Source organism: Apostichopus japonicus, chromosome 18 (assembly GCF_037975245.1).
Source record: "Apostichopus japonicus isolate 1M-3 chromosome 18, ASM3797524v1, whole genome shotgun sequence".
NCBI lineage: Eukaryota > Metazoa > Echinodermata > Holothuroidea > Aspidochirotida > Stichopodidae > Apostichopus > Apostichopus japonicus.
In genome coordinates, this window is record NC_092578.1 from 9,057,175 (window position 1) to 9,201,353 (window position 144,179).

Genomic DNA, 144,179 nt, shown 5'->3' on the forward strand with positions numbered 1-144,179 from the left:
ATACGACAAGTGTAATTCTGTTGGTCGTATTTTATCAAATTCCACGTTCAGTTTAGAGGTATCAAGGTTGTGTGGTGTGAAAATGAAATGAACTGGGCATATGTACATATACTTGTATAATAAAAATACAATTTGAAATCACTTTATTCCCCTCAATTGTTGAATTTTTCATCATATTTTTATCTTTGATGATAGAGTCAGTTGATATATTGTGACAATGACATGAGAATACTAACCATAGTTATGTAAATCAAATATTGAATATACAAGGCACGTTATATCATAAATGAATGACATACAAGGCATGTTGTAGCATAAATGTATAATATACAAGGTACGTTATAGCATAAATGTATGATATGCAAGGTACGTTATAGCATAAATGTATCATATACAAGGTACGTTATAGCATAAATGTATAATATGCAAGCTACGATATAGCATAAATGTGTAATATGCAAAGTACGTTATAGCATAAATGTATACTACGCAAGGTACGTTATAGCATAAATGTATAATATGCAAGGTGCGTTATAGCATAAATGTATAATATGCAAGGTGCGTTATAGCATAAATGTATACTACGCAAGGTATGTTATAGCATAAATGTATATTACGCAAGGTACCCGGTACGTTATAGCATAAATGTATCATATACAAGGTGCGTTATAGCATAAATGTATCATATACAAGGCACGTGATAGCATAAATGTATAATATGCAAGGTACGTTATAACATAAATGGTTAATATGCATGGTACGGTATGTTATAGCATAAATGAATACTACGCAAGGTATGTTATAGCATAAATGTATACTACGCAAGGTACGTTATAGCTTAAATGTGTTATATGCAAGGTGCGTTATAGCATAAATGTATAATATGAAAGGTACGTTTTAGCATAAATGTATAATATGCAAGGTACGTTGTTGCATAAATGTATAATATGCAAGGTACGTTATAGCATAAACGTATAATACGCAAGGTACGTCATAGCATAAATGTATAATATGCATGGTACGGTACGTTATAGCATAAATGTATACTACACAAGGTATGTTATAGCATAAATGTATACTACGCAAGGTACGTTATAACATAAATGTATAATATGCAAGGTACGTTAAATCATAAATGTATAATATGAAAGGTACGTTATAGCATAAATGTATAATATGCAAGGTACGTTGTAGCATAAATGTATAATATACAAGGCATAAATGTTTAATATACTAGGCACGTGATAGCATAAATGTGTAATATGCAAGGTACGTTATAGCATAAATGTATAATATGCAAGGTACGTTATAGCATAAATGTATAATATGTAAAGTACGTTATAGCATAAATGTATAATATGTAAGGTACGTTATAGCATAAATGTATAATATGCAAGGTACGTTATTGCATAAATGTATAATATGTAAGGTGCGTTATAGCATAAATGTATAATATACAAGGTACGTTAAAGCATAAATGCATAAATGCATAATATGTAAGGTACGTTATAGCATAAATGTATAATATACAAGGTACGTTAAAGCATAAATTTTTAATATACTAGGCACGTAATAGCATAAATGTATAATATACTAGGCACGTGATAGCATAAATGTGTATTATGCAAGGTACGTTATTGCATAAATGTATAATATACTAGGCACGTGATAGCATAAATGTGTAATATGCAAGGTACGTTATAGCATAAATGTATAATATGCAAGGTACGTTATAGCATAAATGTATAATATGTAAAGTACGTTATAGCATAAATGTATAATATGTAAGGTACGTTATAGCATAAATGTATAATATGCAAGGTACGTTATTGCATAAATGTATAATATGTAAGGTGCGTTATAGCATAAATGTATAATATACAAGGTACGTTAAAGCATAAATGCATAAATGCATAATATGTAAGGTACGTTATAGCATAAATGTATAATATACAAGGTACGTTAAAGCATAAATTTTTAATATACTAGGCACGTAATAGCATAAATGTATAATATACTAGGCACGTGATAGCATAAATGTGTATTATGCAAGGTACGTTATTGCATAAATGTATAATATGTAAGGTACGTTATAGCATAAATGTATAATATGTAAGGTACGTTATAGCATAAATGTATAATATGTAAGGTACGTTATAGCGTATATGTTAGTAACACGCAATGTATCCGAAGATCGTTCAGTCGATATGGTACGTACTAAGCATTTTGTTTTCCCGTTATTTTTTAAATGAAGATTCAGTTAATATATCAGAAGTAAAATTCTGAAGGATAAATTGCTAAAAATGAGAAAGTATTCAAACCGAACAGAAGATGGGCTGCGAGCCAGATCGGGCCCGGTGAATAGGACAATGTTTTCAACGCCTCCCCCTTCCTTTTAGCCTATTGTTTATTTTCTCTGAACTCTAAATGTTCACTTAGGTACCAATTTATAATGGAAATGCATGTATATTAACCTATTTCCGTTCCCATTAGTAGTAGTCCCTTACCTCACCCTCTCTCTCTCAGGTCTGCCGAACGTTACGTTACGAATGTGTGTACAGTCTATCTACCATGTCTTAACGCAGCTTTTTTAATAGACTGGTTAAACTTCAATATCACTAAGGAGGGGGGGGGGGCTGTTTTAAATAATAATACAGTGAAATTAAATAAAGCACATGACTATGATTTTATGATGAAAACTGACCTTTCGCCGTTAAGAATTCGTGGGTATAAAAGAAAACTTACCATCCTTATGCATGCCCTCTGCGTTGGTCCCGCTCATAACTGGCTTTTGGAACAGACCTTGTTGATTGGGGTCATGTTTGATAGCCTAGCACTGATGACGTCATTGATGTATGTATCATATTGCCACCTGTCTCTTGGTTCAGTATAAATGAAAACGATATCGACTAAACGCACTTTCCTTCTCACACAAACACACAAATGGTGTTTAAGAGTAAAATCACCATGGAGCAGCATCAAATGAATCTTGTTTAATTTTCAACTTAAAGCACGATGGAAAAATTAACATGAACAAACATATTTGAACAGAATTTTTTTTTGTGGAGGGTGGGGGGGGGGTCATAGAACGGAATCTCATTAGTGACCTGAGAATTACAAGCCATGAGCTCTACCTACTGAGATATCCAGCCCTTAATTGTTTGAGATCCTTTTATATCCTTTTCTTTGCTTGGGATGCAAATCAGAAACCATATTATACCCTCACTTCGAATACAGCGTCACCTTGGCCAGGTAAACAACCACGTCTACTCCTAAGGGGGCTTTATCACATCTCCGGAATATCATCATTTGGGTATCCCGCCCACCTCTTCCCTCCCAGAATATTACAAAAAATATATCGGTTTGACGGTTTGTGCGGTATAACCTAAACAGTTGAAAATTCTGCAAAAGTATTTAAAAAGTTACAAAACGTATAGCACTATTCTTTGTCTAAGCACTTCCCATTTTAACAAAATTCCCGTCCTTGACCCCTCCCCCAGGACGATTTAACATCTTACCCCCCCCCCCAAAAAAACAAAAAAAAAAGACAAAGTGGTGGTTCGTTTCCTGACCACGGATCTCACCTTCTTCTTAAAGTTAAAGTTGAAGGTTTACAGTCTTGTATGAGGCTAATGCCTCCTCACATGACTTTACAACTTAACCCCTGGTCATTGGTAACTTGTCACACCCACACACCAAAGTGTGCACAATTCAATCAATCTCTCCTGGGGCACCACAGTGCACCACAACCACGTGTCCCCCGTTTTCTCATCTTTACTATAATGATAAGTTATTGTTTCATCACATCACAAACCAATCATTCTCTTTATCCTCGACTATAAACCTAGTTATGAAGGAAAGTATGTCCTTGAGAATAGATGAAGTATGCGTATACTATGTGCAACGTGATGACAACAACACGGCACACCCAAGTAGGAAGTTAGTTTATTAGAACAATAAATCTAACGCATCATGGAGGTAAAATAGTCTTTACTTCCACGTTTTTACCTTCATGAACGCATACACTGAAATCGTTCATCGCATATTTTTCGCCGCCATTTTAGATGAAAGTTGCATTCAATCAAACGAAATGTTATCAGTTTACTATTAACAAAAGGCTCGTTTTGTTTATCAATAATCTATGTAGGCTATTGGATATGCACGTTTTACTCGTCGTTTATATCTATGGTAAGTTTACAATCGAGTTAATACAATAGAAGTTAGGACTCTGAGTGTCTGCTTCTGCTCCTTTTCATCAAATTTTAGACGAAGAACAACTGACGGCTGATAGGAAACTAATGCAATCAATCATGCTTCCAGATTTCTTCTCGCTAAAAAGTGAGAATAGTTTTCAGCGATACTTTTTCTTTGCTAAATGTGATATGATAAGTTCTTCCCTGAAGTGATTGGACCGGGTGGTTTATATAATACGGCTGTCTCAACCAGGGATAATTCTCAAATTTACTGTTTGTTGAAGTTATACCAGTGAGTGACCATTATTTAACTTTCTAGCATATATTTTGTAACAGCATAATAATGATCTTGAAGGGATCTATTCTCTCGCGGCATGAACAGACATTAGGCTAGGGTGGATTCAGGATTTAATACAGGAACGGTTAGGCTGTTGGGTGATTAAAACAGACTCTATTCATGTAGCATGACCAGGGCTTCCTCTCCCATTAGTTTTTTAGATTTCAAACGGTGTACTCTAAGCGCAATGTTGTGCTAATAAATACTTTTGAACTATTGTGTGAGGACAGTGGCGTAGGGAGGTACTTTTGAGTGGGGGAGGGGCCGAAGACTGATGGCCGGCCTGGGGGATGGGTCTAAGGGGAGGGGGTGTTTTTTGCATTTCCAGGTGGCCACAGATGCAATTTGGTGCAATATAGCACACTTCAACACCCACTCCATTTTGTAAACTTAATTTTGTATTTTCACCTTGCCTTAGACGCAATTTGGTGCTCCAAATGAGTGTTTTTCTCATTCGGAAATGAAAAAGGGGTTTTCTGACTTGCGAAGCGGGGGGGGGGGGGGGCGGAATGATATAACCGCCCTCCACATTTTTCACTGGGGGGCTGGCGCCCCCAGCCCCGGTTCCAACGCCCTTGTGTGAGGATGATAAAAATGGTGGGGTGTACACTTCCCCCTCCCCTTCCCCCTTCCCCCAGCTGTACCCGTGCTTGGTATGTATATTATGATGCATCATCTATACTAAGCTTAATGCACTTGTTCAGTGTTGTGTGAAAGCTAACATCTAATTGTTGCACGCAGTAAGTAATGAAAGTTACAGTGTCTGCTTGAGATACATACTTTCAGTACAATTTCAAAGTGCCCTCATATTTACCAATGGTTCTCAATTTAATGTTCGATAAGAGTCAGCGGAAACAATTGATTGGATCAAAGGCCAGACGGTATCAAACTCTCACTAGTCTATGATACCGGTACCAAGACTATACTTAGCAATGTTCAAATTATGCAGTTGGGTACTCGAGCCTATGTATAGGCTCGAGGCTACACATATCCAGTTTGTGCAAAATGGCGGGCCGACTTTTTTCACGTCCCGAGATTGAAATCTTTCGCATGGTTAAATGTAAACAAGACGATACAGTCCAGATATATTTTCAATACAACACAGACATATGCAATGGCAACATGCTATTTCAATGTTGTTACTAGCTCTGCATGAAACGTTTCGTTTTAATCACGTGCACTGGGAAAGAATGTTATAGATATATGGTTATCCAATTGACAAACTTACAAGTCCAGGTAATAGACTACAATCGATAGGGGATAATTGTGTCACAAGGCCCCAGTTTTCTAACTACTCTATTCTTTCTCTTAACAACATGTGTATATATATATATATTATTGAAATGTGCATACACCTTTCTTTATTCAATATTTTCGCAGGCCTCCTTATAGTTGACCACGAGCCCCGGGCTTTACACCCAAATAACCTTACCCCACCTTCCTCATCACACCTTATTATCAGCAGAAAACAATCTTCCGCCAGCAATTCAGGACGTCGAAGTGAAACGAGTTGTGGTTCAGATAACATCGACTTGTTGCAAGCTTGAAATCCCAAATGCCGGGGGTTACATGGACAACTGTAGATGTCAATTTAATGGTTTGTTCTCGATATATTCTGGAGCCTTTACAGGACTGAATTATACAATTCAGCGACAGGGACTTTTGATTTATATACCCACCTTCACCCCACCTCCCCCTCCCTTCGTCAGTGAATCAAATCCATTACAGTTAAGTATAGCCGTCGATGTTCGATATTTTCCTGTCGCTGTGAAATTACTACAAACCGGTATACCCGTAAGATAGTGTATGTATTATGTTAGTCTTATGATCGGATGCACATTACCCTTAAGATATTTATTCATGTCAAATGTCAAACTGATATCAAATTTAGACTTGATCAAGTATTAAACCATGTGTGAAAGAAAAATTACATCGGTGATATTTCCTAAAAGCTTGGAAAAAGATTTTCCTTGGTTTGTGGAAAGCTGTTCATGAAAATTAGCCTATCTTCATTACATCAACCATTAATAAAGGCTGGGTTTGATTTTCCTTGACTGTGGAGTGGGGAGGGCGGGCGGGGTGGTGGTGGTGGTGGGGGGGGGGGGTTGTTCATGACAGTTATCTCTGTAACATTGACCTATTATGATGGTTGGGTTGCGCCTCCTTCACGACCTGCTTAATTATATTATACATCATATTTTATTTGAGATAATGAAGGAAAAGATCAATTTAAATATTATTTTCAGTTTAATGAGGTCAGGAATGCTAAAGGAAATGTGTGGCAAAACGCAAACAAACCATCGATCGAACCTTTTAATCAAATTATTTGTTCAAAGGAATAATGTGCCGTGATTCAAGATGCTGGATTTGACACCATATACTGTCATATTGTGAAGAAGACAAACAGTCAATACAGAAAAAAAAAATAAATGACGAAATGTTGAACAGATATATCATGAAACTGCTAAACACTGAATTATGTATAGTTTTAATCTTGTCTTACAGACATCTGACTTTGGCGTCCCATAGAATGCACGGGGGGGGGGGGGAAGAGACTCATGAGAGGGAACACGAAATTGTCGTAAATCGAATTCAGCCCAGTTAGTATTTTTAAAATAGTTCTATACCTTAAGTTCCTATCGAAATGGCTTTGTAATTTTATACATTTTGTGTACAGTATTCCGACAGCGTGAATGACAGTGTACTTTATGCGAAAAATCAATACAACTGGTCTCTTAACCGATCGATGTAACAGCACGAGGTATTTTCAAAACGTTAACCTACTTTTTGGTTGGTTCTCGATTATCGGCTGTCCTCATTTCTTGGGTTAAATGATCTTTTCGTAGAAGCACTTGCATGTATATACAAACGCATAGTATTTAACTTCTTTTCCCTATTCCCCCCCCCCCCCCTTCTTCTGTCGAAGAACTAGACGCGTACATGTAGTTGGATAATTTTTGTGAGTGATGGGAATCAATAGTTGTGTATTTTAAACCATTTCAATATACCGCCATCGATTTCGTCTCTACGCAAACACCAACTTCATTAGAGGAAAAGAGTGCTCATTTATCGTTAATGAGCTTTACTTTAGGCTCATTAATTCGTTGTTGGTATAGTTATGGATTAGTTCATCATGTTGCAAACACTGCGGTCATGTTCGCATGGTTACAGTGTTATAATGTAAGGGTACTGGGGTTGAGAGTGGATAAGTTGTAATTGTTATAAGTCTCGATGTAAGGGGACTGGGGTTGAGAGTGGATAAATTGTTGTTATAAGTCTCGATGTAAGGGGACTTGGGGTTCAGAGTGGATCAAGCTGTATGGTTTTCGTGAACAGGTTCATCTTGGGTTACCTTTCCTAACTTAAAAGTTATGTGTTTCAAATTGACGACAAGTTTAAAAAAGATAAAAGAGAAAGATGGAGATCAAACTTACAATAAGAATAAAATAAAAGACGAATTTGACACGCGGAGTCAGTTCCTAAGGTCCTGTTTTCTGAATCTGGCTCCCTCCACCCCGTGCACCCCACCTCCTCATCCCAACTCCAAACCTATGTTTCATTATTTATATATATGTATAATCGAAAATATGATAAATTGCTAACATTGCTATTCAAGTATGTATACAAGGGTTTTGTGGGCGGGACCCTTGCTGACCGCCATGATATAGGTTGGACATTTCCAAACTCTGAGAAGATAAAGAATCTTCTGATATAGTTTATTTAAACTAGCAGGAAATTGAGACATGATGTCAATTTAACCATTTCCCCCACTCAAGAACCCCCCCCTCCACCACCCCACACCACCTCCGCTCTCCAATAAGAAAATAGAAAATGTATTTGAATTGGTTTAATTTAAAAATGTAAATCCATGATTTTCTTCGTTGGGTATTGCCGTTCTTAGCTTCACGTATTAAAATAATGAATATTAGGGCCTACATACATTCATATGCACCAATATTATTATCCCAGTTCGTCTATAGTAACACTGTTACTATATAATAATTGAGCCAACTTGAACCAATAAAAAACGACAGTTTCCGGTGCTTTTTTGTTCGATTTTTGGCAAATATACTAAGATCTATACTCATTTTTTATCTTGAATTTGTTTTTGGCAAAAACAAAGTACTTCTATCGTATCATATCAATGACGATACTTTATAAGCCATCGTGATTTCTGTAAGAATTGTCTGACATGAGAAAATGCTTATTGATGACCTATAATAATACATATTAAATATTGTTTAAGTGGGTGGGCATCGAGAAATAGGAACTTGAAACCAAGTCATGGGCACTTTGTGGAAACTAAATCCACCACAACAATGACTAAACACTTAGGCGTACACGGAAGATGGCAATTAAGAGAGGTAAGACAATGACGGAGAAACAAGCGCATTCATCATAAAAACGCGGAAAGCAGGCTTAGTCAAGGTTATAGTGGCTCAATTAATTGAATTATATAGCTGATATCTGCAGGTCGTATTATATCATGCTCATTTTTGAAGGGAATATTAGGGCTAAACCTCTTAACGTGCCTGAAAACATATATACGATAATAATTTAGTCGAGTCCGTCGAATCGTGTGTGATTAAATTATTCACAAGTTTTTCAAATGAATCAAGAACACAACAAATTTATTGTGGGACAAACATATTTGTTTACATGAATAACCGGTTGTTATATAGGCCGTGCATAACTCGCTAATTAGCCGTATTCAAATTTTTGTAACCGCTTAGAGGCTTTCTTATAGTTCGAAGTATAAACAGGCTTAGTCCTATGTGTAATCATTGTAGTTTTAGTCAGTAGCACACATTCGTTGAACAGGAAAACCAACTTTTACGTATATGCAAAATATCACAATATGACAACAAACACCAACAGAACAGTATTTATGCCTGCACTAACTATTGCCTTTGTATAGGGAGTACTCGTAGAAAGTCTATATAAGGCACTTGTATAGAATACAAGACCGACTTCCCAACGGAAGTGGGCGCATAAACCGATTAACATGAGTCATTTGACCATAAGGATACCGTGCATCATTCATTGCAGTAATATTCATGACGTACGTATACTTGGTTGTTTACCACGCAGTGCGAGGAATTATTTTCATGGTCCCGGAGAGTCCTGCCAGTGACCAATCTGCCTCGATTTAGTATAACCTCTGTCAGGACTAAAACTCCAATTGGTGCTTGCTTTTTAGAACATCGCAGTAGATTGGAGGGGAAAGGGATTTGACGATTAAGAATGCTATAGGCGAGTGAGAGGGGTGGGGTCAGGGGGGGGGGTTAGGAAGCTCCAAAAAGTGGGCGGGGGGCACAACATCAGAGGGGCACTTTCTCATTCCACAACCACCACTCTTTATGCTATAAAACGATACACACCGGCCATATCACTTAAATATATATGATGTGTATAGTATGCTATCAATACTATTTATTGAGATTGTTTATTGTTAACCGTGCTACGAAAAGATATGGGATGCCATTTTAAAAATAGCATGTACAGACTTAAAATAAATAATTAAATTTAAATATTAAAATTAACAAAGGCTTAAGATATCCAAAAGACAGTTCATCATCAAAGGAGCACATTTTATTTGCTAGTAGGGCACATTTGCTATTCTGGAAAAAAATTGGGGGGGGGGGGCACGTGCCCCAGTGCCCCCGGCTCCTATCCGCTGGGTGGGGTATAGTGGTAGAAAAATCGTCCATCGACGATTGTTTTTGTGAGCAAAGAAAAACAATTGTAAACTTGTAATTACCGACTTTGAAGGATGCTAACAGGATTTCCATTCCCATGCATGCACCCGTCCCTTTTAAAGGCAATTGGTAATTTACGACATTTTTCTTCTTCGGATAGGATTTCAAGCGGGTTTCTTTAAATGAACTAACTCAAATTATTTCTTCTTGTAAGCCAATAGCGGATCGAAGGGAGAGAGAATTGAGTGCTTGATACCGGAAAATCCATCTGTAATAAAGTCCCATCGCATCCTATCCCCTTCCCCTTCCCTTGGACCTTACTTAACTTAAATTTTCTTACGAACGAAATTTCTTGTTCCCTATTCCTCAGAGATAAACATAAAAGAAAATATAAAGGAAAGTTCCGCGTAATACCGAAGTTGGATGAAACCGGAACAATGAATGGGCCACTTTCCCGAAATCCAGACGTCACGCGAGGGTGTTGTTTATATCACAAATCAGCTGCTGGGCTGGTCTAGCCAGGCATATACACACCATTAGCGAAGGATCGGAGAGCGCCAAGCTAGATACCAATCTACCCACCCTGACATGCAGTAGTAGTACGCGTAAGGACGTTCGAACAGGCCGGATCGCTGTTCATACAAGTCATTGGTTTGCGAAATTATCGATTCGTGCGGAGTACATTCGGATTTATGTGACTGAATAAACAGTGTTTTCGGTTTTGCTCTCATAAACTGAAAGTGTCTCTGGGTGAAACTATCCTTACACTTATACTAGAAGTGAGACTTAGTTGTAACTTACAGGTGGCTTGCAGAAGTATTCTAGATTGCCGTTATCCGTAACCGTTCATTGTGAAGCCTATCCTTGCATTAATAACTAACTTATAGTGAGCCCTAGAAAAGTAGTATTGCGAGTGCAAGGCCTAGGGATAGTGCCTTTAATTAGGAGGGACACAGACTGGATGTATTTAAATTTTTTAACTGAATGTTACCGTTAGTGTCAGCAGTAGAAGACACGGCATCAATAAGAGTGTGTGGAGACCCTTGATTATTATATACTGTTTAGAGCCCAGCAAAGCTTAAAACTTGCCCACAATTTAACGTGCATGTTGGGATAGGCCTAATACAAATTACAAGTCAGAATCATTCTTTGTATATTTTTAGCAATATCAACCAGAGATGGGGAGAATGCCAAAGAATCTTGGTTGTCCACTGTGTGGAAGCTTAACAGTTAAATCTCCAAATGAACAGTCCAAATCTTCCATGTCTAAGATACCATTTACTTCCAGTCACAGAATGCAGAATTCCCTACGGATCTTGATAGTAATATTTGTGTTTCTTATCGGAATATGTAATGGATGTAATTTAGACACAACGGAACCTATACGTTACAAGGGAGACGATGGGGATTACTTTGGTTACACAGTATTGCAGTATGAAAACTCTCTCAGCAGTACATAGTAAGTCTGATAAAAATGTTCTTTTTGTTTATATTTAAAATAAAATAATTTGTAGTACTTATTTTCATTGGGTACTTTAGCTTGTCATAGATAATTACCCATGACATGAACTTCATGTTCTTATCTGATGTCTTAAGGGCTGATAGGCCTAGGCCTACAGTACAGTAGATCTCTAATTTACAGTTTACAGCAAGAGACTACAGACGTGAAGATGATTATTGTCCCCATTGAAATAAAGACCAACCGAGTGATGGAACTATGCTAACAACAAGTACAGTACCCTTCTGTGTGATGACAGTTTCACATTTCTGTTGCACTGGTTTACCACCAAAATTACAACAAATTTATCAAAAATATTATCTTCCAGAATTTGTTTTTTTTCTTAAAGCTGCAGGATGACTGATAAGCTACTGTTTCAGGATACTGGAACAATAATCCTTCAAGTTAAATTAAGCTCAGCCTTAAACAGAAATAACTGTACAGTAGTTCAATAGTAATTACATGTGAAAACATGCACATTTTATTGCACAGCACTTGGTATAATATTCAAGCTACTGTACATGTGAGGTTCTGTTAACCCTACAAAGTTAAAGGCTTACTTAACCTTTCCGCCACGTTTAGTTTCCGCTATATACAGTAGCAAAAGAAAAGTTCTAATCAACTTTTGTTTTTCTGGTAAGTATATTGTAAGCTGGTGATTGGTGGTATGAACATGCAAACTCAAACTTTAGAAGAAAGGAAGGACTACATCATTAAATACCTTTTTGTCTAATATTCACTATGTGCTCTCAAAATTTCATAGTACAACTTGCACATTCTGTATGAAGCTACTGTACATAGGATACCCAGAAAAATGAATTCCCTCGTGGTTGCAGAATTTGTGCTGTAGGCTTGTGGTCGGTTCATCAAATGATATGCGATATTTAAATTGATGAGTGAATTATTTACTGACATATCGCTCAGCATCAAAAATAGGTTATAAATTATGCCTTGTAGACGCACATTTATCTCTTAATGCAAGTCAAGATAAATAGAGAGTCCATGTTTCAGTTAAAACCAACTTACTGTATGCTTTAAGTATATCCCAGTGATGTTTGTATTCGATTCATTAAGTATACACTGCCCTTGAGATAACTACATATAAAATATTTTAATCGTGAATATATATCGATATATTATTTTGAATGCATAAAAAAGGAATTCAAATTACTGAAATATGAATATGAAATTATGTTTGGAATTAAAATATTCAAAGTTGAAATCATACAAGTAAATGTCTGAAGTTTTGGATGTCAAAGACAGTGCTCAGGCCTTTGGAGTAAAATAGTCTTCTTGAGGTTGAGACCAAAACAAATTTTGTGGAAGCCCTGAGTGTTAAGTTATGTGGTAACAAACACATTGTGTGGTACATTCAACATTTAACCACAGCAGCTGTGGTGTAACCAGCACTTCCCCTACTGCAATTTTAGTCAGTGTTCAAATGTTATTGATGATTGTGATACTGTATATTTGGAGGTGACGTACTTCCCACAAAAAAGGATGTGAAGAATATATTATGGAATACTTGGTGTAACCCTATACAGTACAGTGCAACAGGAATTCCCATAATGCCATTACTCATGAACCAACAATAAGAAAGCATAATGAATTGTTCAACAGAGTCAAAATGAGAGTTAAAATGAGTCAAATAGGCAGTATGGCAGTTGATAAAATTAAGTACAGTTTGTATAAATGACTGAATCAGCAGTAGTAAATTTGTTATTGCCAACTTTTCATTGTAGTGTACATTAATGTACTATTTGGCAGTAACTGTAAAGTTTGATAACTTTAAAAGTACTGTATATGACCTTGACAGTAAAAAGTTTTCTGTTAGTATATATTTTTTCCAAATTCAAACTTTCATGATTTTAGAAACTGTACCAAAGAGGTCCAATACAGGTAGGTATGTACCTGTATGTATGCATAAAGGAAGCATTAACATATTCACATATATACTGTATACATTAAAACTGTGAAGTATTTACAGTACTTCTAGTATATGAAGTGCAGTCTTCTCCACATGTGAAGAAGTTTTTTAGAACATGACATACAGTACAGTTTTGTTGGTAGACTCAACTGTACAGTACATAAGTACTGTGGACATTGTACCCATGCAGTTCCTCTATAGCTCTTTACCACAGTTAACACATGTAGAATAAAGCTACTGCACTGTAGAAAAGCATACAAATTGGTGGAATACTTTACAACTGATGGATAAACTCTGTACCTTTCAGTGGATAAAATTCTAAATATTGTGTATGACATGTTGTGTATATACTTAGAATTCTAATTTCCCTGAAAACCTTTATTCAGTACCCAGTCACATATTGTTGTACTAAATTGCTTCTTGAAATAGAAATGGGTACTTTCCAGATTGTCAGTGTTGTTGCACCACCCATATTGTCGTAGGCATACTGTACATGTGCAGTAGGTACACATTGCCATAAATCACTGTTGACATTAGCACCTTACTGTACCTGATATTTTGGGAGGCTACCATAAATATACCATTCCAAAAGAGAAAAGTTGACCTTAGATGGTATGATAACCCCCTACTGTATGTAGTGGTATAGCACTGTTAAGTTAATTCTCCCATACCCTCCAGTGTTAGATGTATTCCACTCATGGGAACAGGGAATTGGTAAACTGGAGGTCTATAGAGTCACTCCAAGATTAATGTACTGTATGTCGTCCAGTTACAGAGTTATTGACAATTCATAATCATGGACGTTATTTAAATATATATGAATCTAGGAGACTGACTTCGGTCAGCTTGCGGCTTTGATAAGCCAATTTAATGATGGCTTCTTCGTGAGTTCCTGCTTGCAGGAGGATCTCAAATACATATCTTAGTTTTGTTTATTTGGTTTATCACTTCATGTATACATAAACACATAGATTCAATAATATAATATAACAAGTACCAAAATTATATACATGAGGTGAAAGGATCTTGTACTAAATGATGTTTAGCAAAATGCTGAAGTGGAAAACCTGCTAGGAACATACATGTTCAATCTTTTTCTTGTATCTACATGGAACCATATATACTTTCAGAATTTTATGGGCAAAGAAGATCAAGCAAAGGAATTGACAGGTCCGTCTGAACAGTAAGTACTGTACTTATACAGCACCGACCTGTAAGATTGAAATGATGCCGAAAGTCACAGAATTGTTACTGACATATAGTAGGAAGAATTGTGCTGTAGGGTACAGGAAAAACTCAGTAAAGTACTGGATATACACCACAGTAGTAGTACATTTGTCTGTAATGTACATACAGTCCCAACTGTACAGAGAAGAGGGCACTATACTGCAGGGATTCTACTGTATATAGTAATTTATATGTTATCACAAATGTTGCCAAATGCTAAGGAGAAAGTGCAAATAAAGTTTGTTTTGTACACAGTTACCATGTTGTGTTTTATAATATATTTATGTAAATACTGTAGTTAGATACAGTTGAGAGCCTTCAAAACACTTGAATTATTCTCTGTAATGCAGTGCATTAAATCTGGTATATACTGTACTGTACACTGTACAGTACATTGTGTCATAGTGTTGAAGACCTACTGTACTTTACTGTACATACTGTGAGGCGCTACCACCTAGTTTCCAATGATTTTCCAAATTCAGTCAAGCTAAAGACACACAGTTGTGTACAGTATTGTGAAGGTCAGATACAGTAGTCTGACTTCTAAATGCATTATGTTGGTCAATTACCATCGTACAGTACAGGGGGGTACTTAATAAAATAATAATGGGGTGTAACAGTACAATCCACCAATTTTTTTAATCTGATTAGCAAGTTAGTAGTCTCTAAAAGTTTGGGAATTCAAGATTTCATGAAGTTCTGTACAGAACCTGGACATACTATTTAGTGTGCAGTTGAGGTGTGCAGGCCCTACCAGGCATTACTGCCATTACATCAATAATTTTGCAGATATTAGTATTAATTAACTCATAATTGTAGATGGTTTCATGAGGAGTTGGTGTCATACCAAAGTTGTCCAATCTTTGCTAGTTTGAAATATACTTCTTTCAGATGCTGTAGTACTGTATATACTGTACTGTAAATATGATTTTAGAGAATTTACCGTGCACTGTTTTCAGCATTAACTTAGCTCACTCTCTCATCTCTCTCTCAACTACATCTGTAAATTAACTATCTATGTACTGTACCTCACCTACAGTACGGTACATACAGCCCTCCATTCCTACTTCTGGGTCACAGCCCACACTCTCCGAATTCACCATTCAAAAGTGAAACTACTGTACTGTATGTATACTGTACGAGAATTTTCCATAGAATTTTTGTTTTGTTCTTCAACTTCAAGTTAAGTTAGAATTTAAGTATATAATTTCCTATTCCTGCACTTGAACACACGTACTTCAGGTGCACACATGTACACTTCATACTTTCCTTTGTAAGTTTAACTCTGAAGTACTGTACTGATTTACCAATCAGTCAAATAATATGTAAATGGTAGAATATCTCCCTGCCTATGGAGCATGGAATAATAATTCATTGCAAAAATACTGTAGCTCTGCAAGATGAATGATCCTTGTTTTACTCAATGATATCATAGAATGGACAGTATCGGCTGCATACATGCATTTATTTTGTCTGGTCACATCAGTCACATTTTCAAATCTTTGACAGTCTGTGACATCTACTTTTTCACCATATTTCATTCCTGAATCATGGAAATTATCATTTTCAGTTCATACTGCTATAAACAGTAGTTGTGGAACCTCTGGCAGGCTTTTTGTGTTCCATAGTTAACAAACTATAGTTTTTTTCACATAAATGTATTTGGACACTGGACAGTGTGTTACTGTGTGTGTTTCAAAATTGAAGAAATGTGATTAGTTCATTATGTTTGATAAAGATAGGAATTTTATATTGCAACACCACTGTAAAATACTGCATTTCTGATGGTACTGTACTGTGCTGTACAGTACATGTTAGCACCAACTTTAGTCTCTCATTCCAAATATAATAAAAGAATTAAATGTATCTTGTTTGTAATTTGGTACATTATGTAGGACACCCTGTAACATGCAACATTGTAAATTTTGGCTCACTGTTTGTTCATTTACATGTATGTTGTAATTGATCGAATAATGTAAACCAATCGTTAAAAGCCAGAACAATCAGTGAGTATTTTGAATTTATTCCAAATTGTATATTTCACCTCCCCATTCATGGAAGCCATTTTCTTTTAAGCAAATTCAATTTCAAGGATATAATTCTTTGTGTGAATTTCAATCTATGGATGTAACTAAATTCTAATATGATGCATGTGTATGCTGTTATATTGACAAGTTGTGAACCTTACCATATACCTGCCATACTTCTTAAACTTTGTCCCTGAACTTCCGGAAGGGAATTTTTTTGTTGCAAATCATGCCGTTTATTTCCATTGTTGTACCAGCATTTAATACTGCAAGGCATCGTAGACCTACATCTCTTTCAGCTACACAGTATACACTGGATGCACACAACAGTATTATACACAGTATGTTACTGTTCATTAAGGTTCGAAATTGCAGTACTAATATATATGCTACACTGATTGTCGTCTGGACAGCAAAATTTGTTGTATATAAATTACATAGTGTCCAGTTTGCTCAATTTTCCCATTTTCTCTTCCTCTCTTATAAATGCTATCGACCACAAAGCTAGAGGATGACAATATGTCAACCTCATTCCTTTCTTCTGCAAAGTGGAGCGAAGATTGCAATTGACCTAAATATCCAACCACTACTAGATTCTATTAACATTAACATGCATTAGCTTGGAAGTGTGAGTCTCAACAGTTACTGCAGGAAGCATGTGTTCATTGGTCGGTGACACCTCTGCGATGACAATTGAATCTCATAAATTGTTGATTTCCTGTTGTTTCCTGGAATATAATTGAGTGGGCTTTAATAGGACAGCTCTATGCTGTAATAACTTTGTCAAGGAAATAAGGATGGCATAGCTGCCAGCCTGCCAGGATTAAATGGCTGGCTGATATGATGTGGACTGTTAATTTGAAAATTATTGTATCTGGTTGACAGTTGTTAAGTAGTATCTTGTATAATTATTAAACAGTTGATCACAATACTGACTTGGCCAATTAAGGTTTTGTATTGTTTATCAAATTTAAATGTGAATCCAGGGAAGGAACATTGGGTTCAATTGAACATTGGGTTAATTGTATCTTACTGTACAGTACTTGTACCTTTCCTACTGTATCATACTGTAGTGTACTGTATTGTACATATGACAAAGAAAGGAAGAAGGAAAGAAGAATTTAAAAGATTTATCAGCTAAATATATCAGAAATTAGTTGCATGTTAAACGTCCAGAGATTGGCCTCGATTAACTATGGCACAATTCATAGCCTACAATATAACTAACACACAAAACGTTTTTCTCTTGTTTTTCCCTGGACTTTTGAGGATTCTGCCTTTTAAAATGAATTCATCCATAAATCACAGACTCTGTTGTACAGCACTGTACTACAGAGTCTGTGTGTTCGATCTTTTCCATAATCAGTGTTCAAAGGCCAGTTCAATTTTCAGAGGAGTACTGTCAACTTTACATAGGTTTGATACAATTCTCGTTGTTAACCAATGTACTAGGTACTAATGATACCATTACAGTACCTGAAGTTACATTGTGTGGATATGTATGCAGTTGTATATGTTCATCGATGCCTGTAAACATTTGAAATTATTATGAACAGCAGGCTCTAACATGATTATTACATTATTGTTACAAGTTCAATATCTATAGGGACATAGAACATGTACAGTACTTTATCAAGTGCTGTAGGTACAGTGGATGACCCATAGTATGTGTACCCTTCAATGAACTGTACTAGTAAGGTTAAAGGTCTACAGTACTGTAGAAGTATGATAAGTACAGTACAGTAAGTATTGAACGAACATCATTATAAATTCAATTTTATACTGCAGTTGCTTTACTGATCCCCAGTGCTACTTAATAAGTTAATATACATTTCATGTGGATACTGTACATATCAGGGTTTCCCCTGGTGTTCATTGTGTGAGGTGGCCTCCTCTCTGTGTTTTTTTGGTGACCTCCTTGCAAAGATATTAAGTACCAACATTACAGCCTCACTCTTTTAGAGAAGGAAGACACAATGCAACGATGTAATCCAACTTTTTTAACCGATGTATGCCATCATCTGACATTGAAAAATAGGCTGTGAACCTAAATTATAGCAACAAATAAAAGTTCTTTTGCCCTAGATTTAAAATAGCATTTTTTTCTAATTTATCATTAGGATGATAGATATTAGCATGTTTAACAAACTTTTCCAGGTGACCATACCCCCCCACCCCACCCCAGGTATGCTCATGCCCTTCAGTGTCACAACCAGTTACCGCCTCTCGTACGAGAAATCCCAGCCGGGACACCCTGCATAGTACATACATACTGTACATACAGTACATAGTTACACAGACTACAGTAGTTAATATGAGGTCATTATAGCAATTAATACAATTAAAGGCCACTAGCAAACAATTTTTATATTGCATGAAAGTACGATAACCCAGGCTATCACATAGCGTACCATTTGATTGTCTTACTGTATCTTTAAAATGATTGAATCTCAACGGTTGTAAGCACTTCTTCAAGCTTCATTGATGGTGTATTTCAAATGCTGAGCTTAGAAGCTCCAAAGAAGAAATCATCCATGAAATTCAGGGATAGTATTGATTTCAGTGTTTATGAGCAGCCAAGTAATTACGAGTATGATGCTTACGGTGCAGTATATAGTTCATCAGTATCAGTAGTAGCATTGATGTTAGAAGATAAAATTTTCAAATGACATGATCTGAACAACTAGGTTATAATGAATTGTACTCTGCCTTTATTGCTTTCATTTAGTACTATGTAAGTTGTTAATAATGTGTGCGAAGCTCTCCCACCGGTTAATAGCTCTCCCACCGGTTAATAGTGACCTGCTTCTAACCATGCATATGAGGTCTTCTTCCTAGTGAGGAAATGTTTGAAATTAATATTCCATTTATAGATTGCTACGTGTGCAATTAATTATTATAGTTGATGAATTGATTTCAACAAGCACTTAATTGTTTCTTTTGAGAAGCCTATAAGGCCGTACAAATACTTGGTCGAACATACAGCACAGGTGGTACACGTACGGCATACTAACTGTAATTAGTTGTGTGTTTGCACATGAAATATATGAATGAATGAGGATTATGTGAGGAAACTATTGTATCCTCTACAGTAACATTAGAAATGAAAGTTCCCAAACTACAGTACATTGTACAATGAACACTAACCACTTTTCCCCAAGATTAACACAGGGCAAATCAGCTTCAAATGGAGTTTGTCCGGCCATCAACTACATACTGAATAGTAGTCCTCACAGGTTCATCAAATTCAAATTGCAAATTGGAACTAAATACTCCCAAATATTCTGTACTGTAGGTAAAATGATAAATTGTTATCACCCTCAATCACTGTGAAGATAATACTGAAAAAAAAAAAACCCCAAAAAACTGTACTGTAATTCATCCCAAGGGGGAGTGAGGGTGATCTTGTCAACAAACAAACATCTCGTTCTACCACCCAAAGGGCTTGGAACCGTTTTTCCTTTTTTGCACGGAAAATTATCTGTTTGAATCTTATGCAACTGATTGGTGTTATCTGAAGAATGGTTTCAAGTACATTTACATATTGCATACATCTATGTTCATGGTTTCATGTACATTATGAACTGTATGTACATGGTTTCAAGTACATTTACATACTGTATGTACATGGTTTCATGTACATTATGAACTGTATGTACATGGTTTCAAGTACATTTACATACTGTATGTACATGGTTTCAAGTACATTTACATACTGTATGTACATGGTTTCAAGTACATTTACATACTGTATGTATTGGTTTCAAGTACATTTACATACTGTATGTACATGGTTTCATGTACATTATGAACTGTACATGGTTTCAAGTACATTTACATACTGTATGTTGGTTTCAAGTACATTTACATACTGTATGTACATGGTTTCAAGTACATTTACATACTGTATGTTGGTTTCAAGTACATTTACATACTGTATGTATTGGTTTCAAGTACATTTACATACTGTATGTACATGGTTTCATGTACATTATGAACTGTACATGGTTTCAAGTACATTTACATACTGTATGTTGGTTTCAAGTACATTTACATACTGTATGTATTGGTTTCAAGTACATTTACATACTGTATGTACATGGTTTCATGTACATTATGAACTGTATATGGTTTCAAGTACATTTACATACCGTGTACATGGTTTCAAGTACATTTTATTTTTCTCTTCCCCTCAAATCTTGATGGTTTGTCACGGGTGACAGTTACCCAGGTACTAAACTGTACAGTACATCAAGTCTGATTCCACATACAGTATACGTAGAATACAGAACATTTTGCACTGGTAAAGAATATACTGTACCGTACAGTACAGTATATAAGTATACATCTACTGTAACTAGTACACTTAACAGTAAATGTGAAATATAGCACCTTTGTAAACTTAGCTGGCCCTCCATGGGTCCACCCCCTCCTTGGCCTCACATTTGCTCCAGGAAGACATTCTAGGCCCAGCATGAATGTGTCTGGTTCTGAATCATCGGATGTTTATTTTTGTCATGTCTTGATGTTTTCATTGCTAAGAGCAGACATTGTGAAATGTCAATGAGCTGTTGACTATAAAGTAGATCCTTGAGATCGCGGTTCAGTAGTGCAGTGCAGAGGCACCATTAGTGAATGTACTGTGCTTTACATACTACTGTACAGTACCGTATGGCTTTTTGAAAGGTTGAAGGTTTACTAAAAAACATTTTGTCAGGATACTTTTAAACTTTGTAAGGTCAAATCTCACCGCAGTATACAGTAATTGAAAAAGCAACCAATAACTTGACGTTTCTGATGCAGCAAATTCAAAGTCTCAACAGAATAATAATCCTCACATACCATTCACACTCAGTAGTACTGTTCCGAATTAAGCTACAGTAGGCGGAAATGTAATTTTGTGGGGTTGATAACGTAACCATAAATTTGGAACAGTCTGCCTTTTATTTTCTTTGTCAGCCTGTCAAATGAAACCCACCTCCTGAAACCTTGCAACCGATAAGATCAGTTACGAGCTACAAATCATGTTTTTTGCTGTGTTGCTGTTGTCACAGCAGCGACTACCAACGAGTACTGTAGTATGGGTTTCCATCTCTATCTTGTAGATTTCAATCAATGGCTGACTTCATCTCCCAAAACCAAGAATTGCTACGCAGCTTTTGATCGTAGAGTTTACCCCAGAGGCTATTCTCCTTTCAGACATCGTGTCCTTTCATCTTGTTTTCTTCTTCTTTATATTTTTTTTTTATGCATGCAGCAAGAAAAGAGGGGCCTCAATATTATCTAGTCATTCTATATTTTCTTCTTTTTTTGTTGAGAGGATTTTTTCAGCAGTAGCTGTTGCATTTTGCATGAAGGAGATTGGTAGGGTATAATTTTGGTAATAGTAACCTTCTTGCCCTTTTTTTCTCTTCTTGCTCTTGTTCTTATTCTTGTTCTTCTCTATTTTTTAAATATTTATTTCAGGGAGGATGAAAGTTAGAACTAAGGCGATATATATGGTTGGAGCGTATTTTATTTCTTCTTTTTCCTGTACATGTTTCATCCATCCCTTTAGAATGAAATCTTGAACAGCAGTTAGGTGTATACAGTACAGTACATAAATAAAGTAGTGTATTGACCGGAAAATTTAAATGCAGTGCTGTCCAGATCTCAAAACAAATGGGAGATTGTGTCCTCCGGGTGAGTGGGAGAGCCTACAGTATACAGTTAAACTGTGCAGGAGCCTACTGTACCTCGTTCCACAGTTTTTGGTTCCGATGTTTTGCATCCATCAGAATAGATGCACTAAAGTTAGGGTAAGTGTGTGTGTGTGTATATATTCGAAACCCTAGCTTGTAAACACGGTATCTCAAGATAGTTTCTCAGTTTTTTTTGTGTTTCTCAAGGAAACTCATATGTCTGAATATATATCAGTAAGTAATATTCCAAATGTTCCAAGAACTTCAGAATTGACACCCAGTAACAGTACAACTATAGTACAATGTACTTTGAAATCATACGGTGTACCTAATTTAAACACAAGTGCCTTTTTATGCCCCACATAGATAGACACCATTCCCATTTTCAGCGGTAAATGTCTGGAAAGTGATACTTACTGCTGGTTTACTCTTAATTGTGACGAACAAATAAATGGTTTCAAATAAGTGGTCTAAAGCCAACCTCGCTCTCTACAAACTGCAAAGTGCGACCATGTTTTTCTCGCAGTGCAGTAAAAAGAATCATGTAGAAAAAGTGACTTGACACTCTAGCTCGGGTGAAAGACCTCAACAACAGAGAAAGTGCAGACTGCAGGTAGACCTTTACTGGTAATACATAGCTGGGTAATTTGGGGGCACTGTTGAGTGTTTACTGTAAAGTTCTGTAAACCTTTTTGTGATCATTGCAGCAATTAATGTAACTACATCTATTGTAATGTTTTCAATTCAAGGCTTTCTTTCCAATGAACGAAGGGTGTGTTCATTATATATTGTAAATGACTCATGCAGCTATGCTATTTGCATTGTGCAAGTAACACTGCTTGACATTCTCACAGTAGGGGAGGCACTGACCTATGGGTCAAATTTTGGGAAATAACTTTTCCTATAAATAGTATCAATGCACTGTGTACTGTACTATGCAAAATTATACTGTACAGTAGCCATGTATCATCAGTTTCCATGTAATATTTCATTCTGAAAGCAAACAACCCATAATTTAATTTTAATTTGTGTTAATTTTGACTTGATTGGGTACAGTATGTATCAAACCTAAATTAAAACAAGGAAATATATGTATAAATGGACGTTTAAAGAAAAAAAGACTTTTACAGTAGCTCTGAAATTGTTGTTTGGTTTGAAATCTGCTGAGCATTCTTTAAAACAAATACTGTACCTACTATTAATTACCCAATGTTGTCACAAAGTTTGTACACAAAATTTGATTGAGGTGAGAGTCGAGTACAATATTGACTTTGCCTCTCCTCTCTGACGGTGTCTGTCTTCCATCTACAGCCCCTACTTCTCCTAATCATCGTGGAATTTTCATACTAAAGGCTCTTCACTTGTGGTAAAACACATCGCTTAAGTATCATACTGTACAGTAGCCGTAAATTTGTAACCCAGAAAGGAAAATTACACCAGTGAGTAACTTACTACCCACCTCCTACATATCGTGGGATATACAAACAATCAGCTGAAAGTTAGATATTTACTTTGCTCCTCGCTAACCTGTCACCCCACAACCACCCTGGTTCTACAGTGCCTAGATATTTACATGTACATGTTACTGTTGTACCTACCTGTATTTCCATGCTCTTTTATCTCTGTTTATAGTACTCATATTGAAGCATCTCTCAAAAGTAATTTTCAATTTCAGAATACAGTACATGTATGAGAGAAGAGTGGAATACAATAACTACACCAACAGATACCATATCCACCAAGATGACCCACGTCACATGAAGCACCTCACATGACCCACCTCACACGACCCACCTCACACGACTCACCTCACATGATCCACCTCACATGATCCAGCTTACATGACCCACCTCACATGACCGACCTCACACGTGACACAACCCACCTCACACGACTCACCTCACATGATCCACCTCCCACAATCCAGCTTACATGACCCACCTCACAAGACCCACATCACATAATCCATCCTCACATGACCCACCTCACGTGACCCACCTCACATGACCACCTCACATGATCCATTCTCACATGACCCACCTCACATGATCCAACTCACATGACCCACCTCACATGACCCACCTCACATGATCCATCCCACATGACCCAACTCACATGACCCAACTCACATGAAGTACCTCACATGACCCACCTCACATGACCCATCCTCACATGACCCATCCTCACATAACCTTTCAATCTCCTTCTGGGATACACAGTAAACAAAATATATCTCTTTTCAGGCAATAAAATATATATTTATTGCCTGAAATTCAATAACTGGATACTGTATACATGTACTGGTATTGGTTACATGTCTGTGAACTTACAGTGCTCTATGTTCATACATGTATGTTCTCTTTGAAAGTCTATTCACTATACAGTACAGTAGGAGTTGTCTGGAAGGGTTCTGTATAATTAATTGTAAGGAGATATACTACTGTACTACAGTACACAGTACATGATTTGTAAATTGGGTCAAGTATTCACTACTTCTGTGGTTTTTGTTCAAGTCTAACAAACGCTGACATATACAGTATGTTAATTTTAAAGACATTTGATGGTACTGTAATTGTATGGGACGATCCATTAGTAAGTACGGTAACTGATGAGTCATTGTAAGGACCAACTTGATTTGAGAATTCAAGGAAAATATCCATGAATGTTGTACAGTGTACTGTAGATGGAAGTTAGAGCTGTGGATTTAGAATTAAGAGGATTCAGTGAGGATCAATTAACCCACAAGTGGATTTCAAATGGGAGCCCCCTGCAGTGCTCAAAATGTCTATGATTTCTACTGCTACTCCATACCGACCTGTCTTGAGTAGATCTGCTTCATATAGCAACAGTGCAGTACTACTGTACATGAGTACAGTACTGCACAGTACTATAACTGTACATATATATATTAAAGTAGTGGGGGTTGACCTTAAAGTAGTCTAACATGCAGCAGGGGGGTGGGGGACAGAGCTAAAATGACATTACCAATTTATAAACTGCCAGGTGCAGTAAATGGGAAAAATTCAGTGTACAGTAATAGTAGAATAAAGAGAGTGAGTATTTTTTCTTGGTGTAAGTACAGTACATTGTATTAAAGACGTACAGTCCTTCCTAATCTACAGTACTCTACATGCACTGACACTACAGTACCAGCATGTCTAAACTACACAGTAAAGTGCTCAGTATAATAATTTGGATTCCACAGTACTCTCCTTTGCCTTGTTTTTTTGTCTTGTCAAAATGTCCGTTATTTTCATAGTTTTAGAACTGCCAAGCCTAGATCTTGGAGTTAATTCATGGTTATGTGGGACAGAAGATTTTGCCTGAAGTACAATTCTTAATTCTTATTTTAACAAATAATACTATTGTAACAGTAAATTTGAAAACATTCCTTTTTTTCTGTGCATTCAAGGATCAATTGGGGTTATAAAGCATCGAATGTTCTACGCACAACTCCATGTATGTTACAGTAAAGGTGTATGCAAATTGATGTTACATTTCACAGTACAGCTATGTACATACAACTGGAAGTCATGCCATAGCACAATTAACAAGTGTCTGAATCAATGTTGACGATATTGGTACCCCAGCTTCCAGCCAACTTTAGAAATTTCCTTCCCCGAGTGTCATCGTGGTAATGACTTTACAAAACCTCAGGGATTAAAACATCTACTTTCTGATAATTTCCCAATGGATGATGAAGTTGAAGTTTAATATGATGAATTTGTTCCCCATGATAGTCAACAGACTACACTGTACAGACATGGTAGTAATTAGGGATAGGCTTCCAGTGGCCAGAATTTAGAGATCGTGTACTGTATACAGCTGTATGTGCTGTACGGTAGTGTTCTCTTACTGTATAGAAACGTACTACTGATGTACAGGTACATGGACTTACAGTATGTTGTGGTTTTGGTATGTTTTTCTGCTTTTGAACAAATGATCAAATGAATTATTAGTCCATTTCATTGGTAAGTCTGTAGAATATGAAGGGAATCACTGATTTGCATAATTTGTTTCTGTTGATGACTTTGTCACCCCACTTTCGTGAATTACAGTAAGTATCATAGTCTTTCATGTGCAATTGGCCCTTTGACCTCAGCAGTCAGCACCTTTAATAAAACTTTGTCTTGCAGTCTTTAATACAAGTTTGTCCTCTTTCTTTAAACACTATTTAAGTCTAGTGCTCTTAAAACTTTCTTGTACTGTCTGACATCACAGGTAATTGCACAATACGCCTTTTCCAGTGATGAATAGAAGAACATAAAAGTTGTTATTTTATACAGTATCTACGAGGGATTTACTGTACAAGCCATGAACTTGGTCCAAGCGAAATCTTCTAGCATAGATTGTTTTCTGAATGTTTAAATTTGCATACATATACTGAAGACAGTGTTCCGTATGTGTATATTGTTGAAATCTCTAATATACATACATACTGGATATGTCAACAAACCGCCTGTTTACGTCCAGTTATCGCTGCAAACTGTAGGCGTGAAACTTCAAGTTACAACATGCTCTAAGTTAGGTATACTATATATTATGTACATTCTGTAAATATATCTATATCTATATATATACTGTTTATTTATCATATTATATATCTTTATTATTGTGCCTGCATAATCATAATAGCTCACTCAATTGACATTACTGTATATAAATGAGCAATCTTTGCTCAGAATATATCAAATCTGTCAACATATTTGACATTTTGAGTGTCTTAATTACAGTCAATGCACAACTTTGCTTATACTAATTATCATACTGCAATGTACAACTTGAATTATGTACATTTTATGATGTTGTGCTGATTGTACATCTAATGTGGTCTGTAGGGAATTAATGGATGCGCTCACGTACAGTAGATCTGTGATTTATCCTGTTTATGGATGTTTAATGTGCAGAATCTGCAATAATCTGCCAAAGTGTACAAATTTGTGAAAGGGTAAGATATAAATTTATAACATTTAAATAGTGGAAGGATAATACAATGGCCAAAAACAAAAACAGGGAAGAGTGATCTCTGACCATCCGTACATTGAAAGAGGAAACAAAACTTTGATCAATTACAGAACTTCATTAACTGTGTGAATTTTCAAAGACATTGTCACAACTATAATATAATACAATGATAAACATTATGATATACTGTATAATAGGGTAAATTCCCGATGTATAACTGTGCAATGCAATGATTAGTGGAAACTCTAACATACTATACATAGTGAGCATACAATCTTTATTAGTACTGATTTCTCGATCCAGCTGCTGAATTATACTCCCAATTGAATTCTATAAAATCCTGTGACCTGTAAAGGTTTTATTTTCTGTTTTATTGCCACCTTTGTTCAATTCCAGGGAAGATAGGTACAGAGCTTACAGTAGATACTGTACTGTACAGTGACTTGTGATTGAATACTGTACTGTAGCTATGGCAATAAACTGCTGACCTCCTAGGGAAAAAATATAATGAGCTGATTGCATTCAAATCATCTGCAATAAAGGCCTTATACATGTATTTAGTATAATTGGCTTATGTACAGTGTCATATTCTTGGCTGCTATATTTAGTTATTTTGTCAATGGAGTGTATTTGCCAAGTCTGAGCCTCAAAGGCAGGTGTATATAGCATGCCTCAAGTCAGCTATTTATTTACATAGCAAAGCAGTTTGTGCCACACTAATAAATAAAAATATGAAGGTGTTAAATTTGGCAATGACAAAATTCTTTTTGGAAATGAAATTTTGTTCAAATTAGTTAGCTAGTGATTTAGTGTACCTGCAAGTTTAAGCTATTAGTATGAGATAATCCTGTATTGTACAAGTGTACAGTACAGTACATGCTTGAGTAGCCTACTGCAACAGTACAGTGCTGTACAAAGCTCAGCTGCGCAGTGTTAAAGAAAGGTGTGGGGCAAGTAATGTGTATGTACTGTATATAGGTCAATACAGTAATATTAATACTTTAGTAGTCATACCAGCAGTAGTCGTACCAGCAAGTGCTGTAAATTAAGGTTATAGAAATCAGTGTTTGGTGTAAATTTGCTCATTATGATTGCATTTTTGTTTACAGGACTGTTGATTTGTGTGCAGTGTGAAGAACTGTACTAGACTAAGTACAGTAGACTACTGTACCTATATGCTCTGCACTCAAATACAGTACTGTATTACAGTATTAAACATGTACGCCCACATAGTACTGTATATAGTAAGGAACAAGTACCCCATGAACACAATGGACCCACCCCCCTTGTTCGTATACAGTAAGAAACAAGTACCCCATGAACACAATGGACCCACCCCCCTTGTTCCTAGAGGCTCAGTCTCATTTCTGTTGATTTATCTGTGAATGCATGCACTCATGTGTGCAGGCAACTGTGTTCTTTGATTTGTATTCATGTACTTCAGAATTGCAAATATTTGCCATGCAACTGGGGTCAATTACTTTATTATAGATCATATAAGAGATATACTGTATGGCATTCATTGTACACTGTCTTTTACATGGAAGTTGTTAAAATGCGTAGCGTTCTTCCTGAATGGTAGATTCGGAAGGATTAAGTGGACGGTGCCCAGAGAGCGGGGGGGGGGGGGCGCTGTGCTAAATCATTCCAATGTGTAGTTTGGTAGATGTGGAAGTGCAGATGTAGAGTGGTGGGAGACAGGTAAGTATCATCGATTGCATATCCCCAAACCAGTAAGTTTTGGGCATATATATGGCATTCATTGGTACACTGTCATTTACTGTAGATGGAAGTGATTTTAAATATTCACATAGAGTATAGCAGATCACACTACACATGCATTTATACACAAAACTAACATTGTTGGATATCCTAGAACTTCTAGTGAATATTTCAAAGATTTACTTCACTACTTTCTTTATACAGCCAGTGTCTGAGGCTGTCTCCATTCTCCATATAGACATATATACATTAAAAGCCCTCGCATTTGGTAACATTTTCAGTACTGTGCCCGCTATTTCCTCCTTCTGGTACATCCAACACTTTTTTCCTCCTTTTGAATCTTCCTCTCAGGAGTAACAGTGTAATCTACAGGTCATATTTTTCTGTGTGCATTTAAGGACTGTACAGAACAGCATTTGCTTCAATGGTGATCACTTTTGAACTGATATTTATCCAAAACAATATTGTCTTCACAAATTACTTTTCACCAAATATGAAGTTGAAGCAAACAAGTGTGTACAGTTCTTAATGACCATACATGTTAACAATGTTTACAGTATACTGTAGTAAAACAATACAGTATTCACCCTGAGAAGTGCTTCTGAGCAAACAGTAATAAAATTAAAAGAGTCCACTTGTTTCTTCATATCTATTTCTGTCACATGCTTCCTCCAAAGTTACAAACCGGCACTCAATTTCCACAATGATATTTTATGTCTGCAAAACACCTAGCTTCTGAAGACAGCATTTTCCTTTGCCTATATAGTTAGCATGGTTTCTATTCAATTATGACCTTGTTTGATTGAAAATTAAGTTTGTGTCAATGAAAGGAGACCAGAAGCTAGGTTGATAGAGTATATAGTTACAGGGATAGATATTGTTTAACATCCTGACGTCAAGAATGTATACTTGTGCTCAGTCAAAGTGGGTGAAATGAGAGTGCACATGAACAGATGATGACATCAACTGTCCAGAGCAAAACTGTCACTTATGGTAAAGGAAGCTAATAGATTTCTCCTGTATATTTAGATATATTTACTGTACACTGTATATATATAACTAGAATGGGAGCAGGGAAGATTTACTTCGCTCCTCGCTTACCTGTCTCCTCACAACCTTAGTACCTGTTCTATACCGTGCCTATAATGTCCATGGTAACCCTCTAACACCGTGCACCCTCCATGACCGGCTCCCCGGTCATTGTCCCTCCTCATTCTACCATCATGCATGCCTACTGTACACGCATTTCTTCGAACGGATTTAGTCCTTACAGTAGCAGAAGTTTCGGGAGTTTTTTCTTCCATTGGATTCTGGATGCCCTAGACGTCCTTTCTATTTTCAATTGTAAATTATCACAGTATGTGTAGGCCTACTCAAACCAGCAACTTTGGGGAATGGTAGAAGCCAACAGATTGAAAAAGTGGGATGATTAAACCTGAAGTGAGTCACAATGTATACAAACGTTATCAGTTTGTAGATCAGGGAGGTAGAATAGCTGCTTTAGAACCAAAAAGACATGTACTGTACTGTGTGGAACTTCAATACTTCGGTCTTGTTTATATCCAGAACCATTCAATGCAGAATTTAATACCTTTACAGCAGATTCAACAACATCACAGGCACAGCCAGAATGTTGCAACCAACCCCAGGTTACAGACTGTACATTTGCAGGTACTTGGAAGTAGTGTTCAGATAGGATTTCATTATCATTTCCAAGTTATCCATAATTTATCCAGTAGTATATAAAGACACAATGGGTATACCATATCCTGTGTGTAACTCATAGAGGCTAAATTTTGAAAAAATGCAGGAAGTCTTCGAGTATCAATTTATATTGAATAGGGAAACGACCTGATTCATTGTCTGCGAGCTACAGTATACTTACAGGGTACAGTAGTATTCACTTTGTTTTCAAGACTCATATCTTGTATACTGTATGTACTGTACAACTTACCAAAGATACACTACATTCTGTATACAGTTATGTATAGTGCATGCGTGTCAAGATCTCAAAGATGTTATAACCTTTAGAGTTAACATTATAACTGTACAGTACAGTACTGAACAATGTACTGTACGGTACGGTGTCATCGTAGATTGTAATCTCGTTTATTTGCACTAAGTGTTCACACACCTTGCATTCATACTCTGAACGTTTGTAACAATATGTGTACTTCCAATCTTATCATACTGTAGGTACATTAACAATCGCAGCTTGATGTGGAGAGACGTTAAAAGGAGGAGATGAGTTATTCCTACTGTATAAAAAGAAATGAAACAGTTAGTAAATTGATGCTTTAAGTAAATGATGCTTCACAAAGACTTTTGGGCCTCTGCCTCATACTCCTCTTCCCATCCCACTCCTCATCCACTTCTCCTCATCTCCCTTCTAGCTTCCCCTCCCTACTCCCTCTTCTACCTCCCCTTCCTTTTCCCCCTCTTCTTCCTCCCGTTCCTTTTCCCCCTACTTTACCCCCCCCCCCATGGTAACAATTACAGTTGGTATTCACGATAAATTAAAGCACACTGTCCTTTAAACACATTTCTTGGTAACGTACTACTGTACAGTAGTACAGTACAGTAGATCTGCAACGACCGTGAGCTCATTCTTTTGATCACATGCACTGGGATCTGTGCATATATAGAATTTACTTTGCTCCTCGCTTACCTGTCTCCCCACAACCTTAGCACTCTCGTTCTACCATGCCTAGAATGAACTGGTAACCCTTTAACACTGTGCGCCCTCTATGACTGACACCTCCGGTCAATGCCCATTCCACCACCCAAAGTTCCTACATTGTTCTATTTTTGTGTGGATTATTTTTCGACTTAATTGATTGGTACGGTTCCTTGGGATTTCATAATTTTTTTTTTAGCTGGGTCTCAATTGGTATTAAAGAAGCAGTTTTGTGTTTGTTCAAATCTTTACATCAAACCTTACAAGGATGTACGTACAGTATCATACAGGATACAATTGCAATTTAAAAACATATATAAGTGTAAATATGACACCATCTTACATCTTCCATGTCTATAATAATAATCTTCATATCAACATCAACTCACGCTTAATGAAGCAAATTGACTCAAAACTTCAAAATGTTTGGGTCCTGCTTTCTTGTCTGACAGGAGGAAACTTGACTATAATCAAGAGCTTTACTGTAATGAACAGCATTTGTTATACTACATGCAAAATAGTATCAAGATAACCATTAAAATCAACCTAAAACTAATAAGCTTACTAAGTATTGTTACTGACATATACACTACACCTTACAGTAGCTGTACTGTTACTGGTGCTTTGTTTAAATTGGGATGGCATATACAGTATGTACAGTATATTGTGGATGTTTTGAAATTCTTATGTTTGCATATATTTCGTCACATCCATTCTTATTCATGTGACACAAAGGATAGTGAAACTCCACGACTTCATTACTCCACATACAGTACTATATGTCTGTTCGTTGGTTCGTTCCAACGCTAGTGCACACTGTAGGCATTACAAAGTTAAAATTAACACCGTATCACAGTTATTTCAAAAACACAACCTTGCCGATCAACGATAACCTTGCATGCTCTCTAAGAAATCTTACATTAAATGCAAAAGTCAGCCATGCAGTATCCTATCAAAATATATATCGCTATACAAGCAAGGTGATATTCAATTGACAGTTTCGGTTGTTCCCATTTTCTTCCAATTTAAAATGAGGTGTCCCCTCCTCCTCCTGATGAAATGCAGTACTAGATGGTGCCTGAGGGTATACATACAGTATAGCACTTGTCACAAATTAAGTGCTTAATGGATCTCGGAAATAGAGCAAAACTTGGTGCAGAAGAAAGAAAACACATACAGTACAGGTAGTACTGTAAATTAAAATTCCAGGGTAGAGTGAATGAGATGGGCATACAGCGTATGTAAATGTACAGTACAGTATGCAGGTCTATGCAGTAGGTAAACAAGGCCTACACTCTATTGAACACATCTCTGCATATAGTGACACATGGAAGGTACAGTAGCTGTGAGAGGTTTTGCTGGTGGTTGATGAGGCATTTGGGTGGTTTCGCTGACAATACAGTACTGCATTGTCTTCAATATCTGCACATGTACAGGTATGTGTGTATGCAGTAGGTTGTAGTGCATCTCAATCTCCAAACCTAACTCTTTCATCAGGATAAACAGTACCGCATAGAATGTGTCGTTGTCAATAGCAACCATTGGGAAGGATAAGACTGAGGGTAATCGCTTGACATTACTGTAGGTCTTATAAATCCCATTATTTATTTGACAGTGCCTGGTTAAATGGTCAAAGGTCAAATCTTGGAAATATGCTCATTTTAGGAGATACACGGGGCAAAGCAAGTAAAGTTTGTCAATATTTTGATATATATGATAGAGCTCTTTTGTGCTTTATAGAGGAAACCAACTCCTGCTTCAATAGGACACCCAGATCTCAAGTTATGAGGGGCCAAAGGTTGGTTTTGATACCTTTCTAGCAATAACATAATTATGTGTGTACATTGTAGCACATTGAGTGCACATCATCAAGTGGAACATAAACTATCAGTCATCCAAGGTCATTCAAGGTTGCTTATGTGCAAAAAACTGCCAACTTATGCTAAATTTTGCAACAATTTCTAGTCATGAAGTCTGACATGGCTGGTATATTAGGACAAGTTGTGAATGAAGTAGGGGCACTTTTCCAAAATAACTGTGATGTGATCCAAGGTCACCAAAGGTCATTTATGGGTCAAAATGTGTATTTTTTACTCAATAACTTGTGAAACTACCACTGACAGGGTTCGACATGGTTGATATTTTGGGACTACAGTAGTTGTGAATGGGGTAAGGGATCATTTCCAAACATAACGGTAATATGATCCAAGGTCAACAAAGGTCAATTACAGTAGGGGTCAAAAACTAGTATTTTTGCAATAACTTGAGAACCGAATGTCCATCAAGGTTGGGAGTTATGCTATTGTAATCCAAAATAGTCAACCTGCATTTGGGTGACCTTTGACCTCCAGTGCCATGATATGTAACAATCGAAATTGTGGATACCTCTAACACTTGGTGTGTGGATTCATAACATTGAGTACAAGACAGGGCTCTAGTTTTTGATGGAGGTGTGTATAGCCACGTACAGTAGACTGACCAGGTGTTATCATGCCATAGTGTTATTGTAACAGCTAGTTCTGGTTATACTAACAAGCAGAAGTCTAGTGCATTGAAGTCATCGAAACCTCAATGCATTTTGCAATCTGGTTTTATAGCCATTTTGAGAATAGTTGAGAAATAGATCTGCAGTACAGTAGTTGTTCTGCTGCGCACAGTACTGTACAGTAGGTACTGTAAAGGTACTGTACAACCGAATTTAATTTAATTTGGTTCTGAAAACTGACGGGCAGACCTGACATGATTTCATATACATTTGTAATGAATAACATGGAAGATTGACTTTTTCCCTTTCTCACATCTAAATTATGAATGGTGAATTGGGTATTTTATAAAGCACAGTCAGCATCTTGTTAAGTATAGTACAGTAGTTTAACTTTGCTTACAAATACATACTGTACATGTAGGTTAATACACAGACTATACTATCCTACTGTAAAGTAGAAGTAGTATTAGTAGTAGTACTGTTGCTGTAGGCTGCTATCTACTCTACAGTAAGTACAGTGTGTTTAAAACTTGTAGTTGCAGTTCAGTGGAAATATCATTTCTACTGTAACTCTGCCTGACAACAGATTATTTTTGGCTAGTCCGTGAAATAGCCAACAGGCGAGAGTACTTGTACAAGTCATGTTTATGCATTTATTTTGAGACAGTAATTAACTATATACTCTGCATGTCTTCAAAACGTGAATGAACGAAAGATGCCTCCGTGTTTCTTCTTTCCATCTACACAATCTGGCTGACCTTGGTCGATCGATCTTTCTTGCGGCATTTTGTGGCTAAAGATAGAGAGAGAAAATTATGTGGGTGAAAAGGGAAAGAAAAAAATGCAAAAAAAACTACTTTGACAAGAAGTCAATGTCTTAAAATGAAAAATCATAAAGGCAGTGCCCTTAAATGGCGTCCAGAATTACGATGCAGTTGTCCTCAATGACAGAATGAGCAAAATCAGTTAAGGACAAACTTGTATTCACAAAAGGTTACAATGGTACAAGGTTATAAATGCTGTTGGTCGCTTGAAGAGAGACAGCTCGTCTGCGTGAGCGCGTATGTTCTTATGCTTGCCAGAGAAGATGAAGTAACAGACTTCTTTATCGTGTTTTCATTTGGAAATCTGTAACTTTCGTTTGCCCGCCCTCTGCACGATAGACCTACAAGTTTGTACCACTCGTTTCCCAAAAATCCTTGGGTTTCTCATCAGTGTACTGTACGTTCTGAGATGGGCAAAGATGTCAAACCTTTTTTCATTATTTTAAACGGACTACCAACCATGAAGAGAAGATTAGTTCTGAAGATGTATAGGGTTGCACAAGAAGATGCAAAGCTTCCAATACTCTGGGTCTTATCTCTGGAACAAGTTACCAGATCACATTCGAACATGCTATAAACTTTCTACTTTCAAAAGTCTACTTAAGACCCATTTTTTCACTTGTTCTTTTGTAAATTAATTTACTTTCTTTGTAAAGCGCTTTGAGCAGTAACTTTTGTTTACTGATTTGGCGCTATATAAGTCTCATTTATTATTATGATTATTATTATGTGCCAAGTACTAGTAACAGTATATTGTCAATGCTGGAGGTGAACCTTTGCCTACTGTAGTAATGCCAAACAACAAAGCCTAAGCTTAAAAGTTAGAGTTCTTTCCAACATTCTTGGCTTTTGGCCATGTTTAATAGTACTGTAAGTGATAGGCTAACAGGAAGAAAGCACAGAATTTGGCAAGTTCTGCAAGGGATTTTTTTAAAACCAGTGCATTACGACAACATGCAGCATCACGAAAGCATACTAATGCTGTGACACACAGGAGAACAAGCAGGAATGAGCCACTTCGCATGGCAATTGAGGTTCAATACAACTTGAAGGCAACAACACATGACATGGGAGTTTTAGCAGCATCTCTCTCTTTGGTTAGATTTATGAGAGCATTCTATTCTTATCCTATTACTGTGTCAGAGTAAAATGTTTGATATTAATACAAAAATTACAAGGGGCAAACTCAATAGTCAATGTGTTCAGTGTTTTTTTTTTCCTTTTCTTTTTTCATGTACATGAATATGTTATGAAACCTCCAGCATCTTACAAAAGAATATGTTGAAATACAATTCTCTACCAAAATTCTCAAACCCTTACCAAAGAAATGTTGAGGTAGCTAGGAATCTCTACCCAAATTCCAAAGCTAGTGCAAACCCTGCATTCTAGACATACAGTACTGCCATGTATGCAACCACTTTTCCTTTGAATCATCACTGTAGACATCCAAATGATTCATATTTATTCTAGAGTCACTGACCTTATATACCTTTTGAAAAAAAGCATGGGTTGAATGCATGAAACATGTAAGCCCTAGGGGGGTCCCAATAGAAAGAGAGTGAAAAGAATCAAAAGAAGAAGAAGAAGAAAGCACCTAGGTGTTGTTATTCTCTGATGCTTTTGTGATAATTTTTAGCTTAATTATATCCCTTTGGGTGAGTGAGCAGAGTAAGACATGGAAGGCCATTTAGGAAGGTGTCCCACTGCATATTGTTTATCCTGTAAAATTTGAAGTGGATTTTGCAGGTTAATAAGATAAGGGCGATGTTGTGAGTCCTCACCAAAGCACGCAAGTATTGAATGAAGGAATCATTTAACTACAGTACTTAGATCTAGAAAAGATTCTTTCACTTACATTATTACGTAGTGTACAGTATATGAGTGATCAAATCTACAAGTCTTTTTTCGTCTGCCTTGATGTTAATGAGAGGTTGTTAATTAAGTCAAGTACTGTAGCTAGGTCTTCATAAGTTTGTGTTGATTTGCATGGCAAGCTCATGTGTCTTACTGTATTTGCAGTAAGTGGGTGTATGGTACTGGAAACTCATTTGCATAATATACCATGTAGTACACATACAGTGACTGAGTGTACGATCAGTCAAACGGTAGTCAAGATTTGAGTTGAAACGAAAAGGGCCGGATTAAAGGTGTGGGAGAATTTGAGGGATTTCCAAATGCTCTTTAAAACAATTGCTTTTAATCAATTATATTTATTTAAGGCTACAAAACCAAAAGTAAGGATATGGAAGGATAAATTAGTGTTTCAAATATTGTTGCATATTGTTTATCCTGTAAAATTTGAAGTGGATTTGCAGGTACTGTAATACGATAAAGGCGATGTCGTGAGTCCTCACCATTTAAGCACGCAAGTATTGAATGAATGAATCATTTAACTACTGTTTGTACGGTAGATCTAGGAAAGATTCTTTCACTTACATTACATTATTATGTAGTGAATACGAGGCTAAGTGATCAAAACTACAATTCTTTTTTCGTCTGCCTTGAAGATAATGAGGTTGTTAATTTAAGTCAAGTACTGTAGCTACAGTAGGTCTTCATAAGTTTGCGTTGATTTGCATGGCAAGCGCTTATGTGTCTTACTGTTTTTGCAGTTAGTGGGTGTATGGTACTTAATTTGCATACTGTACCATGGTACACATACAGTGACAGAGTGTACAATATTTCAGTCTTGAAACGGTAGCCAAGATTTGAGTTTAGACGAAAAGGGCCGGATTAAAGGCCCTGCATGGAGAATTTGAGGGATGTGCAAAACGCTCATGAAAAAAATTGCTTTTAATCAATTATATTTATTTAAGGCTACAAAACCAAATGTAAGGATATGGAAGGATAAATTAGTGTCTTGTTGAATGTTTAGAAAAATCTGTAGAATAGATATATGTAGAAGGGCTTAAAAGATATTGCAGTGAGTTTCAAATACCGGGCACACTGTTGGTACTGAAGGTTAGCTTTAACATTGATTTTGGTACATCTTCAACATGATTTGTCATGTACTGTAGTTCGATCACCAGTGATTTATTCCCAAATTAGTTTGAAATAAACATTGAATGCTATATGTTTCAAAGGTTTAGGACATAGTGCCAGAAATTGGCCAACAAACAGTGTGCAAAAACATACTTTATTATAAAAATCTCATCGGTGTCTCGAGTTTTGGTTTGTCATGAAAGCAATTTTATCAGTTGGACTTTGATACAGTTAGTCCTTTTGATATCGTTCAAAGCTAAATTTAAAGCCCTTAAGTTCTTTGCAGATAGTAGAAATGTCCTGTGATGATATAATTTGCACATGTGCTTCAAATTGTGGTTTGTACGGAATAAAGAAGTTTCTCGTTTTTGGTGATGAAATGTTGAGAATATACTGTAGGATGAAAATAAATTACTTGCTCGTTATAATTAAGGAAAATTAAGGAGGCCACTTGTGTTAGTTTAATTAGTTGCAATAGTTATTACAAGTGATACTGGGTAGACTTTGTAAATTGGTGGGGGAAAAATGGAAAATGGGGTTTAACCAATGTAAAAGGAAGTAAGTGTACAATAGGATATTGACCTTAAATAAACTCAGCTACCCAGGGAGAGCTAGTCCATGCAGTGTCTGAAGCTTATCTCACCATTGTGTGATAGTTAATTATTAACTTATACTTAAGACTATGGTAGAAGCCATGGAGTGTACTGTTGTACCACAATTGCTGTAAGATAGAAGAACAGAAAAAAGGTGATATCCCCTGGGTTAATACCTGGACAGAATGACGGTCACAAGCTACCAGTTCATGTTTGATAATGTACCTTGGGACGAAGGAGTTGATTGTCTAGACTCTAGTCTACTCATCAATCAATTCACTCGATCAGTGAATTGTTTGATTAAATGCATGAAAGGATGACTGACATGAAACCAAGCACAATGACTTACATCCATTTTGTTTGATCTGATGAATATAAGTTTGATAAAATTTAAACTCTTGAGAAGGAAGTTCTCAAGAGTACTGAGAGAGATTGAAATTATAGCAAGCAATTTTAGAACAGAGACACCTCTTGTACCATACATACTATACCTACATAGTGCATGTAAATAGTGGACCTGTGGCAGCTCTTACATTTACTAGAGCTAGAGTTCACAGTTCTAGTACCACAGTACATGTACAGAATGTACCAACCAACATACTGTACTGTGGTGCACAGTAAGACCTGCAGTGCAGGAGCTTAACATCTTTCATAAATTGGAAAACTATGTACACATACTCCACCTATTTACTTTGCTGTTCTCTTATCTGTCTGTATCTTAACATGCCCTTTCCTATCTGCACATTTACCTATTAACCAATGTTGGAATGTTTTAGCAATGTACTGTACATGTGCCCCTACTGTACTTCTGGGGCACTGCCCAAACAGCCCAGTAACTCCTTCATTAGTTTTTTCATAGAAAGCCCACTTAACCCTTCATTTTTTTTGTTTTTTGTTTTTTTGTAGATGTCAAATTAAATCCGAAACTGACATTAAAAAAAGTTGCTCACACAAGTACTGTATGTCATAACATATATGTACTATATGCCATATGAGACCAGGGGCCAAATCTTGTATTCAGCTGTGAAGGTGCTTTCAACAAGTACCTGTACCTGTATGTGGAAAAAAAAAATTGACAACCTGCAATTTAGTATGTACAGTGTGCCATACAGGTATATATACTGTACTGTATACAGGTATTATGTAACTCTGTACAAATGCTTGATGATATATGGCTAGAGTTATTGGCATCAATACAGTAGTTGTGATCCATGTGTTTTTGCTATAGCTACCTATACCAAAGGAATGCATTGGTGTCATAATGAACAGTGTGTACCATCATAGAAGTACAGTATTACCCTGTCATGGGTAATACCTTCATACATACTATAGTACCATCAGAGTTATTTACATCTCCAATAAAGCTGGTCTGTGTCTTGTGTAATTGCTTGCAACTGTGCTTGGAGGAAAGTAGCTTGATTGACCAGCAACTGTTTCTAAAACTGTCTAGCAACAAAAGAGCCACTAACTTGAGGAGTGGTTTAAATTCAGTTTTCCAAACTAAACAAATACTACGGTGGAAGTTGCTAAATTGGGTGAAAATTATATTGAGGATATCCAATATTGAGCTGCCAAATGTATACTGTAAATTTAGCTGCTAAAATATGTTCACCCATGTGTTACTGATACCATAGAATCACATTTAAATCATACTTCATCTTGACCATACTGTACAGTACTCCAGGAGAGTATAGTGCACTCAAATGGCTACTGCAATGTACCATATTGTAGATGTACAAACAGCTTATTATTAAAGCAGTAACTACAGTAGGGATTAAACAGTCATGGCTGATAAGTACTGTAGCTATCAAATCCATTTCCATGCAATTTATATACATGTACCTATAACTTATGTAACTTTATATGTATAACATATACTGTACTTCAATGCCAAATACAAAGTTTAGAAAGTTGGTTATTCAAATTCAGGACACTTCAAATGGCCCTCACTGTCCATATGTTCCTAAATTTTTATGGATTTTAGTTTTTTTTTTGGGCTCAGTGAGTCAGTGAAATATTAATCCATGAGTTTATGTATTAAGGCTTACGTATATATGCAATATGTCTAGTAACATGCAGTCAATGGAAAGTTCTCTTAACTTAAAAGTCGTAAGTATGTGTTGTTTGCAATATATGCTAATAATACATATCAGTACCTACATACTAACAGTAATCATGAAAGGGACATTTTGTGTAGTAGTTGTGCGAAGATGGTTTTGCCCATTGCTCGCAAACATACTGTACATCCAACCTACAGTAGGTAATTTATTGAATTATGGGAGTTCCATGTTGGATCCTGATCAAGTGTATTAAAGCAGATCTGTACAGTATGATATGTCACAACCACCTCATGCACGCCATAGTCGCCATTGCTGTAAAGATAATTATAGCCAATTTGTTTAGGTCTCTGAGGAGTTGTTTTAGATATCACCGATACTTACTTAAAAATTTTCATTTTGCAGTGTATTGATCGGTGCTCCTAGAGGGAATTCTGAGCATCAACGAACCCTTACAAGGCCTGGAAAAGTCTACAGGTGTAGCTCTGCTGACACAATGTGCGATCAATTGGAACTTGACACAATGGGTAAGAGAATTTTGAGATTTTTATGTCATTATACTGTATATGGTTGTGATACTGTAATTCCTTCCTCACTAACCTGTCTCCCCACAACCTTAGCACCTCGTTCTACCGTGCCTAGAATGAACTGGTAATCTTTTAACACTGTGCACCCACTTTGGAATTTCAGGTGCATCTTTTACTTCTTGCTGTATACAGTACCTATAGGATAATGACATGTATTCCGACTTGGATTTCATCCCACTCGAATATCTGCCAGTCCCAATGACACACGGTATCGCACTGTATAAAAATATTGAGTGTATAACAGTCATTTTTTATAGGAGGAAACAAATTTCTTTCTTTGTGATTTGTAGACGAAATTTAGAGTTAGCCTACCATATAATTGCAGCATGCAATGAAGGCCTTTACTGTGCCTCATCAACAGATGATGAGTTCCTTTCTACTGTATTGGTCAAGCAACCAATAAGAATACGGGAGGACGTAGCACATTTGCCAATTTTCAAATAAGACTGTCTTTATTTTATCTTAAACATATCTTAGGAAATGAGGATATGCCAGGAAGAATAGATTTCAAAAATAACCAATGGTTGGGTGTGTCCCTCTCAACTGAAAGTAAAGATGAAGGTCTGATCTCGGTGAGTATTACTGTCATCATTAACCTGTAGATCAGGGGATCTCGACTGCCGGCCCAGGGGCCAAGTCTTTGGAATTTTCCTTTCCATTTCTGTATTGAATTTGTGATTTATAAACAAACATTGTATGTATATATACACTTTGAAACAATATGACATCTCTGAGTAACTTAAAGGAAACAGCCGTTACTAATATTATACAGACATCGATCTTAACAGATTACAATGAGGAAATGCACCAGTTACCATCAAAATAAGTTGTGAAGATTTGGATAGTAACATAAAGCATGCTAAACATGTTGTTTATCATTTCATTTCTCGTGTAAGTTTCTGTGAGAGCTAGAGTACAGCATTTGTCAACTGCAATTAGAGGTAAAATTTAAAGATATAAAACAAATAATGAATTCCTTTGCTCTTCCATTCAGTTGAAAGATTAAATATTTTCATGTATGTGGAGTTTTAACAATTGTATGTAAACTCACACATCTCCCTCCCACCCACCTCCAAGTATCATGTTTATAGAAAGAAAAAAGAGAAAAACAGAAGGAATTATCTCATTAGGATAAACATGTTTGGCATCTAGAGACTCCGCTATTTCAATCTTCAGGACATTTTGGTAGTGAGCTAGTGCCTGCAGGTAGAATGGTTAATCATGTGCGTTGATTTAGGAACTGACTTTCATACCGCCTGGATCAGTCCATTACCGTTCCTGTTTCCCTGTAAGTAAGTGGTGGGCCTTTTTGTTGCTTCCTGTCCAAACTTTGTATCATCAAGCATACTTTTGATAGTCTCATGTAACAGAGATCTCAATCTTCTACCCTACCCACGCAGGCATGTGGACATCGATATGCCAACGACTATTTCGTTGGCAGGGAAACTGATTTTGACAAGAATGACCGCTATCCAATCGGGGTCTGTTACAACTTCAGGATAGGAATTCTTGGACTTATTGATCTTGAAAAGACGTTTCCTTGCTTGGATGGTAAGTTTGATGGCAATTTGATTAAAAAACTGTACTTCTTAACAGCTGGACTTGCTTGTGATGGGTGGGGGGGGGGGAGTGGTTGTAAATTTGGTAGAACATAGAGGTGGGTGCAGGGACTGATTTATTTGTAATGTAGCACAGCAAAATGCCATGCAAGATGGGCAAATTGCTACACAAATTGTGAAGAGTTGGTTCCCAAGTAACAGTTCCCTGATATACAGTAACATTCTGCAAGACACATGTATGTTCCAGAATAAGTAAACTATTTGAAAGCTTGTTCTACATACATACTGTCACAGCAGGTGACAACTGGGAGCTAGGGTCTTCACTCTGGTTATTTGTTCTGAAAGGTGCTTGACCAATGCACCTTAGAGTCCTAAGGCTTGCAAACACAAGCAACATTTTTTATTTTTGTCTGTCACATGATAAATCTTGACATTCAAGGTTACTGACAATACTTTTCTATCAGCTTATCTTTAAAAATTTGTAGATTTTATGCACAGGATTTTGACAGGTCTTTGGGAATCGAGCCATCCATACATCTACACTGTACAGTATGGCATGCAGATCTCCCTAATTAGATTCATAGATTTTTGTTTTGCAGACGTCCTTAAGATAAGTCAGCTGTTAGATTAACCTACAGTAACCCTCCGACCGTTCAGGCGGAATCGATGAACTTCGGTACAAATTTTGCTTGAAATCTTTCTACCCATTGGGTTGTTACAATTTCCTTAAGAGATTGAACTTTTTGACGAGGTGAATGCCCAGAAAATCATGCCACATTTTCCGTATTTTGTGCCAGAAATTGGGGAATGTTAAGATACATTACACAGAGGTTTGTCAGGAAATGTCTTCAGGGTATTGGTGGATCATGATCACTTTAGCTTTGGGCAAGGCTTTCTAATTTCCTTCAAATATTTTACAGCTCCCATTCTGCAATTTTTTTTGTTGCTTTTGTCGTTTGATGTCTTGCATGTACCCGGGACATCATGTTGCACTCGTTAGGCGGTCTGAAAGCAAAAGGTTCACAACAGGCCTCAATGGCCTCATATGTAAACATGACGTATGCGGTTCAATATTGCACATACACTTGTGTGTAAATACGATGCTGATTTGCAAAGTGTGTGACTTGTGAGAACTATTGTACAGTAGGTGTGAGGGCATTGTGGACTTGAAATTGAAATTTATATGAACTCACCAGAATGGTGTAAACAGGAGGATTGAATGTATATTATCTCAAAATAACTTTGTGGATACAACGAAATTGAGTTCCCTGAACTAGAAAAACCTGTGTGATCACTCGCACAAAATCTTTTCCAGGCCTTGCGTTGCTGTCGCTTCTACAGTATGTACTGCACTGTAATATCTAATATTTACATGACTCACAGCTTATGTTTTAAAGCAGTGTGATGTGCCTTGACGTCTGTGAGGTTTGCCTACGAATCTATGTTTCGAATCGCATTTCGCAATGCAGTTTGTTAGTATATTTGGTTACAGAGGAAGTTCATTTCGAATAATGAAATAGTGAGAAGAAAAGAAAAGGAAAAGAAGAATTTTCAAACATTTCAGTGTTATAGATTGATGTTTGATGATAATTGCAAAATGTATCTTGGTAAACAAAATATTCAGTCTAAATTAATTTTTATGAAAATGTCAGTGCATGTACAGAACAAAAAACAATTGGCGCTAAATTCAAAAGGCTGCTGTAACTAAAGCTCTGGTTCTCAGTTGTCCAAAGTCATGGTCCGCAGATTGTATAATAATCAGTTTGTCAGATGAAGCATGTTGCGTTAATGGCAAGTACTGTAGGAGTCATCCCTCCACTCACCTCCCTCATCTCGCCCCCCCTTCCTCCCTCCCATCCTTGCTTAATCTACCAGTACCTGTGCCCTCCCTCATCAAGACAGTTACTTCTTACAGTACCTACCTAGATCCACAGCATGCCAAGTGGCACATAAGGCTTACAAGTACCAAGCGTCTCCATCCTGTACCAGAAAACAGCTGTTTTCTGGCAAAATTTGAGTCTATGTCCAGGATTCCCAACCAGCACTGCTACCGTTCCATTTCACACTGTGCGTGGCCATTACTGTATGTCTTCAGCCTAGCTCACCGCCTCTGTTCTTCTGGTGGTCAAGTCAGTGCTGTACTGCAGTTCCTGTATCTTCTGTACAGACAGTTGAAATTTGAAAGTATAATTTATAGCCTAAATGAAGTTGATTTTGCAAATATTTTGCAATTTTGTTTTTTGGGAAATTTTGCAAAAAAAAAAAAAAAATGCAATTAAATTGAACTGAATTTTGGGAAAGTATACATATGAACAAGTAGAGTACAGTAGTTAGGGTTACAGTAGTTAATGTTATGATATTATTTTTGTCTGTTTGTAGGTGACCAGTGGCGTGGGGACACAAGATGGCTATCTTGGTGTCAGGCTGGCCTAGACAGTGCCTTCACAAACAAAGGGGAGATGGCTCTGTATGGTGCACCCGGAGCTTACAACAGCACAGGTGAGTATTTGAAAATGTTACCCCTGTCTTATCTCCAGCTGGATGAAGGGAAGCTTTGACTTCTGATGGGAATTTGGTTTAATTTAAGGTAATAAATGACCTCATCCAATGGAGATATTTGGCCCTCATTTTAGTATTCATAAAATATACAGTGGATTAGTTATCATGTGTTATCAACCACACAAATGGGTATCAAAGCAGCAACGGCATTAACAGAATATGAATTTTATAAATCTTAATTATATTACTATTATCAATACACTTATCTTTTAAAATTTCAAGATATTTGGGCTGTCGTTGAGGCATACATCCCTATCTGTCTCTTGATCCTCCCTCACAATCTCTCTCTGAGAGAGTATTCATAAATGCACATTTCCTGTAATTTTATGTAGACTAAAATGAAACAAATACAAAGAAACGGAAGCAAATCAAAGGAAGAAGGAAAAATATAAGAACAGTACTTCAAATGTAGTATTGGCATATGGGATCCTCTTCATACTAGAAGTAGTAGTACTGTAGTGGAATAAAATAGATTTGCATTATGTGATTGGGAGAAAGTAATAAGTCAATTTTGCAGCTGTGGATGAATATATTTTCTTGAAAACACAAACTGATAGGATGCTGCATGGTAATTAGATCTTCTGCAGACTGGTGGTATACATAGCTTCAACTGTAATGGATCTCATTTTGTTTACACCTAGCAGAGCTGTTAGCCTAATCTTGTGTGCCATGCGATATCTTCCGTGAGATCTCTTTGAAATGAAATGGTTCTGCCACATGAATGCAAACATTTCTACTTTCTACTACTACCACAGTAGCTTATAAATGTTGTCTATAATAAGAGGGAAGAAAAAAAAACTGTTTGGAAACATAGGAGTTAGATTAAGCTCTGCTCCAGGTGGAAAAACAGAAGTATGTGGTTTCCGGATCAACTTGTCAATTTTCAGACGAGCAGTAAAATGTCATTTTGGCGGTACTACGTATGTAGCATCTTGGAATAATGAAGTAGTAAAGGATGTCAACGTGGCTATTTTTATTATCAGCTGCTCTTGGGTTCTGTTAAGAGATGATTTGGTAAAGACTAACAATGTTTGTAGACATTAAAAAACTGATAGGTTGACATATACTGTATGGGGGAAAAAAGTCTGTGTTGCCATAAATTGAAAAACAATAGCTGCACTTCTGGAACGATGAAGAAGGAAGTCTTTGCACATCAATGTCAATCTTTGGCAATGTAGAACATATATATGTTTTGCTGTTAGATCTTTATGTTAAGATATTCAGCTAGCCTAACACACTATTGGTATAAGAAACACCAGGCCTAGTTACTTAGGTGCCCAACATAAGTTATTAATCACTCGAATGTACTATTGATTGGTATTCAAATGGCTGATCAATAGATATCACTATTTGTGTGTTTTGTAGAGATAAACCTTAACGACTTGGTTAATAACAAAGCTACTTTCAGTTCATCTTTACTATTCCATTGTTTTCTTCTACCTTTAGTTTACTGCCTAAGTTTGCATAGCAGGATAATAATTTTTTTTCAGCAAGTGGGCCCTAGAAATATGTCAGCATCCAAACTTAAGGCAAAGCTTACTGTCTATAAAAAGTTTTGAAGTTCTTAATTTTACAGGTTTAAAGTATACTAGCTGTCATTAATTAAATTCCAAAAGCTTAATTTAATCAATGAACATATAACACAAAGATTTTATTCCACTGATCACAATTTTAGTTTGCAATCTATATCTTAGGTTATAGGAATAGACATATCACTGTTACTTTCAATGTTAATGAAAGACATGAACATACTGTCAATCTACGTTGTTTTGATTTATTCCAGGAACCGTTGTGTCGTATAGTACTTCATTTGAATACCCGGAGCCGGAAGTATTCACAGATGAAACAGAGTATGAAACTGACTACACTGGTGAGTATTATTTGAAGAAGATACAAAAAGAGATGAATAGAAAAAAAAGGTGTTAACTTAATTTGGTAATTGCAGAAGTGTTCAACTGCAACCTGATACATTCGTCAGCAGTATGTGGCTCTCATTGGAGATTGTTGGACTTGGAAGTGACACAGTTGGATTTTGGATGACCTATTGACTAGGAGTATAGTCAGTGAAGTCAACTTGTGCTAGAGGATGGCTGAAAGCATGAAGGTAGTTTTGATATGTTGTAAACAGTTAAAAACTAAGGGTGTGACCTGACGGATATTTCGCTAACCGTTTAACCGGATCGCCGCCGGTCGGTTAAAAGTTTAAACGCCGTTTCCCGATCGCGGCTTTTTTCGACGCACCGTCACTCGACTATTAATGAAAATAGGACATTATGAGTACAATAATTAAGGGTTTTTTCCAACAGGTAGCAATTCAGGCAACAAGATGACGATCAATGTATTTTAATTACTAATTAGGCTCAATAATAATTGCAAACATTTCGTGTAATAATTGCTGAAAAGAATAACGCACATGATCAGTATTCGTGGTCTTCAGAAGTTCAGATCACTAAATTTATATAACTCGGCCTTCGGCAACATCGTAACTTTTGAAAAACACAATATATTTGTCTATCTATCACAAGATTTTGTCAAGGTCGCATAATATTTGAACGACCACTAACGTTGCTCTGTTTTTGGAAGAAGGAACATTGTTTGGTTAATTTTTTAGAATTAATGTGACAATGGATAACTATCTGAGCAAAATTAGAGACGAACTGAAAACCTTGAAACCTTGATATCTCAAGGTAGGAATCATGGATACTTCTCATGCTTGGTGTGTGGATGCATCACATTTAGTACAAGACCTGTATTGTTTTTAAGTTTTTGGTGGAGGTGTGTGTATTATCACGTACTGTAGACTGACCTGTGTTTATCATGCCATAGTGTTTTATACATCATAGAAGTGGTTAAGGACATTTATATGATAAGAGTTATTTCTGGTGTACAAGTAGAAGTCTAGTGTAATGAAGATATTGAAACCTCAATGCATTTTGCAATATGGTTAAAATATTTCATCATTTGGCAAGAAATATTCAAATTTAGATAACAGTGTACAGTATGTGACAGGAAGTTTAAGGTATAAGGTGAACCATGTGACCTAATCTCCTTTTGTAATTTGTTTAATATGCTTATTATAAATAGTAGTAGACTTGCTACCTTGTTGGATTCTTCTTTTAAAAAGCAAAGTATTGTTTTAATGACATCTTTTTCTATTTTGATTTCTATGTATGAACTGCTCTATTAAAGTATTACTTCCTTTTCGCACTGTTTTTGTTAGGTTAATACTGTAGCTTCGCTCCATTTGCAACAGCAAGCAAATTGTCTCTGATACCTAAGCTCACTGACTCAGTAGGACATGTAAAACATCATGACCAATGAATACATAATTGTCTTCATTACAAGTGGACACAAAATCCATACAAATTTGTACCAAGCTGCATTTGAAACCAGTGAGACAATTCATGATGATTTTTTGCATCTTTTTTTCCTCCTATCTACATCCTGCATAACAATTAAAGTACAGTACCTAAACTTGCCTCAAATTTCTTCAACTTGATGTTAAAAGCTCAGGCTTGCGCTACTTTAGGTCGCACGCAACCTCTTCATCTCTAGAATTTCTCTCTACAGCCCGTGGTCTTCCTCCTCCTTGAACCAATTTGCAGATCTTTCATTTCTCTCTTTTTGTGCTTCTTCGGAAGTGATCTTAGACCTTCATTGATCATTTAGAGATATAAACATACAAGTACATTAAGCCTCAATTTCTGTCTTTTGAAATACCCAGATATATAAAAAAGGAACCCTCTCCTTCTCGCCTCTCAACTCGATCAGGTTTTATTAACAATTTCTCCGGCTATGTAAGACACCTCCATATTTTTCCTGCCATTAGGGGGATATACATTGACAGCTAAAAGACTCTTTATTGTAAATATTTATCTGGATTTTCTTTCCCAGGGGTGAGATTAAACCTTTTAAATGTGCCTGTATGAAAAACAAAAGTATGCTTATTTATTACATGACAGATACACTAACAGGTATCTTGTCATATTCTGTCCTTCAGAACAACTATTTACTTAAAGCAATGAAAAAGTTTTTCTGGGGGCCAATTCTTGGACCTTGAAAATGCATTTTCCCCCTACAAAAGCTTTTAGCAATGTAATGCTGATATATTAATACTAATGCATATGGACACATCTTTGCATTTTTATACTGTTGCTATTGAAAAGGATTGTGTGGTGCAAGACAAATAATTCCCATTGGACTTGTTGAAAGTAATAACTGTGAATGCCTTTTGTTACTTTTGCATACAGTACTGTGGACATACTGGATAAGGCATGTGTATAATGATGGGTGAAGTGGTTGGGGTGGGGGGGGGGAGTAAAGAGGGTTGCAGGGAGGGGGAAGCCAGGGGGTCTAAAAACCTAACATGTTTTAAAGTGAATCCATCATGAGCCTCTAGAATTCTTCCTGTTTCTTTCTTTTAACTTATCCAGAAAAACTTTATACAGAAACCTTGTTTTGTACTTAATTACATACAGTAATTGCCCGAACTATAAACAACAGATAATCATAAATTATAACTCTTACTCTATATTTGGAGGCATTATCAAACCTACAGTACCGCTCACATAAAATCGGCCGTGGCATCGTGTATCGTGACAAAATATGAGGAGACTCGAGGAGTCTATCGTGATATCGTTTCCATTACGCCTATAGCAAGTACCTAACGTGATATCGTGCGTCGCATCGTGGTCGTAATATCGTGATAGTGTGTGCATCATTTCACTGGCACTGTATACTATCGTAATGTTATCGTTATAGCGTGAATCACGTTGCAGAACGATCGATCGTTTCATCGTGATTTGAAAGAATTGGGGTAGGCTTCTTCCCGCAGTAGATGAAATCATCAATTCAACGCAATGTGCAATAGATTTATTGCAAATTCTGATCAAAAAGTTCGGTGTGTCACCAAAATTAAGTGTCAATCGACATACAAGTTTCATAATCGCAAAACTAGTACGATAGGCCTAATGAACACACTGTAGGCCTACTCATCCAAACTCCTTCATACAAACCCCTTCTTTAAAAAAAAATAGCGGTCGCAAAATATTTTCAGTTCGAACAAAACATTCGTTCTGAACTTCTTGTATGCAAGAATATCAGCCTAGGCTTGAATTGTACTAGCAAATCGTCCCAAATGTTACGATAGGGTTAATATGCATTGTAACGCTGAATATAGGCCTACAGTAGCTTTTTCACCGTCCGGGATGCATAGGGTGGCATACTTTAGTATGTTTGAACATTGTTTTCACGATCGAATTTTGCAAGATTTTCGAGAAAATTGTTTGCTTGAAGAATGTTTTTCCGCACCATACGATATGCTCAAATAAGCAGTTTCTTTTGCATAGCATCAGTAATCGATATGATCCTGATGGCAACCCGTATTGACGCGCACATTAAAATTATACAAAATTGGTCATAACTTCTGTTAGAAGCTTTTTTTTATTTAAATGTCATAAAGTCATTTAATTGCTTTTGGCCGGACAGTTTTGTATGGTACTGTAGCAACCTTACTTTCTGAAAATACTAGACGGTCAAGTTGATCACGAACCTCGTAGAATTTTCAAACAAGTCCAGGCATGTTTGGTTTCACCAAATCCTTCATACTATGCAACAAAAGTATATTTTTTGAATATTTATGTGGTAATACTTGAATTTTTCATTTTGTTCAAACATGTGTTTAAGCATCATGTAACGTATTAAATACACATTCGCCCAAAATGCAATGATTAGGGGTAGTCCCAGTATATTTTATGGGTTCCGGCGTGTCTACGTTCCGACAATTGTTTTTGACTCTGAAGTTCTTTTGACCAATATTTTTGACCAATATGTTTTCGGAGTTCGGACCAATTTTTTTTAAGACCCATAATTTTTTGGACCAAAATATTTTGATGACACAAATTGTTTTTACTCTAAAATTTTTTATGACCAATTTTCTTTCGGACAAGCACTATTTAGGTCATAAAAAACTTTGGGCCCTTTTATTTTTTGTTTCGTAAATAAAAATTGGCGCGTCCGAAAAAAATTAGTCCCCCCAAACAAATCAGGTCAGAAAAATTGTGGGTCCAAAAAGTTGATTCCACAAAAAAAAAATTGGGTCCAAATAAAATTGAGTCCCCCCCCCAAAAAAAAAATAGGCCGGAAAAAATTTGGGTCCAAAAAGAATGAGTCCCCCCCAAAAAAATCGGGTCCGAAAAAATTGAGTCCCCCCCAATAAATAGTTAGTGAGACAAAATTTGGGTCTAACAAACTTGATTCCACAAAGAAAATTTGGGTCCAAAAAAATTGAGTCCCCCCCCCCCAAAAAAATAACTTAAGCCAGACAAAATTTGGGTAAAAAAAAATGAGTCCCCAAAAAAATTGGGTCCGAAAAAATTGAATCCCCCAAAAAATTAGTCAGACAGAATTTGGGTCTAACAAAAAAAATTGGGTTCAAAAAATTGTCGGAACTTAAAGAGACGTCGGAACATAGAGACGTCGGAACATAGGGTATGTCACCCTTCTTAATACATTGAGAAATTACTAGTCAAAAATATTTTGTGAAGCAAAACCGTACGATATATTTCACAAATATTGATGCTTAGATAAGTGCTTCCTCACAATCAACGAGCCGCCCCGAAATTCACTCCGCTTACGTAAAACTTCTATATATATATAACACGTGGAAAAACACAAGTTTTTACACACATAATTCCCATTGACATTGTTTACGGAACATAAGTAGGTCAACGACATTCGAACTTGGCAACTTGCCCAAGTTCATTGCACCGTGGGAACGACACAACAAATTGTACATGATTGTACATTTTCCCGCCATCTGGACGCCCGAGTGTAACTTTTGATGTAATATGCAAATTATTAATGGTACTGTGCGGTTAAAACTTAACCTATTGTGACACATACAAATTTTGAGAAGTTGTAGATGTTACTTTTGTATCAAATGTAAAGTACTGTATGGTACTATAATTAATAAAAGACGCTTTTCCTCAGGTGGTAGGGAAAAGGGGTATTTCGGTGAACTCGATCTCTTTGTATAGTATTTGGATACTTAAAATGACCATGTACTGTACATGCAGTTTCAATTCTATTTAGTAAGCTGTTCTTCGCATTTTTATCCTTTGTGGATCTTTATTGGAATAAATACGAAATGTATTTTTTGACGCCAGTATTTAAAGGTAAGCATTTTTTAAATTGTTGACTGAGCTTCAAAATCCATTTTCTAAAAAGTCGGTTTTAATGAAGGTTTTATCAAATATAGCTAGGGTAGGAAAATATTAATTAACCACATTAAAGAAAGTTTTTCTATTATCCAAATAAAATACATGTTTCTCGTACTGAGATCTGAAAAAAAAACAGGCTGACGTTTTTCTTCTTTTCATGCGCTAATACTAGTTTGGAATATGTGGCAACCTTAACAAAATAATTTTTAAGGTTAGTTAGATTTCTTGAATCCGAATAGAGACTCGGGAATCAGGAAAAGGGAGGCCCCTTGCGCGGACGATGAAGATGTTTTGTTTTTAACCGGCACTGCTTCAAAGTTGTTGGGTGGAATTTTTTTCCCTTTTCATTCTGTTCGAACCAACGATAAATTATATAAAAACTTAACACAAGAAAGGCTTACTAGTACTTTATTATTCTTCAAAATGTTGCCAACTATTCAAAGTAACGTGGAACATAAAATCTACAACTAACACTACTAGTAACAGAAAAGTCGCTATCCGTACGTAACGTTACTGTTGTTAAATAAAAAGTTAAACGTGTAAAGTTGTGAACTGACATCAAAAAGTTCTCAAGGCGGAACTCCTGTAAAGATCGATTTTCGCACAGTAGAGTAGGAACTTCATGATACACGATATTACGACTTAACGAAATATCGTGAATAATAAAAACCCAAAGCCCAAACGAAGTTACGAATTGTGATGCGCTCAGCTTGAAATCACGATCTCACGATATAACATGTTAGCGTGAATGTAGCAGTCATGTTTGCTATCGTGAAGGCTTGGTATCACGATATAGCGTGTGATCGTGGTATATCGTTATATCGTGGTAGCGTGTACAAAAAATTTACAGTAGTCAGGTTTCACGATAGAAAACGATAGAACAAGATAAGGGCATCACGATACACGATGCCACGGCCGATTTAATGTGAACGGTACTGTACCAGGTATGGTACAACAAAAGTTATAATTTTTATCAATTTGTTGGCTGAATATATATTAAACCAGTCCATTGACATACAGTATCGACAGTAATTTACTGTATATAGCCATTTGACAGTGTACTGTACCACACCCTCCACTACTGTACTGTAGGTACAGTGGCACTGGAGTTGCAGGTGAGAAAATAAGCTTTCTTGGCAGAGATAAAACTGTACTATATATGCTGCAGAATGGTTTAAGTTCTTCTGCATATGTATGAAACTGTGATCAATATTTTATTTTTCATTCAAGATATGTTATGGGAGTCCCTTCATTGCTGCTTTTATTGGTTGTCTGTAAAGATTACACACCTTCAGGCCAACTGGATTTTCCCTAAAAAATCCCAGTGATCCACACTTTGACCTACAGTGTGACCTATGTGCATTCTCACATCAATGTTCTCCTTTGTAAAATTGTTTGGTAGGATTTTTCCACCTGTGGAAAGATTTATCATCAATTAACATGAGGCTGTTTATTTTCAAATATATACACAATAAATCTTTTTGCACTTTTAAATCACTTTTAATTATGTGGAGACTTACAAAAAATGGAAAAATGAAGAAAGAAGGAAAAAGAGAAAAAGATTTCCATTTTCTTTTCCTCATCTGTGAATTCCAAGAGGTTATAACACGATGTTGAGAGATTATTCCCAGGGAGCGTAAAATCGTCAATTAAGGGAAAGCCTCAGCGGCACACTTTGACATTGCCGAATTTCCCACTTGTTTCTCCTTGAGCATAGTCGTTTGGCCTCTGGGAGTACATTCTTATCGACTCCCATGGGTGACTAAGCACAGTCAAGAGCTCGGCCACGACTCATTAAACTACTTCGTCCTCAGCTTCTACACGTTCTCGACGAGTTTTTACTGGGTAAAATTCTTTCTGCAATAGTGGTTAATTGCAATGTTGATGGTAGAAAATCAATAGAGAAGCGGGTGGCGGGAATCTCGCCTGGTCCTCTTCGTCTTGCTCTGCGTTTTTCCTCATTCTGGTCTCGTGCGGGATGCCTATAAAATCCATCCTCTTAGCCTCTCTATAAAAGACTAATGGGTTTACAACCTTACAGTAACTGTATCTGCTATTCGTTAACCCTGTGTCAGTAAATGAGTGACATTTTTTGGCTGTCTGTCTTGATACTGTGATTAAGGTTACTGTGCATTTTGAAGATGTACTGTACTGTAATTGTAGAAAAGAATAGTATGTCTGCCAGCTGGCTTCATTATTTCATTCTCTCTCTGTTAATAATTTGTTGGCGATACTTTCCTACTTAGGTTGCTTGTCTGGAACACATTCCTTGGGCAGAAAGGACCGACAGTTTTTGTCCAACATTCGCTTCCTAATTTAGTCAAAAAATGTGGTTTTTAATAAAATGCAAATGTCATATGAAATGTGAAGTCCTCACTCTTTTACTGTAGTCAAGATTTTTCATCTCTAATTATGATTCACATTCTTCTTTCCATTTCAAAATTGAAATGTGTACAGTACCTCTTCTGTTAATCACAAAAATGATCTTTGAAATACAGTAATAACAGTGTGTATATTCTGGCTTGAATTGCCATGAAATTGAATTTAATAGACAAGTGGTGAACGGCCCAGTATGTGATATGAAACGACACCAAATAGGAAATAATTCTTGGTCTTCAGTACACAAAATGGATTGCCCAGCTGGGACCTTCTACATGATTCATTACAGTATGAGTCTATTTTAAGATGTAATGTACTTGTAAAAACGTAAATTGTCTCTGCCTGCCGGCTTCATTATTTCATTCGATATTCGTTCATAATTTGTCAACGATACAATATTCCTAGTTTTAGTTGCTTGACTGTAACACATTCTATGAGCATAAAAGACTGAGAGTGTTTTGTCCAAAATTGTCTTCATAACTTTGGTCAAGAAATGAGTTTTTAGTGAAATGCAAGTGTCAAATGATATATTATGATTGTATTCTAACAAACCTTAATCTCTGAGAAAACTGCCGGGTAATCAGAACCTCCAGCAAAGTACTTTTGAAAACTTATACCTGTAGCAGTTTTTAGCATGCTGAAACTTGGGGTCATGATACCGATGATGTGGCACCAATTTTCTGTATTAAATGTCGGTTCAAGTCTCTAAGTAAAAGCGACACAAACTCTACCAGCATCTTCAGCTCACATGACAGAGATCAACGAGGAGAGGCCCTCCCCCAAACAGATACAAAAAATATTGAGCTCCATTTGGGAGTTCAAAATTTTTGTCTGGGAGCTGTCATTTCAAGGCAGAATGTGTTATTGAAACTGGTTCAGTTTTTTTTTACAGATTCAATATTTGCAAAACCCAGCTCCATTACTGTACAGAAAATAAACATTCCTGATACTAAAATAAAGAAAACATGCAAAATTGAAAATACCTGTGGCTGGATGATGTCATAGGTCTGTAGACTTGATCAAGTCTTCAGCCATAACGTGTGAAGGAACGTTAAATCTGTGATATATCTCTCTAAATGGAAGAATTCCTGTTAACTTTACAGTCGCTGTTTGGAGAGGTTGTTCATCACATACTGTAGATGAGTAACCATGGTTGAGTCTGTGCCTTCTTTTAAGATCTGCCAACTATTTATTCCCATATACCGTAGATCAGTAACCATGGTTGAGTCTGTGCCATCTTTTAAGAACTGCCAACTATTTGTACCCATATACTGTAGATGAGTAACCATGGTTGAGTTTGTGCCTTCTTTTAAGATCTGCCAACTATTTGTAACCACATACTGTAGATGAGTAACCATGGTTGAGTTTGTGCCTTCTGTTAAAATCTGCCAACTATTTGTTCCCATATACTGTAGATGAGTAACCATGGTTGAGTTTGTGCCTTCTTTTAAGATCTGCCAACTATTTGTACCCACATACATAGATGAGTAACCATGGTTGAGTTTGTGCCTTCTGTTAAAATCTGCCAACTATTTGTACCCACATGATGTGGATCAGTAACCATGGTTGAGTTTGTACCTTCTGTTAAAATCTGCCAACTATTTGTAACCACATTTTGTAGGGATCTCTTTTGAACATAGATCAGAGATCTCTTTTGAATATAGATTGTCCAGTTAAGCAATATTTATAATACCAAACCAATCAGTACAGTACGGAATCAATGAAATAAGATTTCTATGGAAATATTTATTTTGGCTGAAACGTGAACATTAATGAGAAGTAAAACCCAATGACTTCTTCGACTCGATGAATTTTGTCAAACAGAGTGTCTGTTGTGTAACTTGATAATCATACGCAATAGCTGTAGGTCAGAAATTTTCAAAATATTTTTATTTTACTCCCTGACTTTGTTTGGAATGAAAGTTCACCTATGAATGCACCCACTAATATGAACTGCATGGTCGTGCATTTTTATAGTGTTTCTGAATCGTCATGGAAATTTATTATCTTTAAAATTATCTTGTAAGTGAATTGACTGGTTGAAGTATATGGAAATTGAATTGAAATTTGGAGAAAAAAAAGGGGGGGGGTGGTTTATAATCATGGAATGCATCTAGCCTCTGTAACATACAATATGTGTGACTTCCTAGTTCAAATACAAACTTCTGTTTCTCAGAATCAATCATTAGAACAATAGTGCACCTCTCAATGCCTTGTACTGATTTGATCTATTCTCATTTTTACCCACAGGTTATGCTGTTAGTTCCGGTCACTTTGTCGGTCCAGCCAGAGACGTGCAAGGTGTGGCCGGTGCGCCCCGGGCTAAAGAACTCGGGAAGGTTACTATCTATGATATCAGTAACAGTACAGTCTACCAAGAGATCTATGGAGAACCAGTGAGTATATATATGGTGTAAACTTATCTGACATCGCATTGCAGAAGGTGTGCATAATTTGCAACTTTCTACAGACCTACAGTACAAGGATTCATTGTAACTCGTGTATACAGAAACCGTACTACAGTAGGAAGTAATAAAATTCACAGCCTTCAAAACTGCTGCACAAACTTAGAAGACTAAATTATTCCTTGTAAAGGGTTTATCACTTTGTCTTTCTAGCTTCTGATCTCATGACCATGAAACTCCTAGTTACCCTATGTACGTACAGTTAAGGAATATTAACGTTAAATCACAAAGTCATAGTTTCCCTATGTACTGTACATATAGTAAAGGATGATGAACGTGATCTCACAGAGTCATAGTTTGCCTATGTACGTACAGTAAAGGAATATGAACATGATCTCACAGTCATAGTTTCCCTATGTACATACAGTAAAGGAATATGAACGTGATCTCACAGAGTCATTTGGAACCAGTTTTAGGCACTGCAAACTGTAGCCTTCAAAGATTTTAGATTGAATTTTCCATTCAGTAACTTACGGTACTTATCCTCAAGCAATAAAGTCCTGCGTGAACACAATTATTTGTCGTGTGCAACGTACAAAGGCTGACATTGACATGACAGCCGAATCAATATGAAAGGGTCCAAGAAGTCTCGTGGTTTAAAGTCTTGCCTAATTACTAATCATTAACATAAAAACATCATCATGGAACAGAGTTTCTCATAATTTACATCTGTCACCCCCAAATAGAATGGAATACAACACCTACAGTGGAACTGCAGTGATATAGTCCTGTGGGTATTAATGAATTATGACCCACGAACGGAATGAATTGATTTTTCTCACAGAAGGTATCATTTATCAACATGCAGAAGACTTGCGTAGAAACTTTCGTTCGTAGATATATCTGGGCTTTTAATGAAGCTATACAACGTGTCATCCATAAATGCCTCCAAAATGCAATATGCTGAAATTGCCAAAAATCAGATGTCCTTTGAAGTCCATTTGCTTTTAGAAATTGACCTCTGAAATAAATAATTTCCAGACATAATTGAGAATTAAGGGAAACATTAGACCATCTTAAAGGATGACTATCTTAAGTTTAGTCTTTGATATAATCTAGCCCAAGGCAAAAGAAAGAAAAAAATCAGTGCTAGAAATGTATCTAAAGCTACAATCCAGTTCTCAATATATTGAATAATGCTAATGTCTGTATTGCTCCTGGAAGGCTGAATCGATAATGACTTGGTTAGTCAGTGATCGAAAGTTTAATTGTTACTGTTGATCCATTGTCTGATAACTTAGAAACTTGACCAAAAACTCGACATTGTCCTTTAACTTCATATGAACGACACAGAGCACCTTTGGTTGACAAATTTATTTCCTTCTCCACAAATTTGTAATGGATTATATACAAATAGGGGTCGCATCTGACAAACTGAGCGAATGGTCCATGTAATAGACTATGTAGTCCTCCAGCCAATTTTTTTAATGCCTTTTAGATGTTTAAAGGTTCGTTTCTGATGACATAAAAGTGGTATAGAAAAGAAAACCTGACTATAAGCAACCTTGCTCTATTATTGTCAACATTTGAATATTACTTTTGTGGCTAAAAGTCATCGATAATAATGCTCAAGGCAGAATTACTGATGAAAAAGCTTTTGCAGGGCCGTTAAAATATGAATGACCAATAATTGACATAAGTGTATTTTATCTTTAGGATGGGAGAAAGAGGGGAGAGGGGTGAAGAGGTTTGGTGGCAATGCTGACCACTTTTTAAAGATTGAGTTTTTCTAAAGTTCATCAGCATCGTCCCATAAATGTGCTAGAAATTTTAATAACGGTCACTCATGTTAACCAATGATCACCAAGCATTTTCAACTGTCACCCTCGGATCATCTGTTCATCGCTAAGATTTGTCGTTATCTAATTAAACTCTCGACTTGGAAAAAGTCGTTTGGAGAATCAAGAGTCTCCCTGGAAGATCTTTTGGAAACATGTAGCAAATTGGGGGCCACTACTGATGACCTTGAATTCTTACTCGCCCACAGTACCATCAGCCCTTGTACGGTGTGTACCATACTATACTATACACACGTTTGAAGCTGATTGATATATGAATATGCAGTATGTTGCACTTCTTTCTCTGCTTGTATGTTAAATGTCTTTCACTGAGGGTGTTATTCTCGATATGCATGACTGCTCTATGTTATGACTAATGGCACACTCTGACTTCTGTGTATTACACTTGGGGGGGGGGGGAAGCAGTGGCTGAATATAATCTTGGCAATGGAAGCAAAGTTTATTTTATAAGGAAATGTGATGAAATTAAGATTATACCTCATTATAAACCAATTGAGATGTTTTCAATGGAAGGCACACATGCAGAGCAGTACAGAAATGGTTAGAATAGCTTACATGTGTATGTATCCATGTATTTAATGGTGGTTGATGTCCTCTGATATTGCATGTATACTTGTATAGTAGCTTACTGTATACACCAGTAGTTTTGATGAGTATTTTAATGGCAGTCATTACAGCTAGCTGCTGCTTTAGCCAAACAGTTAAAGCGAACAAATGTTGCAATATTTACGTCTGAATGTAGCCAACTTGGCAAAACATTATGAGGGAATACATTAATGTTCAAATTTTGTGCAAAACTCTAAAAAGCTCTGTTTTCTCTCTTATCAAATACTTTGGTATGTGTGCAGAAAAACTGCAATATATACGCCTTTGCACTGATTCTGCATAGAAAAAGGACGACCAGATCAATTATTTGCTGAGAGTAGAGTAGGTCCATGCCACCTTGGAGATGAAACTTAAAGAGATGTGCTCTATAATTTATTACTTTAACTAAAGAAAAGGACCATATTCTATACAGCATCCCGGTGAAATTTGTGTTCAATGGAAAAGTTATAATGACACATTTTGCTTCAAGAGCTACGGGGAAACTGCAAAATCACTGGTGATTTATTTTATGACCAACCAAAAACGGAGGTAATTCACCAATAATGTCAGAAGAGGCCATTAGAGAATGAGAAGGAGAGTTTAAACTGATGTTTATTTGTACAGTTCGTACAAGATGAGATCTAAGTACTTAGGATAGAGGTAATGTACAGCACATGATATCTAGTCACAATTTTACTGTATTAAATATTGTCATTGATAATTCTCTGACTACATACAGTGCGTTAACTGTGACATATTAATTTGAGCAGATCTATACTTGTATTGTCTTCACGAAATATTTTTTTTCATATCTATACAAGTTTTTTACCAAGCCTTCATTATTTATTCAAAATTTGCCACGGTTGGCTGGGAAATTTATGTGCCCAGCGATGATGAACGTCACACACTATTAATGTCATCTGTGTTAACCAGTGAATCAGGGTGAAATTTGATTGATTAGTTGGAAAATTCATGTTGGCTTGCTGCTGCAGTCTGGCACACAAAGATACGTTTTCTGTGTTCTTTGATACATTTGTTCTCTTCTATTTGGTACGGTAATTAGATTGTAGCACTTAATACTGTACACTAACTGTATTCATTTCGTGTTCACGAAAGACATTTTGTAATTTTGTAGGTAAATGTGGTGGATAAAACTGGAAGGTTCTTGTGCAGTATATTTGAATAAAAGTTTTTATGGCATAGATATACTGTAAGCTGATTACAACATTGTTTCATGGAACAGATTAGATTGTAATTGCATTTCTTCGTTTATGTTAACATTAATACTGATCATGTTTACATTAATCTGCTTCATGTTTACATCACTTATATACATTGCAAGAATGTGATCAATATTCAATGTTTCGTCCCCAAAAATACAGTAGTACTGTACCTTGTCTTGGTATACTACAGTATATGTCGACAGATTGAATATTGTTGAGAGTTCGGTTTGAATGTCAGGTCTGAAATCAATTTCCTTAAAGACAATTATTAGTTAGATATATATGTACATGCAATAGTCAAATATGAAAACAACATTTTCCAACAACAACTTAACCTTTATAAAGTCTTGCTTTAATACTGATTGAGCGCACATCAAGAATAAAGGATGAAAAACAAACATACTTACAATCCCGAAGGAAAAGAAATTTGGCAAACAAGTTTTGGAAAGAGGGATGGGATGTTGTACTGGATTCATTGTTCAATTCATAGAGTTATCAAAACAAACACACATTTTATACCAATATGCTCCATTCCATGTTTATTCATCCTATGGGTCCACACTTTCTTTTCAGAAGTTCACTTTTTTCATAAATACACATACTGTAGATAGCTCACAATTACCCCAAGATAAACTGTACATAATACATACATTACTGTATCTATACAATAAATTTCCCTCTGTCTGCAAGCAATAACCTTCCACCTAGTTGAACATATTGTACGGAACATGTTCATACAAAGCTGAGGTGACAGTCTTCATACCCCAATCGCCTACGGATGTTTTGACACGCAAATTATGTAAACGGTTTCCGTAAAGATGACATTCCACATGGACTCGCCCGCCGATACACTTAATGCCATTTACTAGATTGGGAAAATAAAAATTCATCTTGTCTCTAGTTTCATGCAAGGTGGCCGTGAGAAGTCAGAGATGTATGATGCTTGAAGTGTGGAACATGCAAGATTGCCTGTCTCTCAGTGTCTCTGTGTAGTTGAAGATATGCACCTCTATGAAGCTAGAGTCAAGGTTTGCATGTATATACAGTATATATACGCATACAGTACAGTAGCTGCATTGAGGGTGTTATCAGGACGTTGGTGATACTGAACATGCATGCAGTCCAGATCGATTGTTCATAGAGCTCAAACGATTCTTATTGGTTATAAACATAGTTGTAAACATGAAATTGGATCTGTTTAATGTCATCATTACTCAAGGTTTGCATATATATGCATACAGTAGCTGCAGTTAGGGTTTTATGAGAACGTTGGTGATACTGAATATACATGTATTCCAGATCGATTGTTCATAGAGCTCAAAGGGTTCTTCATGGTTGTAAACATAGTTATAAACATGAAATTTGATCTGTGTAATGTCATCATAACTGTTCACATAAAGTTGATTGCACCCAGCAGATAAAGTGTAGAGGTCACTGGGTCAGCTAGGTAACATGATCTTATTGTGTTGAAGGTCTCCAACAGTCTCTGTACCCATGTGTTAGTGAGATTGCTGAATGTGAGCAAGTTAGTACAATGTCAAGGAAAAGAAGCACTCCTGCTGCCAAACCCTCCAGGAGAGGAATGGAGTATGTTGGGGTATGAAGTGCTGGCCAAATTGTTACAAATGTAACAACAGTTATAGTATAGCTAGTCTTCAGATTACAGTGTGAGTGCTGTGGCTCTATCTTTAAAGCAGCAATGTTGTGTTAATATATCTTTGTTGCTCTATCAATGATAAAATTACATAGCAAATATACACTAATCATTCTCAATGGTTATGAGTGTTCAGTCATTAAAAAATTAAATTTAAAATCTGGGAAAGTATCTTTAATTTAATGATATATTACTGTACTGTGTACATTCTCATTTTGCGCATTAAAACCTGATAACGTACAGTATGATAACATTTTATTAGGTCAGACAAGATTTAAAGTTGCTTTACAGAGCAATTCATACCATTCTTTACGCCGAAGAATTACAAAGTTGTTTTTGTGGCCTCCTGCTTTTGAATCAGAGTTAACCGCAATAATATCAGGCATGCTTGGTGGTGTATATTGAGATACACAGTAACATGTCATACTGTAGATGGATATGGTTTGGCCAGCTGTCAGAGAACATTTCTGTGGTAAAGACTAAGGAATTGACATTGTTATTTGAATGTATATGTACAGTATACTGCAATTGTGATACAATGGTATCTGAAGTAATGAGTAATTGCCCATAACTAAGTGGGAGCCAGTCCCCCCCCCCCATGGGGTCAATAACGTCATTGGTCCTCTCTTCATGCAAGTCATTCAGAATTCATGCAATCTTTATAGTGTATGAAGTTTTTTTCTGTTTGGAGTTTTCTTAACAAACATTATATTATGAGAATAATTCATTCTTTATCCCATTTCCTCCAGCCTCTTAGTACCAGCCTCTTAGAATTCATGCAATCTTTATAGTGTATGATTTTTTTTCTGTTTGGATTTTTCCTAACAAATATCATATTATGAGAATAATTCATTCTTTATCCCATTTCCTCCAGCCTCTTAGTACCACCAGGTCCTGGGCCCTAAAGGCCCCTACCCCCTCTCATCAGGCCCGATCCCCTCTCATCAGGCCCTCCTCCCCACCCCCCACCCCCTCTCTGATGACTTGAGTACCAGTTGTCACATTTGTGACTTTGTACAGGTCTAGTATAGAGTATTATACAGTAGCTAGTGATTCATAATATTTATACATATCAGTAACCACATCCTGACCCATTAGCCAGCTGCCAATGGTGCTATGTGGTGACTCATATTGCATGGTTGGGATACATGCAGCACTTAAAGCCCCATAGCTGTCTACCAGCACCCTTTATCTACACTGTGATGAGCCTCACGTAAACATAAAATCAAAATATTGTCAAAACACTCACCAACTATTAATTTCACATTTCTATGTAATGAAATTGAATGCCTATAGTTGTGAACTTCCCAGGCCCAAGCATTCCTTTGGAGAATTAAATCTTCCCTCAGACCTTTTAGGAGATGATAGGATGCAGCTGTCGCCTATTAGCTGTTAGTGTCAATTTTTTTTTTTCAATTTATGTGTGGTTATTTCTACCTCATACTGTTTAGAAATCAACAATTGCAAGGAAGAAGAAGGAGAAAAAAAAAAAAGCATGATATTTGTTGAAAGTATAATTTTCATCTCCTACTGTATATGGTTTGTCAAGTAATTTAGGGTATCAAGTTACTTTTTTTCATTTGGACTTACTGTAAAATAGTCGAAAGTTGTTTCCATCGGTGTGATGGCCTGTGACAACAGTATGATGATGCGAAATGACTTTTGCTATCCTGGGTTTGATATATGATATACTGTAGTAGTAGTAGTACTGTAGTCTTTACAACAGTCATCATTTTAGTTCCATAAGAAAGAGCTGATAAAGAGTTCATTTACCCAGTGTACAGACAGGGTGTACGGTCACTACTGTAGAAAGGTTGCAGGATCTTTTATACAGTACCCACCACACTAAATAAAGGCCCATACTAAAGATAAGATGCAGGGACAATCCACAATAATGAAAGGGCACAGGATCTATTATATAGTATCCGCTGCATTAAATAAAGGCCTATACTAAAGATTAAATGCAGGGACAATCCACAATAATGAAAGGGCACAGGATCTTTTATACGTACCTGCCACACTAAATAAAGGCCTATACTATAGATACGATGCAGGGACAATCCACAATAATGAAAGGGCACAGGATCTATTATATAGTATCCGCTGCATTAAATAAAGGCCTATACTAAAGATTAAATGCAGGGACAATCCACAATAATGAAAGGGCACAGGATCTATTATATAGTATCCGCTGCATTAAATAAAGGCCCATACTAAAGATAAGATGCAGGGACAATCCACAATAATGAAAGGGCACAGGATCTATTATATAGTATCCGCTGCATTAAATTTTATAGTGAATCGTGGGTGGAATGTTTTGATAAGCACAGATTGAAAGTTGGCTGTTAGTATCAAAATATACAGTCTGGCTATAATAGAATTCTGATTGTTTCCCTCACAGCGGAAACAACCTACATTTCACTGTGGGCAGATGTATCATGGGAAACATTTTTGTTTGTATTTTCTGTAGAGGCTTGTAAAAACAAATTATCCTTTGAACAGTGTCTGGCCTGTAGTATCCAGTTTGACAGTGAGAAGTGGGTCACTTTGTGACACAATTGATAATACCCTTTCATCAGTTCTGAAAAGTATATCACAGGGGACCTAAACTTTTGTTGTCAAATTGGATTCATCTCAATGTTCTAAAATCTATGACTTTGTTTCTATTTATTAAATGTATATATATAACCAAGGTGCCCTACATTGTGCAATTTACAGAGATGAAAGGTTTTTGTAAAAAGAGGTTTGTCAAGCTACAGTATAGGCCTACAGTATATGTTCTAGAGCTTCCGTCACAAACACTCAAGTAGGCTAGGTCAAACTGGAATGTGAATATAAACGATATGCCTACTGTTTGCCATTGCTTGGGCATATAATTCAACTGTATAACCACCTTCATGTACAGTACTGTAGCTTTTAATAGTTTGGTCAGATTCCATTAAACTCTTTCTCCTGGATATTATTATCATTATAAATGGTACCTTCATAAAAGCAAGCAGATTTACAAACAAAGCAATGGTGACTTTTTTCCAGGTACATCCTGCAACACCCTGACTTCTACCATGATGTCGAGAATGTGACCTGGCAAATATAAACTGTAGTACCAGGGTTTCCCTAACTTTAGTCGCCCATGAACCCCTGTGGATGTCAGAGTTGTCCACGAATTCCCAACTTTTCGAGACACGATCTGAGTCATTATTATACTATAATACACATAACAGTGCTTCGTAAAAGATCAAATTCATAGTGTAATATTGAAATGAAAAAAAAAAAAAAAAAAGAGTGTGTCGATAGGTACAACTTTTGAACATTACTAAATTATATGATATATCAGATTTTAGTTCAACAAAAAGTACTCTAGTTTTGACTTTCAGAAATGTCTCACGAACCCCCTGGGATAGACTCACGCACCCACTGGGGGTTCATGCACCCCAGTTAGGGAACCCCTGCTATAGTAGTATGTGACATTCTAACTCTATAAGCTGCATGATGTTGAAATGTGTAACAAAATAATTGGCACGTCACTTCATTGTTATCAATACAATCCAAATCTCTTAATTTTATATACATATGACATCAACATGAAATTAGGAAACAGCTGCTCAGGGATTTAATTGTCACCATTTTTTTTTTTTGGCCCCCAGGCATGTGATACTTTAAATGTTAAATTCACTCGGTGGAAAAGGTTCACTTAAGACTTAACTGACAGCTGTAGTGGTTGCATTTATACAATTAGAAATACAATAAAGAAACCTACCTGGAGCTCATTTACATTGAAATGTAATAGGTGCAAATAAACAGGGGTTTTCAACGTGGGGAAAAGGAACATGAAGCAAATGTTTGTAGCAAGTTGTTGACATTTGTTACTACGGTAGCTGCGATATACAGTAGCATGTTCTTTCAGACTATTATTAATATTGGCTGTTGGTCAGGCTAGCAATAAGCCTTCATTCTCCATATACAAGACTATATGATGGGTAGTGATTTTGAACTTACAGAAGAACTGACTTTTAACAATGAAACCATCTCCGAAATTGTAGTTTCAAGTCTTAATTCAGAATTGTTGATCTGGAAATTAAGAAATTAATGCAAGACACTGAAGTGGGTCAGTGCAGGGGTGCAGTGCTATTAAAAAGTTGTTACAACAAATTTTGTAGGCTTGCTGTATAGGTAGATTGGAGTTGAATTGGTTGGTGAAGTTGGTGATTATCCATACCATTTTCAGGTTCATTTGAGTTACAAGTCCTAGAAAAATGTCCTAGATATGTTGATCTGGAAAGTAAGAAATTAATGCAAGACACTGAAGTGGGTCAGTGCAGGGGTGCAGTGCTATTAAAAAGTTGTTACAACAAATTTTGTAGGCTTGCTGTATAGGTAGATTGGAGTTGAATTGGTTGGTGAAGTTGGTGATTATCCATACCATTTTCAGGTTCATTTGAGTTACAAGTCCTAGAAAAATGTCCTAGATATGTTGTAGTCTCTTCATTCTGGGAATTCTTTTACTATAGGTGTTCTGTTTGATTGGAGTTGAATTGGTTGGTGAGTGTCCATACCATGTCAGGTTCATTTTGAGGTGTCCTAGAATGTCCTAGATATGTTGTAGTCTCTTCATGCTGTGAATTCTTTTACTGTAGGTGTTCTGTTTGCTTGGAGTTGAATTGGTTGGTGAGTGTCCATACCATGTCAGGTTCATTTTGAGGTGTCCTAGAATGTCCTAGATATGTTGTAGTCTCTTCATTCTGTGAATTCTTTTACTGTAGGTGTTCTGTTTGCTTGGAGTTGAATTGGTTGGTGAGTGTCCATACCATGTCAGGTTCATTTTGAGTTGTCCTAGAATGTCCTACTGTAGATATGTTGTAGTCTCTTCATCCTGGGAATAATTTTACTGTAACTGTTCTGTTTCACATTGTCTCAAAACAATCTCTGAATGTTTACAAATGAGATTTGAACTATGATTCTCTATGCAAAAACTGATACAATACAACTTTCCAATAAGTTATGGTTGCAAACTTACAATATATCGTTTAGCACTTTGCACTCTGCAACATTAGATACAGTAATAGTCCTGGTCCAAGTACTACTACTACAGAAACAATATGTAAAGTAATATTTCTGGGAAGCTTCCAAGTGTGTATTTATATGATTTAAACCGTGTTTTGTTTGCTTTGTTTTTCCTGTACAGATGACCACCTATTTTGGAAGTGCCATAGCTTCGGTAGACTTGAACAACGACGGACTCTCAGATTTACTGGTTGGAGCTCCACTCTATTCAAGCAATCAGGATGAGGGCAAAGTCTATGTTTACCTTAACACTGGCTCGCAGGTATGCAAAGCGAAACTATTTACTGTAGTTTACTTTCTGTTTCCTACATGTCAGAAATTGTGAATGACAATTGCATACTGTACTATACTGTTGGTATATAACACAGAGAATACATACGAATGCTTTCAAGAGGAAGAATGTTTACCTTAACACTGGCTCACAGGTATGCAAAGCGAAACAAAGTCTATTAAGTTTACTTTCGGTGTCCTACATTTTTCACATGTCAGAAATGATGAAATCACACATACTACACTGTTGGTATATAACACAGAGAATACATATGAATGCTTTCAAATGTGGACAAAGTCTATGTTTACCTTTTAAACACAATCATTGTGCATCAGGGTATTAACAACTAGTACTGTAGTTTACTTTTTGTTTCATTGATAGTGTGAATGTCATATATGCCCAGATATAACACAGGGAATGATTTCAGTTGTGGGCAGTTCCGTAAACTAGTAAACCTTTTCACCAAAACTTAAAAAACTTTGAATCATTACATGTAGGGTATCAGATGAAAGCTAAAACTCTGAAGTTTCATAATATTTAGCTAATTTTCACAGAACACATTGTTTCCAGGCAGAATAAGGTGTGTATTAGTCAACCAAAAAAATCTCAAATTTGCTTCATAAAAATCACCCAAAAACAAAATGCCTATTTTTGCCTGTGTATCTTCAGTAGAATAAATATTCTTAGATTTGCTGAAGTGATATAATATATAGATTCAGTTGACAAACAGATAAAGTTACAGGGATTTCAGTTTTCTGAGAATAACTTTTTAAAAAAATGTAAATTGTCATGTGTACGTCCGTCACAGAAAAATCACATTTTTTTAAGTTTCATACAGAAGGAAGTACCCAGATTTCAAGACATCTACAATTCAATGCACATTTTGAACACTCAATAACTACATAATGTGCCTTTAATCCCTAGGATTTTATTTTTTCAGAAAATGCTGTGACAGACGTACGTATTTTCGTACGTCCGTCACGTACGTCCATCACGCGTACGTCCGTCACATTATTTTTGTTTAGATAAACAATGTATTTTAACATGTTTATCACTACATTACCTCTGAATTTAATAATCAAACCCATTAAGTCATTAACACAGATATTAGGTAGTTTTGTGGTTGCTTCATTAGCATAAATGTAGTGGTATGCAAACATTGCATACTTCAGTGTCAACTAGCATATATATTTGTGTTATTGGTTAGCACTTGGCAAGATATCAAAGAAATGGCATGGTATTGAACCACATGTTCAGTATGCTTATTGTCTACATTGATATTTAAAATTTCATCTAAAAGCCTTGTTCACATTAGAAAACACACAGAGGGGATCCGATCGAATCATATCCCTTGGTCGAGATCAACATCCTAGTGTAAATACTATCCTTCTCAGGGTCAGACCGTGACATGTTGGTCCCCTGTTCTGGGGGATATCAGTTCCAGAGTGTGAACACTCGGGGACCAAGGTGACCGAAGATCAAGGCAAACAAACTACATAACACCATGCCTGTTCCACTCACTATTAGGCAAACTAACCATGGACATATATGGAACTATTAGCTACAAACTATTTGTTTGTGTACAACATTGTTTCTTGTAGTTCTGCCATTTATCCTTCCCTCTGACCATGAGGTTTCCTTTCGATATCCAACATACTGTATATATTACACTGTGTTCAACTAGTTTTTAGTAAATACTCATCAAGAACTGTTATTGCAATTGTTAGTATTTTGTTACTGCTGTAGTATGCATGTTATTGTTTTGATGTAATTTGTTCTACATTTGCTTTAGGTTCATTACCGTTTGTGTTGGGTTTCAGGTATCATTATGTGGAAGAAAAGTTAATTTTGAACCACATTTGCTCATAGTTTTATGTTGGTGGACAGAGTTACCAGATGGTTCTTCCTTAACTTCACAGTGTTTGTGTGTATTACCTTTATAAATGTTTCATAGTTGCTATACTAACCAAGGGTGTGCCGCTGTATCTCTGTATGTTGACATGAGATATTTAAGAACTATTGCCAGTAAATGCTCTCATAGCTATTCAGCAATACTGCTGAATAGCTATTTGTAGTATGCACACCCTGGTTATAACACTGACTTCACTTGTTATAACAGTGTTATAACACTGACTTCTTTCTCCCACTTTCACCTCAATCTTGAATCAATATACATTGCATGCAGAAGTTAGTGACACTCATCTTTATTAGAAATTTGCCATACACTTTGTGCATTTGCACTTTTGTGAGAGTCACCATACAAATATTGTAACTTCCTCTTCATTGACTCAGAGTGGGAAATCAGAGCTGGAGCATGAGTTCAAGTGTGAACACTATAGGAGATTTTGGAAACATATTTGCGGTTAAATTGTCAACACAGGACTAAGAACAGGGGATCCAATGTGAACACAGCCTAAGAGCTCCTGAAGCAATACAACACAATGTATCACACATCTGAAGTTGTGAATTTCTTGTTTGCTGAAATGTGCTGTTACAGTATATCATCCATACAGAAGCTTGCAGTACATGTATTTTAATAAAAAAAAATTGTCAAGTAAATAAACAGGGTGTGAAGAAAAGTGAAAGAAAAATGGTTTGGTGCTCATACCATCTTAATGTTAATAGAGACCCATCATTCTGACCCACTAGAGAACTTCAACTCCCTAGGGGTCTAACATCTTGTTTGAAATGATGCACACAAAATTTTAAATGAGCTTACCATTGATGATTTGCATAAAATTTAAAGTGAAATATAGATTTCCAATAGAATAGAAATTTTGTGAGAGGGTAAACCTTCTTTTCACTATAACTTTTATCTAAGTTGTTCCATTAGCCACAAGTAAATGAGCTGCATTATTGTGTACATCTGTCAACAATGGAAACTCTGGGTGAAGCTCTGTCACAAATTAAAATTTTAGGGATACCAAGTAGCACTTTTGTTTGTGACGGACGTACATTTACTATATAATTTCACACGTGTACGTCCGTCACAAAAATTTGTACGTCCGTCACAGATGAATTTTTGAATATATTGCAGGGAAGTGATAAAGGTTTCAACTGCTTGTTTACTGATATGTGTAGTTAAGAGTCTTCTTCATAACATGTATAGTAGTTTTAAATTGCATCCCATCCCAATTCACAGAAATTTTCAAAAGAAAATTACGATCTGAAAAAGTCACTTTCTCTGGGTACGTTCGTCACAGGGAGGTTTTTTGAGTATTTTTGTAGTTTATTTAGATGGACAAGGAATGAAACTCCATACAAGAATAGTACAAGGTAGATGTTCCATAAAACCCAAATGAAAAGTTATCTCCTATATATGGCCATTGAGATATGGATCAACAAACTGTCCGAAATGTACGTCCGACTTTACGGAATTGCCCTTGTAAGCTTTGCTTGAGAATAGAAAATATAGGGCAGTGTTTCACTGTAGGAGAATGTTCATTGCAAATGGAAGATTGACCATGCATGCAACATCAGTGTGTGCAATTCATTAACAAGAAGCACAGTCACCATTACACCTGTCCTTTAATATACTTTTATAAAGTCATGCAACCTGTTTTATAGTTATACTATATACGTACACTTGGCCCTCTCAGTCTACTGTACCTCTGAGATGCCTCTAATTCACTTGGTTCTTGATCGTTGGAATTAGTCCTAATTAATTAGCAAGTCATCGAAAGGCTAGCCAAGAGGAAGTATGGTGGTATGTAAAAGAGGAATCAAAACTAGTGTCATGGAGAGAGTCCTGCATGCAGTTATGTTGAGTGCGAAGTACACACAGAACAATACACAATTGAACATTGGAATGGCTTCTAGCCATTACCATTACACAAATTGTGATGTTTTGTGATGTCAATGTGTCAAAGAAGATGCTGTAACTGTTGTTGTGTGGGAAAGATTCAACAATGTTTACGAACTTGTTACAGACTTTTTCAAAATGTTATTCCCTATCAAATTCTCAAGGACCAAAATCCCAACAGCTGGCTCCTATATACTTTCAACAAAAAAAAATGTTTAAAGCACTGGTATTAATAATTCACATTTTAAAATGTCTGCAGCTTGCCATCTCTGTGGTTAATGTTGATGGTCTGGTCTAACACCAGCACCCCTTATGGAGGCAGCACCCCTTATGGAGGGATGCCTTTCAATAGAAACTAAGTTATAAAGTCAGACAGATAGTCATAACATTCCAAGGTATAGATACCACACCAGATTTATAGCCTCTTCCTGTATTCAAAAGAATTCCCAAAGTGTTAAACTGAGATTTTGAAAGATAATGGTTTGTTGGTTTTTGTTGTGGTTGAGAAAATACTGGCTCTGCTGTACACAGCAGACTATTGAAATCTTCCCTGTAGATACCAAGTAGACTCGAAGCTGATTTTAATAGTTTTGTATCGTAAACTTGTCCCACAATTAGTAAAATACTGCAAATAAAATAAATACAGTACGTAGACTTTTGGAACGCAAATATTAAAAGGGGATACTACCTGCCCCCAAATATTGTTGAAGACATGATGGCCTAATACAGCTACCTCTAATTAAAAAGTTTCAATTATTATTGAAGTTTCTGTTTCCCACTGTTTTCCTGTTGTTTTTGCTCTTTTGACCAAGCCCATTGTTTTCTAAATACAGTTTCATGGAATACTCCATCAATTTATTTCAAATTTCCTTTTACCATTTTTTCACAAGGCTATAGATTATCTTTTGTTGTTTTTCCCTTCTTTTTTTGGGGGGGTGGGGGGTCGTTGGGGGGCTGGGTAAACTGTGACTATTCCATTAACTTTGTAAGGCTATACTAGTGTATATTGTAATTGCTGTGGGGTTTGAGTTACTCAAAATCCAAATGATATGTAAAATAATTGTTTATCCTTTCTTCTTTTTTTGTTCAGGACGAACCATTGAAACTGGCACAGGAAATCCAGGGTTCGAAGGCTTTTAGAGCCCGATTTGGTTCCAGCATCAATTACTGCGGAGATTTAAACAAGGATAAATTCAATGGTGAGCATGTAGTCTTAATACACAGCAGTTTTAAAGAGCTAATTCTTTAAAAATAAACAGTAGCCACCCTTTAAGGCACTGTGTCAAAAGTAGAAGTCTGAGGGGGCTGCAGCATTCAACAGCCAGGCTGCATAGAATGGAGTCTTAATTGTGTTGCACAGTTTCACACAATAGTCACTGCTGCTCTGCAGAGATAATCTCTATTGTTTGCTATGTATATAAACATGTATGTATGTATTTTAGATCCTCTTGCAAGCAGGAACTTGGGAAGAAGCCTCATTGGGCTAATTATCAAAGCCGCAAGCTGACCAAAATCAGTCTCTTAGATAAATATTTAACGTCCATGATTATGAATTGTCAATTGTCAACAACTCTTTAACTGGACGACTTACATTAATCTTGGAGTGACTGGAACCGGGGACCTTATGATCGGAAGGCACCAGCGTTAACCACTGAGCTAACACTCCTTGACTCAGCCTTGTTGAGTGTTGACCCAGCCTTGCTGCAGGGGATCTTGCAGCTGCTGCAGCTCGTCATTTTACAGCCACGCCTAACTAAGAAAACTGCTTGTGATCGTCATGAATATCACAATAAGAAGCAGTGATAGATTTGAGGATTTTATTTCCACAGATGTGATAATTGGTGCTCCTTATGAGGATGATGGTGCTGGTGCTATCTACATCTATCTCGGTGCAGCGGATGGTGTAGACACAACCTACTCACAGGTAGGTACAGTAGCCATTAAAGTTATCATTGGAATAAAAAAAATATCGTTATCACGTTTCGATCAAAATCAATCAATTTCCCATCAATCAACTATAGATCATCACTTTAAAAACAGTATTTTAGGGTAACCCCTTTAGGAATGGTATTTAGTAAATCACTTTAGGAACAGTGTTTAAGGTATTCCCTTCAGCATCAGTATTTAGGTAAATCCTGCATGAACAGTATTTAAGGTAATCCCTTCAGGAAACAGTATTTGAGGTAATCCCTTCAGCATCAGTATTTAGTAAATCCTTCAGGAACAGCATTTAAGGTAATCCCTTCAGCATCAGTATTTAGGTAAATCCTTCAGGAACAGTATTAAAGGTAATCCCTTCAGGAACAGGATTGAGGTAATCCGTCCTGAAACAGTGTTTAATATGATCTCTTAATATTTTAAGTAATATGTTCAGAAACTAGAAATTGAGGTAACCCTTTCTATATTTAAGGAAATTTTTAGGGGCAGTAGTTTGGAGTGAACACGTCAGCTACAGTATTAGAGGTAATTCCTTCAGGAACAATAGTAAGGTAATTCATTCAGAGAATGATGTTTAAGGTAGTACCTTCTAGAAGAATATATTAAGTAGACCCTTCAGAATAAATAAAGTAAGGTGTAAACCTTTCTGTGATCACTTCATCTGCAATATTGAGGTAATTCCTTCAGGAACAATATTAAAGATCATTGCTCCAGAGAAACTACTTGAAGGTAATCCATTCATGAACAAATTCTACCCTTCACTTTCAGAAAGAATATATATATTAAATTAATCTTTCCAGCATCAGTATCTAAGTTATCCATTCAGGAACAAAATTTAAGGTAATACCTTCTGACACCATTCTTTTTAAGGTATTTCCTTCAGGAAAATATGTTAAGTTAATTTTCTTTAAGGAACTTTATTAGGGTAATGGCTCCAGACACCAAGTTAAAGTAAAGCTTCAATGGCAATGTTTAAGGTTAGAATGTCCCTTCAGGAACAATGTTAAAAGAAATGAATTCTTCTAGTTTTCATATTAAAAGGGATCCTTTGTAATTGGATTAATATTTAGGAAATCCATTCTGGAACTGCTCTTGTTCCATTTCAACACACATGTTTATTTTGATACTTCGAACAGTAAATGTTGCTATTATGTGCTTTCTTTCTGGATACGATATTTCCTCAAAGATTATTATTTTTTTTTAATTTACCAAAAGGTCTGGTGGTACCCAACTCTACCATTAAATGACAGTTAAGGTACCCAGAAGATGACTTAAGTCACAACAACAAAAAACACGAGAAATTTGAATGAAAGTAGGCATAAAAAACCTGAAAAGGTTTGCACATTAGAAGAAGAAATCATTTACATTACATGAATTTGTAAACAACACAATATTCTGTATAGATTGCAACGCATAAGTCGTTTGATGAGAGCACCCTCGTAGCCATTACCCCAAGGAACTCTGAATTTAGATTAACAGGTTACGCAAGTAGGCATGTATGGATGAATTGATTGCCTGACTTGGTGGAAGTTACTTAGTAACAAACAAATATAAATCGCATTCATGAAAGTGTTGTTATTCAATCATTGAAATAAATTTGCTAAAAAAAAAAGTGACTGTTAGAAATTAAGGTTAAGTAGTCTTTCCTAATTTCTTTTCTCAGCGTATATCTGGGGCATCGCTTGACCCTCCAGTCAAGACGTTTGGCATCTCTGTACACGGTGGTAAAGATATGGATTTAAACCTCTACCCAGATATAGTCGTTGGAGCCTACGAAAGTGACACTGCCTTCCTTTTCAAGTTAGTATTTCTTGGTCTTATTCCATTTTGATGAACTTCTCTCATCACAAAATAAAGGCTACTCTGAATAAAAACCCAGGTGAGAAAAAAAGAGAAAAATAAGGTGGAGGGGAGGGGGGGAGGAAGGTGAGGTTGGTGGAGGATGTGGAAGAGAGCAAACAGAAAACGAAAATGAAGAGCAAAATTTTGTATTAAAGTAAAGAAAAATGAAAGTTTGAAAATTCAAATCAGGTGTTGGTGGTGTTAAGTGGAAGCAAGTAGTTAACCACAAGGGTCTTCAAACTTGTGGCTTATGTATGCTAGGAATTGTTAAGGAAACAGAAAAGCAGCACATTCAATTGGAAGTATAGACTCTCTATTTAGCTTTAAGTTTTTGGTTCCTTGCTGAAAGCAAAGGAACCTATGTATTCAGGTTGGCGTGTGTGTGTGTGTGTGTGTGTGTGGGTGTGTGTGTGTGTGTGTGTGTGTGTGTGACGCTTAAGCTTGTATGCACGATAACTCAACAAGGGATTGACTGATCATGATCAAACTTGGTGGGTGGGTGGCCCATAGTGAGTAGATGAACCCTATTGTTTTTGGTGCCCACAAAGGTCAGCAAAGGTTAGTTATGGTCCAAAAACCCAAAATACTAAAACTGCAATAACTCCCAGTGCCAATGTGTGACAAGGTTGATATTTTGGGACAAGTTGTGAACTGGTTAGGGCAATATTTTAAAACTTAACGGTCATGTGATCTGAGGTCACCAAAGGTCAATTAATGTTAAAAAACTAGTATTTTTGCGATAACTTGAGAACGAATTGTCCGTTAGGGTTGGGAGTTGCTTCAGTGTAATCCAATTGTCGACCCACATCTGGGTGACCCTTGACCTCAATTTGACCTTTGGTGACCTTTTCATGTTTTGGGGATTTTTACAGTTTCGATGCTATTTTCAGATGTCAAAGGTGCCTTCCGATCATAAATATGGATAGGTTGACCCCCGTGTGACCTTTGTGTGCGAACTTATATGGGGTCAAAGTTTTCGGTCAGAGTTAGGATGGCTGTACAGACTTATCGTGTTGATTTTTGGAATCAGCAGATCAAACTACATTTGAAACCAAGGTCAAAAGGTCAAAGGTCACATTAGAAAAAATGTGCTTAGTTTGGGAGAAAACGGGCGAAAAAGAAAATGTTTGGTTTTGATGCTAGATTTGGATATCAAAGGTACCTTCCGATCAAAAATGTCAATGGGTTGACACCCGGGTGACCTTTGTGTGTAAAGTTATACAAGGTCAAAGTTAATTTTCAGACATTTAATGCAATAACTCCCAGGGCCAAGGTGTAACAAGGTTGATATTTAGGGACAAGTTGCAAATGGTATAGAGGAATATTTTCAAACTTAACGGTCATGTGATCCGAGGTCATCAAAGGTCAATTAATGTTAAAAAACTAGTATTTTCGGTGAGAAAATGGGCAAAGAAAAAAATGTTTGAATTCTTACAGTTTTGATGCTATATTCACGTCTCACCAATCAAAAATGTCAATAGGTTTACCCCAGGTAACCTTTGTGTGTGAAGTTTTATGAGGTCAAAGTAAATTTTCAGACATTTAGTGCAATAATTCCCAGTTCCAAGGTGTGACACGGTTGATATTTTGGGACAAGTTGCAAATGGTATAGGGGAATATTTTCAAACTTAACGGTCATGTGATCCGAGGTCACCAAAGGTCAATTAATGATAAAAAACTAGTATTTTTGCGATAACTTGAGAACGAATTGTCCGTTAGGGTTGGGAGTTGCTTCAATTTAATCCAATTGTCGACCCACATCTGGGTGATCCTTGACCTCAATTTGACCTCTGGTGACCTTTTCATGTTTTGGGGATTTTTACAGTTTCGATGCTATTTTCAGATGTCAAAGGTACCTTCTGATCATAAATGTCAATGGGTTGACCCCCGTGTGACCTTTGTGTGCGGAGTTATACGAGGTCAAAGTTAATTTTCAGACATTTAATGCAATAACTCTCAGTTCCAAGGTGTGACATGGTTGATATTTTGGGACAAGTTGCAAATGGTATAGGGGAATATTTTCAAACTTAACGGTCATGTGATCCGAGGTCACCAAAGGTCAATTAATGATAAAAAACTAGTATTTTGGCGATTACTTGAGAACGAATTGTCCGTTAGGGTTGGGAGTTGCTTCAATTTAATCCAATTGTCAACCCACATCTGGGTGACCCTTGACCTCAATTTGACCTCTGGTGACCTTTTCATGTTTTGGGGATTTTTACAGTTTCGATGTTATTTTCAGATGTCAAAGGTACCTTCTGATCATAAATGTCAATGGGTTGACCCCCGTGTGACCTTTGTGTGCGGAGTTATACGAGGTCAAAGTTAATTTTCAGACATTGAATGCAATAACTCTCAGTTCCAAGGTGTGACATGGTTGATATTTTTGGACAAGTTGCAAATGGTATAGGGGAATATTTTCAAACTTAACGGTCATGTGATCCGAGGTCACCAAAGGTCAATTAATGATAAAAAACTAGTATTTTTGTGATAACTTGATAACAAACTGTCCGTTAAGGTTGGGAGTTGCTTCAATGTAATCCATTTGTCAACCCGCATCTGGGTGACCCTTGACCTCAATTTGACCTCTGGTGACCGTTTCATGTTTTGGGGATTTTTACAGTTTCGATGCTATTTTCAGATGTCAAAGGTGCCTTCTGATCATAAATGTCAATGGATTGACCCCAATGTGACCTTCGTGTGCAAAGTTATACGAGTTCAAAGTTAAATAATATTAATGAGGTCACAGGTCAAACGTGAAAAACTCCCAAGTTGCAATAACTTAGCTACTATTTATTGGAATTTCGTCAAACTTGGTATGATGATATTGGTAGATAGTCTCCACACACTAATGTGTGTTGCAATTGATATCATGCATGTTTATAAGGGGGGGGGGGGGGGCTAGCATTATTTCGTTATGAAAAGTTTGTATGCACAATAACTCAACAAGGGAATGACCAATCATTACCATACTTGGTGAGTGGGTGGCCCATAGTAAGTAGATTATCCCTGTTGATGTTGGTGCTCATTTCATGAATATTAATGAGATCATGGGGTCAAACGTGAAATACTCCAAATTGCAATTACTTGGCTACTATTACTAGTCGGAATTTCGTCAAACTTGGTATGATGATAATGGTAGATAGTCTTCACACACTGATGTGTGTTGCAATTGATATCAGGGCTTAGCATTACTTTGGCAACAAAAGTTTGTGAGCATAAATTACTGTTGTTGTATTAGGGCTTTGTTAGAAATTTCCCTATGAATGGAACTAATGAACAGCAGCAAGGAACCATGAAATGTTTTCATTCTGGTTATCACACCCTTCTCCCCCACCCCCCCCCCCCCTTACTACTACTTCTCCTAACTTTCTCATGTGTGTTCTTATCCTCAAGCTTGTCCCCCTTACATTATCATGGGATGACCTTTATTAGGGGAATGTCTAGACACTCAGATTACATATTATTATGAGAACATACATTTTGATGTGTGTACATGTTTCGTCTCTTTTGACAGGGCTAAACCGATCATAGAAATATTAGCGTGGTTGGAACTGAGTCCGGATTCAGTGGATCCAGATTTGACGACCTGTTCCTTGAATGGTGAAGACTATGTGTGCGTACAAGTTACTGCATGCTTCCAGTTCAGCGGTGTCAGTCCTACTTTTGATCTAGGTGAGTGAGGAGGAGTGTCTTCAATGTTTCATGGGTAGTCATGTCCTCTACAGTGGCGGAGCTAGGGGTATTGGTCAGGGGGGGGCGAGAATGGTCTGTAGGGGCGCTCTCAACACTATCTAAGCGGAGCGCTACCACAGGTTGGCGCGAAGCGTACAGAAATATTTTGAGTAAAAGATACTCCAAAGATCGCCGGAAATGACCCTTTCCGGGCCTTGCTAATTTGCAGATAATGTGACAAATGTCAATAGGTAGATGAGAGCGCAGTAAAAATGTCAATAATCGTGAAGAAATAAAAAGTGGTAAAAAGCTGAAAAGGGCGCAAGCAGTCCATTTGAGTCCATCAGGGGGGGCATCCCCCCCCCCTGACTGTATGGACGCTCCGCAACTGGTCCTCTAAAGGAGTGAAGTTGCCAACTTATTGAAGAATTTAATTAAAAATTACAGAGGATTGACCAAAATAAGAGTGTCAGTCAATACAGGATGATTAACCTTAATTGATTTAAAAATCACCTAATACATTGTCAAATAACTCAAGTAATCAATGATTTAGTTCAATTTCAAAACAAATTTCCTTGCTGGCCCCTTAGTCTATGTTGTTGTTGTGTCAAAAAACACTATTTTTAGTCTCCAAAATGTTGGTTATCTTTTTTCAATTTTAGTGCCATAAATGTGACTTTTTGCCCTAATCTTTGCCTTCCCTTAGCAGCAGAATGCATGTTTCAAGGCTCAAGAACTACAGCATTCACAACAAATCCAGCAAATTAACATCAGTGCTATTGTTTCTAACAGGCAAAACAAAAAATGAGTCCCACATTTTGCAAATAAATGTTCATGTTTCTGAATGTTGTTTATTATGAATTACTGAAAATGTGGAGATTTTGGGTACAAGAACTGGTATAGATTTCTGCATTTGTATGGCAACTTGACCTCTTTTGTGTAGCTTTTGCATTTTGATACTATATAATTAAAAAACATGTACCCTTAAAAGTGTCATTACCTTCGGTGAAAAAACATCCTCAGAAAAGTCCATAATTTTGCAGTTCACTGTATGTCCGTAGTAGAAAATATTTTTTCAGTGGGGTGAAGAGGATATCCTAGGGAAGTACTTGATAGTTGAATAGGTCATGCCTATAACCAGAATTTGGAAGTTGTTGGGGTAGCTGAGCACAGGGGTTTCTTTATTCTTGGACAAAAATTATGAAGGGAATACGGTTAAGCGTCCTGTCCGTTAAGATGCTTCTTGTTAGTTTGTTGTGGTAGATGTGACAACAGAAGTTTGAAAGAAGTTTGCAGTTACTTGTCATACGTACGGGTATTAATACTGTAAGCCAAAGGTCTAAGATACTCTCATAACAGAAGTTCCTTGTGTGCTTTGCATAGAAACGTGAATCAGGGCTACAGCGACTGGTGTATGTTAAAGGATAAATTTATGCAGAATTCTAGTCTTGGTATGTCTTAGACCAAGAAGAAAAAAAGAAAAATTGAAGTCTGGGAATGTTTCTGTAGCTTATTCACCTTGAAAATGTACTTCATCTCAGGATTGCTCCTTTAAGGATAACTTGATGATGATGTAGACTCCTTAGTTTTGGGACTATTATGTCAATGTTAAACCATTGATGTACCAGTTCTAACAGTTTGCCCAGAGTGTTTTCTTTTAAATTTAAACCACCGGGGCACACTTGGATGACATTTGACACCATGGATTTTGTCATTGACAAACTTGTAACAAATCATAAAAGTGTCAATTTTCAGGCCAATAAAGTCTCTTTCTTTCCCCCGTTGAGTTGTGTGTTGTATCTTAGAAACTGACTCGGTGGTCAGTGTGTTAGACTGAGTAGTCCAGTCACCTAAACTGATGTGCCTCAGATAAATAAAATGGTCATTCCTCAGACGTTAAAGGGTGTGAAGACTCACGCAAAAAGAAACGTCTAATGCGGGTAATTTGACCTAGTTTCGAATGAAGTGTAACAGAAGTGTTAGACACCACCATCGATCCCAGAAAATATACACACACAGCTTGCTACCATCGTTGGTTAGACACTAGGGTACAGTCAGTACATACAGCTGCATTCAATACCCACAGCACAGTGTATAAATGATACAGCGATGGACATCGCAGGTCCAGCTAAAGATAACAAGGTATCACGTTTCATTACTGTACTGTCTCCATTTTGTAGTGACACGAACAAAACGTCACTTGTAAGCAACAGAAAGTTAACTTTTGCAGATGGCCGTATGCGGTTTGGGGCGAGTCTTCAATGCCTTTAATAAAGGGTATACTAATACAACCTGGACTGACAGCAGTGTTTGTTTAAAGGTCTACAAGATGTGAATGTTGTGCCTACAGTAACCCTTTAATGATGAAACAAATCCAACTGTCATAATTTAGACCATGTGACAGAAACTTGTGATGAATAAGTTTCCAATATAGACAAGTAATGTGATCCCATTTAAATAGATAGAGATATCTGTAGTTTTACAAGTCCTTCATGTATGACATTGAAGATTTGAGAAAGTCCACTTTTTTTCTCTTTTTTTTAAATGGCTACAATCTATTCTCTAATTTGCCAATTCTTTGCAGATATTGAGTTTTCCATTGACGTCGATGAAGAAAACACCAAGGCAGGAATCGAATCTCGATTCCTCCTCACCGAATCAAAGTTGACGCACGTTGACGGTATGGTTGGCATTCCCGGGGAGAATATTAGAACCTGTGCAGATTCGTACACGGCATATCTTTCTGTAAGTGTTCTAGAAACAGTCTTTGTGTAGATCAGACAATTGCTGGAGGTGTGGAATGCGTAGTGATCTGAAACACTGGGGACTGACCAAAGATAATTACTACCTGGTCCAAGCAATTACTACCTGGTCCAGAGATTCATAGAAGTCACTAACATCTTTCTCCACTTTAAGTTACATTTTTATTCAGAGTAATGAAAGGGTACGAAAAAATTAATGTGCATTTTTTCGTATTTTCATTATTTGGTTATATTCCCTTCTATATTGTGTTGAAGTGGTAAAGTTGGTGTAAATATGTTACTATTCCCACCTGGGAAAGGTTTGATCTACTACATTTCATTTGCCTTTACATGTGTACACTGTACTGTATAGCCTAAGCTTGTTTGCTTTCAATGCAACAAAACTTGACCTTTCTACTATTGGGCAGCTCAAAAGTTTAACACCTCCCCCCCCCCCACATCCATGTCAAATTTAGTGTAATGGTCCCCACAAAGTTGAAAAGAATCTTTCCATACTTAAAACTTGTGACTGGTCCATAAATACACAATAGAAATGACCATTTATTAAACAAACATGTTTGATGATGTACTTTCTACAGACACACACATATATATATATATATATATATATATATATATATATATACATATATATATATATATGTATATATATCTATATAATTAAAGAACATCATACCAGAAAAATTCCAATTCACGACCGTTTTCGTCCTGTTGTTCTTTATTTATTTTGATCACGATTACTTTTCAGGACAAAGCCAGGGACCTCCTCACACCAGTTCCAATGAAACTCACCTATGATGTCTTCAAGTATCCAGTTGTGACCTCCGTCCGAGGAGACGAGCCCCTCCCGTTTCCTGGGGGTCTCCCGCCAGTCAGTAACAGCTACGACTGTGAGGCGCAGTACGTCACAGAAGAGGTAATACTGCCTCTCCCTACTTGAGATATTTAGTGGTATCTCACAGAGACTTTTATTTATTCCGTAATATTGTCAACAATCTGTACCTGCATATCAACGCACATTGTACCACACTTCTTCAGTTTAACTAGAAAAATGTTGAAAGTGTCTTAAAAGAGAGACTTAGTAAAGGTAAATCATGGCTTTTTATTTATAGCAATATTTTGTGATGGTAAGTTGTACCATATATATATACATAAATATAGAGGGCGGCAGTCGAGCTTCCATTGTAGCAACAAGTTTTGGCAATTGCTTGACCGTTAATTGCTTCATTTACATTCAGAAGCAATGAACTTAGGGTCATCATGTTTTTCGTTTATAGCAGTGTATTGGATTTGACCAGTTTGTATTTATTTCACCAAATTGAAATAAGTCTTCCTGTAAGATGTGATTATAATTTATCAAAGTATGACATCTACAGTTGCTTGTCTTATCCACTGTAAGTTTGTCAGTCAACCCAGCAATATAACTGATGCAATATTTCATTGGAATAAATTGACTTTTGCCAAATCGTCTGTACAATACTACTGAATGCATTCAGACTCATCGAATATGGATTTGAAGTACAAACAATTTAGCCGAAATGAAGAGTATGTGAAACATTCACCTAGTTATGGGACTAGGTGGTAATAGGGGGAAAAATAGCCCAGATTCAACCCAAAATGGCATGAAAGATCATTCATGAACTCTTAGTGCTGCAATGCATTGTGGGCAGTATGAATAAAACAGCATTGCCAACGGTATTGAGGAATTTTTATATTACCCCCCTTCTTGTATTTTGCCTGTTTGAGCAATCTTCCCATTCTTTGGATATCAAAATATCAAAATAGGTGGTAAACCGTTTTAAGGCACCATGAATTTTATTGTTACTCAATTGACACAAAGGTTGTACCAAATTGCTTATTTTCCTCTCTTCTAAATTTTAATAATTCTACCTACCATATTAAGCAAAGCCTGTAATGATCTAATATCTAGGCCAAAATTTCTAATCATTTATCTTTCCCATAATAAGCAAAATTACAGGGATTTATCCTTCTATCTAATGCCTCTCCCTGTTACAATGTTTTATGTTACAAATTAAGTGACTGCTTGGTTCATGTAACAAATGTTAAAAAATCTCCGAATTTATTCATATCATGACTGTTTTTTTCCAAAAACATGTAAGGAAACCCCTTTGTTCCAATATTGTTTAGCCTCCTGTAACCTCTCTGCCACAAGTATGTCACAGGTTTATTTCACTGTTATTGACTTTCTATTGCTCAAATGATCTCACAAATTGTAGGATTGTGCACCATAATGGGAGTGAGGGTACCCCTCTTAAGTACCATTCTGAAAGATTGTCGGCCTCTATGAACCCATATATCTGTCTGTCTGTCTGTCGGTCTCAGGACATTTTCTATTCCGCCCTTTTCTTTTGCTCATATTAGCCTTGAGGGAATTTGGGATTCAAGTTTATTCAGAGTATTTTAGTACATTAGATTACTCATCTTTCTTTGGAGTTTTTATATTTAAGATTACTTATCAGAGTTTGAAAAGTTCAAAGAATAGTGGTGGGGGAAGGGGGTGGGGGACAGTTTGGAGGAGGTCCATTTTAAAAAATTCTGCTATAATTAAAATAGATATTTAAAAAGAATACAGTCAAAACAAATTGGCTAAAACTGTTCAGGAGATAAGGAGTCAATGTTAATTTTGCCACATAGTAGTTGATTTGCAAAGCCTCATTTGGTAAAAATATTTTGTTGCTGATCTGGTTCATCAATGTGTTTGTCATGCACCATTGCTGTCTGGCTGGCTGCTCCATTGATAAAGATTAACCCTTCAATGCACAGAAGTGACTTTATAGGTTTTAGTCACAGGGTTTCAACTGTTTTTATTTTCTTCGTTTTTACCATCTAGGTAATTTTTGTCCAAAACTGTGGAAGTGATGGTATCTGCCAGACTGACATTGAACTCAACGTTGAAGCTGAGTTGCCTGGGTAAGTCAGTCCAATTGCAAATTATCCCTTCACCTTAAACTCCTCCTCCCCCCACCCCACCCCCACCCCCACCCCTCCTGCCTACACCCATACTCCTTTAAAGTAGAGGAGGAATTCTTTGCATTTCTTTTTACGAAAGGTAAAAGATTCCTACGTTGTTCTGTAGATAGTTTCCTCATTTCCTGTTACCTTTTACAAAAACTGTTCATTCGATGCTTGGCAAAAGAGAAAATGATTAATTAACAAGAAAAGAAAAGTTCTCACGATGATCTTCTCACTTAATTAGCTTAATTGAAACTTGTTAAATGAAACTAAATTCCGGAAGTCCTTATTTGGTACTGAAAAGTGTTTATTATTATTTCACAAGCATCAAGTTTAAAATGACGCAGGACTCTCACCCCACGGTAGGAAAACTAACCAACCATGGAGGGTCACGTGACCTTCTACCAGATGCTACTAACATATTTGTTAACCTTTCGTCAGTTGGAAGTGCTAAACGATCTGTGACAACAGAACACACTGTAACTAGGTCTTTATGAAAAACAAAAAACAATGAGTATAATTGCTTAGGTTTAATGATAACTTTTTTGAGATTTACTCATAAAAGGCATGATTGGCATGGACCCTGGCTAGTATTCGGACATCTACTGTCAGAGTCTTATAATACGTACGCCGGTCACTCTTACGCACCTTATCACATACAAAAATTGACAAGGAGCCTTGTGTTGCTAAGGAACAACAAATCCTGTTGTCTGTTTCTCTTGTCTCTGTAAATTTGTGTACAGTCCTTATAAGCTGAGCGCATTGCAGCAGCTGCAGTTGTATTGTTTGAAAGAAAGCAAAGACTCAAAATGAAACTTGCAGTAAAAATTGGAAAAATGTACCACTTAAGATCTAGATGCCATTGTTCGCAGTAGCTTCACAAGGAATGCGGTAGCTATGAGAGCAGGACACCGGTATAAGAGATGAGTGGTTGATACATTTTTTTTGGGGCGTCTCCTAATTGACTGAGTCGATCCAGGTTTATGTGTATGCCGATGTGCAGAAATGACAAAGGAAGCACTAGACCATTATGACATTCTTTCCGGGCATGAAAAGTTGCAGTAATGTATTTCCTTCTTCAGTCAATCATGCTGACTTGACTGCTTTTGGGTTTGATTATTGAAAGTGAAAAATGAAACAGAACAGCAGACAAGGAAGTGACAAGAAAACTTGAACACAGCAAAGAAATTATTGGCTTTAAAATGGAAATTTGAACCAGTTACCTCAAGGTTATGAGCCCTCCCTAGTCTGTGCTATATGCCAACAGTCCTTTGAATTACCACAGACAACTTATGGGCTGCTGGATAGCTAAGTTAGTAGAGCACATTAACCTTCAGGTCACTGGTTTGAATCATGTTTTTATAAATAAAGTATGATGATGTCTGTGAAGTGGCGTTGACCTCTCAGTACACGTACGATCCCTTTCAAGTTACTATGAAAGGATTGGTTCAATTGTCATCCATGTTTATGTTATATGAAAGAGGACAATAAAAGAAACACAATGGTGAAAAAACTGTTCAAATATCTCTTTTGGTTAAAGAGATATTCAAGTGTAAAGTTTTATCAGATTGTGTAGAAACTGCTGAAATCTGACTAGCTATGATGTCACATCCTCACATTCCTGAAAAGTCTTTGTTTTTTTCTCTAAATGTTTTGTGAGATTTCATGACTTTCAACCAAAAGATATGTCAGGAGATCTCTTATTTGTCAAAGGAAGTATTTGAGATTAAACATCTGAAGAATTTTTGATTATATTATTTTCAAATGTGTTAAAAAATGTAAATAATTTTTAAAGAAATATATTTACAAATGTTAAGGAAGTGAGGATGTGACGTCACACCCTCACAGTAAGTCTTTCTACACCAGTCGTTTTCAAAGAACATTTGATATCTTCAAAATGTCATATCTCCTTAACAGAGCATGCTATCATGGTAGTTTCTTCACTGTTCTTTTTGTCTTTTTGTGCTCTTTCATACAAAATAGACATGTCAAACACCAGAACCAATCATTTAATGAGATTTTTAGACAATTTTCCATTCCATTTCCTCTGTAGAAATAAACGAGATGAGTTGATCCTTGGTGCTTCCCCCACCCTCTACATCAATGCCAAAATTGATAATAATGGAGAAGAGGCCCATCAGGCTATCTTAAAGGTTTATCACCCTAGTGATATGGGCTATGAAGGCGTGGAGATTGAGGCAGTAAGTAGTTGTCATAGAAACCATTTCATGATATGAACTTTTGCTTAAAAGGTGTTTGCCTCAAATCATGCCAAATAGCTTAAAGTTGTTCCTTGGATATTTTAAACTTCTGATCATCGAAGGTGCTTCCACAGAACTTTTGACAGTGTTAAATTGGACAATAAATTAGTGTTGAGAGGAAATTCTTTTTTTTGGGGGTGGGGTTGGGGGGTTGAGGGCAGTATAACACTTGTTGCAGTTTGAGCTTGCCTTGAACATTATTTGCCTTTCTAGCATATATTTGAGTGTAATAATAATGACCTTTAATGGTAAAATACATCTTACAACCATTATTCTTTACTCTGGGTTCCCTGTAAGAATAATGTCTTCATGGTTCATATTTCAGGAACAAAAGTTATACAAATTAGAGAGAGAGTAATGTTATCAATGCTTCATCAACATATAATTCATGACTTGCTAACAAGTATTATATAATAATAAAATAGTACTTATATAGCACATTCATCAGCAACGCTGCTCAAAGATCTCTACAAAATACAGGAGATATTCAAAAGCAAATAGTAGAAAAATATCCCCTAAAAGGTATACACCATAAAACCTATAATAGAATAGAAAAATACATTAAAGCTATGGTGATGCAAAAATACTGTACAGTTCAAACATCAAAGGCAATTCTAAAATAATATGTTTTTCAGCGATGTTTTAAAACTGGCAAGCCTTGCCCAGGTACGTACTGAATTCGGCAAGGCATTCCATAGCTTGGGCGAACATACTGAAAATGCCTTGTAATATGGGAAAACTGATGCCCAAGCTATAATAAAGAAGAGAGAAATGCTCTGCTTTAAGACTCCAGGAGTTAGTAATACTGAAGATGGATGGCATCGAAAAAGGGGTGTTGTGGTATCCATTTGTTTTGAGAAAATTTGTTTTATTTGTCAAGCACTTAGAGCTTACTTTTAGATTAAGTGCTATATAAATGTAATAATAATACTTAAAAAAAATTGTTGTCATAGTTCAATGTCGATGTATGGTAGATTCCAGAATTTGATGTCTCAAATATTTCTGGTAGAACTTCATCTTTCTGTCCATAAATTATTTCTACATCATAAAGAAAAACAAAGTCATTTTAAAGACTTCACCAGAGTAATAAAACAGCCAATGTTTTCATTGTAAATGCTGGAACTTTTTGGTGCAATTTTGTGTAGAAATAAAAGTGACAAATGTAGGTAAATGGTGTTGTGTTTATATAACTATTTCTATAATGTGTTTTGGTTATTGTCATTTCTTAAAAATGATTTATGAATATATTCTGTGTCTAAGCCAAAAATCCTTACTAATATTCCTTTGCTTTGTTTTTGCTCAGAGAAGAACTACACATTATGAAATTGTTTTTGACATATTTATGTTTACTTTTGATGATTTTAAATGATGATTTCTTAATGTTAATATAGGATAATTTTTTTTTTTTTTTAACTTAATATATGCATCTTCTCATTTTCACTTTCTTAGACTGATATTGCAAGTTTATCTAAGAATGTTGTTTTAACAATTTGATGTTATACATTCTTTCTCAGGTGACATGCTTGCCTCTCGCAGACCAGAGAGGGGACACCTGTACCGCTGAAATTGTGGCAAACTGTCTACCTCAAATAGGGCAGGATGCCTCTGCTATTGTAGAATGTAGCTTGGGAAATCCTATGAATGCGTACAATTCTGTGAGTAAACTTCAGTAGTTATATTGGTAATGGATTGCTGGTGCTCACGTCAATTTTAAGGATCGGTAGGGGTGGGGCAACTCTTGTAAGAATCGGTAGGGGTGGGGCAACTCTATTAAGGATCATAGGGGTGGGGCAACTCTTGTAAGAATCGGTAGGGGTGGGGCAACTCTTGTAAGAATCGGTAGGGGTGGGGCAACTCTTGTAAGAATCGGTAGGGGTGGGGCAACTCTATTAAAGATCATAGGGGTGGGGCAACTCTATTAAGGATTAGTAGGGGTGGGGCAACTCTTGTAAGGATCGGTAGGGGTGGAGCAACTCCTGTAAGGATCGATAGAGGTGGGGCAACTCTATTAAGGATCAGTATGGGTGGACCAATTCTTGTAAGGATTGGTAGGGATGGGGCAATTTTAAGGATTGGTAGGGATGGGGCAATTTTAAGGATTGGTAGGGGTGGGGCGACTCTTGTAAGGAGTGGTAGGGGTGGGGCAACTCTATTAAGGATCAGTATGGGTGGACTAATTCTTGTAAGGATTGGTAGGGATGGGGCAATTTTAAGGATTGGTAGGGGTGGGGCAATTTTAAGGATCGGTAGGGGTGGGGCGACTCTTGTAAGGAACGGTAGGGCTTGGGCAACTCTTGCAAGGATCGGTAGGGCTGGGGCAAACACATACAGAAAATTACAAAGAATTTGCAGTTAGTGCTGTTGCTTAATTTCAGCCCTGTTCATAATGTTATTTCATGAAATTGTTCTTTTTCTAAAAAAGGTTCAAAATTATGCACTTCTCTCCTTCTTTGGTTCTAAATAGGTGTTAAGCTATTTTGCCACTGCAACAAGTTGTTTTAAGGAAGCTCATTGATAGAAGTGTTGATTTGAATATTGTAATGGAAGGATTCAGAGTTCATAAATCTCTTTAAACTCATATCATCAAAACCTTGCTGACATAAATGCAATGGGATGGCAACTATAGAAAGTGATACTATAGGTGCTGCTATGTAATGTGTGCCATTATGATAGATTTTCTTGGAAAAGACAATTCTCAGCAAGGTTTTATTGTAGTTTAGTAAAGGCACTGTGTCAAAAAGCAAATGGTTAGCAGCTGCAAAGTCCTGCACAGTGCAGTCGGTTATGTCCTATGTAGCCTGGCTGCATCATGCTGCACCCCCATCCCCTCCCCATCTCCCTCCCTCCCCATTCCCCCCGTCCCCACTCCCTCAGCAGCCCACATTTGACACAGTGCCTTTACATGCAATGCAACTTCATTTTAGGTGTAAAAGGCACTTTGCAATGTTATCCAAGCTGGTATAGAATTGACCAACACTTCTCTTTAAAAGATATATTTATAAAACCAGCCAAAGCTGAAGCTGGTCGAAAAAACCTCCTCACACATTTTTGGTTTTACCGTGCAGGCTACTCTGAAACTACGGTTCGATGTTTCGGATATTCCTTGGTCTCAGGAGCGAGAAATTAACATCACAATGGTGGTATATACAGTTAGTATAGAAACTGAAGAAGAGAAGCCCAATAATATGAAGCAACTCAAATTTTCAGTCATCGTAGAAGCTGACCTTGGAGTGATTGGGTAAGTCTTTCAGTTGACATAAAGAGATTGGAACATAGGGACCCTAAGTGACATTCCATCATCGTGCCCCCCCCATCCTACTCCGCTGCCTACCACAACCTTCATCCATACCCCCCCAAAAAAAAAACATGCACCTGTGAGAAGCCTTTCCACAAACTCCTCACCTTATGACCACCAGGTTGCTATCTCTTCATTTCCCTTAAAAAGTTGAATTTACTCAAAAACAGACACATCCATTCAGTGCTGCTCTCTTCAATCATCACTCTCTTGTGAGGTGTAATAATACAAACATCATTATTTTGAATATTTTTAGAGATAATTATGTGACATAATCCAACTGCTTATCTACTCAATTTAAATGAAGCAAGGTCAGTAAAGCATCCCCCCCTTCCACCAGTCTTTGGTTTTTTGAAAGCCAAACAAATTGTCACTGGTATCACAAATCTGCCAGTTCATGCATTCCCAGGCCAATGATGATGTTATTTCTGTTATGAAAGGCATTTTGCCCTGCACTCTCATGCAAACACTACTTCCCTTATCCCACCCTCCCATCTCCCTTACATACACAGTGGCATTTCCAGGTGGGGCAGTACACCCCCCCCCCCCAATCCAACCTCATTTCAAACGTATTTGTTAGTATATATACGCATTAGAATACACCATATTATGTCTAATCTCTGAAATGTTTATATAATGAAAGGACCCCAAGACCGCTCCTCTCCCTATGTGGGAGTCTGCTTCAGCAACCTTCGGCCACACCCCTTCCTTTTATATCCTGAATCAGCCTCTGGCATTCCATAACCTTTTCCTGAATCAGTCGGGGGATATTTAGAATTTGACCCCCCACCCCACCACTATATCCCTTGAAACCCCATGGACATCATTGCATATGCACAGATGAAAAGCGTTTAGTACCTCCTAGTTGAAATGTGCAAGCAGAACCAGGAAGAAGTGACCATGTAACTTTCCAACATTAAAAGTAGAGATCCATGAAATGATAGACATCACCAATGTAGTTTTGCATTCTGCTCTCATATTGCTTTGTTGATATTTGTAGAGTCAGTGATTGTATATTAAGGCACCAAAATCCCTCTCAGCTAGAATGGATCAACATCATCAAACAATAGGGATTGTCTCTGGATGCCTGCAGTGCCTATTGTGTTCATCTGTGGAGCACTATAGATTATGTCCTATGCAGCCCCCCCCCCCCCCCCCTTCAGCATCCTACAATTGACACATTGCCTCATTTGTGAAGGTATTGTCAATAATAAAACCTTCCTGTGTTTTCTGCTACAGTACTTCCCAAGGGGAGAGTGTTTATTAATGTATTGTCTATAATAAATACTTCCTGTATTTTCTGCTACAGTACTTCACAAGGGGAGAGTGTTTATTACGGTTACAATGCAACGTCCACCGGTCAAAGTGACCAGCAGGCAGCAGATGAATTTAGACTGGACCAGGCTGTAAAAGCTGTCGAATTATTTTATGACCATGACGGAGACGAATCCAGGTATAACCAGTCTCATATCGGTCCAGCTTTCAACCATGAATTCCAGGTGAGGGTAACTTTACTAAATTTGTAGAATAAAATACAGTCTCTGCTCTGTCTACATTGAAATTATATTGACCGAACGTTTAGTAAGCAATGATTGTAGTTCATTGTTTGACAGATCCAATAAATGCTTGCAAGACGTTTTCATTAGGTTGAATAACAGTGGCTTCTTTGGTTTTAAAATTTGTTCTATGGGAAAGGGGCAGACAGGCCTGATTTACAACTGATAATGGTTAGTGAGGATGTGGAGAGGGGGGAGGGGGGGGGGAAGGATGTAAGAAAAGGGCTTTGTATTTGTTGTTTTTATGTTGTCTTTCTTCATTATTTGCAGGTTATTAATTATGGCCCTGGAAGACTACCTTTGAATTCCAATGTTACCATTCAAATTCCGTGGAGAAATGTTGACGGCGGCGCACTGGTGTTTATTAAGGGGATAAAGGTAAAGATAATGGTTTTGGATTTTATTGTTGATACTGTGGTGCACTGGTGTTTGTTAAGGGGATTAAGGTATGGATAATGGTTGTGGATTATATTGCTTGATATGGCGATGTACTGGTGTTTATTAAGGGGATTAAGGTATGGGGTTAAGGGTTATATTGCTGATATGGCGGTGTACTGGTGTTTATTAAAGGGATTAAGGTAAGGATAATGGTTGTGGATTTATTTTTGATATGTTTGTGGTCTGATTAGTTTGAGTACATGTTACATCAAATTTAAACTAGACTGGTTTCGCATTTCATTCCTAAAAATGACTATTAATTTGTACAGCGTTCATTTTTCTTCTGAAGGGGCGGTCTCTAATTCTCTCCAATGAATTCGAAGCATTGTGACTCTTGTATCTAAAGGGTTGCATTGTAATGAACATGATGTTAGCCTTCAGTGCCAGTAACAACTCTATCCCAATTCTGATATGCAAATTAGATATTGTTATGCCCTCTGGGACAATGTTATGGTGCCTTGGTGTAGTGTTGATGTATGTCTTGGAAAGTACTTTTATAGGCTTTTTTCATGATTTTAAACAACTATTTTTTAAAGTTAATCCAAAGTGAACCACAATATCCTTTACCTTCTCAAGTGTATGTTGGTGTCCGGAGGTGTCTGGTTCAAAGCGCCTTACTAATCTCCTTTATGAATTTTGGATCTGGTTGTAGCTTTGTGCTAGTCTGAAATATAAGCAATATTCACAGATAATTGATACACCTCAGTCTAAATGTTGCAACCACCGTGCTACTTTTTGAGTTTTATTATCTTTCTAGTTTTCATCTATTTATTTCAGTAGAGGAAACTCTGTGTACACAAAATTTAAAGATGATGTTACTTTTTAGCTGCTCTGGTCATGCATAGTGTTTTCAGAACATCACCTGTATACTCTATCAGGTTTACAGGAAACAGCATTTTTCATCTTAAATCAAACCAAATAGGGCAACATAAGGGAAGGGGTTTCAATATCTTGTGTGTGTATGTTAGCTACAGTAATTATCAACTTGCCTCATCCCCATCCTCTCAGATTAATGCAAACAAGGGTTCCTGCAACGAAGCTCGGATTTTGGAGTTGCAGAGACGTAGGATAGAAGAAGCCTATGTAGCAAAGGGCTCCACAAAGATATCATATGCTGAAGAGGAAGACTCAGATCAACAGATAGCAACAGCCAGTGACCCTACACAACTGGTTTGTAAAAACAGAAATTATATATTGTGTATGGTGGGGTGAATTAAATGCACACCAAATATATAACTGTAATTATTAACATATCTAGGTTCTGCAATGTATTTAAAAGACTTACACATCTATATGTCAAGTCTTTTGACGAAAGCCCGATAAAACTTTGATCGATTTTCATTTAAGAATCTTGTCGAAAGTTGTTTCGGTACAATGTCGTTACATATATTTATCACCAGTGTAAATATTTATATTTAGAAACAGGAATTTTAAAGTCTACGAAATATAAACATATATAGGCTACATATAAATATTAATATAAAGATAAGAAAGTAAAAGGTTAATAATAATGGGTTTAAGGCTTCAGCCACCAAAACTATTCTACAACAAAAGTATTGCCGTGGGAATAAAGATTGCAGGACAGTAATTGAAAGGGAGTTTTAAGTTATTATATTCTCTATTTTGGTAAGATTTGAGGATTTTGTAAATTTTCTAAATGGCTTTTAACTACAAGACCCTACATAACAGGGTAATGATGTTTTTCATGGCTTTGAATGTTCTTCACATCCTGATGAACTCAGCTGTACCAGAATAAGCCATGATTATTTGATAAAAGTTAATTATATCCTTAAAAAGTAGACTAAGTTATAAAGTATTTAATGCACTTGTAAAATCAAGAAACAAGGGATTTTGATATGGTTGTTTCATTAACACTACTTTCATGTGACACAATCACATGAACTGAGTGACAGCACAGCATCTGTACAAGGTTTAAAATGCTATATCAGGATGTGTTTTGATTTTAATATACAGAATATTTTTGGCAGCTTTTGGTATTAATAATGAACTTTATCCATGAGAATATCCCATTAACAAACACATACAAGGATCAACAACAAATATCTCAACACAACCAGAGTTGAAATGTATCATCTACCAAAGATAGTAGATGAAGCCACAGCCAATAATAACACAAGTTAACAACAAAAAATAACAAATAACATAACATATATACTTAACATATATTTTACATATATTATATGATATACATAAAATATATTATACATAACATATATTATACATAACATATATTTACGTAACATTATACATAACAATAAAAATAACAAATAACAAGGTAAACACAAATGTAACCATCTACCTAAGATATTAGATGAAGCCACAGCCAACAATAACACAAGTTAACAACAAATAATAACAAATAACAATAAAATAACATAACATATATACATAACATATATTTTACATATATATTATATTTTATACATAACATATATTATACATAACATAAATACTGCATAACATATGTTTACGTAACATAAAAAATAACAATAAAACTAACAAATAACAACAACAAATAACAAAGTTTACAGAAATGTAATCATCTACCCAAGATAGTAGATGAAGCCACAGCCAACAATAACACAAGTAATAACAGAAGGCGTTGTTATCCTTTTCCTATTGTTACAGGGCTGTGAGAAAGCTAAATGCGTGGATTTGTCGTGTAACATTGCACTACTTGAGAGAGATGAACTGGTCAAGATAACGGTGGAGATGTTGCTATGGGAGCACACGTTTGTATCGGTAATGATCAGTCATTTATACATCTTCAGTTGCACCATCTGTTCTTGTAAATATAATTGCGAGTGATAAAAAAAACCAAAGGACACCTTCATAAATTTTCTTTCTTTTGCTTTTTTGCACTGGACATTTGGCAATTATAGCAAGAAACTAACAAAATGCCATTGATCAAATTCCAAGGAAGTATTACCATAATTAGACATTGCAAAATGTTATGCAAAGTGGGGAAACTGCTGTCCAAGTGCAAAGATGGATAGTCGTTTTTGACACAGAAACCAGAGCATTTCTTGAGGGACAAAAATGAGAGCCATCAATACTACTACACAATATATGGGACTCTAAATTATAACCCGAGTCGTGACTAAGAGAGTGGGTGTAGAAGAATATTGTAACAGTAGCGTAGGAACTTGAAAAGTGAAATGGCTTTACCCCTCCATCTGTGAGCTTTGATTTACAAATGTTATTAAGCTTGTTTGTAGGGATTGCACTATGGTAGTGATAATCTTGGTTCTGTTTGTCCTTTGAGGATATCTTGATGTGTGTGTATGTGTGTCATTGATATTAAACTGAATCATTGTAGCCCCTGCAATGTGCCCCTCCCCCCCCCATAGGTCCAAAATAATCCCCTGAGGTGCAACATGGGCACCTTGTCTTACTACCACTGTCAGAACATTCTCTGAATGAGATTTTGGTCTACCCTTGGCTTTCTCCTTGATGTCTGTGAATAAGTTTGAGACTGACTCCTGTCTACCCTTAACTCACCTAAAAATGTAATAATAGTCAGTAGTTTCAGTATGCTTACATTTTGTGGACGATCCCTTCGAAAACAGGTTAGTTCTTCAAGTAGCAATTACAAATCTTCTTTTGTCATTGATGTTAGATTCTTTTATATTCCTGAGGCTTTTGACAGGTGTCCTCAGTGGTTTACTTTTCCCTTTCAGAGTTAACAGCATTTCAAATGACAAGTATTAACCCTTTTGGGCACGTTTATATCTCAAAGTATCTCGCCATCATCAATCCCTGCATTCTGAAAGTGAGATAAAATGAATGGTTTTTCTTCTAATTTGAATAATCAGAGACAATATGGATTCGTGGAGGTAGTATCCCAAGGATTAGTAGTATCTGATGATCCGACCAATATCCATAACCAGCCAGAGGGACATGAAGCTGACTCAGTCCAAGTAAGTGGATGGTTCAGTCGAGTAGAAGCACCTGGGTTAGGGAAGGAAGGGATTGGAGATTGTAATACCAGAGCATGGGGGACAAGGGGTTTGGAGAGTAGTGGGGGGGGGTGGGTGTGGTTGAGTTTAAGAGTGGTGCGGTTTATATTGGTTTTTTCACATTACTTGGTTAACGAGACATAAAGTTACAACCCATTGCAAAAGACCGATTTAATCAAATTATGAATTTTGGAACTGAGTTGCTAAGTTTTGTAATAATTGATATATAACTGTGGATTGATTGATTGGATTGACCGATTAATGTTTATTTGTTGTGGTCTGTTTAAGCTACTGAGTATTAAAACTTGCGAAAGAATACTACAAAGATCACTTTTATTCCTGGCAACTGCAAATGTGGATGCTTTCTCTGAGTAGATGAAATAGTTAATCTTTCATTTATTATATTTGTTATTTACAGATACAAACAGTAGCATATACAGGTACCATGGGAACACAACCAATACCCTGGTGGGTGATCCTACTAGCTATTCTTCTGGGAATATTATTTCTTATTATTGCAGTTGTTGTCCTTTGGAAGGTGAGTATTAATAAGTTTTATTTAGTTAACAGTTTTTATCTAGACTCAAATCCAACTATCATCTTGGAGCTAATGTGGCAGAGATCTTTGTGATGACCAAGTCACCAAACACTAAAGGGGCTGGCGATGTTATTAAAATGAGCACAGACAATGGGTCTCACTTGAACGCACACAGCTCCTATGTCACCCAGTCTAAGGCCTGTTACATTCACTACCTGTGAACTCTGGGAGGTAATTAAGCCTCGTACAGTACAACACAGCATCATGCAGAGGAGCTGGCATAAACACAGGAGTAGACATGAATTTCACCTACAACAAAGCACATGTACACTATGCAGCACAAAATAACATACATATATATACATAATTGCAGATATTCTTGTGATCAGAGATTTAACAACACTGAAACCTTTTGCACCATTACGATTGTTATTAGAGGGCTTCAGTATTTTAGAGTCATTATTTGGGGAAGCCATCTCCTTTACAGAAAATAAACATTGTGACAAATAAAAAACATTCATTGTACTTCAAGTTATGTATGTGGTGGGGATGTATGGTACATGGGTGACTGTAAACTAAACCCCATTTCAGTTGTTTGATATTAACAAAATTATTAAAATTATTAACAAAATACAACAAAGTTTAAGCGGCTGAGTTACAGATAATGTTCAGTCCAAAGTGAAAACTTAAGTGTAGACATGAAACGTTGAACATTATTTAATTTATGTCTATAAGTATATTGTGCAATGTGGACATCACATCAAAACAGTCTTGGTTAATTTATATTTACCTAGTGCAAAATAAGAGCCCTTCACTCTTGAATTCACCATTTAATTTTGATGAAGTAACTTAATAATCATACCATGCCAACATAAAATAACGTCTCATTCAACATTTCAATTATTATCCATCTTTACGGAAATCATCTTAACTTTACAAAAGAAAATGAAAAGCATTTGTTGGTGCAGCTCATGTTGTCAAATCTTGAATTATTATGCAATTCTCATCTAAAGAGAGCCAAAATAAACTGCAATAGTTCTGCAACAACAGAACCAAGCTGATAATTTGGACCAATCATGCTACATTTCACAAATCTCTTTATGAAATATTTTTGTTCAAATCTAAGACTTTGATATACCTATATTTATAATGGAGCAAGTTGATATTGGCTATCTATCAAAAATGTATTTAGCAAATGTTAAAGAATAAAACCATTTTCATCAAGTTTAGGTTGTTTTTACTCACCCTCTCTCTATCCTTGTTATAATTTGTGAGAAATGCTGAAATAAGGATGCAGTATATCTTTCATTAAGTCTGTATGCTTTCATTTTTAGTTAATCACATTTAGTCTTTGTGGTTTTTCTTTTCTCATAATTTCTTTTTGTTTGATGAAAGTATAACCAATTATTTAATTTCTGCTAAACAAAAGAAAGAAAAGAGAGATGAATGGTCATAACTCTTGCACTCAAGCAAGCAGAGGGTATTGGATATGTTCAGAAAGAAACCCCCCTCCCTGTCCATTCCCCTCCCCCCCCCCCCAAATACAACAAAAAAAGAAAAAAGGAAAGGCACACACATAATATCAAAATCGTTCATCTTACCATTTAAATGATCAATTGTATTTGAAAATGATTCCATGTGACTTTCTAAAATTATATCCTGAATGTTCATATTGTGGACAAAGAATGAAAGAGTTAAATTTTCCTTCCATTCATTTCGACTAATTTGCATCTTCCTAGAGAAATCAAACAAGAAAATTGATGCCAACACATGGTAACAACTCTTGGCCCTTTCTTGCAACATCCTATGCATCTGCCAAGCAGAATTAGAAATTATTTTGGCAGCAGTCAGTAGACAAAACCAACCCCACCCCTTCCTCCCCCTCCATATCACTTTCACAACTTTCACATACCATCACTCTACTTATACCTACCTGGTTTGCAGAACACCTTTTGCTATGTTTTGTCTCTCATTTCTCCAATGAAATTTTGTTTAGTTAAAATTCTTCCAACGAACCACCAAGATTTACATGAATGAAGCAAAGATTTCTGGAACAGGCGCCACTGAACCTAAAGAGAAACAATCCATAGGAGAGGATGCCAATGAGAACGGCCAATGAAAATATACAAAACATGGTCAATTATCAGTCTTGAAACCCTCCCTAATAGCTAACATTGATCTCTTTAATCCAAAGACACTGTACTTCTGCAATGCTTAACAAAGCACAAATACCATATCTATCACAACAAAGTCCACATAATCGAAGCTAACTATGTGTCTCATATTCACTGCGATGATACTGCACAACTAACAACGTATTTATCTTGTTTTTACCTTCCTTTCTGTCAACCGATCCCTTTAACATTTCTTATCCTTATTACCCGTGCTTTGTTGTGTTCTTTGTGAGACAGAAGCTCATTTCAAAATTGTGATGTGAAACTTTCAACCTCTAATTTAACAATTTGAATCAAAGCCGACCGTTAATTGTAATAAGCACCCACAAATACTTAACCTTTCTCATCTTCCTGGCATGAAAAAGGTTACAGTTTCAAGCAAATATCCATAGAACCAAATTTACAGAGTGTCTGCACCATTCATAAACAGTGAATATTGCAACCAAAAGTTAAATTTTTCTTTTGAACAGAATCTGATTATTTGAATGTGGTCGCATATATAGATTGAATATAGCGTAAAGGACAATCATTTCTATTTTTCTCGAATGTTTTATACCTTTCCAATTTTTATTTCCAGCACAAAATGGAAGATTGACATTCTACACCATGTCATTATTAGTAATTCTAATTTGTTCATGAAATTTGTCAATAGAATTATATGTCAACATTCGAAATATGTGTTGGTAAAGATGGATCAGTCAAATTAATCAAAATTTTTGCTACCAGTCATTATTTAATACATGAAATATTTCCTGAGATGCGGTTTTGCTTTAGGTTAAGTTTCAGTATCCAAAGAAAAAAAAACTGGTTGTAACTTATTACAGTTAATCTTCAATGGTCAGCTAAACTTATATCGATGCCAGAGTGAAAATTAAAGAAAGTAAGAATAGCTCATAGTAATGCAAGTTCTGAACTCAAGTAAATCTTCCTCAATTTAAAAATTGTATGGAGCTCAGCTGGACCAGTCAAAAAGCTATTAACTGGACAACAATAGGACACAGCTCTCCCTGTTCTGTTGTTGGGTAAATGGACAAAATCTTTCAGGTTGATTAATTCCAAAGAAGTATATCGTCTAAACTGCAAGGACTTAAAGTACCATTTGACCTAAACGCTGTTGGTCTCGCCAACAGATACTGCACCTTTCTACAATAATAATTTCTTGTTCTTATTCTGCTAACATTTGCATATCTTTTATTATACCATTCATACCACCATATGCTGCTATGGAAGTGTATTCGTAGTATTTATTCAGTACCAGCAGGTTTGTCTTCTGACCTGTATTCTTTAATAAGCTCCTCCAAAACCAATTCATGATACTTTTATAATTGATAGTCTCCCCCTCACTAACTCTACTCCCTCTCTTAACACCAGCTCGGGTTCTTCAAACGTGGGCTTCAAGAGACAATGGCAGGAGGATTTGAAGCCGTGCCAGCCACTGAACCGGCAGTTGAATAGAATCTACACAAAACCATCACCAAGCGCTTTCTGGATAATTTCTGCTGTCCTTTACAAATTTATTTAGTTCCATTGTTTATCCTCTATATACTAGATTTTGGTGATTTTTCAACTTAATGCTAGGGTTTGATGATTGTTTTATTTTGTGTAATTTGGGGAAGAGAAAAGTATCAAACAAGAAAAGCAAAAAAAAAATATATATATTAAAAGAAAAAGAAAAAAGGAGACAATTGCAGTGCTCAGGAAAAATGTCATAACTCATGTTTAGGCAAACATATAAACTTGAAAATGAAAATGTGTATTTTTCACAGTCATACCATACCAGTACTGAATGGTACACATATGTAGTACATGTCACCAAGTTTTAATGAGAGTGTCACAGGGAAATAAAAAACATTGGTATTTTCTTTAGGACATAACATCACAAAAGTACTACCATCAGTGAGTAAAAGGTTACCAGTATTGTACTAAGTAGTTTAGAGAGTCATATTAATAGACACTTTATATCTAAATCTGAAGTACAGTGTCTTGCTACCACCTTGACTTCCTAACTTTGACCTTTGTCAATCTCTGAGAATAAGTGAAGTGCAAGAACTCATAGGAAAGTACTTTTGCCAACTTCTATCATGATAACATTTGGTAACCTTGGATTGTTGGTTTGTTTCAGTTGTCAATTTTTCACATGAGGTACTGAAAAGTTGTCTAGGAAGCATGAGAAAGGATTATTATGTACTTTACATAAGAGCAAACAGATCTGGAAGGTTACTATGGCAAATAAGTGTGTAGAATATCATAAAGCCATGAACTGTTGATCGTATAGTACTAATGTTATGAGAGTTGAATGCACCTTCAGTATTCAAAGGCAGTCGCCTCTCTATTGGCTTTGAACTTCAAGGTTGCAAAGGGCGGTGGGGGTGAGAGTGAGATATTGCAGTAAATACGTTGAATGTAAATTGTAATCACAGTGAGCAGGTACCTTATGATAGATACTCTGATTAAATGTTATCTGAATGATTTTGCAGCAACTCTTTAATAGTTTATACCTTTGTAAGTCTATGCATATTCAAACCCCCATGCTACTAACTGTGAAGCTATTCTAAGCTGTGTTTGATACTTTGATATATTGACAGCTCCTGCTCTCTAGTACACACCCACATAGCGCGGTGTAAAGTTTTAACATTAACGCTCGCAAATAATTTCCATCTGTAAGGTGTCTGTCAACACTTCGCTTATAAAATGTCAGGGTGGTTTTGTAAGCCTAGTGTTAAGATGTAGTACTGTGATGTACAGTAGACCTATATAGTTACTGTGTATATATCATTGATTTTAAGCATCAACAAATAATATTTTTCTTTAACTTACCTTGATTACTATTAATTTTTTTTCCATGCTTTTCTTTTATAATTCACCTGAATAAGAAAATGGGAAGCCAGTTTATTTTAAAATTTTGAATCTGCATGAAATGGATAATCTGGTTGCCATGGGATTAGTCTATCATCTGTAAATAAATAAATAAATGTATTACTTAATACTTTTTTCCTTTTTTTTGTTTTCAAGTTTATGAGGTTATTACAGCTTTATTTACATCAATTGAAATTTTTAGGTATGTTTAAATTGAGCAAATGCAACATTTTTTTCCCAAGTTAATAGCATGGTGTAGAAAGTTCATATAACCTATTATAATATATTTGTATCAATTTGGAGACATTGATGATTTGAGCTAACTGATGTTGTATTTGACAGGAAGAATTAATATAAAAGGATTTCCAATCAGGCAATTACAATTTTCAGTTCGTTTAGTTTTATATGTATTGGAAACAACTGTGTGAGATGATCAATATATTGTTTATTACAGTTTGGTGGAATATTGGGCAGTTTATTTTTTCTTCTAAATCTGGTGAGGAGGTTGATTTGAGTGATCTTTAAATAGTTTTGTACACATGATCAGGTCATCCTATCATTCACTTATCTCATGATTTCATCCTGAATTACAATTATGCAAAAAATGTAAAAATAAAATAAAATAAAAAATGGGAAATGAAAGGCATTTTTGGTGGAAAAACTTTTTAACTTGTGTATGTGTCAAGCCAGTGCAACCATCCAATAAATATTCCTTTTAAAAGTATGTAATTGAAAGAAAAAGGGTTTGATGCTATTTTGACGTCTGATGCATCCACCACTTCATAAATTTGGAAGCTTTTTATTGCTGATGTTGAAATTGTTATCAGCATAATTACAGCCAATTATTTCAACCATGGAGTATCTTTGAAAATCAGCTGTTTTGCATGGTTTGTGTTATTTGTATTAAGTAATACCTTAAACACTTAAAGTGTTATCTGTGTTAAGTAATACCTTAAAGGGTGAATTTATAAGAAGCAGCCCTTTATCAATAATAGAAGAAATGGCAACAGAAACTGTAGGGGTGTTAGAGATAAACATTTTGGTTTGGGTCCTATGTTTTTGTCATAATTCCATTCGAACTGCACCTTCTTTTAATATTTATGAAAAACTAATTAACTAGTTTAACAAGATTTTAAAGAAGTCTTGTTAATCAAAAATGCCAATTGTTGTACGTGATGATAGAGAAATTGATTGTTGAGAAGATAATGCAGTGTTTGTCAGGTGATATTTATTTTTGAAAGAGCCTTACTATATAGTTAGGGGATGGTTGGTGATAGAGTCCAAGCACAATAAGTCATTTTAGACTATGCATATTCCCCTTAAAATTGTTAAGGTGCAAGTCTTCCAAGAGCACACATGGTATAATTTACTGTAAATATATGTTATTTTAAATAAATTAGGACTGTCGTCTTTTAGAGATACCTAATTTGAAGTAGTGGTGATTGTTTTGGGTAAAGTGATAATTGTCTATGTAAAGATTGACTTTACTGATAGATTGAATTGATGCACTGTGTTAAATTGAATTTGACAACACAGATTCACTAACAACGGTGTGAATTGCTTTCTTCATGTGGTTGTCTTGTGCATTTCAAGTGCATTCAAGTAACATGAAATTATGATATTAAATATCAGAGTTGTAACCAGTCACTGGATTTATGGTTGACTCAAGTCTTTACAAATAAGTTTCCTGGCTTGAATCAAGTCACGTTAATCTCTATGAGGACAGGGAGTCACCGTAGCCTTGTGCACTTGATATCTCTTTGAGGACAGGGAGTCACTGTAGCCTTGTGCACTTGATATCTCTATCAGGACAGGGAGTCACCGTAGCCTTGTGAGCTTGATATCTCTTATAAGGACAGGGAGTCACCGTAGCCTTGTGAGCTTGATATCTCTTATAAGGACAGGGAGTCACCGTAGCCTTGTGACTTATTACAACTCTTTAAAGAATACTGCTTATATATTTGCAAGTAAACTGTATTAATCTCTAAATTGTTTGGATTATTGTTTACATTGTCATTCTGAGTATAACGACCAATAAATATGGCCACATGAATGAAGTATTCTACTATGCATTGGATCATCATGGAACTGTACATTGATGGAATTGAATTATATTGATTTCTTTTATTAATCAGTAGTTGCCAAAGATTATATTTACCGAAAAAAATGATCTAGTTGTTCATTGTTTAACTTCATGTTATCATTGATCTGTATAGCTTTTTTTTAACATATAGCATTTTTAAGCATGTACGCAGTTTAGGCCACCAGTTCTTTTTTGGCTGAAGATTGTTTGAAGAAAGCATTTTCTGGTGCCAATGTATAATTTTTTTCTTCGTTTTTGACTGAATGTATACATCGAAAATTTGTCCCTAAATCTTTGTTTATGTGCTCTTTTAAGACCACTATGTATCCACTATGTAAATGTGTTATACACTATGTCCAACTCATAAGATCGTTCAGAATGAGTAAAGCACTTTATGGTGAAATTTTTATCTCTTATGGAAAGGGGTGGAAGAGGGAATTTGGGATGATTAGATGAAGGTTTCACAAAGGACACCCAGATGGTTTGGTAGACCAATAATGCTATTTAATTTTCAACTGTGGTATAAGTTGGAGCCAATGGTAACAACGGTTTTGTGCCGTCCCATATGATGGGGATGGGTAAAGAAAGAGTAGTGTAGGGAGGACCAATGCCAGGATTTCTGTTTGCTTCAATTGTCGCACCAGAAATACTATTGAAGATCAGATGGTACCAATCTGCTTGAAACCCCATCATTTTTTCCCTGAATATTACAGTGAAATTACTGTAAATTAACTGATTCCATAAATTGTGTGAAATATTGATTTTGTCTGTAAGTGTGATATTGTAGCTTATTTAATGCAGTTTGCTGGTTCCTTTGTGGAAAATTTCCGAGAGAAATAAAATCAAAATTGTATCCAACATTATAGTCCAGTAACTTGATTAGTTATCACAACTGCGTAGAGTTCAGAGAATAAAATAATACTCCATATAGTCCTTGAAAAAGGAGCGCCAGATGATCCTTTTTCAGAAAACATTGGAGCTTAAGAATTTGTGTTGAGGTAACAAGGAAAGCAATTAGGGTTTCACTCAGGAACGGATACCACGCATATATTGGCAAGGTAAGTAAGGTCTTAGTGAGGTTGTAATGTATCCATCTGGGTCTAACTGATGTAGTGGAAGTCTTAAAAAAATATTCCTCTCAAATTCAAACAATCCTCAAAGACGTTCGTAACATCATGACTTCATTTATTCCCTTTTCAATGTTAAGTTTGTGTAGTTTTTTTTTCGTTACTGAATTGTTCCTGATTACTACGACAATCTACATTTAAAGTTAGTGTTTTTGTTTTATGTTGCCTCATAAAGAAGGAACATACATCTTTGCACGCTGATAGAACACAGAAGAATTATGATGTAAATTTGAGAAATACTTCTGATTAAGTCGGTTATTCCATTTTGTTCGTTATTTTGTTTAAAGTCATTTTTATATAATTACTTTTTCTAATATGGTTGGTTCATGAAACATTTGATAAACATTGGTGGCTATGTGATTATTCCCTTTGATTACTACAGACACACAGTTCCATTATCTAACGAATGTGGATGAATCATTCTCAAATAACCATCGGATGTTTCGTCATTCCTTTTATATTAGCCATTTAATTATATTTTTCATGTTTTTTTATTGTAAAGTGGTGAAATAGCGTAAATGCTTTTGTTTTCTTGTGAACTATGATTTATGACTTACTTCATGAAGATTCAACATCTATTTGGTGAAATAGGAAAGAAATTAAGGGGTAACATGTCATTATTTGTTAAAGACCAGAAATGTTATTAATATCCAGTGACAGCAGATTTGCTAAATTATCTAGATATTTGTATGTGTAGTTCATATGTCATTTGAAGTCAACAGAGGTTCAAATGCGAAGACCTTGTACTACACTGAGCTGCCACTGTAGGTCAAAGTCTCAAAACTAGTTTCAAAAGTCTCAAACTAGCTTTAGATGTGCTTACACCAACAGGAAAACATTGGCAGGTAGGTCTGCATTAGGGCAATGACTGTGCTCATCATAACATATTCAGTTCTCAAACTCCATGGTGTGGTATGCAGAGACTGATATACCAAAGAAAAAATGAAATTTGTACTGAAATGTCACCAGTCTCGGAGCTGTTTTAGCCACAAACTAGAAACGGTAGAAACTCGTTAGATATTCTTTGGGCTGCTGATCCCATCAGTTGTGACGGGAAAGATCTTTTCGAAATGTTGGTGCAGTAGCTTGCTGCATACCTAAGGTGCTTAATCTCATTGTCATTCTTTTGTACGCGAATAATGTAAGTGATTGTCGCAAGAAGAAGACGTGTGTTTTGCGTAGTCACTTTCACTGAAACATCTTTGCCCCTTTTTTTTTATGTCTAATTATGAAATTAATTGTAAGTCTGTAGGAGTGTGCAATGGACCTTTTGTACATACGCCAATAAATGCCTTAATATGCTAATCCCAACGTACCTTTTCTTATTGTTTGTTTTATTTTATATGTGATATTCCATACTGTCCATGGCTGCGTTGTGTGATCGGCATTTAAGTCGATGTGTCTTTATTGCAGCAGATTATTGTAAAGTTTCGATACTTCTGACATACACTACCATAATGATGTAGTTACTTAACTGGATTAGTGGCAGTTCATTTGTGATATGTATAAAATTACTGAATTGCCTTTTCGGGTACGAAAAGTACAGAAAGTAGTATTGAACATCAGACACTTCCACAGTACCAGATTGTCTAAATTAGCAACATTGAAGTTCGCATACAATGCGCATGATTGTTACAATTTTATAATGTTCACACTGTCTTTGATCAACAGATATACTTTACCATTTTACATCACATAGTTATGGTATACAAACATTCTCAAATACAAGATCTTCAGATAGTTTCCTTCTTGTGGACTTTGTATTAACACTGATATTTGACAACCATTAAATACATTATGCCCTTGCCAAAAATACTGGACGCCCAAATTCTACAAGTTTTTTGGGGGCAAATATACCTCCCAGATCTCCTGAAATAACACTTCCCAGACCGAATGGTGCTCCTAAACTTCTTTAAGTTTTAGATCTCATGGCTTAGAAGTTTAGTTTGGGGAGTATGTAGGCGTCTGCAGAACAAAAATTAGGGGACAGATAACCCAAGTAAACTTTTGTATACGATGGGGTCCTCTCCCAGAAACAATTATAGACTGCCGCAAATGCGATTTCCGTTCTATATTTAACAATTGTGGATAAATATAATAAAATGAGAACTGCTGCATGTCATTTGCACAATGCTGGATCAAACTGCGCCAAAGTTCAATACAGGGGAATTTGAAATGCAGCCTTTTGGTCTAGAACAAATTGGTGGGAACACTGTATATCATGTCCCCACCACTGAAAAAGTTGATGGGGACGCGTCCCCCTTTCCACACCAAGATCTGCGCCCATGCATATTATAACAATTTTTGGTACTGTACAGCCTAGGCATAGTTCCTTGATGCATTTATCGTGATGCCGGAACTTGTGCAAATGTTTTCAGGTATTTTAACACCACACGAAAGCATGATAAGCCAGTGTTGGTCTTGGTGTTAATAAACTAGACTAAAGCCTAGCCACAGGTTGTACCTGCCAGTTTGTATCTTAACTGATGTAAGTGAGGCATGATATTGTTAATGTTAGACGTCACACGGTGCGTTTTCCCATCGCAAATCCTGTCTGAAATTTCATGAAATGTTACTTCTGATTTGGTTCACACTAGCAGTCTGTTTTTATTCTATGTTCGCTGAGATTTCGACACAAATTGTGTTTGGCTTTCGCTGAACTATTCCTTTGTTTGATGCAATATCCTACATGCAGACTAATGCCTGATGTTCTGACAAGGGTGAACGTGGTTGCCGCACTTGCTTAGAGGTATGCGGAGAAGTTATTACCGATTTCAAACTGGGAATGTGTTTACGGTACAGGCCTCTTCGAATTCCAATGTGCCGCAAATGGACGTAATATGAATGGTATGCCAGTATACAGCAAACGATGGGGTACACCCCTCAGTCCGACAAGTTTTCAGTCCGAAAATAAAATACACGTTTTCAGTCCGAAAATGAAATACACGTTTTCAGTCCGAAAATGAGATACACGTTTTCAGTTGGAGAATGAAAGCATGCAGTTTTAATGCCATAATACCACCAATAAACGGTGACAGCCCGAACTGATAGTAAAGAAAACGATTGAATCTTTCGTATTATGTCTCACATCGCCGGCCTTAACAAAGACTTGTTGTTACATTTACATTGTGTTACATTTTGTACTTTTCATTCGACTGCCAAGTATTGCCAAGTATATATATATATATATATATATATATATATATATATATATATTTATATACACACACACATATATATATATATATATATATATATACACACATATATATATATATATATATATATATATATATATATATATATTGTGCATTTTTCAATTTCATTTTTTTTTTTCATTTTTCAATTTTTGCAATTTAATAAAACAACATTCAAATACTTGAATATGTAGTACAAAATGCACAGAAGGTCCACTTTGTTGGTGCAGTTTTAGGTGATTTTGTGGTTTTCCCCTTCATACCAAAGTTGAGTGTACCACTGCCCTTGGAAGTACCCCCCCCCCCATCCGTAAACTGAACCTTCAGACTCACACATAGACTCGTAGACCAGACGTCAAACTAGGTAAATTGTTATTTTTACAATTGGACACATTCTACTAGGAGCAGGGATACTAGGAGCAGGGATACTAGGAGCAGGGATATTATTATTATTATTATTATCATTATACGGTGGAGGGTGGGGCGTGAACGTTTGAAAATGTGATCATAAAGACCTCTAAATGCAATGATTATAAAGCAAACATTAAACTGATGTAATTTTGGACACTCCCTCACTCCTTCTCGGCCTCGTGCACCCCCTCACCCCCTTCTCTCCCTCTTATATCCCCCTCGAACTCGATAATCTTGTTCATATACGATACTTTTTTTTCTACATCTTCTACAATACGTATAAGCAATAATACAACCGTCATCTTGTATGCAATTCAGAAAAGGCTATAAGAAAGCCTTGTCGTTAAACACTGGCAAGCAATAATTGATTCATTTATTAACGTAACGTTAAGTTTGACTTGACTTGACAAGACTCTTCGACCGAGGAGCCGAGGATTATGGTTCATTTCGTCTTATATATTTACAAGAGGAACAATTAAAAATCAGTAATCGCACAAAATGAACTAAACTCGGGCTATGATTTTTGGTTCCTTGCTTTAGCAAAAGGAACCTATGCAGTCAGGTTGGCGTGTGTGTGTGTGTGTGTGTCTGTGTGTGCATCTGTGACACTTTCTTGGGTACGCTCTATCTCAATAAGGGAAAGTTGGATTGAGGCCAAACTTGGAATATAGATCCGCCATATGGAGAAGGTGTGCCCTATTGTTTTTGGTGCCCACAAAGGTCACCAAAGGTCAGTTATGGTCCAAAAACCGAACATATTAAAACTGCAATAACTCCCAGTGCCAATGTGCGACAAGGTTGATATTTTGGGAAAAGTTGTGAACTGGTTAGGGGAACATTTTCAAACTTAACGGTCATGTGATCCGAGGTCACCAAAGGTCAATGAATGATAAAAAACTAGTATTTTTGCGATAACTTGAGAACGAAATGTCCGTTAGGGTTGGGAGTTGCTTCAATGTTATCCAATTGTCGACCCGCATCTGGGTGACCCTTGACCTCAATTTGACCTCTGGTGACCTTTACGTGTTTTTTGGGATTTTTACAGTTTTGATGCTATTTTCAGATGTCAAAGGTACCTTCTGATCATAAATGTCAATGGGTTGACCCCGTGTGACCTTTATGTGCGAAGTTATATGGGGTCAAAGTTTTTCGGTCGGAGTTAGGATGGTTGTACAGACTTTTCGTTTTGTTTTTTGGAATCAGGAGATTAAACTACATCTGAAACCAAGGTCAAAAGGTCAAAGGTCACATTAGAAAAAATGTGCTTATTTTGGGAGGAAACGAGCAAAAAAGAAAATGTTTGGTTTTGATGCTAGATTTGGATATCAAAGGTACCTTCCGATCAAAAATGTCAATTGGTTGACACCCGTGTGACCTTCGTGTGCGAAGTTATACGAGGTCAAAGTTAATTTTCAGACATTTAATGCAACAACTCCCAGTTCCAAGGTGTGAAATGGTTGATATTTTTGGACAAGTTGCAAATGGTATAGGGAAATATTTTCAAACTTAACGGTCATGTGATCCGAGGTCACCAAAGGTCAATTAATGTCAAAAAACTAGTATTTTGGGGGTAGAAAATGGGCAAAGAAAAAAATGTTTGAATTTTTATAGTTTGATGCTCTAATTTAGGTCTCATCAATCAAAAATGTCAATAAGTTGACCCAAGGTGACCTTTGTACGTTAAGTTATATGAGGTCAAAGTTAATTTTCAGACATTTAGTGTAATAACTCCGAGTGCCAAGGTGTTACACAGTTGATATTTTGAGACAAGTTGCAAATGGTATAGGGGAATATTTTCAAACTTAACGGTCATGTGATCCGAGGTCACCAAAGGTCAATTAATGATAAAAAACTAGTATTTTTGCGATAACTTGAGAACAAATTGTCCGTTAGAGTTGGGAGTTGCTTCAATGAAATCCAATTGTCGACCCGCATCTGGGTGACCCTTGACCTCAATTTGACCTCTGGTGACCTTTTTAGTGTTTTGTGGATTTTTACAGTTTCGATGCTATTTTCAGATGTTAAAGGTAGCTTCTGATCATAAATGTCAATAGGTTGACCCCCGTGTGACCTTCGTGTGCGAAGTTATATGAGGTCAAAGTTAATTTTCAGACATTTAATGCAATAACTCCCAGTTCCAAGGTGTGACAAGGTTGATATTTTTGGAGTAGTTGCAAATGGTATAGGGGAATATTTTCAAACTTAACGGTCATGTGATCCGAGGTCACCAAAGGTCAATTAATGATAAAAAACTAGTATTTTTGCAATAACTTGAGAACAAATTGTCCGTTAGAGTTGGGAGTTGCTTCAATGAAATCCAATTGTCGACCCGCATCTGGGTGACCCTTGACCTCAATTTGACCTCTGGTGACCTTTTCGTGTTTTGTGGATTTTTTACAGTTTCGATGCTATTTTCAGATGTTAAAGGTAGCTTCTGATCATAAATGCCAATAGGTTGACCCCTGTGTGACCTTCGTGTGCGAAGTTATATGAGGTCAAAGTTAATTTTCAGACATTTAATGCAATAACTCACAGTTCCAAGGTGTGACAAGGTTGATATATTTTGAGTAGTTGCAAATGGTATAGGGGAATATTTTCAAACTTAACGGTCATGTGATACAAGGTCACAAAAGATCAGCTAATGTTAAAAAAGTAGTATTATGGGGGGAGAAAATGGGCAAAGAAAAAATGTTTGAATTTTTACAGTCATGCTCTATTTAGGTCTCACCGATCAAAAATGTCAATTGGTTGACCTCCGGGTGACCTTTGTGTGTGAAGTTACATACAAGTTCAAAGTTAATTTTTTGACATTTAATGCAATTAAATCTCAATGCCAAGGTGTGACATGGTTGATATTTTGGGACAAGTTGTGAATGGGGTGGTGGAACATTTTGAAACTTAAAGGTCATGTCATCTGAGGTCACCATTGTTATCATATCTGTTGACACGCTTGTAGGTCTCTTATATTTCTTACATTTTCGACGCCATATTTAGATCTCAAAAGTGGCTTTTGATAAAAAATCCGATCACATTTTGTGATCACAAAAGTGTTGGCTATAGTGTTGGTTACTTTATGGGAACATGTAGGACCACAATTACTTGGACTATTTCAGCCCAATATTGCTCGATAATATTATGTGTATTGTCATATACCCCAAGCAAGGAACCACAGTGCCCTTGGGCTCTTGTTTTATGAGGTAGTAATAATCTTTTTTTAATATTGTAGAAGTTTGAAGCCGTGGTTGCTTCTATCAAGATTGATAATTTGTACACAATGATCAGTTTAAAGAAACACATGACGATAAGAAGCCCTTTGTTGTTCATTTCAATTGTCTTTTATGGTGTTTAGAGATAATCGATTTCAAACTCATGTGTGCCGCCTTTGTACTCTCAGTAAGATGTATCTATTGAGACAGAAATGTTCATATATATTGGCCATTCAAGTAATTCAACAGGCAATATATAAACTCAACATAATACGGTATAAACGGGGAGGTTTTCTGCTGTCTCTTTAGATTATTACATTTTTTTTATTATTATTATTATCACCACAAGCATTGTAAATATACTTTGATGTAATTATATCTATTCTTAGAATTTTCTTATAAAGTTTCCATATTGATATTTTTTATCGTCATATGGCTTTATCACTGCTTTGCATATATGCCTATTATTAATAAAAATGAGCAAGGTTCAGTATGGCCTATTAACGGTATACAAAGCAAATTTTAAAGGAAAATGCAGAGAGATCTTTTAGAAACAAATCATCTTTTTTGATGATTAATTTTGAAAGTGTCTAAATGGTTTGTATCATATCACTAATTATTTCAGTTTTGAATATAATATTTTCGCGTAGACGTGTGTATTCCAGAAAGAAAAAGAAAGAAGTAGGTATTAAAATATTATTAAAAGTTATCGCGTCCTCATATATAGGCCTACTTGTAACGAACATAATTTATTATGTGCAAATAAAGATTTATTTTCAATATTGTATCCCGTCACTGAATATTTATGTTAATTATATCGTTTTCAATGTTACCTGCATAAAAAGAACAGCGAATCAAATTTTATGAGATGCAGGTAAACATTTACAGATTTACAGATATAAATCGAACGTAACGTATACATGCGCATGTAGGGAATGGTTACCCCCGCCAACCCCCCCCCCCTCCGTGCACGGACTCCCATGGGGTTTATGCGAGACCTGGATATGAGTATAAAAATTAATTAGCAAACAGCATACTGCCTTGAGGGAAAACACTTTCTTCACCTTTTCCTCAGCTTATTCTATCCGAAACAACATATAGAAATATATATATATATATATATATATATATATATATATATATATATATATATATATATATATATATATATATATATATATATATATATATATATATATATATATATATATATATATATATATATAATGAACAGTATATAATTAAGCTCCGACTGAGAACGTGGATTTTATTTTCGGACTGAGAACGTGTCGGACTGAAAACTCGTTTTTCGGACTGAAAACGTGTATTTTATTTTCGGACTGAAATCGTGTATTTTATTTTCGGACTGAAAACGTGTCGGACTGAAACTCGTTTCTTCGGACTGAGAACGTGGATTTTATTTTCGGACTGAAAACGTGTCGGACTGAAAACTCGTTTTTTCGGACTAAAAACGTGTATTTTATTTTCGGACTGAAAACGTGTCGGACTGACAACGTGTACCCCAAGCGATAACTAAAATACAACGTGTACTGTATACTTTGTCTGACCACCAGTGGCGTCGCCAAGGGGGGGCCAGGGGGGGCACGTGCCCCCCCCCCCCCCTGGAAAACCTAGTGCCCCCCCGAGTGCCCCCCCCCCATCTGAGATTTGGGTTGGTAAAAAAATATATATATATTTTGTTATATTCAACTCCCATCATTTGAGTTGGTTTTTCATAAGGACAAAGAAGCACAGTAATTCGTATTTTCTTCAAATGAGCTGCGAAAAAATGAACAAGTTTATCCTTGAACGTCGGGTATCGAAGTCGTAACCCGCGCCATCACAACAGGTGTCGATATTTACATTGAATGTGTCAGTGCTCACGCCATACCAGCGGATATACAAGTCCGCTTCGCGAGCTACATGACTGTGAGAAGGGAGGGTACTGCAATATGTTGCCTTGGTCTGAGGTTGACAGGTTAGGAGCTGACGAAATGTGAGAATGTGAGGGTCCGCAGGCACCATACTTGCCTATATTTGTGGACCGATATATTAACCCTGTTGTGTAGGGGGTGCAGAGGTCGTTTGAGGTCAGATGCTTGTAGGAACAAATGGCGAATGTTCACACCTGCATATTGAGCCATACTCGATGTGTGATCAAACTTGGATTGCATGGTGAGATCCCTGATAGGAGCCAATAACGATGCTGGAACCTGTTACATCTTAATAGATAATGGGCGAAAACGAGAAGGACAAGAAAGGAGTCGGGGTCATGCACACATTAATTCAACAAATGTAGGTTCTATTGATAGGGTTAGGCATAATATCGACAGCATGTGGTTCATATCCTCTGCAAAATTCTGCGCCTTGTTAAAATCATTACCTCAAAAATAGCAATTTCTGGAGATATCTTCAGATCGAATTTAGCATCAAATGTGGCAGCATTTTGCATCTAGCCCATCCTCCGTATGCGAAAATTTTCCAAAGGGGAGGGGGGGCAGTGGCGGCGGAACCGGGGGGCTTGGGGGGCTCGGCCCCCCAATGAAAAAGTTGAGGGGGCAAATGCATGATAACCCCCCCTCAATATTTACCAAGGCTCCGAAACGTGCATCTGCCCATTTTTCAATGCATACTTGTCGATCTGTCCGATGCACACGTATACTATATAGGTGTAATAATTTTAGTAAATGCTGGGGGGGGGGACCCTCGGCCTGTCCCCTGGCTATAGACCATATTGTCACCCCAACCGCGTCTTCACGCCCCGTGAAAAGTGGAAGCAGTGAGTGTGAGTACCGGTAAGCGCAACACAACTTCGTCTTAGGCCAATGACTTGCTTCATTTCAGCCAGTTCTCCATCATCCCCTTACTACACTCAAAAACGTCTTTGCGAGTACACTACGAGTAATAGCTACTCTCTTAAAACACCATCGAATATACAAATTACAATGTTTTTACAGACTTTTACGTGCAATCTGAGAAATTGCAGGCTTGAGACCCATATTTTAGGGCTAGGTATTCGCAGCATAAAACACTCGGGAAGTGCCGTTTCCGGCCATCTGGGGGTTTGAAAAACCCAAAATTTTCTTGTACGCTCCGCGCCAACCGATGGTGGCGCTCCACTTAGATAGTCTCTACACATTAGCCCCCCCCCCAATAATTTTCCCGTTCCGCCGCGCCTGAAGGGGAACCCCCTCCCCTTAGACCCCTCACCAGGAAGTTGATCCGTATCCACCTAAGTGCCCCCCATCAAATGCTGGTGCCCCCCCTGTGCCCCCCCAGACTGAAAAGTCTGGTGACGCCACTGCTGACCACCGCACTGGCGGACTCTTAAATTAGAGGGCGGACTCTGAATCTAGTTCATAGACATTAATTAAATCCCAATGTAATAGAAAGCAATGATTTTTTTAAATATCCCAAGTTATGACGTGCTTATATCAGTCCTCTTTGCGGTGAATTTACAGATAATAACGAGGAATGCATATAATTTTCGTACCCCATTCCTGCTCCCGGGACCGCCATTTAACGTTCCCACCGGACTGACAAGTGAACTTTAATTTACTTGTGACAACTTTCTCAAATGTCGAGGGAGATGAAGACACCCCATTCATCATCACATCAGTGCAGCTAGAGTTAATTTAGTGGTTTTAAAGCCCCATTGCTGTATCAAATTCACAGAAGAATCCGTTCCGAAAAATGCTTATAGCAGTCCTCTTTGCGGTGAATTTACAGATAATAACGAGGAATGCATATAATTTTCGTACCCAATTCCTGCTCCCGGGACCGCCATTTAACGTTCCCACCGGACTGACAAGTGAACTTTAATTTACTTGTGACAACTTTCTCAAATGTCGAGGGAGATGAAGACACCCCATTCATCATCACATCAGTGCAGCTAGAGTTAATTTAGTGGTTTTAAAGCCCCATTGCTGTATCAAATTCACAGAAGATTCCGTTCCGAAAAATGCTTATAGCAGTCCTCTTTGCGGTGAATTTACAGATAATAACGAGGAATGCATATAATTTTCGTACCCCATTCCTGCTCCCGGGACCGCCATTTAACGTTCCCACCGGACTGACAAGTGAACTTTAATTTACTTGTGACAACTTTCTCAAATGTCGAGGGAGATGAAGACACCCCATCCATCATCACATCAGTGCAGCTAGAGTTAAAGTAGTGGTTTTAAAGCCCCATTGCTATATCAAATTCACAGAAGAATCCGTTCATCATTCTTAGCAAATCGGTGCTCGTGGTAATTGGGGGAATTAACGGCTCTCTGCTTGGTCTCCAAGCTCTCCCGGTCTACCAAACTGTAAGCAATTTACGACGGTAAATATAACGAAACGTTCGGCTGCAACAGGAAGGTGTTAATACACACACCCGTTTGCAGCAACGATACTCTGGTTGGTTCCAAAAGGAAAATCTGAAAATATATATCTTGATATTAATAAGTTACGTCATGTTCTGATGAGCTCAACTTTTAGTTATAGACGATACTATCACGCTGTTTAATTATTCTACTTCGTCATAGGTAATCAAATACTGTTTCAAACTGCTTTAAAGTAACAACTAGACACTTTACAGTGTGGATCCAGGCTTTTTTTTTACCCGGAGAGGGGGTATCCTTGTGTGGCTGAAACTGACCTCCAAGTATCCGGTTGGGGGCTGGGAGTATTTTTATAATTTGCTCCACTCTTCCGTTTGTTTTTCATATTTCATATTACTTTTTGGTCCATTTGTCTTATAGGATACATTGTATACTAACACCTAGAATTATTTAATTATATCTTATTTTTATCCTTCTTTTTCTCTGTACATCCTTAAGTTAAACTGCTTTATTTGTTTGGTTTTGATCAATTTATTGTTTTTTTATATTGTTTCTGTTATTTTATGCTTGTAAGACGCGTTGAGATGTTATGATGTAATGTGTTTGCTGAGAATATGTTTACATTACGTTGCATGGTAATCATATACTTTTAGTTGATGAGTTGTTGAACCGTTTCATAGCGAATCTTGGCCCCTAGGAGATCTGGGTCAAAGGTTAGTCAAGCTTAGTGACATAAATACCCCTCATATCTCCCACCCTGGCAGCAGACTATCACAGCTAATTACGAGAGTTTCCTCACTGCACTTACTACAAGGTGAAATCGCCATCTAGATAGGCTTGGAAATCTATTGTGTGGAATCAACGAAGTGTAAATAAATTGTGAAGCCAGTGCAACCAAAACGTTTTCCTTGTAGAACCTCCATGGTGCAACTAACTGGCCTCTAAGGTTCTTGATGATTTGTAGTGGAATTTACACACAGCCAGTGCACAAACAATATACATACAGTCAGTACACTAAAATATGCTACTGTAATTGTACATTTGTGATAGAAGGAAATACAGCAAGGGTGATATGACGATGTTTGACTAATTCACGATGGAAAGATACAGCACAATCTTCATCTGTACAGGGGCGTATCCAGGGGGGGCGCAACAGGCGCGCGCCCCCCCCTATTGGCCGTCACCAAAAAAAAAAAAAAGTTTAGCAAAAAAAAAAAAAAAAAAATTGATGACGACCTTTATGTGAGATGTCGGTGATCGCTCAACCCCCCCCCCCCCCTCCCGTATGCTTTATTTTTTGTTTGCCAAAAAAAGGTTCTGGCGAAGTTCGGCGGCATAATAGGTTTAGAAACATAGATGGTAATTGTGTTTTTATTATCACTATAAACACTAAATGACATGCCAGCCATACTAAATTGTGCATTTTGTGTCCATATTTACTGGAAATGTTGCTTATTATTAAGGTCGAAAAATGGATCACATATGGCCATGGGCGGCGATCCTGGGTGGAGGGGGGATATATCCCCCCATGAAAATGGGTGGAGGGGATGTAATGCACCATACCCAAGGGCGGCGGAACGGGGGGGCACAAGGGGCACGTGCCCCCCACTTTTCCTCAGGGTAAAAATGTGCCCTTTTTCTACATAAAAATGTAGGTGTCTCAAGTTAGCAAGAGGCCAGGGAACCAGAATGGACACTCGGGAAGGGCCGTTTCCAGCCATGTGAGGGGTTTGTAAACCAAAAACTTTTCTTGTACGCTCCGCGCCAACCGATGGTGGCGCTCCGCTCAGATAGTCGTGCATACAACTTTGCAAATCCTGGCTACGCCCCTGACTTTTAATGAATTTCGGTGGGTCAAACTCAAAGCTATTTCGAATGGAAATAATTTGTCAAGATAAATTGACAAGAAATAAACTCTAATTCGGAAGATTCCTACATTAGCAACTAGCATGATTTCACCTCATCTTGTCTCAAAAGAAAAACCTGTTCCTTGTTTCCCTATTTGCAAATTGAATATTGCAGTGCTAGTATGCATAATTTCCTTGAGGGGAGGGGGGTGGGGCGTTGATGGAGTGATGTGTATACGCAAATAAGATAATACAATAAGAGTTCTAAAGGGTACTAAATATAAGGCTGCATCAGTCCAATCGAATTTCTACAAAGTGCCCTTTGATGTCGGTGCCCCCCCCCCAGATTAAAAGTGCTTCCGCCGCCCTTGACCATACCCCCCCCCCCCACCAAATGCCAGGGATAAGAATATTTTCATGCCTACATTTATGCATCTTCGTTAATGTACGGCTCTTTTTTAGCTTTATTTCTCGCCTACCATAAACGCAGTGCGATCTTTTCAAATAAAGCGTCTTTATAAAGCAAAAATAGTTGACTGTAGGCTTCATTGGCCCTATAACAACAAAATGTATTATTGCGCCCACGGTATTGATATAGTACATATATGCACCCTCATAGTATTCATATAGGCCCTATAGTATGTATGTATGTATATTAGATCCTCCTGCAAGCAGGAACTCGCGAAGAAGCCTAATTGGCTTATCAAAGCCGCAAGCTGACCGAAGTCAGTCTCTCACATTCATATTTAACGTCCATGATTATGAATTGTTAATTGTCAACAACTCTGTAACTGGACGACATACATTAATCTGGGAGTGACTCGAACCGGGGACCTTATGATTGAAAGGCACCGGTGTTAACCACTGAGCTAACACTCCGCGAGTAGTAGTAGGCCTACACACGTAGGCCTACACAGGCCTACACACGTACATGTTCCCTCGAACAGCTGAGAATCTCATGTAACCAGGGTAATGCTTAATACACGTTTCACCTGGATGCCCTAGCAATCGGTACCTAGGAATGTAACTATGTGTAATTGTGTATTGCATGTGTATAGGCCTATAATAGCCTGCATTAGGCCATTTTCTTCATCGAATAATATAACAGAGCTCTCGAACATTCTAACGTTGCGCCTGAAACAAGATTGACAGGGGAAATTTTCCCAAAATAACACCCGAAATTAAAAAAAAAGTATTTTGGATCCTGATTATGAGATATTTCGGACATGACATCCCTATTTTAAAGTTGGGTATATGCCGCTTGGAAACCTCGGGAAGTGCCGTTTCCGGCCATCTAGAGGGTTTGTTAATCCCAAAATGTTCTTGTACGCTTCGGGCCAACCCATGGTGGCGCTACGCTTAGATAGTCAACAAGGTCATATCCCCCCCCCCCCACTCGGAAGTACGGATCGCCGCCCATGCATATGACACCATTTTGCATTTCAGCCCTTCTTTGAAAGCAAAAATTGTACACCCCCTCCCCTTAGACCCATCCCCCAGGACGGCGATCATTCATGCCTGGCGCCCCCTCTATTGGAAAATCCTGGATACGCCCCTGTCTGTATGTTTGGTGTTATGTTGAATAACGGCAACTTAGTATTCGATTTAATTTCCAATTGGTAGCTAGGGAAATGGACCTACATTCTACATTACAGGTAAATGCAAGTTTGTATGTATGTACCATTGGAGAAAGCTTTATTAATAAAAACACTAGCTGCAGTTAAGTAAAAGTGAATCCGATGAGTATCCCATGCTGCTCAATTTGATCGATGAGTATTTGGTGAAGGGTACGATACGATATGTCTTGTAATAAGCTGTTTCCGGCGCTTCAACCGGTCAGGGGCGAAAGCTCCTAGCCGGTAAATATAAAACTCCATGGTTTGAGATTTTTGGATTGTGTTAATATGACCTTTGAGGGCCGGTTCGAAGAGAAACGCGGCTGGATGAGGGTAGGAGAGTAGCATGTTTTAAGGGATACGTTGAGTGATGGCTGGCTTCGAAGACTGGATTGGTGATGTGAGGCGATGAAGGGACTCGGAGGCTAGACGGACTTCACAGAGGAGACGTTTCACTGGCGGCGTGGTTTCGATGTGGTTTCTTTTCGATGGTTTCGTTTAGGAAGAGATTTGGTTGTTATGCTTCTTGCTTCGGATAGTGGGATCTCGACGTAGATGGAGTAAGATTGTAAAAACTAATGGAGTTCCTCTGCTTTTTGCGTTCCCAAAATTTCTGTATCATACCGCCCAGCAAAAAATGTACCCTAATTTTACCGCGGTAAACTATGGTAAATGTGTGGTAAATGGGGTAAATGTGTGGTAAAATTGTGGTAAAATAAACTGCGGTACATTTACCGCAGTTTTACCATGGTATTACCGCGGTAAAATTATGGTAAAAGTGCGGTACATTTACTGCGGTAAATTTACCGCAGTTTTACCATGGTATTACCGCGGTAAAAGTAGGGTAAAAGTGCGGTACATTTACTACGGTAAATATCTTGGAGAACAACAAAGTTGAAAGTTGCAAATTTTTCGACTTTTATGCCACCATTTGAAGTAAAATATAAATAGATTAGCTAGTTATGTATGTCGTTATGGCAAAGTGGAATCAGTGAGGCTGAGAAAAATCATAGAAAAGGACGCAAAATGCTGCTTTAATGAGAAGCCTTTCGCGGTGTATGAATTACACCTAGCCTACATTTGTAGGTGTTAATTGTGTTAGGCTGAGCAATAACGATCACACATAAAGGTAAACTAATGACCGTTGTTTGTATAATAGCTAGGTTATGCAATGTTATGCCGAAACATTTGTTTGCTGACTGTATTAGAAGAAAACTGTTATCTGCAGAAGGTTAATACTGTAAATATTACTAGATGACTATGGAAGGCTTCCTCCTAATTTTAAATATCATATTCTGAAATATATATTACTATACCTAGTACTAGTTACTACTAGTAGTAGTAGTACACTAGTACTAGGGGCCTAGGCCTAGTTTTAAATCATTTGGTATTTTACAGTATTGAAAAATCATGGTCATCCATAACTTTTAAGAAATAATGTACTGTTTTATTTGTTTATAGCTAGGCCCCTAGGCCTAGTTAAGAAGGTGAAGACTCAATGTTAAAACCTTATTAATAATAATATAAGTATGGTTGTTATTAAGTATCAGGAATGGGTTGGTGGTTAAATCTTTTTGGATTTCATGTTTAGTGCTTAGGCTTCAAAGTTTATGTGACAAATTAAGCATTTTGGAGAACAATAGATCATCGTCATCATAGTTTATGAGTACTCCTGTGGAGTATAGTGATACCCAGTAGCATAGGAAGGTACTTTTGAGTGAGGGGCTGAAAACTGATGGCCGGCCTGGAAGAGGGTGCAATATGGCACACTTCAACACCCACTCCATTTTGTAAACTTAATTTTGTATTTTCGCCTGGCCTTAGATGCAATTTGGTGCTCCAGATGAGATTTTTTTTCTCATTTCGAAATGAAAAAGGGGTTTTCTGACTTGCGGGGGGGGGGGGGGCGGAATGATACTTCCGCCCCTCCACATTTTTCACTGGGGGCTGGCACCCCCCAGCCCCCCGGTTCCTACGCCCTTGGTGATACCAACCAACACGATAATGGAAAATATTTCATATCTAGCCTCTAGGCTTCTAAAAAAATTGTGGCTGCCTTATCTCTTTTTGTTGCTTTTTGTCTTGGCTACTATCAATTTGAAATATTTGCATTGGGTCTATTCCATGTGCTCAGTTTCTGGTGAATCATTCTGCGCATGATTTCCAAGAAAATAACTGCCTACATTGAAGTGATCCTCAGTTAAAGTAAAGTTTATTTGCCCAATAGCTGAACTGCCTCTATGCTATTTCTGTACTGCATGCCACTATTTAACTCTATGGAAAGTTACTTTAAAGGGTTAAAAGTTTACAGTGTTGCGGGGAGAACTGTTTAAATTCCTTGGCAATAAATCATTGAAAGCATAGTTAGTGGAGGTAGTTTAGGTTCAATTTGCCCCTCTATTGTATTCCCAGGTGAATTAAATGGCAATGAAAGTAGATACAACTTTGGGCAAGCAGGAGGGTAATTACCAGTTGTTATTCTGTTTAAAAAGCTCTGCAGACAAAGTAACAAATAACATGATTTGTCTGTATTTGATGATGTAAATTTGACCTTATATAGGGACACTGTAGGAAGTTCTCCAAAAAAAAATAATTGAAGGGGTGATGCCCATTGTAAGTAATGGATACAGAATGAAGAGCTCTAGGTTGTTGTTTTTGGTTCTTTTTTTTTGTGGTAGATTAACAGGGAAAAAAATGACTCATGTGAAATCCCTGGCGAACTAAACAAGGAAAATACAAAATGAGGTTGATGGGCATGTCAACACTATTTTACAAGAAACATGCAATAATGATAACTTTGAGCTGCATGATGACACAGTTGAAGTTAATAGTGAAAGGATTCTAAGTATATAAAGGAGCGACAGATAGCCATTCCTCTCCTGCACAATATGTTGTTGTGAACTTATTTACTGTTAACTTTAATATGCAGTATGGAAACACCAAAGTATGTTGTTGTTGTTGTTGCTTTTTGAGGAAGATGGAGACAGCAGATTTAATCACAATTTATCAATTTTTCCAGATCAGGATTTTCAGGAACTAAGTTAGAAGCCAGCGCATTACTATTCCTGTGGGATCTTTTGAGGAATTTAATAACCTGGATGACTCTATTGAAACAAACAAGGCTTTGGAAAGATATTTGGTAAGTCAGTTTAAAAGTGTAAGGAAAGTAATCAGAAAACAGTTTTCCAGAGTGTAATGTTAGTTTATCATTATAAATTTGAAGCCAAGTCAGGTTTTATTGTGTCAGTGGTCTGTACAAAATAAAATATTTCCTGAGGGGCTAATTTCCTTTTCCTGGGAGACAATTAAAACTCTAAGGTAGTAACAGACATGAAAGCATTTAGATAACAAGAGTTTGGCCAGAAATGATTTTACATTGCGGTGCATTCTACATAAGTGGGCTGTTAAATCAATCTTGTTTTTGACTGGACTCAGAAAGGAACATTGCAGCACTGCATTGCTAGTTCCTCTTAAAATATTGATAAGAAATTAGCAAAAGATGCCAAAGTGTGGGATGAAATAGAATTACTTGAATATTTATGTTTGTATAATAATTATTGAATGGTTTCTGATTAACTTTTCTTTTGTTGTTGTTTCAAGAAGAAAAGAATATCAATTCTTGGTGGCAACACGTTGAAGGAGTGCGTTAAAGCATCCTGGGTGATGTATTGGCAAATGCAGTTGCTACCACACTGAACTTCACATGTACCACTGGGAAAACAGCCTTTGCGAAGCTACATGTATGAAAAACATAATTGAAAGTGAGTTTATATGTGTCATTTTTGTTTTCAGCAGCAGTGAAGAGAACCTTGAGTTGTGGGGAAGAGGTTGTGCATTTGACTCATGGATCGGCCAACTTTTCAATGCAACACCCCATCAACGAGAATTCTTGCTTTAATATACATTGAATTCTGGTCATTTAAAAAAGTTACTACAAATATATGTTGATGTAAGATGTGTTGTTTCAGATGCAGTTGAAAAGCAGCATTCAGCATTGATTTTAAAGTTAATTCACCATATGATTTTATTGACCAGTCCATTGTCACTTTCTTTCCCAATTGATGGGACCTGGATTTGCAACAGTAATGCATGTGTACTTGACAAGGAACGTGTCCCCTAGTTGTTGAATCCTTTGATCTACTGATTGGATGTTGGCTATGTTGGCTGTACGTGTTGCTGTCTGTTTCTGGGGGTAGGTATTAGCCGATTCTGCATGCTTTCCGCTGGGAGGCTTCCAAGTTTTCGGTTTGTGCTGAGTTGATATGGGCTATGGCAGGAGCTGCATATTCGAAGAGCGGCCTGCTCATCATCTTGTTAAATCTTCGTTGCTGTGAGTGGAGATGCTCTGGGGTTTTCCGATGACCTAGCTATTCTTCGTGAGAGTTTAACGAGCTGACTGACTCTCTTGAGGATGTTTTGATAGTAGTGTCCGAGTTTGAGTTTTTTGTATCGATGGTTATTCACAGGAAGCGAACTTGATTGGCCAATGGTATGACGATATTGTTGAGTGTAAGATGTGGTTTCCTCCTTAATCTTTTGTGTTTGTCGATGTAGAGAATATGTGACTTTGTTGGGTTGAGTTCCAATCTCCAAACGTTGCACCAGTTGTGTGTTCGGTTGATGTAGCGTTGTAGATATTCCTCTTCTCTGGAGGCTGGCTTAGATGGCGATGTCACCAGCATATTGCGAACTTTTTACGCAAGCGTTGTCTGGTTGAGGGATGTCTCCGACGTACAGGATGTATAGGATCGGGCTGATGATGCTTCCTTGGGGCGTAAAGGTGGTGAGTTGTAGTGGTGAGGAGAACGATGGGCCAATTTTTTAGTTGATGATTCAATGAGACAGGAAGCTGGCAATTCATCTTGTTAGATTGTCCAGGACATGGTATTTTCTGAGTTTCAGTAGTAGGCCGTTTACCACATTCTGTCGAAGACTTTTTCTGCATCGAAGAAGGCTGCTATCGTTTGATGCCCCTTGCGTTGACGTGTCTTTTATAAACTGGAACAGCTGGTCTGTTGTACTTCTTTTGTGCCTGAATCCTGCCTGGCATCTGGGATGATGCTGTGTCGTGGATATATTTGTGAAGGGGCGAGCGATGATTTTCTCGAGGCATTTACCGAGCACCGGGAGAAGGCTGATTGGTCTGTAGCTGCCTAGATGTTTGTGCTCTTTCTCTTGTTTAGGTGTAACGATGGTTGTGGCGGTTTTCCAAATTCTAGGTAAATGTCTGATTTTGAGGGATGCTGTGTATATGTTGCTGAGTGCCTGGAAACGTGGTGGTGTTGAGGTGGATATACTGGAGGCCGTTTCTACCTGATAAAGTGTTGCTGGCTTCTTGATAGTTGTTTGATAGCTGTTTGCATTTGTTGTCCAGTATTGATGTTCTTGTTTTGCGTCCGCTGTAATAGTTTCCGAAGTGTCCTGCGTTGTTTGATGAGATGGATAATATGGCGTGGTAGCTGGAATCTCCGGGGTTCTTTGTGGCTTGGAACAGCTTTTTTGTTTGTATCGCTGCTTGGCCAATTTGCTCTGAGGTGGTAATGTTGTTGGGCTTGATATTGGTCTGGATGTGAATCCTGTAAAGGGACCAATTTGTTTTTCTTTTTTCTTTTTTGTGTAGTTGGGGTTTGGGTTGTAAGACGGTCTTTGTAGTTGTGGTGTTGAGTTGGAGAATGACTGGAATGTGGTCCGATCCGAGGTCTTAACCGGTGTTGAAAGTGTGGAAAAGTTAATAGATGAGAAAATAATCCAGTTGTTCTGGAGTTCCGTGGCCGTGGATATCTTGTGGGTTCACCGGTGTTGAGGCATATGAGGTTGCTGGATGAAAGTAGGCTGATCAGTTGACATCATGCTGGGTTGGTGGAACGGTATCCCAGTGTTGTGTGTTTGGCGTTGAGGTCGCCGGCGATGATGACCTGCTTTGTGGTTTTGGCGATGTCGTTGAGGAATTGTTGTGGGAAGGCCTTGGAAGGAATACAGTAGATACATATAGCGATGTTCCCTTCCAGGTCGTTGAGCTGTTCGGTGGTGTGTTCCAATGCTTCTTGAAACATGGCTGAGTTGCTTTCTACTGTTTTTCTGCAGTTCGAAGAGTTGATTTTGGTGGGCTTCTCCCAGTTCTTTGATCTGCTGCTGGGGTCAATTTTCATTCTGGCTATCGGAGGGTTGGTTGTTGGCGAATTGGTTGTTGCGGACGGTTGGTTTGAAGGTTGATTCTGTTAAACTCTCTGATGTATACGGAGCATCCACGGTAGCTGGCTATATGGCTCAGACTGCAGTTGGCGCATTCTGGCTGTTCCCTGGTTTCTGACACTCGGCTAAGTTGTGTTTACCGGCGCATCGAGTGCATGTCTTGCGGTGGGTGCATGTAGCTGCGAGGTGGCCAAAAAGCTGACAGTTGTGGCACTGTCTTACAGTCCGGGAGTTTCTGATAGATACTACAGTGTGTAGTTGGTTCTTGATGGAGATGCCTCTGGTGATAGCTGTTGTAAGTCTGTTTGGCTGGTAAAGGTGATAGCGGCTTTCCAAATTGTTTTATCGGTGCCTTAACTTTTGTAACGCTTTTTATGTTTTCACTAATAACTTAGTCTCATAAACTTTTATATGTCTTAACCTGTATTCTGTATATTGTTATATTTTTATCCTATTTATAAATTTCTCTGTAAATTTATACTGGAATAAAGAAATGAATGAATTAAAGGAAGAAGCGTCCCGATGGTGTGTTTTTGAATCCGTTTTGATGTGCCACCACGTTGATTTCTCTTGATTTCGTTGATTTCAGAAATCTGGGTGTAACCTGAAGACGTCTCCCTCGAATTTGATTGGTCGGTTGGTGTTAGGAAGTTTTGCAGAAGGTGTTTTACCGTGGTTGTTGGAGGACCATTGATGTTTTATCAGAATCTGATGTGGTTGATGGTGGCAGCGAGTATCAGGTTTCCTCCTCTAGTCAAACGTAGTGAGATGATGGTTGCTGTAGGATATGTTGTCTCGATGAACTTTCGGGCTTCCGCGGGATTGGTGAGGGTGGCTGGTATGTCGCTGAGTATCACAGGGTGTTGTACCCTGGCTGACATACTGGCTTCAGGGACATCTTTGGTGCCGAGAAGATGTAATTTCTCTGGTTGTGACGGTGACTGGCTCGCTGGATTCCTCTTTCCTTGTTGGTGATCGTAGTGAATTCCATTTCCATGGTTTGTTCCTGAATGTGTTGTTTGTTCAGGAAGACGGGCTAACACTGCTTGTTGGGGAAACTAGTTGAGAAAGAAAAGGATGCCAGAGGCTCTCAATTTCAGTTTTTGTTAGCTTCGGTCGGGCAGCGTGCGATGTTATTCTAGAGGATGAAAGAGATGAATGATAATGAAACCTTGAGAATCTTGATGGAACGGTGATGATGTTGAATCAGGCTGGTGGTAGATGATGAATGAAGGTAGATACTGGTAGTAGATGGTAGATGGATGATGGCTTGGTGCCGGCTTGGTGGTAGTAGTTTTGCACGTTGGGTTCCAGAAGAGGATGAAAGGGTACTTTGAAATTTCCTGTTTTTAAGTCACTTTTTCTAACAAGTTGGATAGGCTAACCCGACAGTAGGGTATACATTTACTTTGATGAGGGCTTTATTTTCGCATTAGTCAAACAGTATCTGCTCGGATTGAAAAAGATCGATATCGGGAATTAAGTAAATAAAAATATCCAGCTTTGGAAGTTCAGTTCCAAGAGCAAAGAGCATAACCTCGGCGTTGCATAGTAAGGTTCCTACGAATCTCACAACAGAAAATTGTTAATTACGAATTTAAGATCATTTCAGAATGCTCTTTTATACCAACTTGAAAATTAGACAAACAAATTTAAACTTTATACTGGCACCGTCTTGTATGAACGTATCAGTAATTAATCATATATAAATTATTAATCATGTAGTTTACATGCGACTACACAATATTCCGTCAACCGGGACATTTCTTCACAAGATGATCTAAACCATTTGCTAGAGTCCTGGCTTAAACGATATAGTGCACAGTGTACCGTGAGACTGAAATGGTTTCTGATGTACAATTGAATTTGTGCCAGTAGTAAGTACCGTGTCACAAGTAGTTGCTCTAAAGGCTTCCGTATATCACGTCTCCAAAGAAATGATACTATACATGAGCGGAACGAACGAGAATAATACTTAGTAATGCAGCCGTTTGAATTTGGCAACCTAACTAAGGTATTTTTAACATAATAACGTTCATACAGGAATACCTTTTCAATTGCTTATGATGAGAATGGTGCTATTAATGATAAGACATGAGAATATTAGATCACGAACCGCTCAACTTAACCATGAAAATGTCTAAAAAGTCTTAGAAGGCGGTAAAAACTTACTTGGATCGCTATCTGAGAACATGCATGAACCTTTTCGATGAACTTTCGAATTCTGTCGCCGTTGTGCACATTACTTTATTTAATCATTTCAATAGTATCACACAGTGGCAGCACCAGAAACTCCAAAGTGGGAAGGGGAATGGGGAGCCAACAGTTTGCGAGGATGGGGGGAGGGGGTGACACAATAAGTTGAACTACCAAAACGTATACCTGGATAAAGTGCACACCACGGGAATACTTCGGGGGCCAGAGAATACGTACTTACCCCGTCCCACGATTCCTTGATGAACCACATTTTATTTTATATTTTAATTTTTACATGAAATTCAAAATTGTGAAGAAATATAATATGATACATATGCAAATGATATCTTCAAGGTATGCAATCCAAAACCTTTTTCTAAAGACTACAGCATGTTCACTGTATCTAACATTTCCACAAAAAGTGACATTCAAGACATTCCTCTGGTAGGCTATATGTCTGCTATCAATCAATAACTATCCATCAAACGTTCCACGTAACCCTTTAACCTTCACATATACAAACACCTGTCAAAATACAGACTTTACATTTGAAATATTCAGACTTTGACCTCAGTTGACCCCGAAGACATTTCATTGCCAAGCTGTTTACCAAGTACATCCATCATTTACTTTATTAGTTACAGTGTGGAAAAGCCAAGGTTTCAGACACACGCATACACATATAAGCCAACATCATTGCGTAGATTCCATTTTGCATTGACAACATATCCAAACGTTTCTTCCTCTGTTTTGAAAGGACGGGATACCCCCCTTGAAGAAAATAATTTGGTGGATTTTCCCCGTTTATTGTCAGGGCAGGGTGGGGTGGGAGTGATGATGGGCAAATATCGCGGTAACAATAATTACAAAAAAATCCATTTTGCCTTCTTCTTATATCCATATGGTTGTCGAGGAAGACTGAAGAGTCTCTATTGGGCGTGTATTATACTATATCACAAAACAATACAATGCTACTTAATCTAGGGCTTCTGTTTTCATGTTAAACTGCTTTTCATAAGAGGTGATGAAACATTGATTATTGAAGTTAATATCATGGCAATCCTTCAAACAATATTCACGCCGCGAAGCTGTGTTCTACAGGCAGCATAGTGCCTAATAACCCGAAGCTTGGGCGAAAATTGCAGATTGAGCAGATATGTTTCAATATCACTCTTGGCAAAAATTTCAAGCAGGATGCTAGACAGTTTCCTTTTAACTTCTGGTAACCGTCCAGAATAAGCATTCTGTATAAATGCCACTGTTGTAAATTTGCGACTCTAGCTCAGGTGACCAACCTTACCTTATTAACCTGAAAACATTTTTTATTGTTCTTGATAATCAGAAAAGCCGACACAATTTGATACCACTTCCCTCAACTTGTATTGCACTTTTACAATCTAATGTTAGTTTGATCTGCTTCGGTCCATATTAAATGGGGCTGTATAGGATATTAAAGAAATGAAAAGAAAGCTCATTAGACCTGTAGTCTTCGAAGCTAACAAAACGTAGCTTGATGTAATATAGAGCTATAGTCAGTTCCATCCTCTGTGTTACATTGAATTCTCTGTGTCCAATATAAATAATGATGCAGTTTCCACTGGTTGAAGTTTATTGTGCCGAACTAGGTATACAGTAAACCACGAAGCAGCAATTAATACAGCCATTCCTCAGCAGACATTGGCCTAGTTTGCATCAAAACAAAGGCCTGAATGTATATACTACATGTGGAAACGACATGTATTACAATTGGAGTAAAAGGTTTTTGTGTGTGCCGTATTTCACCCAAACATGCTACATTGCATGTAAGCGGAAGTTCAGATGGAATACATTTTGCTATGTACACCAAAACGCATACTGGTCATGAATACTAAAAAAGTTGACAAACAAATTCCATGCTCATTGCATACGATCAGTGGCCTGCAATTCATCATAACTGAATACTTTAGAGAAGGCTCTGTTTTGGGCCCTCACATAACGAGAAAAATATTTCTCCTGAACATACATTCAAACGTTACATCCACAACATTTCATCAAATTTGGACAAACACTCTAGGAGGAATATCATTTTAAAGTGTTTAGAAAGTGACCACTCGGGACCTCAAATGACCCGCATATATGTAAAATATCGAATGAAAATGACGAACTGTCAATCGATCAATCACTGTGACAATAATTGGCGAAATTTCGGCAGAATAGCACGATCGATATAGCTCAGCTGAAAGCTTTCAATTGAGCTAAAAATGTGCGTACCTGCTGTTGATTTGCCCACTCTTCCTGATGCGGAGTGTGTAATTCCTACGTATATCGTTGCATTATTTAACCTATGTCATTGTTGCCGATGTGTATTCCTAAGCGAGGTTGGTTGCAAGGGAATTTCCGTTGTGTTGAAGTCGTGCAAAGGTCACTGCTGCCCTCGCCAAATTGTGTATCTTAATTTCCTTTTAGTGCATTTTTAGTTTTGCATGGGTACCATGAGTTAAAGTATTGTCTTTGAAATATATTTTTTGTCTCCAGAGGATAATTCATTTTTTCTTGGTATTCTGTACATTCTCTAGCAAGAAACCGTAAACCCCAGATAGCCCCTGAATGCCCCCGTATGTCGTTGTTTGTTTTGCTGGTAGTTTTGCCCGGGTAGGATTTATAGGCTACTATAGTCCATCACGGATTCAGAAAGCCGTATATATATTGTATCACTTATCATCTATCAAGTAGTTGTGGACATATTTTAGTGGAGTACTTATCCTGAACCTTATAGCCGAATCAGTGCACAGTTGTTTATTTACGAGCACGTACTTTGAATCAAGTACGGTAAGAGGTACACACGGAATGATTATGTGTAATCCTGACACATTAGTATCGAATGTTCTAACTGAGAAATCCAGTCCTTTCATTAAGGTTATCTCCAAATCCAGGTTGCCGAGAATGACGTCTCCACAAATCTTAATAGCAATGTTTGTCTCTATATTCGGAATATGTCATGCATGTAATTTGGACATTACCGAACCTACACGTTACCGTGGAGAGGACGGAGAATACTTTGGTTACACAGTTCTGCAGTACAAAGACTTCCTCAGCAGTACATAGTGAGTATCATCGGCATAGTTTCATTAATTATCGTCTTCCCTTGGTATATGTGAGTGATATATGATAGCACGTATATGAATGTACATTGTAACGATATTACTAACTTAGCGTGCCTGTGATTTTGAGACATTAATCAGATTTACCCTCTTTTTAACTATCCGGAGGGGAGATTTAATTTGTTGATTGTCAACACGTACACATCACAAAATCAAACATCCAAGGTATTTGGTTAGATACATGGCGTATTTACCTGCCCTAGGCTAATGGAGCACAAGTCCAACCCGACCATGAATGCCTAAGCAGTCTAATCCAAACATATTAGATACCATGTATTAACAATAATTTAGCCCCCGCCTATGGCAAGCCATGTGGGACAAACACTGCATAATATATCCGCGTATTAATTGGAATTTATACGCGTATTAATTGGAATATATACGCGTATATATTATTAGCCAATCATATGGCTTAAATATATCCGCGTATTAATTCTAATATATATACACGTATTAATTCAAATATATACACGTATTAATTCGAATATATACACGTATTAATTCGAGTATATACACGTATTAATTCGAATATATACATGTATTAAATAAAATACATATGGGGATTAAATCCAATCTATGCACGGATTAATAAGAATATTCACGAAAAAATATTTCCGCTCTTGCTGTGTACATATACCAACGATAAATGTTTTGGCGGGCTCGCGAGATCGCTTCAAAAAGCGAAACTTTACACATGTACAATTAATACGCGTATATATTCCAATTAATACGCGGATATATTATGCGGTGTTTGTCCCACATGGCTTGCCATACCCGCCTGGCCTAGCTATTAAGTTGATCTGCCCTTATCTTCAATATTTCACTTTCGATTTGGCGGAGGTATTTCTGCACCATGAAGCACCCATCAGATATGACCTCGCGGGGTCACGCAATCCCATTGGAGTTCCCTGTACAGTACTGTGCTGTAATGTATACAAAGTTAACGTACATGGATAATGCGAACAATCCATCTGTACTGTATAGGCCTAGTTTATTATGGTATACTAGTAGAAGCTCAGTTACTTTAGTACTAGTACTAGCCAAAGAGAGCGATAGGTCTCTCACAAATCATAATTAACAATTTCCTGTTGTGAGATTCGAAAGAACCTTAGTATGCAACGCCCAGATTATGAGCTTTGCTCTTGGAACTGAACTTCTAAAACCTGGATATTATTTATATCGAGCTTTTAAATTCGGGCAGAAACTGTTTGACTACCGCGAAAAAGAACCCTTATCAAAGCTAATGTATAGCCTACTCTAGAATTAGCCTAGCCAACTTTGTTATCAAACTTTCATGACTGAAAAACAGGAAACTCTTTACTACCCTTTTCCAAACAGTCATCGATAAAATGAGCAGCATGGAAATATCATATGGGATTCATTTTAACGTATCTGCAGCTAGTGTTTTTATTAATAAAGCTATCACCAGTAGCATATTCAAGTTTGCATTTACCTGCAATGAAGAATGTAGGTCCATTTCTCTAGCTTCCGATTGATCAACTTTCGAAAGTTACATCCATTGCTTAATTGCCGTTATTCAACATAACACCAAATATAGATGAAGAATGGGTTGTATCCTTCCATGGTGAATTAGTAAAACATCGTCAGATCACCCTCGCAGTATTTCCTTCTATCACAAATGTACAAATACAGTAGCATAATTAGTCCCCTTTCTGGGGTAGTGACGAATGTGCAAAAAGTTAGTTTTGAGGAAACGCGCTATCAAGATTTTAATCTTTAGAGTTTAGTATTTCTTAAATAATAAAGGATTTTTTTTACCGAAAGTTTTCATTATAATGAAATATAACAAATACCACTTGAGTTCTCATATAATCTAACCATGTAGTAAATTTAGTGTAATTCTGTTCCTCGTTATGTCAAGTCATTCTCACTTAATTTTAGACATTTGTCACACATTCGTCACTATGAAAGAACTAAATGTTGAGGTGTCTTCCTGTCACAGACTAGTTTTCGTCACTTTTGTGTGGGCATAGGGTACACCGTGAATTCTCACTGTCACATAGGGAAGGCGGGGGATTAGCTAGGTGGAATAACCTTAGGATAGAAGAAATATTCAAAGAGGTGGTTCATTGGTCTTATTTATTGGAACGCATCATAATTAACATGCAGGGGCGTAGCGAGCGGGGGGTGTGGGGGGGTGTCACACCCCCCCCCCCCAATAATTTGGTCGCTGTCGGCAAATTTCGGGTCTGTCGGCAAAAGGAGAAAAGGTGAAGAGAGCGGAAGGGGAAGAAAGAAGGAAAGCTGAATAGAGAAAAGGAGAACGGGAGCTTCTTCCGTGCCAAATTTGACTTAAAATATGCACCAGATTGCATCTAAGGACGTTTCAAAACTAAAAATTTTCAAAAGGGGAGGGGGACACCCACTCCCTTTAAACCCCTCGCCAATTTCAGTCACCACTTCCAGATCCGTCGGCATATCAAATTTGACTTAAAATATGCACCAGATTGCATCTAAGGACGTTTCAAAACTAAAAATTTTCCAAAGGGGAGGGGGACACCCACTCCCCTTAAACCCCTCGCCAACTTCAGTCACCACTTCCATATCCGTCGGCATATCAAATTTGACTTAAAATATACACCAGATTGCATCTAAGGACGTTTCAAAACTAAAAATTTTCCAAAGGGGAGGGGGACACCCACTCCCTTTAAACCCCTCGCCAATTTCAGTCACCACTTCCAGATCCGTCGGCATATCAAATTTGACTTAAAATATGCACCAGATTGCATCTAAGGACGTTTCAAAACTAAAAATTTTCCAAAGGGGAGGGGGACACCCACTCCCCTTAAACCCCTCGCCAACTTCAGTCACCACTTCCAGATCCGTCGGCATATCAAATTTGACTTAAAATATGCACCAGATTGCATCTAAGGACGTTTCAAAACTAAAAATTTTCCAAAGGGGAGGGGGACACCCACTCCCCTTAAACCCCTCGCCAATTTCAGTCACCATTTCCAGATCCGTCGGCATTTCAAATTTGACTTAAAATATGCACCAGATTGCATCTAAGGACGTTTCAAAACTAAAAATTTTCCAAAGGGGAGGGGGACACCCACTCCCTTTAAACCCCTCGCCAATTTCAGTCACCACTTCCAGATCCGTCGGCATATCAAATTTGACTTAAAATATGCACCAGATTGCATCTAAGGACGTTTCAAAACTTAAAATTTTCCAAAGGGGAGGGGGACACCCACCCCCTTAGACCCCTCCCCCATTTCAGTCACCACTTCCAGATCCGTCGGCAAATCAAATTCTCCACACCCCCCAAACAAAAACCCCTTCGCTACTCCCCTGTTAACATGATAAATATATTCATTTGTGCTTGTAACCGCCAAATTCTAACTGCCATGCCCGTCACTGCAAGTCTGGAATTGCCTACAGTCAAGCGCTTCGTCTTCGTCGCATTGCTCTGAATGGCTTCATGCACCCTTCTGACACTATGGCCTCTGGCAGTAAGGTTTTTTTTTTTTAAATATCTGTATGGCGAATGAAACAGGAATTATAAGAGCAAATATGCTTCCCATCCCTATAAGGTTCATCTACATTGACAGTGAAGGTCGAAAAGGGAAGAGATTGCAACGACTAGCCCCTCTGGTTGTTTGCCTTACACCCAAATCTTCCCCCTCTTCGACAAATCACCACTAACAACCACCACATTATCCTCACTACAAGGGATTGAATCCTTGGGTAGCCGTCCTTACCTAGTACGAATCAGCAAGGAGAGTCTGTGGATGCAACGCCTTTAGCACCATTCAACCTCATGGGCTCAATATTCAGGAAGGACATGACTAACCTTTCTACTGCCCCCCCCCTCCATCTCCCCTTGTTTACCCCTCTGTCACCCCTCTTCTCATAGCTCTCTCCCACCTTTATCCACACTTTCCTGTCTTTGTCCTTCTGTAGTTTATACGCTACCCTCTTCCCTTAATCTTCTCTTTTTACTTCTACAGTTTATCTCCTACCTCTCCTCTAAGCTTCCTGCTGTTGGTTTCTTTCTGCTCTCCTTCCATTGTTTACTAGTCTTCTTACATCTATTTATGTTGTGTTCACCCTGCTCATTAACCTGTCTGCATTCTGTGCTTGTTTTTGTCCCTTCTGTTACTTTTACTTGTCATTCCGCCTCTTAAGAAGATCCTGGTAGAATCGAAACGTCAGGCTAACTTACTTTAACACATTCTCTAACACAGGCTCTTTACTGGATAGCAGTTTGCTAACAGTTTTGTTTTGTTTTATATTGAAGACAGAAATATTAGTATGGTTTATTCTCAAAAATATTTCATGGATAGAGACATTTTGTCCTTTCTGTTAAATTTTAAAGACATTGAGAATGAACTTATCAAACTTACTCCTAAAAGTATACCACTAGTATTGTCTCGATATTTCACAACACGCATTGTACGATTTGAAAATACATGAACATTAATAATGACAAAGTTTGTATAATACCATCAATTCATATCAATGCGGAACACAGGATTCAGTTTCCAATTTGTCAAGCATGAATATATACCTTCCATTTGCACAGCAATCGAATTGCATACTGTTATTTGAAACTTCGATATTTAATTAACAATTATGTTAGTTATGGAACTGTAAATTAATTTCCGTTCTACATTATGAACAATTTCATTGCTTAGATTTATGTAAAAACCTAATGTGCTATTTTTATTCCGTTTTGATTGAAATGATAACACATGCAGTTGCAAACGTAATAATTCCAGTTGCATAATTTGTTAAGTCTGAACTCTTATGAAGCACACAGACTAAGGGAAATTGGACTAAGGACTAAGGAAAAAGGAAACTTACGTGAAATGAGTAACGTCTCTGGGTATATTTTATATGTACTCTTCAAACGTACTGGAAGCTTTTGCTTTTTGGACAACAAAAAAAATCGATGCAAATAAAGGCGATGCCTAAAGAAAGTACTGTCTATCCAGGTCATCAATATACTATCCCCTTAAACGGAATGTGAAATTGTTCTATCGCACACAGACACATTCATACTACGCGTATACTACCCTATTCATAGCTCGTGTGATTCCTCAAATTTAAAGCAGGAAACAACTGTGCTAAAGTTCAAGTGTTTGCAAGTTGTACTATATAATGCGGCTCCTTCGATTGGCTTGTAACTTCCGTTCTGGAACGGCAAGTGCCTTCTTTTTTCTTATGTCGAGCAACCTTAAGGGTTAACAATCCTAATACATGGAAGCCAGGGCTAATGCATGGTGTATCAGGTCTGTCTTGGTTCATTTTTTCCAAAAGGACTAGTATAACTGCCCTTTTGATCATGGACTTCTCAGTCTGCTGAAGATAAGATATAAAATTCTCTCAATTCTGAAATGTGTTATGCAGACTTCTATTAATCCGGTCTAAAAATTTCCCCTCTCCTCACGTCCCTGGTTGCATAGTAAATACTTAAGCAAAAAGCTCTGCTAGGACCTTCCAACGTTTCCTGTAAAAGTATGAGTCCTTTAACTATATGTAAATAGGTATAACTAAGCCAGATAAAGGTAATTAAAAATAAGGCTATAGTGATGACTGTGATGAGCAACGCCGCCAACAGCTAAGAGAAACCGTATTTTATTAAGGAGTCTTAATATTTGAAACTGAGGACTGGAGGAACTCTAAAGTGGAAATGAGCTGGTGTTTTGTTGTTTTAATTGGTCATAATATTGGTATTTGTTTATTTGTTAATCGGGCTGCTTTCATTCACATTGAACAAATGAAAACAACTAAGAGAATTCAATTATACCCCCCCCCCCCACCATCCTAAGTGGCACTATGACATCACACATTGGCAAGGCAATATGACATATATAAATTAATTAACCTAGGTCTAGGTATTGTACGTAGTCTTCACGGTCACAATTAAAATTTGAGTGATTTATTCATCATTTTTGTACACGTTACACCCATGGTCATCATGGTCCTGACTTACACCAACTGTTTCCTCTTTAACATAGCTCTAAATAATTGTACCGACACTGTTACACCGATTCGGGAGAGAAATAGCGTTACTCTCATTTCAAAAACGATACATAGGAATTGAATGCAAATTTCACCAGAATGCTTAGATTATGTTCCTCTTTAACATATCAACAAGAAATTTTTACCAAGACTATTCTTTTAAGGAAGTGAGCATATTGGCTCTCTCCACCCAAGGGGTTATATGGGTACATGTGCTGAAACTTGTCATTGTGCGCAGTATATAACTGCAGCAGACTGAAGGGAGTTTCTCTGGGACAGGTTATCATTGACCAGGGGTAATATAACGTCTGCAAAGCGCTTTGGCACCTTGGTATAAAGCGCTATATACATCGAACATTATTATTATTACAGGCCGGGTCTCATTCATTGGCATTCCACTACCACGATGTTGACTAATTTACAACAGCGTCTATACATTCATGTTTTTTCGTAATAAAATATTTCAATTAATATTTCTTGTTCTTTTTCAGTCTCTTAGTTGGTGCTCCTAGAGGAAATTCAACACATCAACTGACCCTTACAAGGCCTGGAAAAGTTTACAAATGTACAAGTTCCTCGACATGTGATCAAATAAATCTCGATAACACGGGTAATAGGCTTACAAATATTCTTATTTACTATATGTATATATGAATATATATATAAACAGACATATTATTAGACAATAACAGAGAAAGATATGACTCATAATTGAGCAAATATCTTTGTTGGCTAATTATGTTCGCTAATGATCATCATTATCATAATCAACATCATCATCATCATCATCATCCCCAACATCATCATCATCATTAGCTTTGGTACATGGAATTAATTCAACTACTGTTTCTAACAGATCAGTTTTACCGAATGTATGCTGCGTGTTAATCATAATCGATCCAGTCTTGGCTTCTGGCCGCTTTTCCTAGATTTATGTCATGGCCATGACAATGGTACTAATTGACAGATATATAATTACGCTTGCGCTTAATCGTTTCCGAATGAATCACTTGTTTCATCATACACTTTGACGCACATTAACCGACAATTTATTATCTCGACTCTTAGTATTTTTTCGTACCTGGCAATAGCGTGACTGGCAGTTGTCATCCGTTGGCTAACATTGCTGAAAAAAAGCCCTCGAAACCAGCTCTGCGGTTCAATGAACTACATAGTTAATCTCTGCCTAGTTGCAAAACTTCAAAGTGTAGGGATATGAACCAAAGCCGCAGTTGTAAAAACCGCGACAGCATTGGTCTTTAGTATGACAAAGTCTGAAAGTAATGGAGAACACATTATGCGTCGCCCTTCTTACACTTTACTCACTCCTCATTTCAAAAACAAAATAAATATGATCCAAGGTAATATATCTTTGTTCGCTAATTCCCCTCCCCTCCCTCAATCCATGCTCTAATTCACTCAAGCCCGGCCACATGAGCAACGTCACAAATGACTAAGAAGTTGGCAAAAATGAAAAAGGAAGCGATTTTGAGTTACGTTACCTTAAGCGTCTTAAGTCACCTTAAGCGCAGTTTTCTTCATCACACGGCTCATATATTCTGCTACTCATTGTTTAGAAGTGATTTCAAAACATTCGATAGCACATTTAAAATATTTTACTTTTGCCTTTCTTTTCTCAGGGAACGAAAATTCCCCCGGAAGAATAGATGTCAAAAATAACCAATGGTTGGGTGTGTCACTCTCCGCAGAAGACAAAGAAGACGGTTTGATCTCAGTGAGTCTGAAGTAACGTGGCAGCTATAAGGCTTCTGTTGATTGCTTGATGGCTGGTTTGAAAGGGTGTCTTATTAGAGAAGGAATTCAAAATAAAACTTGAGTAGTTCTTTATTAGAGACAATAAACTAACATTTCGTCCGGCATCTCCTCTCAAGTAAAACCTTACTCTCCCTTTAATGTATGTATAATTATTGTGTACCTGCGCTCATACAAACCATAGTTTACCATGTGGATATCTCGAATTCATCTCGGAATACTGACTGAAAGAGTACAACCTCGTCGAACGCCATATGTAGTCTGTGTAAATGGGATACAGATAAGATTATGATATATCTACAAAGGCGCAAACGATGACTGGATGACGAGCCATAAACACCTCTGAATCTTTACACAAATAACACAACGGATCTATGGATTATGACGGCTATATATCGTTTTTGTATGTTTAATAATGCATGTTTGCATTCCGATAAAAGTAAGAAATGGTTGCAGGTGACTACTACCGCCGATCTGTTCATGTTTTAAGTAGATTCAAACATTTACGAAGTTAACGGCCAAAACAAAAAAGAGTCACGGAAACCTTACTCTGAAATGGGTTGGCTTCCTTAGGGCTAACATATTGTTAAATCTTTGCAGCCTCGATATAACCACAAACTGATTTTCTTTCATCTCAACCCACAGGCATGTGGCCATCGATATGCCAACAACCATTTTATGGAAAGTGAAACTGGCTTTACTAGAAATGATAGCTATCCAATTGGCGTCTGCTACAAATTCAAGATAAAAGATTATCAAGACGACGTTTTTGGAAAGAAATTTCCATGCTTGGATGGTTAGTTTTACTACAGATATATTTAATAAAGCCTTTGCAACAAACAGAAATGTTGCGAAACTAGACATATATAAATATAGGACTTTCTGGAGAGGACTATTAGGGAAAGAAATTTCCATGCTTGTTACTAGAGATATAATTATCAAAGACTTTGTAAGATGAGATGAGGTTCGAAGATTAACAATGCTCAGCAAGATGGCAGTTACATGTTATTATTAGAGCAGGTTCAATAGAATTGTTTTTCTTTCTTTAAATTTACTCCATGCCAGTGGCGTAGTCAGAGGGAGCCAGGGGGGTAATGCCCCCACCCAATTTGATTTTTGCTACAGTCTTGCCCCCCCCCCCCAAAAAAAAACAATGAAATCCAGTGATGTATTCAAAATACTTATATTTTACATTTTTTCGAGTTCTAATCACTAGTATTGATACCTCAGGGTTCATGTTCATACTTAATATAAGGTCAGAACTTGGTAATCAGACCGAGATATTACACATTTTGGGCCTTCATCATACCCACTGAACCATTGGATGTGTATTTGTGCAGACGGGGTGCCCATTAATATATATATTTCTTGGTAATTCCTACCATCAACCATCACGGGGTTGTCCCCCTTAAGAAAATTTTGTCCCCCTAACAATAAAATGCTGGCTACGCCACTGCTCCATACATAAATGCAAACGTCGTATACATATTTTTGTTTCTATTATGCATCAGTGGAAGAATGTATAATGTTGATGCATATTTACTTCGTTTCTTGTAATAAACAGAGATGCTGTAAAACTAGACTTATTTTTTTTGAAACTCGTGTTGACCGAGCCTCTGGTGTTGTAAGTTCTTAGTAACTGATGTCCATATAAGTTTGTTATTACATTGCAGCTGTAAAGCGGCTACACAACTGAGCTGGTACATTCCCAACCCAGTGAAACATTCCTTCAATAACTTTACGATTAATGTATTGTAATGACGTGGACAAATACCAAGGCATTGTGAATATCAAAATGTTTCAGTTATTTACATAGGGTATATGTAACACTGTGCAAAGAATTTACATAATCTACAGGTAAAACTAGGGTACAGAAATAATATAGGATATATAGTTTTACAATAGCTTTGAACATTGTACACATTCTTTCTGTAGCCGTTTGTAATTATCTCGGTTATATACCTGCGATATATGCTTTCTCCACTTTATAGATCATTTGAAGTGCAAACATCCGTCTTCTTTTTTTTCTTTTCTGTTTGCAAAAGCAGGTTTAAGAAATAAATTAATTCAGAAGAAAAGGATCAAATTAGTAACAAATGAGCTTCCTAGAAACTAAAAGGAAAACTGCATTGAACACAATATGATGACGAAATGCCTGTATCAAATGATTAATAGTTGAGCACGTAATCACTTAATATGTGTAATCATTGTAGCATTTCACATACTTGACTAATTGAAAAAAACACAATCTATTACTAAACTTGATGTAGTTAGTTCCAATATCGCTTCATGAATTAATGAAAGTTCGTGCACCGAATGCAACGAGATTGCAAATAGTCATCATGATTTTCTTTTATAGCAATCTAAGCACTAGGAATAGTGTTAATTATTCACTTATTTAACACAAATAGGCGATAAATCACTTGAAGCCACTTGAGTTGTTTTGGTTATGACATTTTTATGAAGTTGAACAATGTCTAAAATTGTTAGCGAAAATGAAAACTGATTAATATTAGTTCCAATAGATATAATTGCTATGAAGGGTTTATCCAATCCACCAGCATATATTGGTTACGTATTAATTAAATATTATGTGTAACAAGGAAGGCACCGTGCGACAAGCGGGAAGTTATTTCCTAATAGAAGACTCGGGTGCCAAGTTATCATTCAGTTTGAAAAATAAGTTACAGCATGTCGTTAGTTTGATGCTATCAATGCCATTTGACGTCTACGATTCAAGATTTCATATTTAAGGGCAGTCTTTCATCTTTTGCCTAATTTGTCAACATTGACCGTAGATGGTGTTAAACTGATTATCAAACCTTGACAACAAGTGTTCTTTTCTGCTACACCGAATGAAGAACATTCGTTTTTGTTCGATAAATAGAAACCTTACTTGTTTACTTGTCAAGCAATGCATCTCTCAACATATCCATATACTTTTTGAGATATGAATTACAAAAGTATTTAGATGTGATAAGAAGAGGATAGTCTTCACCAAATGCCTTTTTTGTATCAAGCTGTAAGCCTGCACCCCTTACTGTGATTAGAGCTATCCACTCTGCATCATGTATCTTCCTGTATTAATATAAACATTTCCTGCGCAAAGAAATATTGTGTTCCTTACAGTTTACTTTATTATCACAGTGTTAACTTTCTTTTAAAGGGATATCCGAAAGACAAGACATTTTCATGTACATTCTTCACAAACAGGAACATTACCTGTGGATATTTGAGAGTTTTCATTTGGGTGTCAACTTGTTAGAATTTCTGTCCTTACGATGCTCTCATTAAAGAAAAGGAGGGATGCTGAATTTTGATAAATGTCTAAGACAGCTATTGCAAAACGTTTGGTTAAGGTGTGAGAAAATTGCAAACGTTTAGAAACTTGAGCATATACAATATAGTTGTCTTAGGTTTTTTTTTTTGTAACTTTCTTTAGCTTCTGATCAGTGGCGTGGAGACACAAGATGGCTGTCTTGGTGTCAGGCTGGCCTAGGCACCGCTTTCACAAACATAGATGAAACGGCTCTGTATGGTGCCCCTGGAGCTTTCAACGGCACAGGTGAGTCAGATGTTACCCTAAGCGTTCTATTCTCACGTTGAACGGAATCTCACAAATCCTACAGTATAATAACGTACAGTCCATACGTGGGGGTAGGTGGTGGGGTGGGGGTGGGTGGGGGTGTTTTCGTGATAGACCTAAGCAAAAATGAAGAGAGGAACGGTGGTATATTTTCCCTGGGTCCCGACTTGGCTCCCGACTCCACTGATAATTTTATATTGTGTAAAAGCTTCCTATATGTCCCTGATGAAAGCCGACCGGACAGACGATTTACGATTTGTTAATCGACGTGACACGTTATCTAACAATTCAAAGATATGTATTTTATTCAGCAGAGATGTTGTTACAAAAAGTGAATTATTATTAAGCATTTTTGTTGTTTTTTCAGGTACCGTTGTGGTAGATAATCATACAAGTTTTAGTTACCCGGAACCAAGCTTGTTCACCGACAATTCTGAGTACGAAACAGAATACAATGGTGAGTGTATATAATTTGAGGAGAAAGAAGAAACTAGACAAGACAAGATGGTAAATCATAGTTGTATATGTCTATTTCAAGTCAAAGTTATATACTGGTTGGTAGGTGGAGTGTATGTGTCAATCGCTGTACGGCAAATGGGCAAATTGTACCACTTTGAAAGGGTATTTAATATGAGAGACATACTAGCATTACTTCAATGTTACTTTAAGGCCGAAAGTAATGGTAATATGCATTTATGAATCGTGTTCTGTGACAAAACAAATCTAAATAAATTTCCTGACGAACTTCGAAGAAATGTCAGCCAAGTGAAATTGATTATTCCTACGGGGATCTATATATACGTGGAATTATTCAGTAGCTAGTACTGATCATTCAAAAACATCTGCTTAGAGTTGCTTGCAAGTTTGCATCCTTTGCATTGTTTCATTTCATTCAGTGTATATTTTTCAGCTCAATCTATTTCGGAATAAACTTCCATACAATTACTACATCGAAAGCTTACGTATAAAATTAAAAGTAATAAAGGTTAGTTAAGTAAGTGTCGCAGAAATCAAGTGAAAGAAAACACTAAACCCTAAAGGCTAAAAAGTAGGACGGTTATAACAATATTACCTTCTTTGAAGTACCTTGCACCTAAACATACCGTTAGGAAGACTTGTCATATGAAATTAGTTTCAATTTCAAAT

General features: G+C 37.0%; 2 protein-coding genes and 1 long non-coding RNA gene across 7 annotated transcripts in view; all 3 read left to right on the forward strand.

The window, feature by feature from the left end:
* Positions 1-10,809: 10,809 nt before the first annotated feature.
* LOC139958895 (integrin alpha-9-like) lies at positions 10,810-106,867 on the forward strand. Of its 2 annotated transcripts, none has more exons than XM_071956319.1 (25): positions 10,810-11,688; positions 41,300-41,421; positions 41,959-42,053; positions 42,882-43,032; positions 45,420-45,539; positions 47,383-47,469; positions 57,449-57,594; positions 68,107-68,247; positions 73,149-73,257; positions 73,888-73,982; positions 75,660-75,796; positions 79,356-79,513; positions 82,098-82,258; positions 83,024-83,191; positions 85,127-85,206; positions 87,302-87,449; positions 89,024-89,164; positions 90,575-90,747; positions 92,114-92,303; positions 92,631-92,738; positions 93,807-93,968; positions 95,448-95,561; positions 96,635-96,739; positions 97,197-97,316; positions 100,862-106,867. In XM_071956319.1, exons 1-25 carry the CDS (start codon positions 11,408-11,410, stop codon positions 100,943-100,945), a joined length of 3,396 nt encoding a protein of 1,131 aa, XP_071812420.1. In that variant the 5' UTR covers positions 10,810-11,407; the 3' UTR covers positions 100,946-106,867. The 2 variants fall into 2 exon arrangements, with proteins under 2 accessions (XP_071812420.1, XP_071812419.1); XM_071956318.1 differs by lacking the exon at positions 100,862-106,867 and adding an exon at positions 99,313-99,786.
* A 15,922-nt stretch (positions 106,868-122,789) lies between these two features.
* Positions 122,790-131,168, forward strand: LOC139958921 (uncharacterized). 2 transcript variants are annotated; one of them, XR_011789902.1, is made up of 3 exons: positions 122,790-123,297; positions 123,759-123,919; positions 126,940-131,168. It is a non-coding gene; the product is annotated as an uncharacterized lncRNA (long non-coding RNA). The 2 variants fall into 2 exon arrangements; XR_011789903.1 differs by having other exon boundaries at positions 123,762-123,919.
* Position 131,169: 1 nt separating this feature from the next.
* Positions 131,170-144,179, forward strand: part of LOC139958899 (integrin alpha-4-like) — a 31,929-nt gene continuing 18,919 nt past the window's right edge. For 2 of the 3 annotated variants that reach the window (XM_071956325.1, XM_071956328.1), the window contains exons 1-6: positions 131,170-131,629; positions 138,166-138,284; positions 139,315-139,409; positions 140,093-140,243; positions 142,890-143,012; positions 143,401-143,490. In XM_071956325.1, coding sequence (XP_071812426.1) covers positions 131,373-131,629; positions 138,166-138,284; positions 139,315-139,409; positions 140,093-140,243; positions 142,890-143,012; positions 143,401-143,490 — 835 coding nt within the window. In that variant the 5' untranslated portion in view covers positions 131,170-131,372. Of the gene's footprint in view, positions 131,630-138,165; positions 138,285-139,314; positions 139,410-140,092; positions 140,245-142,889; positions 143,013-143,400; positions 143,491-144,179 lie in introns of all 3 variants that reach the window. The other variant, XM_071956326.1, reaches the window with a different exon arrangement.

Coding starts and splice junctions, on each gene's coding strand:
- LOC139958895 (XM_071956318.1), top strand. CDS start 11,408: ATGGGGAGAATGCCAAAGAATCTTGGTTGTCCACTGTGTGGAAGCTTA. Junction 85,207..87,301: donor GTTGAAGCTGAGTTGCCTGG/GTAAGTCAGTCC, acceptor TTTCCTCTGTAG/AAATAAACGAGATGAGTTGA. Junction 96,740..97,196: donor ATGAAGCTGACTCAGTCCAA/GTAAGTGGATGG, acceptor TGTTATTTACAG/ATACAAACAGTAGCATATAC.